Raw genomic sequence first — 112,140 nt, 5'->3', positions numbered from 1 at the left:
TTATTACTAATTCACTGTTGAAACAGTCAAAAAATAGGAACTGCGATCTATATTACTACGTTCACTGTTTCTGCAGTCCCAAAAAATAGGAACTGCAATCTATATTACTACATTCACTGTTTCAGCAGTCCAAAAAATGGAACTGCAATCTATATTACTACGTTCACTGTTTCTGCAGTCCCAAAAAATAGGAACTGCAATTCTATATTACTATGTTCACTGTTTGTGCAGTCCAAAAAAAATAGAACTGCAATCTATATTACTACATTCACCTGTTTCAGCAGTCGAAAAAATAGGAACTGCAATCTATATTACTACTTCACTGTTTCTGCAGTCCAAAAAATAGAACTGCAATCTATATTACTACTTTCACTGTTTAAGCAGTCCCAAAAAATAGGAACTGCAATCTATATTACTACGTTCACTGTTTCTGCAGTCCCAAAAAATAGGAACTGCAATCTATATTACTACATTCACTGTTTCAGCAGTCCAAAAAATAGGAACTGCAATCTATATTACTACGTTCACTGTTTCTGCAGTCCCAAAAAAATAGGAACTGCAATCTATATTACTACTTTCACTGTTTAGTGCAGTCCAAAAAATAGGAACTGCAATCTATATTACTACGTTCACTGTTTCTGCAGTCCAAAAAATAGGAACTGCAATCTATATTACTACATTCACTGTTTCAGCAGTCCAAAAAATAGGAACTGCAATCTATATTACTACGTTCACTGTTTCTGCAGTCCCAAAAAATAGGAACTGCAATCTATATTACTACGTTCACTGTTTGTGCAGTCCAAAAAATAGGAACTGCAATCTATATTACTACATTCACTGTTTCAGCAGTCCAAAAAATAGGAACTGCAATCTATATTACTACGTTCACTGTTTCTGCAGTCCCAAAAAATAGGAACTGCAATCTATATTACTACTTTCACTGTTTCTGCAGTCCCAAAAAATAGGAACTGCAATCTATATTACTACTTTCACTGTTGAATACAGTCCAAAAAAATAGGAACTGCAATCTATATTACTACTTTCACTGTTTCTGCAGTCCAAAAAATAGGAACTGCAATCTATATTACTACGTTCACTGTTTCTGCAGTCCCAAAAAATAGGAACTGCAATCTATATTACTACGTTCACTGTTTGTGCAGTCCAAAAAAATAGGAACTGCAATCTATATTACTACATTCACTGTTTCAGCAGTCCAAAAAATAGGAACTGCAATCTATATTACTACGTTCACTGTTTCTGCAGTCCAAAAAAATAGGAACTGCAATCTATATTACTACTTTCACTGTTTCTGCAGTCCCAAAAAATAGGAACTGCAATCTATATTACTACTTTCACTGTTTCTGCAGTCCCAAAAAATAGGAACTGCAATCTATATTACTACTTTCACTGTTTCTGCAGTCCAAAAAAATAGGAACTGCAATCTATATTACTACATTCACTGTTTCAGCAGTCCCAAAAAATAGGAACTGCAATCTATATTACTACTTTCACTGTTTCTGCAGTCCCAAAAAATAGGAACTGCAATCTATATTACTACTTTCACTGTTGAAACAGTCCAAAAAAATAGGAACTGCAATCTATATTACTACGTTCACTGTTTCTGCAGTCCCAAAAAATAGGAACTGCAATCTATATTACTACGTTCACTGTTTCTGCAGTCCCAAAAAATAGGAACTGCAATCTATATTACTACGTTCACTGTTTAAGCAGTCCAAAAAAATAGGAACTGCAATCTATATTACTACGTTCACTGTTTCTGCAGTCCAAAAAATAGGAACTGCAATCTATATTACTACTTTCACTGTTTCTGCAGTCCCAAAAAATAGGAACTGCAATCTATATTACTACGTTCACTGTTTAAGCAGTCCAAAAAAAAAAGAACTGCAATCTATATTACTACGTTCACTGTTTAAGCAGTCCAAAAAATAGGAACTGCAATCTATATTACTACGTTCACTGTTTCTGCAGTCCCAAAAAAATAGGAACTGCAATCTATATTACTACTTTCACTGTTGAAGCAGTCCAAAAAATAGGAACTGCAATCTATATTACTACGTTCACTGTTTCTGCAGTCCAAAAAATAGGAACTGCAATCTATATTACTACGTTCACTGTTTCTGCAGTCCCAAAAAATAGGAACTGCAATCTATATTACTACGTTCACTGTTTAAGCAGTCCAAAAAAAAAAAGAACTGCAATCTATATTACTACGTTCACTGTTTAAGCAGTCCAAAAAAATAGGAACTGCAATCTATATTACTACGTTCACTGTTTCTGCAGTCCCAAAAATAGGAACTGCAATCTATATTACTACTTTCACTGTTAAGCAGTCCAAAAAATAGGAACTGCAATCTATATTACTACGTTCACTGTTTCTGCAGTCCAAAAAATAGGAACTGCAATCTATATTACTACGTTCACTGTTTCTGCAGTCCCAAAAAATAGGAACTGCAATCTATATTACTACATTCACTGTTTCAGCAGTCCAAAAAATAGGAACTGCAATCTATATTACTACGTTCAATGTTTCTGCAGTCCCAAAAATAGAACTGCAATCTATATTACTACGTTCACTGTTTGTGCAGTCCAAAAAATAGGAACTGCAATCTATATTACTACGTTCACTGTTTCAGCAGTCCAAAAATAGGAACTACCAATCTATATTACTACGTTCACTGTTTCTGCAGTCCCAAAAAAATAGGAACTGCAATCTATATTACTACTTCACTGTTTCTGCAGTCCCAAAAAATAGGAACTGCAATCTATATTACTACTTTCACTGTTGAAACAGTCCAAAAAATAGGAACTGCAATCTATATTACTACGTTTCACTGTTTCTGCAGTCCCAAAAAATAGGAACTGCAATCTATATTACTACGTTCACTGTTTCTGCAGTCCAAAAAATAGGAACTGCAATCTATATTACTACGTTCACTGTTTAAGCAGTCCAAAAAAAAAAAGAACTGCAATCTATATTACTACGTTCACTGTTTAAGCAGTCCAAAAAAATAGGAACTGCAATCTATATTACTACGTTCACTGTTTCTGCAGTCCCAAAAAATAGGAACTGCAATCTATATTACTACTTTCACTGTTTCTGCAGTCCCAAAAAAATAGGAACTGCAATCTATATTACTACGTTCACTGTTTAAGCAGTCCAAAAAAAAAAGAACTGCAATCTATATTACTACGTTCACTGTTTAAGCAGTCCAAAAAAAAAAGAACTGCAATCTATATTACTACGTTCACTGTTTAAGCAGTCCAAAAAAATAGGAACTGCAATCTATATTACTACGTTCACTGTTTCTGCAGTCCCAAAAAAATAGGAACTGCAATCTATATTACTACTTTCACTGTTGAAGGCAGTCAAAAAAATAGGAACTGCAATCTATATTACTACGTTCACTGTTTCTGCAGTCCAAAAAAAATAGGAACTGCAATCTATATTACTACGTTCACTGTTTCTGCAGTCCCAAAAAATAGGAACTGCAATCTATATTACTACATTCACTGTTTCAGCAGTCCAAAAAATAGAACTGCAATCTATATTACTACGTTCACTGTTTCTGCAGTCCCAAAAAATAGGAACTGCAATCTATATTACTACGTTCACTGTTTGTGCAGTCCAAAAAAATAGGAACTGCAATCTATATGTACTACATTCGACTGTTTCTGCAGTCCCAAAAAATAGAACTCCAATCTATATTACTACTTTCACTGTTGAAACAGTCCAAAAAATAGGAACTGCAATCTATATTACTACGTTCACTGTTTCTGCAGTCCCAAAAAATAGGAACTGCAATCTATATTACTACGTTCACTGTTTCTGCAGTCCAAAAAAATAGGAACTGCAATCTATATTACTACGTTCACTGTTTGTGCAGTCCAAAAAAATAGGAACTGCAATCTATATTACTACATTCACTGTTTCAGCAGTCCAAAAAATAGGAACTGCAATCTATATTACTACGTTCACTGTTTCTGCAGTCCCAAAAAATAGGAACTGCAATCTATATTACTACTTTCACTGTTTCTGCAGTCCCAAAAAATAGGAACTGCAATCTATATTACTACGTTCACTGTTTGTGCAGTCCAAAAAAATAGGAACTGCAATCTATATTACTACATTCACTGTTTCAGCAGTCCAAAAAATAGGAACTGCAATCTATATTACTACTTTCACTGTTTCTGCAGTCCCAAAAAATAGGAACTGCAATCTATATTACTACTTTCACTGTTGAAGCAGTCCAAAAAATAGGAACTGCAATCTATATTACTACGTTCACTGTTTCTGCAGTCCAAAAAAATAGGAACTGCAATCTATATTACTACGTTCACTGTTTCTGCAGTCCCAAAAAATAGGAACTGCAATCTATATTACTACATTCACTGTTTCAGCAGTCCAAAAAATAGGAACTGCAATCTATATTACTACGTTCACTGTTTCTGCAGTCCCAAAAAATAGGAACTGCAATCTATATTACTACGTTCACTGTTTGTGCAGTCCAAAAAAATAGGAACTGCAATCTATATTACTACATTCACTGTTTCAGCAGTCCAAAAAATAGGAACTGCAATCTATATTACTACGTTCACTGTTTCTGCAGTCCCAAAAAATAGGAACTGCAATCTATATTACTACTTTCACTGTTTCTGCAGTCCCAAAAAATAGGAACTCCAATCTATATTACTACTTTCACTGTTGAAACAGTCCAAAAAATAGGAACTGCAATCTATATTACTACGTTCACTGTTTCTGCAGTCCCAAAAAATAGGAACTGCAATCTATATTACTACGTTCACTGTTTCTGCAGTCCCAAAAATTAGGAACTGCAATCTATATTACTACGTTCACTGTTTTGTGCAGTCCAAAAAAATAGGAACTGCAATCTATATTACTACATTCACTGTTTCAGCAGTCCAAAAAAATAGGAACTGCAATCTATATTACTACGTTCACTGTTTCTGCAGTCCCAAAAAATAGGAACTGCAATCTATATTACTACTTTCACTGTTTCTGCAGTCCCAAAAAATAGGAACTGCAATCTATATTACTACTTTCACTGTTTCTGCAGTCCCAAAAAATAGGAACTGCAATCTATATTACTACTTTCACTGTTTCTGCAGTCCAAAAAAATAGGAACTGCCAATCTATATTACTACATTCACTGTTTCAGCAGTCCCAAAAAATAGGAACTGCAATCTATATTACTACGTTCACTGTTTCTGCAGTCCCAAAAAATAGGAACTGCAATCTATATTACTACGTTCACTGTTTCTGCAGTCCCAAAAAATAGGAACTGCAATCTATATTACTACATTCACTGTTTCAGCAGTCCAAAAAATAGGAACTGCAATCTATATTACTACGTTCACTGTTTCTGCAGTCCCAAAAAATAGGAACTGCAATCTATATTACTACGTTCACTGTTTGTGCAGTCCAAAAAAATAGGAACTGCAATCTATATTACTACATTCACTGTTTCAGCAGTCCAAAAAATAGGAACTGCAATCTATATTACTACGTTCACTGTTTCTGCAGTCCCAAAAAATAGGAACTGCAATCTATATTACTACTTTCACTGTTTCTGCAGTCCCAAAAAATAGGAACTGCAATCTATATTACTACGTTCACTGTTTAAGCAGTCCAAAAAATAGCAACTGCAATCTATATTACTACATTCACTGTTTCAGCAGTCCAAAAAATAGGAACTGCAATCTATATTACTACTTTCACTGTTTCTGCAGTCCCAAAAAATAGGAACTGCAATCTATATTACTACTTTCACTGTTGAAACAGTCCAAAAAATAGGAACTGCAATCTATATTACTACGTTCACTGTTTCTGCAGTCCCAAAAATAGGAACTGCAATCTATATTACTACATTCACTGTTTCAGCAGTCCAAAAAATAGGAACTGCAATCTATATTACTACGTTCACTGTTTCTGCAGTCCCAAAAAATAGGAACTGCAATCTATATTACTATGTTCACTGTTTGTGCAGTCCAAAAAAATAGGAACTGCAATCTATATTACTACATTCACTGTTTCAGCAGTCGAAAAAATAGGAACTGCAATCTATATTACTACTTTCACTGTTTCTGCAGTCCCAAAAAATAGGAACTGCAATCTATATTACTACTTTCACTGTTTCTGCAGTCCCAAAAAATAGGAACTGCAATCTATATTACTACGTTCACTGTTTGTGCAGTCCAAAAAATAGGAACTGCAATCTATATTACTACATTCACTGTTTCAGCAGTCCAAAAAATAGGAACTGCAATCTATATTACTACTTTCACTGTTTCTGCAGTCCCAAAAAATAGGAACTGCAATCTATATTACTACTTTCACTGTTTAAGCAGTCCAAAAAAATAGGAACTGCAATCTATATTACTACGTTCACTGTTTCTGCAGTCCCAAAAAATAGGAACTGCAATCTATATTACTACATTCACTGTTTCAGCAGTCCAAAAAATAGGAACTGCAATCTATATTACTACGTTCACTGTTTCTGCAGTCCCAAAAAATAGGAACTGCAATCTATATTACTACGTTCACTGTTTGTGCAGTCCAAAAAAATAGGAACTGCAATCTATATTACTACATTCACTGTTTCAGCAGTCCAAAAAATAGGAACTGCAATCTATATTACTACGTTCACTGTTTCTGCAGTCCCAAAAAATAGGAACTGCAATCTATATTACTACTTTCACTGTTTCTGCAGTCCCAAAAAATAGGAACTCCAATCTATATTACTACTTTCACTGTTGAAACAGTCCAAAAAATAGGAACTGCAATCTATATTACTACGTTCACTGTTTCTGCAGTCCCAAAAAATAGGAACTGCAATCTATATTACTACGTTCACTGTTTCTGCAGTCCCAAAAATAGGAACTGCAATCTATATTACTACGTTCACTGTTTGTGCAGTCCAAAAAAATAGGAACTGCAATCTATATTACTACATTCACTGTTTCAGCAGTCCAAAAAATAGGAACTGCAATCTATATTACTACGTTCACTGTTTCTGCATCCCAAAAAATAGGAACTGCAATCTATATTACTACTTTCACTGTTTCTGCAGTCCCAAAAAATAGGAACTGCAATCTATATTACTACTTTCACTGTTTCTGCAGTCCCAAAAAATAGGAACTGCAATCTATATTACTACTTTCACTGTTTCTGCAGTCCAAAAAAATAGGAACTGCAATCTATATTACTACATTCACTGTTTCAGCAGTCCCAAAAAATAGGAACTGCAATCTATATTACTACTTTCACTGTTTCTGCAGTCCCAAAAAATAGGAACTGCAATCTATATTACTACTTTCACTGTTGAAACAGTCCAAAAAATAGGAACTGCAATCTATATTACTACGTTCACTGTTTCTGCAGTCCCAAAAAATAGGAACTGCAATCTATATTACTACGTTCACTGTTTCTGCAGTCCCAAAAAATAGGAACTGCAATCTATATTACTACGTTCACTGTTTAAGCAGTCCAAAAAAATAGGAACTGCAATCTATATTACTACGTTCACTGTTTCTGCAGTCCCAAAAAATAGGAACTGCAATCTATATTACTACTTTCACTGTTTCTGCAGTCCCAAAAAATAGGAACTGCAATCTATATTACTACGTTCACTGTTTAAGCAGTCCAAAAAAAAAAGAACTGCAATCTATATTACTACGTTCACTGTTTAAGCAGTCCAAAAAAATAGGAACTGCAATCTATATTACTACGTTCACTGTTTCTGCAGTCCCAAAAAATAGGAACTGCAATCTATATTACTACTTTCACTGTTGAAGCAGTCCAAAAAATAGGAACTGCAATCTATATTACTACGTTCACTGTTTCTGCAGTCCCAAAAAATAGGAACTGCAATCTATATTACTACGTTCACTGTTTCTGCAGTCCCAAAAAATAGGAACTGCAATCTATATTACTACGTTCACTGTTTAAGCAGTCCAAAAAAAAAAGAACTGCAATCTATATTACTACGTTCACTGTTTAAGCAGTCCAAAAAAATAGGAACTGCAATCTATATTACTACGTTCACTGTTTCTGCAGTCCCAAAAAATAGGAACTGCAATCTATATTACTACTTTCACTGTTGAAGCAGTCCAAAAAATAGGATCTGCAATCTATATTACTACGTTCACTGTTTCTGCAGTCCAAAAAATAGGAACTGCAATCTATATTACTACGTTCACTGTTTCTGCAGTCCCAAAAAATAGGAACTGCAATCTATATTACTACATTCACTGTTTCAGCAGTCCAAAAAATAGGAACTGCAATCTATATTACTACGTTCAATGTTTCTGCAGTCCCAAAAAATAGGAACTGCAATCTATATTACTACGTTCACTGTTTGTGCAGTCCAAAAAATAGGAACTGCAATCTATATTACTACGTTCACTGTTTCAGCAGTCCAAAAAATAGGAACTACCAATCTATATTAACTACGTTCACTGTTTCTGCAGTCCCAAAAAAATAGGAACTGCAATCTATATTACTACTTTCACTGTTTCTGCAGTCCCAAAAAATAGGAACTGCAATCTATATTACTACTTTCACTGTTGAAACAGTCCAAAAAATAGGAACTGCAATCTATATTACTACGTTCACTGTTTCTGCAGTCCCAAAAAATAGGAACTGCAATCTATATTACTACGTTCACTGTTTCTGCAGTCCCAAAAAATAGGAACTGCAATCTATATTACTACGTTCACTGTTTTAAGCAGTCCAAAAAAAAAAGAACTGCAATCTATATTACTACGTTCACTGTTTAAGCAGTCCAAAAAAATAGGAACTGCAATCTATATTACTACGTTCACTGTTTCTGCAGTCCCAAAAAATAGGAACTGCAATCTATATTACTACTTTCACTGTTTCTGCAGTCCCAAAAAATAGGAACTGCAATCTATATTACTACGTTCACTGTTTAAGCAGTCCAAAAAAAAAAGAACTGCAATCTATATTACTACGTTCACTGTTTAAGCAGTCCAAAAAAAAAAGAACTGCAATCTATATTACTACGTTCACTGTTTAAGCAGTCCAAAAAAATAGGAACTGCAATCTATATTACTACGTTCACTGTTTCTGCAGTCCCAAAAAATAGGAACTGCAATCTATATTACTACTTTCACTGTTGAAGCAGTCCAAAAAATAGGAACTGCAATCTATATTACTACGTTCACTGTTTCTGCAGTCCAAAAAAATAGGAACTGCAATCTATATTACTACGTTCACTGTTTCTGCAGTCCCAAAAAATAGGAACTGCAATCTATATTACTACATTCACTGTTTCAGCAGTCCAAAAAATAGGAACTGCAATCTATATTACTACGTTCACTGTTTCTGCAGTCCCAAAAATAGGAACTGCAATCTATATTACTACGTTCACTGTTTGTGCAGTCAAAAAAATAGGAACTGCAATCTATATTACTACATTCACTGTTTCTGCAGTCCCAAAAAATAGGAACTCCAATCTATATTACTACTTTCACTGTTGAAACAGTCCAAAAAATAGGAACTGCAATCTATATTACTACGTTCACTGTTTCTGCAGTCCCAAAAAATAGGAACTGCAATCTATATTACTACGTTCACTGTTTCTGCAGTCCCAAAAAATAGGAACTGCAATCTATATTACTACGTTCACTGTTTGTGCAGTCCAAAAAATAGAACTGCAATCTATATTACTACATTCACTGTTTCAGCAGTCCAAAAAATAGGAACTGCAATCTATATTACTACGTTCACTGTTTCTGCAGTCCCAAAAAATAGGAACTGCAATCTATATTACTACTTTCACTGTTTCTGCAGTCCCAAAAAATAGGAACTGCAATCTATATTACTACGTTCACTGTTTGTGCAGTCCAAAAAATAGGAACTGCAATCTATATTACTACATTCACTGTTTCAGCAGTCCAAAAAATAGGAACTGCAATCTATATTACTACTTTCACTGTTTCTGCAGTCCCAAAAAATAGGAACTGCAATCTATATTACTACTTTCACTGTTGAAACAGTCCAAAAAATAGGAACTGCAATCTATATTACTACGTTCACTGTTTCTGCAGTCCCAAAAAATAGGAACTGCAATCTATATTACTACGTTCACTGTTTCTGCAGTCCCAAAAAATAGGAACTGCAATCTATATTACTACGTTCACTGTTTAAGCAGTCCAAAAAAAAAAAGAACTGCAATCTATATTACTACGTTCACTGTTTAAGCAGTCCAAAAAAATAGGAACTGCAATCTATATTACTACGTTCACTGTTTCTGCAGTCCCAAAAAATAGGAACTGCAATCTATATTGCTACTTTCACTGTTGAAGCAGTCCAAAAAATAGGAACTGCAATCTATATTACTACGTTCACTGTTTCTGCAGTCCAAAAAATAGGAACTGCAATCTATATTACTACGTTCACTGTTTCTGCAGTCCCAAAAAATAGGAACTGCAATCTATATTACTACATTCACTGTTTCAGCAGTCCAAAAAATAGGAACTGCAATCTATATTACTACGTTCACTGTTTCTGCAGTCCCAAAAAATAGGAACTGCAATCTATATTACTACGTTCACTGTTTGTGCAGTCCAAAAAAATAGGAACTGCAATCTATATTACTACATTCACTGTTTCAGCAGTCCAAAAAATAGGAACTGCAATCTATATTACTACGTTCACTGTTTCTGCAGTCCCAAAAAATAGGAACTGCAATCTATATTACTACTTTCACTGTTTCTGCAGTCCCAAAAAATAGGAACTCCAATCTATATTACTACTTTCACTGTTGAAACAGTCCAAAAAATAGGAACTGCAATCTATATTACTACGTTCACTGTTTCTGCAGTCCCAAAAAATAGGAACTGCAATCTATATTACTACGTTCACTGTTTCTGCAGTCCCAAAAAATAGGAACTGCAATCTATATTACTACGTTCACTGTTTGTGCAGTCCAAAAAAATAGGAACTGCAATCTATATTACTACATTCACTGTTTCAGCAGTCCAAAAAATAGGAACTGCAATCTATATTACTACGTTCACTGTTTCTGCAGTCCCAAAAAATAGGAACTGCAATCTATATTACTACTTTCACTGTTTCTGCAGTCCCAAAAAATAGGAACTGCAATCTATATTACTACTTTCACTGTTTCTGCAGTCCCAAAAAATAGGAACTGCAATCTATATTACTACTTTCACTGTTTCTGCAGTCCAAAAAAATAGGAACTGCAATCTATATTACTACATTCACTGTTTCAGCAGTCCCAAAAAATAGGAACTGCAATCTATATTACTACGTTCACTGTTTCTGCAGTCCCAAAAAATAGGAACTGCAATCTATATTACTACGTTCACTGTTTCTGCAGTCCCAAAAAATAGGAACTGCAATCTATATTACTACATTCACTGTTTCAGCAGTCCAAAAAATAGGAACTGCAATCTATATTACTACGTTCACTGTTTCTGCAGTCCCAAAAAATAGGAACTGCAATCTATATTACTACGTTCACTGTTTGTGCAGTCCAAAAAAATAGGAACTGCAATCTATATTACTACATTCACTGTTTCAGCAGTCCAAAAAATAGGAACTGCAATCTATATTACTACGTTCACTGTTTCTGCAGTCCCAAAAAATAGGAACTGCAATCTATATTACTACTTTCACTGTTTCTGCAGTCCCAAAAAATAGGAACTGCAATCTATATTACTACGTTCACTGTTTAAGCAGTCCCAAAAAATAGGAACTGCAATCTATATTACTACATTCACTGTTTCAGCAGTCCAAAAAATAGGAACTGCAATCTATATTACTACTTTCACTGTTTCTGCAGTCCCAAAAAATAGGAACTGCAATCTATATTACTACTTTCACTGTTGAAACAGTCCAAAAAATAGGAACTGCAATCTATATTACTACGTTCACTGTTTCTGCAGTCCCAAAAAATAGGAACTGCAATCTATATTACTACATTCACTGTTTCAGCAGTCCAAAAAATAGGAACTGCAATCTATATTACTACGTTCACTGTTTCTGCAGTCCCAAAAAATAGGAACTGCAATCTATATTACTATGTTCACTGTTTGTGCAGTCCAAAAAAATAGGAACTGCAATCTATATTACTACATTCACTGTTTCAGCAGTCGAAAAAATAGGAACTGCAATCTATATTACTACGTTCACTGTTTCTGCAGTCCCAAAAAATAGGAACTGCAATCTATATTACTACTTTCACTGTTTCTGCAGTCCCAAAAAATAGGAACTGCAATCTATATTACTACGTTCACTGTTTGTGCAGTCCAAAAAAATAGGAACTGCAATCTATATTACTACATTCACTGTTTCAGCAGTCCAAAAAATAGGAACTGCAATCTATATTACTACTTTCACTGTTTCTGCAGTCTAAAAAATAGGAACTGCAATCTATATTACTACTTTCACTGTTGAAACAGTCCAAAAAATAGGAACTGCAATCTATATTACTACGTTCACTGTTTAAGCAGTCCAAAAAAATAGGAACTGCAATCTATATTACTACGTTCACTGTTTAAGCAGTCCAAAAAAATAGGAACTGCAATCTATATTACTACGTTCACTGTTTCTGCAGTCCCAAAAAATAGGAACTGCAATCTATATTACTACTTTCACTGTTGAAGCAGTCCAAAAAATAGGAACTGCAATCTATATTACTACGTTCACTGTTTCTGCAGTCCCAAAAAAATAGGAACTGCAATCTATATTACTACGTTCACTGTTTCTGCAGTCCCAAAAAATAGGAACTGCAATCTATATTACTACGTTCACTGTTTAAGCAGTCCAAAAAAATAGGAACTGCAATCTATATTACTACGTTCACTGTTTCTGCAGTCCCAAAAAATAGGAACTGCAATCTATATTACTACTTTCACTGTTGAAGCAGTCCAAAAAATAGGAACTGCAATCTATATTACTACGTTCACTGTTTCTGCAGTCCCAAAAAATAGGAACTGCAATCTATATTACTACGTTCACTGTTTAAGCAGTCCAAAAAAATAGGAACTGCAATCTATATTACTACGTTCACTGTTTCTGCAGTCCCAAAAAATAGGAACTGCAATCTATATTACTACTTTCACTGTTGAAGCAGTCCAAAAAATAGGAACTGCAATCTATATTACTACGTTCACTGTTTCTGCAGTCCAAAAAAATAGGAACTGCAATCTATATTACTACGTTCACTGTTTCTGCAGTCCCAAAAAATAGGAACTGCAATCTATATTACTACATTCACTGTTTCAGCAGTCCAAAAAATAGGAACTGCAATCTATATTACTACGTTCACTGTTTCTGCAGTCCCAAAAAATAGGAACTGCAATCTATATTACTACGTTCACTGTTTGTGCAGTCCAAAAAAATAGGAACTGCAATCTATATTACTACATTCACTGTTTCAGCAGTCCAAAAAATAGGAACTGCAATCTATATTACTACGTTCACTGTTTCTGCAGTCCCAAAAAATAGGAACTGCAATCTATATTACTACTTTCACTGTTTCTGCAGTCCCAAAAAATAGGAACTCCAATCTATATTACTACTTTCACTGTTGAAACAGTCCAAAAAATAGGAACTGCAATCTATATTACTACGTTCACTGTTTCTGCAGTCCCAAAAAATAGGAACTGCAATCTATATTACTACGTTCACTGTTTCTGCAGTCCCAAAAAATAGGAACTGCAATCTATATTACTACGTTCACTGTTTGTGCAGTCCAAAAAAATAGGAACTGCAATCTATATTACTACATTCACTGTTTCAGCAGTCCAAAAAATAGGAACTGCAATCTATATTACTACGTTCACTGTTTCTGCAGTCCCAAAAAATAGGAACTGCAATCTATATTACTACTTTCACTGTTTCTGCAGTCCCAAAAAATAGGAACTGCAATCTATATTACTACTTTCACTGTTTCTGCAGTCCCAAAAAATAGGAACTGCAATCTATATTACTACTTTCACTGTTTCTGCAGTCCAAAAAAATAGGAACTGCAATCTATATTACTACATTCACTGTTTCAGCAGTCCCAAAAAATAGGAACTGCAATCTATATTACTACTTTCACTGTTTCTGCAGTCCCAAAAAATAGGAACTGCAATCTATATTACTACTTTCACTGTTGAAACAGTCCAAAAAATAGGAACTGCAATCTATATTACTACGTTCACTGTTTCTGCAGTCCCAAAAAATAGGAACTGCAATCTATATTACTACGTTCACTGTTTCTGCAGTCCCAAAAAATAGGAACTGCAATCTATATTACTACGTTCACTGTTTAAGCAGTCCAAAAAAAAAAGAACTGCAATCTATATTACTACGTTCACTGTTTAAGCAGTCCAAAAAAATAGGAACTGCAATCTATATTACTACGTTCACTGTTTCTGCAGTCCCAAAAAATAGGAACTGCAATCTATATTACTACTTTCACTGTTTCTGCAGTCCCAAAAAATAGGAACTGCAATCTATATTACTACGTTCACTGTTTAAGCAGTCCAAAAAAAAAAGAACTGCAATCTATATTACTACGTTCACTGTTTAAGCAGTCCAAAAAAATAGGAACTGCAATCTATATTACTACGTTCACTGTTTCTGCAGTCCCAAAAAATAGGAACTGCAATTTATATTACTACTTTCACTGTTGAAGCAGTCCAAAAAATAGGAACTGCAATCTATATTACTACGTTCACTGTTTCTGCAGTCCCAAAAAATAGGAACTGCAATCTATATTACTACGTTCACTGTTTCTGCAGTCCCAAAAAATAGGAACTGCAATCTATATTACTACGTTCACTGTTTAAGCAGTCCAAAAAAAAAAAGAACTGCAATCTATATTACTACGTTCACTGTTTAAGCAGTCCAAAAAAATAGGAACTGCAATCTATATTACTACGTTCACTGTTTCTGCAGTCCCAAAAAATAGGAACTGCAATCTATATTACTACTTTCACTGTTGAAGCAGTCCAAAAAATAGGAACTGCAATCTATATTACTACGTTCACTGTTTCTGCAGTCCCAAAAATAGGAACTGCAATCTATATTACTACGTTCACTGTTTCTGCAGTCCCAAAAAATAGGAACTGCAATCTATATTACTACATTCACTGTTTCAGCAGTCCAAAAAATAGGAACTGCAATCTATATTACTACGTTCAATGTTTCTGCAGTCCCAAAAAATAGGAACTGCAATCTATATTACTACGTTCACTGTTTGTGCAGTCCAAAAAAATAGGAACTGCAATCTATATTACTACATTTACTGTTTCAGCAGTCCAAAAAATAGGAACTACCAATCTATATTACTACGTTCACTGTTTCTGCAGTCCCAAAAAATAGGAACTGCAATCTATATTACTACTTTCACTGTTTCTGCAGTCCCAAAAAATAGGAACTGCAATCCATATTACTACTTTCACTGTTGAAACAGTCCAAAAAATAGGAACTGCAATCTATATTACTACGTTCACTGTTTCTGCAGTCCCAAAAAATAGGAACTGCAATCTATATTACTACGTTCACTGTTTCTGCAGTCCCAAAAAATAGGAACTGCAATCTATATTACTACGTTCACTGTTTAAGCAGTCCAAAAAAAAAAGAACTGCAATCTATATTACTACGTTCACTGTTTAAGCAGTCCAAAAAAATAGGAACTGCAATCTATATTACTACGTTCACTGTTTCTGCAGTCCCAAAAAATAGGAACTGCAATCTATATTACTACTTTCACTGTTTCTGCAGTCCCAAAAAATAGGAACTGCAATCTATATTACTACGTTCACTGTTTAAGCAGTCCAAAAAAAAAAGAACTGCAATCTATATTACTACGTTCACTGTTTAAGCAGTCCAAAAAAATAGGAACTGCAATCTATATTACTACGTTCACTGTTTCTGCAGTCCCAAAAAATAGGAACTGCAATCTATATTACTACTTTCACTGTTTCTGCAGTCCCAAAAAATAGGAACTGCAATCTATATTACTACTTTCACTGTTTCTGCAGTCCCAAAAAATAGGAACTGCAATCTATATTACTACTTTCACTGTTTCTGCAGTCCAAAAAAATAGGAACTGCAATCTATATTACTACATTCACTGTTTCAGCAGTCCCAAAAAATAGGAACTGCAATCTATATTACTACTTTCACTGTTTCTGCAGTCCCAAAAAATAGGAACTGCAATCTATATTACTACTTTCACTGTTGAAACAGTCCAAAAAATAGGAACTGCAATCTATATTACTACGTTCACTGTTTCTGCAGTCCCAAAAAATAGGAACTGCAATCTATATTACTACGTTCACTGTTTCTGCAGTCCCAAAAAATAGGAACTGCAATCTATATTACTACGTTCACTGTTTAAGCAGTCCAAAAAAAAAAGAACTGCAATCTATATTACTACGTTCACTGTTTAAGCAGTCCAAAAAAATAGGAACTGCAATCTATATTACTACGTTCACTGTTTCTGCAGTCCCAAAAAATAGGAACTGCAATCTATATTACTACTTTCACTGTTTCTGCAGTCCCAAAAAATAGGAACTGCAATCTATATTACTACGTTCACTGTTTAAGCAGTCCAAAAAAAAAAGAACTGCAATCTATATTACTACGTTCACTGTTTAAGCAGTCCAAAAAAATAGGAACTGCAATCTATATTACTACGTTCACTGTTTCTGCAGTCCCAAAAAATAGGAACTGCAATCTATATTACTACTTTCACTGTTGAAGCAGTCCAAAAAATAGGAACTGCAATCTATATTACTACGTTCACTGTTTCTGCAGTCCAAAAAAATAGGAACTGCAATCTATATTACTACGTTCACTGTTTCTGCAGTCCCAAAAAATAGGAACTGCAATCTATATTACTACATTCACTGTTTCAGCAGTCCAAAAAATAGGAACTGCAATCTATATTACTACGTTCACTGTTTGTGCAGTCCCAAAAAATAGGAACTGCAATCTATATTACTACGTTCACTGTTTGTGCAGTCCAAAAAAATAGGAACTGCAATCTATATTACTACATTCACTGTTTCTGCAGTCCCAAAAAATAGGAACTCCAATCTATATTACTACTTTCACTGTTGAAACAGTCCAAAAAATAGGAACTGCAATCTATATTACTACGTTCACTGTTTCTGCAGTCCCAAAAAATAGGAACTGCAATCTATATTACTACGTTCACTGTTTCTGCAGTCCCAAAAAATAGGAACTGCAATCTATATTACTACGTTCACTGTTTGTGCAGTCCAAAAAAATAGGAACTGCAATCTATATTACTACATTCACTGTTTCAGCAGTCCAAAAAATAGGAACTGCAATCTATATTACTACGTTCACTGTTTCTGCAGTCCCAAAAAATAGGAACTGCAATCTATATTACTACTTTCACTGTTTCTGCAGTCCCAAAAAATAGGAACTGCAATCTATATTACTACGTTCACTGTTTGTGCAGTCCAAAAAAATAGGAACTGCAATCTATATTACTACATTCACTGTTTCAGCAGTCCAAAAAATAGGAACTGCAATCTATATTACTACTTTCACTGTTTCTGCAGTCCCAAAAAATAGGAACTGCAATCTATATTACTACGTTCACTGTTTCTGCAGTCCCAAAAAATAGGAACTGCAATCTATATTACTACATTCACTGTTTAAGCAGTCCAAAAAAAAAAAGAACTGCAATCTATATTACTACGTTCACTGTTTAAGCAGTCCAAAAAAATAGGAACTGCAATCTATATTACTACGTTCACTGTTTCTGCAGTCCCAAAAAATAGGAACTGCAATCTATATTACTACTTTCACTGTTTCTGCAGTCCCAAAAAATAGGAACTGCAATCTATATTACTACGTTCACTGTTTAAGCAGTCCAAAAAAAAAAGAACTGCAATCTATATTACTACGTTCACTGTTTAAGCAGTCCAAAAAAATAGGAACTGCAATCTATATTACTACGTTCACTGTTTCTGCAGTCCCAAAAAATAGGAACTGCAATCTATATTACTACTTTCACTGTTGAAGCAGTCCAAAAAATAGGAACTGCAATCTATATTACTACGTTCACTGTTTCTGCAGTCCAAAAAAATAGGAACTGCAATCTATATTACTACGTTCACTGTTTCTGCAGTCCCAAAAAATAGGAACTGCAATCTATATTACTACATTCACTGTTTCAGCAGTCCAAAAAATAGGAACTGCAATCTATATTACTACGTTCACTGTTTCTGCAGTCCCAAAAAATAGGAACTGCAATCTATATTACTACGTTCACTGTTTGTGCAGTCCAAAAAAATAGGAACTGCAATCTATATTACTACATTCACTGTTTCTGCAGTCCCAAAAAATAGGAACTCCAATCTATATTACTACTTTCACTGTTGAAACAGTCCAAAAAATAGGAACTGCAATCTATATTACTACGTTCACTGTTTCTGCAGTCCCAAAAAATAGGAACTGCAATCTATATTACTACGTTCACTGTTTCTGCAGTCCCAAAAAATAGGAACTGCAATCTATATTACTACGTTCACTGTTTGTGCAGTCCAAAAAAATAGGAACTGCAATCTATATTACTACATTCACTGTTTCAGCAGTCCAAAAAATAGGAACTGCAATCTATATTACTACGTTCACTGTTTCTGCAGTCCCAAAAAATAGGAACTGCAATCTATATTACTACTTTCACTGTTTCTGCAGTCCCAAAAAATAGGAACTGCAATCTATATTACTACGTTCACTGTTTGTGCAGTCCAAAAAAATAGGAACTGCAATCTATATTACTACATTCACTGTTTCAGCAGTCCAAAAAATAGGAACTGCAATCTATATTACTACTTTCACTGTTTCTGCAGTCCCAAAAAATAGGAACTGCAATCTATATTACTACTTTCACTGTTGAAACAGTCCAAAAAATAGGAACTGCAATCTATATTACTACGTTCACTGTTTCTGCAGTCCCAAAAAATAGGAACTGCAATCTATATTACTACGTTCACTGTTTCTGCAGTCCCAAAAAATAGGAACTGCAATCTATATTACTACGTTCACTGTTTAAGCAGTCCAAAAAAAAAAAGAACTGCAATCTATATTACTACGTTCACTGTTTAAGCAGTCCAAAAAAATAGGAACTGCAATCTATATTACTACGTTCACTGTTTCTGCAGTCCCAAAAAATAGGAACTGCAATCTATATTACTACTTTCACTGTTTCTGCAGTCCCAAAAAATAGGAACTGCAATCTATATTACTACGTTCACTGTTTAAGCAGTCCAAAAAAAAAAGAACTGCAATCTATATTACTACGTTCACTGTTTAAGCAGTCCAAAAAAATAGGAACTGCAATCTATATTACTACGTTCACTGTTTCTGCAGTCCCAAAAAATAGGAACTGCAATCTATATTACTACGTTCACTGTTTCTGCAGTCCCAAAAAATAGGAACTGCAATCTATATTACTACGTTCACTGTTTAAGCAGTCCAAAAAAAAAAAGAACTGCAATCTATATTACTACGTTCACTGTTTAAGCAGTCCAAAAAAATAGGAACTGCAATCTATATTACTACGTTCACTGTTTCTGCAGTCCCAAAAAATAGGAACTGCAATCTATATTACTACTTTCACTGTTGAAGCAGTCCAAAAAATAGGAACTGCAATCTATATTACTACGTTCACTGTTTCTGCAGTCCAAAAAAATAGGAACTGCAATCTATATTACTACGTTCACTGTTTCTGCAGTCCCAAAAAATAGGAACTGCAATCTATATTACTACATTCACTGTTTCTGCAGTCCCAAAAAATAGGAACTGCAATCTATATTACTACGTTCACTGTTTAAGCAGTCCAAAAAAAAAAGAACTGCAATCTATATTACTACGTTCACTGTTTAAGCAGTCCAAAAAAATAGGAACTGCAATCTATATTACTACGTTCACTGTTTCTGCAGTCCCAAAAAATAGGAACTGCAATCTATATTACTACTTTCACTGTTGAAGCAGTCCAAAAAATAGGAACTGCAATCTATATTACTACGTTCACTGTTTCTGCAGTCCCAAAAAATAGGAACTGCAATCTATATTACTACGTTCACTGTTTCTGCAGTCCCAAAAAATAGGAACTGCAATCTATATTACTACGTTCACTGTTTAAGCAGTCCAAAAAAAAAAAGAACTGCAATCTATATTACTACGTTCACTGTTTAAGCAGTCCAAAAAAATAGGAACTGCAATCTATATTACTACGTTCACTGTTTCTGCAGTCCCAAAAAATAGGAACTGCAATCTATATTACTACTTTCACTGTTGAAGCAGTCCAAAAAATAGGAACTGCAATCTATATTACTACGTTCACTGTTTCTGCAGTCCCAAAAATAGGAACTGCAATCTATATTACTACGTTCACTGTTTCTGCAGTCCCAAAAAATAGGAACTGCAATCTATATTACTACATTCACTGTTTCAGCAGTCCAAAAAATAGGAACTGCAATCTATATTACTACGTTCAATGTTTCTGCAGTCCCAAAAAATAGGAACTGCAATCTATATTACTACGTTCACTGTTTGTGCAGTCCAAAAAAATAGGAACTGCAATCTATATTACTACATTTACTGTTTCAGCAGTCCAAAAAATAGGAACTACCAATCTATATTACTACGTTCACTGTTTCTGCAGTCCCAAAAAATAGGAACTGCAATCTATATTACTACGTTCACTGTTTCTGCAGTCCCAAAAAATAGGAACTGCAATCTATATTACTACGTTCACTGTTTAAGCAGTCCAAAAAAAAAAGAACTGCAATCTATATTACTACGTTCACTGTTTAAGCAGTCCAAAAAAATAGGAACTGCAATCTATATTACTACGTTCACTGTTTCTGCAGTCCCAAAAAATAGGAACTGCAATCTATATTACTACTTTCACTGTTTCTGCAGTCCCAAAAAATAGGAACTGCAATCTATATTACTACGTTCACTGTTTAAGCAGTCCAAAAAAAAAAGAACTGCAATCTATATTACTACGTTCACTGTTTAAGCAGTCCCAAAAAATAGGAACTGCAATCTATATTACTACGTTCACTGTTTCTGCAGTCCCAAAAAATAGGAACTGCAATCTATATTACTACTTTCACTGTTGAAGCAGTCCAAAAAATAGGAACTGCAATCTATATTACTACGTTCACTGTTTCTGCAGTCCCAAAAAATAGGAACTGCAATCTATATTACTACGTTCACTGTTTCTGCAGTCCCAAAAAATAGGAACTGCAATCTATATTACTACGTTCACTGTTTAAGCAGTCCAAAAAAATAGGAACTGCAATCTATATTACTACATTCACTGTTTAAGCAGTCCAAAAAAATAGGAACTGCAATCTATATTACTACGTTCACTGTTTCTGCAGTCCCAAAAAATAGGAACTGCAATCTATATTACTACGTTCACTGTTTAAGCAGTCCAAAAAAATAGGAACTGCAATCTATATTACTACGTTCACTGTTTAAGCAGTCCAAAAAAATAGGAACTGCAATCTATATTACTACGTTCACTGTTTCTGCAGTCCTAAAAAATAGGAACTGCAATCTATATTACTACTTTCACTGTTGAAGCAGTCCAAAAAAATAGGAACTGCAATCTATATTACTACGTTCACTGTTTCTGCAGTCCCAAAAAATAGGAACTGCAATCTATATTACTACATTCACTGTTTCAGCAGTCCAAAAAATAGGAACTGCAATCTATATTACTACGTTCACTGTTTCTGCAGTCCCAAAAAATAGGAACTGCAATCTATATTACTACGTTCACTGTTTGTGCAGTACAAAAAAATAGGAACTGCAATCTATATTACTACATTCACTGTTTCAGCAGTCCAAAAAATAGGAACTGCAATCTATATTACTACGTTCACTGTTTCTGCAGTCCCAAAAAATAGGAACTGCAATCTATATTACTACTTTCACTGTTTCTGCAGTCCCAAAAAATAGGAACTCCAATCTATATTACTACTTTCACTGTTGAAACAGTCCAAAAAATAGGAACTGCAATCTATATTACTACGTTCACTGTTTCTGCAGTCCCAAAAAATAGGAACTGCAATCTATATTACTACGTTCACTGTTTCTGCAGTCCCAAAAAATAGGAACTGCAATCTATATTACTACGTTCACTGTTTGTGCAGTCCAAAAAAATAGGAACTGCAATCTATATTACTACATTCACTGTTTCAGCAGTCCAAAAAATAGGAACTGCAATCTATATTACTACGTTCACTGTTTCTGCAGTCCCAAAAAATAGGAACTGCAATCTATATTACTACTTTCACTGTTTCTGCAGTCCCAAAAAATAGGAACTGCAATCTATATTACTACGTTCACTGTTTGTGCAGTCCAAAAAAATAGGAACTGCAATCTATATTACTACATTCACTGTTTCAGCAGTCCAAAAAATAGGAACTGCAATCTATATTACTACTTTCACTGTTTCTGCAGTCCCAAAAAATAGGAACTGCAATCTATATTACTACGTTCACTGTTTCTGCAGTCCCAAAAAATAGGAACTGCAATCTATATTACTACGTTCACTGTTTCTGCAGTCCCAAAAAATAGGAACTGCAATCTATATTACTACGTTCACTGTTTCTGCAGTCCCAAAAAATAGGAACTGCAATCTATATTACTACTTTCACTGTTGAAGCAGTCCAAAAAATAGGAACTGCAATCTATATTACTACGTTCACTGTTGAAGCAGTCCCAAAAAATAGGAACTGCAATCTATATTACTACGTTCACTGTTTCTGCAGTCCCAAAAAATAGGAACTGCAATCTATATTACTACATTCACTGTTTCAGCAGTCCAAAAAATAGGAACTGCAATCTATATTACTACGTTCACTGTTTCTGCAGTCCCAAAAAATAGGAACTGCAATCTATATTACTACGTTCACTGTTTCTGCAGTCCAAAAAAATAAGAACTGCAATCTATATTACTACATTCACTGCTTCAGCAGTCCAAAAAATAGGAACTGCAATCTATATTACTACGTTCACTGTTTCTGCAGTCCCAAAAAATAGGAACTGCAATCTATATTACTACTTTCACTGTTTCTGCAGTCCCAAAAAATAGGAACTGCAATCTATATTACTACTTTCACTGTTGAAACAGTCCAAAAAATAGGAACTGCAATCTATATTACTACGTTCACTGTTTCTGCAGTCCCAAAAAATAGGAACTGCAATCTATATTACTACGTTCACTGTTTAAGCAGTCCAAAAAAAAAAAGAACTGCAATCTATATTACTACGTTCACTGTTTAAGCAGTCCAAAAAAATAGGAACTGCAATCTATATTACTACGTTCACTGTTGAAACAGTCCAAAAAATAGGAACTGCAATCTATATTACTACGTTCACTGTTTCTGCAGTCCCAAAAAATAGGAACTGCAATCTATATTACTACGTTCACTGTTTCTGCAGTCCCAAAAAATAGGAACTGCAATCTATATTACTACGTTCACTGTTTAAGCAGTCCAAAAAAAAAAAGAACTGCAATCTATATTACTACGTTCACTGTTTAAGCAGTCCAAAAAAATAGGAACTGCAATCTATATTACTACGTTCACTGTTGAAACAGTCCAAAAAATAGGAACTGCAATCTATATTACTACGTTCACTGTTTCTGCAGTCCCAAAAAATAGGAACTGCAATCTATATTACTACTTTCACTGTTTCTGCAGTCCCAAAAAATAGGAACTGCAATCTATATTACTACTTTCACTGTTGAAACAGTCCAAAAAATAGGAACTGCAATCTATATTACTACGTTCACTGTTTCTGCAGTCCCAAAAAATAGGAACTGCAATCTATATTACTACGTTCACTGTTTCTGCAGTCCCAAAAAATAGGAACTGCAATCTATATTACTACGTTCACTGTTTAAGCAGTCCAAAAAAAAAGAACTGCAATCTATATTACTACGTTCACTGTTTAAGCAGTACAAAAAAATAGGAACTGCAATCTATATTACTACGTTCACTGTTTCTGCAGTCCCAAAAAATAGGAACTGCAATCTATATTACTACTTTCACTGTTTCTGCAGTCCCAAAAAATAGGAACTGCAATCTATATTACTACGTTCACTGTTTAAGCAGTCCAAAAAAAAAAGAACTGCAATCTATATTACTACGTTCACTGTTTAAGCAGTCCAAAAAAATAGGAACTGCAATCTATATTACTACGTTCACTGTTTCTGCAGTCCCAAAAAATAGGAACTGCAATCTATATTACTACTTTCACTGTTGAAGCAGTCCAAAAAATAGGAACTGCAATCTATATTACTACGTTCACTGTTTCTGCAGTCCCAAAAAATAGAAACTGCAATCTATATTACTACGTTCACTGTTTCTGCAGTCCCAGAAAATAGGAACTGCAATCTATATTACTACGTTCACTGTTTAAGCAGTCCAACAAAAAAAGAACTGCAATCTATATTACTACGTTCACTGTTTAGGCAGTCCAAAAAAATAGGAACTGCAATCTATATTACTACGTTCACTGTTTCTGCAGTCCCAAAAAATAGGAACTGCAATCTATATTACTACTTTCACTGTTGAAGCAGTCCAAAAAATAGGAACTGCAATCTATATTACTACGTTCACTGTTTCTGCAGTCCCAAAAAATAGGAACTGCAATCTATATTACTACGTTCACTGTTTCTGCAGTCCCAAAAAATAGGAACTGCAATCTATATTACTACGTTCACTGTTTAAGCAGTCCAAAAAAAAAAGAACTGCAATCTATATTACTACTTTCACTGTTTGTGCAGTCCAAAAAAATAGGAACTGCAATCTATATTACTACATTCACTGTTTCAGCAGTCCAAAAAATAGGAACTGCAATCTATATTACTACGTTCACTGTTTCTGCAGTCCCAAAAAATAGGAACTGCAATCTATATTACTACTTTCACTGTTTCTGCAGTCCCAAAAAATAGGAACTGCAATCTATATTACTACTTTCACTGTTGAAACAGTCAAAAAAATAGGAACTGCAATCTATATTACTACTTTCACTGTTGAAACAGTCCAAAAAATAGGAACTGCAATCTATATTACTACGTTCACTGTTTCTGCAGTCCCAAAAAATAGGAACTGCAATCTATATTACTACTTTCACTGTTTCTGCAGTCCCAAAAAATAGGAACTGCAATCTATATTACTACGTTCACTGTTTCTGCAGTCACAAAAAATAGGAACTGCAATCTATATTACTACTTTCACTGTTGAAGCAGTCCCAAAAAATAGGAACTGCAATCTATATTACTACATCCACTGTTTAAGCAGTCCAAAAAACTGTGTGTGGTTTAGGGGTACGCTCTCTTGTGCTGCATATAATGGAGTACAAAAATTTGGAGGATAAAGTAGGGAAAGATCAAGACCCACTTCCTCCTAATGCTGAAGCTGCTGCCACTAGTCATGACATAGACGATGAAATGCCATCAACGTCGTCTGCCAAGGGCGATGCCCAATCTCCTAGTAGAATGTAAAATCCAAAAAGCAAAAGTTCACTACAATTAGTAAAAAAAGAAAATTCAAATCATCAGAGGAGAAACGTAAACTTGCCAAAATGCCATTTACGACACGGAGTGGCAAGGAACGGCTAAGGCCCTGGCCCGTGTTCATGACTAGTGGTTCAGCTTCACCCAAGGATCTAAGCCCTCCTCCTCCCCACCCCTCTAAAAAATTAGCAGCATCATCAGTAGCAGCATCTCCACAACGGCTGCTCGTGCTAAGGCAGGCAACGTTGTGTATCACAGGTTTTAGTAAGAGGCACAACGCTCACAACCTCTTAGAAAAACTGAGGGAAATAATCTCGGAGTGGCTTACCCCACTTAGACTCTCGAGGGGATTTGTGGTGTCAGACTACGCCAGTAACATTGTGCTGGCATTACATATGGGCAATTTCCAGCATGTCCCATGTTTTGCCCACACCGTTAATTTGGTGGTGCAGCATTACCTCAAGAGTGACAGGGGTGTGCAGGAGATGCTTGCGGTGGCCCGCAAAATTGCTGGACACTTTCGGCATTCTGCCAGTGCCTACCGCAGACTCGAGCAACATCCAAAAAGCATGAACCTGCCCTGCCATCACCTCAAACAAGAGGTTGTGATGCGCTGGAACTCCACCCTCTATATGCTGCAGAGGATGGAGGAGCAGCAAAAGGCCATTCAGGCCTACACCGCCACCTACGACATAGGCAAAGGAGTGGGGATGCGCCTGAGTCAAGCGCAGTGGAGACTGATTTCCGTGTTGTGCAAGGTTCTCCAGCCGTTTGAACTTGCCACACGAGAAGTCAGTTCTGACACTGCCAGCTTGAGTCAGGTGATTCCCCTGATCAGGCTGTTGCAGAAGCAGCTGGAGAAAGTGAAGGAGGAGCTGGTAAACCATTGCGATTCCACCAAGCATGTAGCTCTTGTGGATGAAGCCCTTCGTACGCTTTGCCAGGATCCGCGGGTGGTCACTATTTTAAAGGCAGAGGAATACATTCTGGCCACCGTTCTCGCTCCTCGGTTTAAAGCGTATGTTTTGTCTCTGTTTCCGGCAGACACAAGTCTGCAGCGGTGCAAAGACCTGCTGGTCAGGAGATTGTCCTCTGAAGAGGACCGTGACATGCCAACAGCTCCACCTTCATATTCTTCCACATCTGTGGCTGCGAGGAAAAAGCTCAGTTTTCCTAAAAGAGCCGCTGGCGGGGATGCTGATAACATCTGGGCCGGGCTGAAGGACCTGCCAACCATTGCAGACATGTCTACTGTTGCTGCATTGGATGCTGTCACAATAGAAAAAATGGTGGAGGATTATTTTGCTGACACCATCCAAATAGACATGTCAGACAGTCCATATTGTTACTGGAAGGAAAAAAAGGCAGTTTGGAAGCCCCTGTACAAACTGCCTCTATTTTACCTGAGTTGACCCCCCTCCAGTCTGTACTCGGAAAGAGTTTTTAGTGCAGCGCGGAACCTGGTCAGTGAGCGGCGAAGTAGGTTGCTTCCACAGAACGTTGAAAAAATGATGTTCATAAAAATGAATTATCAATTCCTCAATCAAGTACAGCACTGCCCTCCAGATAGTACAGAGGGACCTGTGGTTGTGGAGTCCAGCGGAGACGAATTGATAATGTGTGAGGAGGAGGAAGTACACACTGTAGGGGGAGAGGAATCAGAGGTTGAGGATGAGGACGACATCTTGCCTCAGTAGAGCCTGTTTATTTTGTACAGGGAGAGATGAATAGCTTTTTTGTTGTGGGGGCCCAAACAAACCAATCATTTCAGGCACAGTTGTTTGGTAGGCCCTGTCGCTGAAATGATTGGTTTGTTAAAGTGTGCATGTCCTATACAAACAACATAAGGGTGGGTGGGAGGGCCCAAGGACAATTCCATCTTGCAACTCTTTTTTTTCTTTGCCAGCTCTTTTTGTGGGGGTCCAAACAAACCAATCATTTCAGGCACAGTTGTTTGGTAGGCCCTGTCGCTGAAATGATTGGTTTGTTAAAGTGTGCATGTCCTATTTCAACAACATAAGGGTGGGTGGGAGGGCCCAAGGACAATTCCATCTTGCAACTCTTTTATTACCATTATGTGACCATTTAACAGTCGTTTGCCATGAGCACAAAGTAAAACAAAATTAAAACAAATTCAACAAATTAAACCAAAAGTAAAATGCCCTGTCATAATCAAAAACAAGAGGTATTGACGTGCTTGAACTACTGTAGTGTTTATAAGTTAGAAACACTACACTTGAAAGCTTGAGCCTTTAATAGAAAAAGTCACTCTTCATTGCACGAATATTTGCAACAGCGACAATTTTGGGGTTAACAAAGTCAACAAATAACACTTCGACCCTGTCTGTCTTTCACATACTTGATGGGATCTCAATGATGAATGCTCTGTACCATGGTCGTCTAAATCAAGAGTTATTGACGTGCTATAACTACTGTAGTTTTTATAAATTATAAACACTACACTTGAAAGTTGGAGCAGGTATTGTGGCCCCGGTACCGGGGCCACTCCACTATGCAGTCCAGATAGAGGCGTATCAGATATTAAACAACGTTGACTGTTGCTGCCAAATCATAAATTAATGAAAATGACCTGTCATCGTCAAAAACAAGAGGTATTGACACGCTCGAACTACACCCTGTATATGCTGCAGAGGATGTAGGAGCAGGCAATTTGAAGGTGGAGGTATTGTGGCCCCGGTACCAAATTGTGTACCGGGACTACTGCACTATGCAGTCCAGAAAGCTACCTCGGTGAAACGTTTTGGACTAAAAACAATATTGTGAGGTGTGAGGTGTTCAGAATAGACTGGGAATTAGTGGAAATGATTGTTATTGAATGTTATTGAGGTTAATAATAGCGTAGGAGTGAAAATAAACCAAAACACTTGTTTTTAACACTTTTTTTTAAAAAAAAATCTGAATCCAAAACCTTAAATCCGAACCAAAACCTTTCGTCAAGTGTTTTGCGAAACAAATCCGAACCCAAAACCTCAAGCAAATCTGAATCCAAAACACAAAACACGAGACACCAAAAGTGGCCAGTGCACATCCCTACTTCAAAATCATTAACTCCAGTCTCATCATGAAAACCCCTTCATCATTAACCCCTCTATAACCATTAACTCCCTCATCCTGTTTAATTATTAATCCCCACATCATCAGTTAATTTCATTCATATTTAGTTACCCCCTCACTACCTCCCTCAGTCTCATCAAAAGACTGTAATGTGTGCCTAGAGTGTCTGTCCCTGTATGTTTGCGCCCGGAGTGTCTGTCCCTGTATGTTTGCGCCCGGAGTGTCTGTCCCTGTATGTTTGCGCCCGGACTGTCTGTCCCTGTATGTTTGCGCCCGGAGTGTCTGTCCCTGTATGTTTGCGCTCGGAGTGTCTGTCCCTGTGTGTATGTATCCCATTGTCTGTACCAGTGTATGTGTGCCCTCATTGTCTGTCCCTGTATATGTATGCCCGGTGTGTCTGTCCCTGTATGTGTGTGCCCGGTGTGTCTGTCCCTGTATGTGTGCACAGTGTCTAGCCGTATTTGTGTGCCCAGTGTGTGTTGATCTAGTGTGTGTACCTGTAGTTTCTGATAAATTTCTTGCCATAGGATGTCCAGGAAGATCACAGCGTGGCCTCAGTGCATATGAAGTGGTCCCACCGCAGTATGTGTGGGGGAGGGGGAGGCCATAATAGAGGACGTAGGATGGTGTGCATTGTAGCAATAGGCTGCACAGCCCCTACTTTGAAAATGAGGCAACGGGGAGGGATTAAGGCAGAGCTTTATTAAAGAATAATGCCGGAGGCCACGGACTGGCCCAAAGAGTTACCAAATATAAATAAACAATTGTTATCTTATTTAAATCTGCTGCACTTACCTCACCTACTAGCTTCCATAAGTCGGCCATTCTTAGTCGCCTGTCTATTACTAACCCCCACTTTAAACTCATTTTGCTGGTTGCACTAATTTGTTCAAAGCAGAAGATGGATCCGTGGGGGCCGGCTGTAGATAGAGGACTCTGATAGGTGGGCTCACTGTCTGAAGCTGCAGGAGAGGTAAATGCTATATGCAGTCCACTTTCCTGTATATAGGAAACGGTTACATATAGGGCGTGGGTCATATTTATAAAATAGAACATTATTGGTTGTTTTGCACAATTAACCAATAATAAAATTCCAAATAGGTGGATCATTTCACTTAACTTATTTTGATGTCTCTCAATACGCAGGATTACACAGTGACACCCAAGAGCCGCCCCTGTGTTTCTGGAGTAATGAGCACAACCCAGATCCCCATCACGGTGCCTGAACCTCAGTCACTGATACGTGAAGAAATCAATGGCCAGAAGATCCTGGAATTGACCAAACAAATCATTCAGCTGGTGACTGGAGAGGTGACTGCTGGGAATGGGACATAATACAGTAACATTAGGGGATGTGTCTGGATGATGACTGTGTCATTGTGTATGTCAGGTTCCTATAAAGTGTCGGAATGAGTTGGAGAATTTAGAAGGGCCCAAGGATCTGTACATATCATTGTGTGCTCCCAGCCCAGTGATCCGACCAGTCTCCTCCTCACATCATATCATTGTGTGCTCCTAGCCCAGTGATCCGACCAGTCTCCTCCTCACATCATATCATTGTGTGCTCCCAGCCCAGTGATCCGACCAGTCTCCTCCTCACATCATATCATTGTGTGCTCCCAGCCCACATATCTGACCAGTCTCCTCACATCATATCATTGTGTGCTCCCAGCCCACATATCTGACCAGTCTCCTCCTCACATCATATCATTGTGTGCTACCAGCCCAGAGATCTGACCAGTCTCCTCCTCACATCATATCATTGTGTGCTCCCAGCCCACATATCTGACCAGTCTCCTCCTCACATCATATCATTGTGTGCTCCTAGCCCAGAGATCTGACCATTCTCCTCCTCACATCATATCATTGTGTGCTGCCAGCCCACAGATCTGACCAGTCTCTTCCTCACATCATATCATTGTGTGCTACCAGCCCACAGATCTGACCAGTCTCCTCCTTACATCGTATCATTGTGTGCTACCAGCCCAGAGATCTAAACAGTCTCCCCCTCACATCATATCATTGTGTGCTCCCAGCCCACAGATCTGACCCTTCTCCTCCTCATATCATATCATTGTGTGCTCCTAGCCCAGAGATCAGACCAGTCTCCTCCTCACATCATATCATTGTGTGCTCCCAGCCCAGAGATCTAACCAGTCTCCTCCTCACATCATATCATTGTGTGCTACCAGCCCACAGATCTGACCAGTCTCCTCCTCACATCATATCATTGTGTGCTACCAGCCCACAGATCTGACCAGTCTCCTCCTCACATCATATCATTGTCTGCTCCCAGCCCACATATCTGACCAGTCTCCTCCTCACATCATATCATTGTGTGCTCCTAGCCCAGAGATCTGACCATTCTCCTCCTCACATCATATCATTGTGTGCTGCCAGCCCACAGATCTGACCAGTCTCTTCCTCACATCATATCATTGTGTGCTTCTAGCCCAGAGATCTGACCAGTCTCCTCCTCACATCATATCTTTGTGTGCTCCCAGCCCACAGATCTGACCAGTCTCCTCCTCACATCATATCATTGTGTGCTACCAGCCCAGAGATCTAAACAGTCTCCCCCTCACATCATATCATTGTGTGCTACCAGCCCAGAGATCTATCTAGTCTCCTCCTCACATCATATCATTGTGTGCTCCCAGCCCACAGATCTGACCCTTCTCCTCCTCACATCATATCATTGTGTGCTCCTAGTCCAGAGATCAGACCAGTCTCCTCCTCACATCATATCATTGTGTGCTCTCAGCCCAGAGATCTAACCAGTCTCCTCCTCACATCATATCATTGTGTGCTACCAGCCCACAGATCTGACCAGTCTCCTCCTCACATCATATCATTGTGTGCTACCAGCCCACAGATCTGACCAGTCTCCTCCTCACATCATATCATTGTCTGCTCCCAGCCCATAGATCTGACCAGTCTCCTCCTCACATCATATCATTGTGTGCTACCAGCCCAGAGATCTCACCAGTCTCCTCCTCACATCATATCATTGTGTGCTCCCAGCCCAGACATCTGACCCTTCTCCTCCTCAAATCATATCATTGTGTGCTCCCAGCCCACAGATCTGACCAGTCTCCTCCTCACATCATATCATTGTGTGCTACCAGCCCACAGATCTGACCAGTCTCCTCCTCACATCATATCATTGTCTGCTCCCAGCCCACATATCTGACCAATCTCCTCCTCACATCATATCATTATGTGCTCCTAGCCCAGAGATCTGACCATTCTCCTCCTCACATCATATCATTGTGTGCTACCAGCCCACAGATCTGACTAGTCTCCTCACATCATATCATTGTGTTCTCCCAGTCCAGAGATCTGACCAGTCTCCTCCTCACATCATATCATTGTGTGCTCCTAGCCCAGAGATCTGACCATTCTCCTCCTCACATCATATCATTGTGTGCTGCCAGCCCACAGATCTGACCAGTCTCTTCCTCACATCATATCATTGTGTGCTTCTAGCCCAGAGACCTGACCAGTCTCCTCCTCACATCATATCATTGTGTGCTACCAGCCCAGAGATCTAACCAGTCTCCCCCTCACATCATATCAGTGTGTGCTACCAGCCCAGAGATCTATCTAGTCTCCTCCTCACATCATATCATTGTGTGCTACCAGCCCAGAGATCTAACCAGTCTCCCCCTCACATCATATCATTGTGTGCTACCAGCCCACAGATCTGACCAGTCTCCCCCTCACATCATATCATTGTGTGCTCCCAGCCCACAGATCTGACCAGTCTCCTCCTCACATCATATCATTGTGTGCTACCAGCCCAGTGACTTGACCAGTCTCCTCCTCACATCATATAATTGTGTGCTACCAGCCCACAGATCTGACCAGTCTCCTCACATCATATCATTGTGTGCTCCCAGCCCAGAGATCTGACCAGTCTCCTCCTCACACTGTCTGGTTTATCTCATGGGACATCAGTCTGACTCCATGAAATTACACATGAATGTCCTGTACACTTCCTGCTGTGACATCATCCATAACCATCTCCCTGTATTACCACATGTGACATTACCATGAATATTTGATCCGCAGTTGTATATTATCACTGTAATACTAATGCAGAATATGAGATTATCTTCCTCCCTCTAAGATCACATACACCCCATCACAAACTTCTCTTCACACAATCTCCCCATTCTCACACACCCACCCATCATTGCATAATAGTTTCTCTCCAATCTTTGTGCTTGGATGCTCTGTACAGTTGCTCTTTATTTTTCTGATCTGCCTCTGTTCCGTGCTTTGTTTTTATACTTTACTTTGTTCTATTGCCCATCTCTGCCCTACTCCATTGTCTTACTCTATTCTGATACTGTCCTGCTCTGTGCAAGGATGTGAGACCAAGAGTAGTGTAAACCCATATCCAGGACTCGCTGCTCATTTAACCTATCTGTACTCTACTTTTGAAGCTCCAGTGTTTGCGTGTGAGGGCAGAGTCTAGTTAGACAATGAGGCTTCCTGGCTAATGAGTCTTCCTGTTGTAGGAGGCTGGCTGGGCTATGGGTATGCTTAGGAGATGTTATTCTCCAATGTCCACATTTTGGCTGGAATTGTCCAAGTTGGATGTAATTTACGTGTCACTGTGGCTGGGTTTATGCAATGTGCTTGTAATGCAGTTTACTAATAGTGAAGAAGTGTTTGTAGTTTACAAATTGAAATTAAACAGCTGGACATTTCAACTTACTTATAGTATGAAAATGTTGGGCATTATAATATGTCAATCAATGTGAAATACAAAGTCTTATTTTCATACATTTATTTTATTTCCAACAGATGGATGCAAACACAGGAATTTCTCAGAGGAAAAATTTATTTTTACTACAGATTTTGAAATAGAAGATGATAACATCACACATGGTTCCCCAGGAGGAAGCCCCACTACCCTAATTATACATCCAGATAAACCATCGGAACTCTCTAATCATGAGAAATGTTCTCCTGATAACATAGATATTGTTACACATAGTACAGCTCATACAGATGATAAAATATTTCTATGTCCTGAGGGTGGGAAATGCTTTGTGTTTAAGTCATCTCTTCATAAACATCAGATAAGTCACACAAGCGAGAAACTATTTCCATGTTCTGAATGTGGGAAATGTTTTACATGTAAATCAAATCTTGTTAAACATCAGAGAACTCACACAGGTGAGAAACTATTTCCTTGCTCGGAGTGTGAAAAATGGTTTATAAATAAACCAAACCTTATAAGACATCAGAGAACTCACACAGGTGAGAAATCATTTACATGTTCTGAGTGTGGGAAATGTTTTGCACAGAAATCAAATCTTGTTTTACATCAGAGAACTCACACAGGTGAGAAACCATTTCCATGTTTTGAATGTGGGAAATGTTTTATACATAAATCATCTCTTGTTAAACATCAGAGAACTCACACAGGTGAGAAACTATTTCCTTGCTCGGAGTGTGAAAAATGGTTTATAAATAAACCAAACCTTATAAGACATCAGAGAACTCACACAGGTGAGAAACCGAATACATGTTCTGAGTGTGGGAAATGTTTTGCAGAGAAATCAAATCTTGTTAAACATCAGAGAAGTCACACAGGTGAGAAAATGTTGGAAATGTTTTACACAGAAATTTAAACTTGTTGAACATCAAAAATTTCACACAAGACAAAAGCAATTGGAAATGAAACAAGTTTTCCGCAATTCTCCAAATATTGTGAAATCATTTAACTGTTAATGTAAATTAAACAATTGATCCGTGTGTGTGTGTATATATAATACATATATATAGTCCAGTCGTCCACAATATTAATATCGCTGACAAGTGAAGTGAATAACAGTTATTATCTCGTTATAATGGCACCTGTTAAGTGGTGGGATATATTAGACAACAAGTCAACACTTAGTTTTTAAAGTTGATGTGTTGGAAGCAGGAAGAATGGGTATGCGTAAGAATCTGAGCGACTTTGACAAGAGTCAAATTGTGATGGCTAGATGACTGGGTCAGAGAATCTCCAAAACGACAGATCTTGTGGGGTGTTTGCGGTATGCAGTGGTTAGTACCTACCAAAAGTAGTCCAAGAAAGGACAACCGGTGAACCAACGACAGGGTCATGGGCACCCAAGCGCATGAGGAGCATAGGCTAGCCTGGCTGGTCCGATCCCATAGAAGAGTTACTATAGCACAAATTTCTGAAAAAGGTAATGCTGGCTATGATAGCAAGGTGTCAGAACACACAGTGGATCGAAGGTTGCTGCCTATGGGGCTGTGTAGCCACAGAACGGTTAGAGAGCTCATGATGATCCACCACCAAAATGCCTACAATGGGCAAGTGAGCGCTAGAACTGGACCATGGAGCAATAGAAGAGGGTGGCCTTGTCTGATGAATCGCATTTTCTTTTACATCGTAGACGGCCAGGTGTGTGTGCATCGTTTAATATGGGGAAGAGAAGTCACCAGGATGTACAATGGGAAGAAGGCAAGCCGGTGGAGGCATTGTGATACTCTAGATTATAATCTACTGGGAAACATTGGGTCCTGGCATTCATGTGGGTGTTACTTTGACACATACCACCTACCTAAGCTTTGTTGCAGACCAAGTACACCCCTCCATGGCAGCGGTATTCCCTGAATGTAGTAACCTGTTTCAACAGGATAATGCACCCTGCCACTTTGCAAAAAGTGTTCAGGAATGGGGTGAGGGACATGACAAAGAGTTCAAGGTGTTGACTTGGCCTCCAAATTCCCTAGATCTCAGTCCATTCGAGCATCTGTGGAATATGCTGTAAGAATAAGTCCAAGCCTTGGAAGCCCCACCTTACAACTTACAGTACTTAAAGGATCTGCTAACGTCTTGGTGCCACATACCACAGGACACCTTCACAGGTCTTGTGGAGTCCATGCCTCGCATGGTCAAAACAGTTTTGTTGGCACAAGGGGAGGGGGACCTACACAATATTAGGCAGGTGGTTTTAATGTTGTGTCTGTGTATATTGGTTATGTTGCCCTTATCTAATTTGCGAACGAGAAAGGTGTGCATCACAATAAGCTAACTGGTGCCGTGCACGGAATTGTTATGGCTGCCACTTGTAAGAAATTGTTAAGCCACATATATGAGGTCTCTTAGATCCTCTGCCTCTGTTTCTGATATATTTTACAGGTAATGTGAGGCATTCCTAGGTGTTTACTTGGTGCAATCACGAACGATCTGCACTTAATTCTCAAGCCGCGCATGCGCACTGAAGAATATGAACTGTGCATGTGCAAAATGGCCACCAGCTATAGTATAAGTAATAAATGCACATATAGGTGAATTTGTTCTCCTGATAAAGTCTCTAGTAGACGAAACGTGTTGAGGTCATTACATGTGATATATTTCTCAAACTTTCTCTGTATCCAATATTGGAATTGAACCACCAGTAATTCAATCTTTTGTTTTCTGACTCCACTGAGTGGTGATCAGGGGAGGGGTGGCAAATTTTAGCCCTGGGGGGAAACCTCGATTCAACAGCCTATTAGGACCATTTTAAAGGGAAAAAAAGGCTAGTGGCTAAGTGATCCAGCCCAAGGTAGCCCATTATGTGACCGGCCCGGTGGGCAGGTGCCCCCCAACCTAGCCTGCCCCTGGTGGTGATTAATGACAGTGAGTACTGGTATAATTACACCTTGATTACAGATAAGACTTTGATTCTTTTATTTTTTGTGAATGTGCAATTTTTATATTATTCAATAAATTTGTTTTTATGAAAAGATACTATATGGGATTTCTCATTCTTTATATCTATGTATGGTGTGAACTAGACAAGCAATATTGAGCCAACAGGAACCTGTACAGATAAGCAAAATAATTTATATTTATCTGGTACACATAGTATATGTGGTTTGGTGTGAAATAATATAAATAATTATATATATATATATATTTATATATATATATATATAATTATTATATATTATATATGTGCTTGGGCGCTCACAAGTATATGTAGGTTAAGAGACCAGTGGAAGTCTTCAAAAAGCAACACTTCCCAGCTGGATAATATATAACACATAGTGTAGTATGTTCACACTTAAATATCCTCCACCCAGAAGAGCATTAAAGTCCAAAGACTAACGATTTTTCTTGTACAATAACTGGTGTTCAGTTCCTGGTGGTGCAGTTGTCTCTGGAAACCAGTGAACCACGTGTAGGTGAATGGGGTAACCCCCTTATATAATGTGCTTCCTTAAAAGCTTCTTGTATTATTGCGTTGTATTCTCTACATTGATCTTCATAAAGTCTTCTTTCAGTATATAGCTCCCAATATGGAAATGTGAAAAAAGACCTAAAAATATCTACTGCATTATTCTTTATTACACCAATACCAAATATTTAAAAATACACTCACATTCCATATAGATAAAAACTGGTGCACAAATAGGTACCATCTACATAAATATAGGGTGGATGACCCTACCACAAAGCTCACACGAAGACACGGAGGAAGGTAAAGCTGAAATTAGTCCCGGAATTCTCCTTCCAATCACCAACCAAGTGAACGTCCTGGTCAGCGAGGAATCACCACAGTGACCAACGCGTTTTGACTCCTCAGATTTGAGTCTTTCTCAATGTTACTAATTGTCTGACTTTTTAAAGTGTATAGCAGCCAATAAAGTGCCGCCGTGGAGACAAAGATCCTGTACGGAAGTGGTCGCTTAACTCGCAATGAGGCTTGAAGGAAATTCAAAGTGAGGCTGCATTCTTTTAGATGGAGTCAAAAATGAGGTTTGGATTTAGAAACAGATTTAATGCATATAAATACCAAAACGAGGCTTGGACTTAAATAAAAGAAAACTAATACACGCAAACACATTCAGCTCCAAACCGAGGCTTGGACTTAGATGGAAACAGGGCTAAAACATAAAGACCTCAAGCACTAAAACGAGACGTGGGCTGGAATATGGCAGAGCTAATACTTACAGCTATGTTGAGCTCCGAAACGAGGCTTGAACTCAATATTAAACGGATTTGTTTATGATACTATAAAAACTAAAATAAGGCATAAATCTAAATAAAACTTTTCTATAATAAAAAAAAAATTAACTTCTGAAATGAAGTTTTGGCTTGAATTTAAACAGAACTATACATGATATGAATTTTGAGAGTTTTGATCCAAATATAAACATAGCTCTCTAAACATTCTTATTTATCCCAAAAACAAGACTTGAGAAGCTAAAACAAAAATGATGTATCGGACATGTACAGGAATAAAACACACATTCATCAACACTATTTCCAGCGATACAATAGAGTCACAATATAAATATTTTTACTTTGTCACAAGTCACCCTATCAGTTACCAGAACCTGTCGTTGATGAGAGCTTCATTTTTAGCAACCTCCTTTCCTATAGAACCAGATGTGTTTGCCGGTGCTCGGTTGTCCCCAGGGCTTAATCTCGAGTAGTGGTAACTTAATTCAGGTAAGTGGGCACCACAGAGGACTACGCAATGAGATGTTGAGCTGAGATCTCTATGGCAACTGGGATGCAGGATGCACCAGGACCAAATTTAGCAGGTATATGGAGTTTGCAACAGGATGCAGTACCAACCTTCACCAGTATAACAGATTGGCAGTGCAGAGTAGAGGATGGTATAATACCAGATGTGGACTGTGTAGAGTTGGAGCTAGAGAGCAACACAGTACAAGGGAAGGTGCTGGAGCAAGATCGAGCTGTAAATCAGGACTGTGAAACACTGCTGACACAGATGAGTTCAATGGAGTGGATAGCAAAAATAAAATGTAATAAAAGCCCAAAAATGAAAGTGCATAAGTTGTGTAAAAAATGAGAACACAATGATATGTGGAGTTTATAATTACCTATATGTAATGCCAAATGATGCCATTAGTAAATATCTATTATACATTCTAATCTATTAGTTTGCAAGTAATTACCTTTCTGTATAACAATTGCTTTCCATATCTAGCAATCACCTTTGATAAATGAAACACAGTTTTTATTAGTGTATTCATATGAATCATAAGAATGTCAAATGTTTATCGTGATTATATCATAACTGAGTTGCCCTGTATCAGATAAGAGCTAAACAATCCATAAGGAGAATTCTCTTTGATTCCCTCTTGAGCTCCTGATGGAGATCTCCTCCTCTCAAACCCATCTTGATCTGTTCCATGACAAAGGCCTGTAGTGATCTTGGATCACAGTCATGGCACTTCATAAAGTGCCTTTCAACATATGTTAGTTGTTTTAAATTATCTTTGTTTCTCTTGACTCTCTTTATGTTGCCTACATGCTCCAAAATTCTATATTTGAGTGACCTGCCTGTCATGCCACCATAGTTTAAGTTACAGGGGCAGGTTAAGCAGTAAATAATATTCGGAGAGCTACAATTTATGAATCCTTTGATTTAACTCTCAAGAACCGATCTTTATACTCCTTTGTTTGTATCATAAATTGGCATGCCCGGCACACGCCATATTTGAAAAAACCCATTGGTCTATTAGAAATTCTCTTTTCAAATGGTGAGACACTGTGGACTAAATGAAACCCCAAATTCTTAGATCTACACCATGTCATAGAGATCCTATCCTCTAACACTTCTTAGAGGTCATCATCAGACTTTAGGATGTTCCAATGTTTCTGGAAGATATTGGCTATTTGCTGTTCACTGACCTTTCTGCTTTTCGTACAAGCCTAGATTTCAGTTCATTTGATCTTTGAGCATAGATGTTATCATCAGAACAATTTTGTCCCTAATTAATTCTCCCTTGGGTATCGCCTGAATTACTGCTGGAAAATTAGAATTTATAAAATGTAAGAAGCTGTTGATGTCTCTGCTATGTGTACTGTCAGTGGCTTCACTAGGCAGGCACAAGATGGCCGATTATCTTCTGCTTAGTTATTTTATGTATAGAGGAAGTGAATCTGCATGATACAGGGGGTTGGGTAGTGTTATGTGGCTGCGGGGGCTCACTGTACCATTATTAACCCTGGCACATCACTCATTTAAAATTTTCACTTGTGCAGTGTCAGAGGCTGGGAGACACTGTGACAAATGGAGCCCATCACTGACCAGGCTTGTAGAATAATCCCTGCACTAGTCTGACCTACTATAACCGGATCACTCTGAACAAGTCTTATTGCAAAGATTAAATGAAAAGAGTCAATACTACTGAACTTTTATATTTCAGATCCCCATAAGATGGAGCAAAGTTTTGCACCCCTGTAGACACATCTTGACCCACTTAGCCATGGGCATACCATATAAATGAGAGCTTTTGTACAAAAATGACATCACAATATTGCATTTAGGCAGTGGGACACATTTTTCAAGCTTCATATTCAATCCCCAATGGCAAAGTATTACAGATTACAGGATTATTATATGAACTCACACCTTCAATAAGAGAGTATGAACAAACATACTGTAACAGTGTCTCAGATCCCACATTATATCTCCAACCCATTGCCAGAATTATATATTACTCAGTACCCAATATATCAAGGTAATCTTGTTTTAACTGTGTACAGTGTGGACGATATCTGGTAGATAAAATAGTTCCACACATGAGTGATCAAATTTTGTGTATAAACTATGTAAATATATTATGCTTAGTTTAATTTACATTAATAAAATCAACTGTTTTTACAATATAAAGAGTACTGCAGCTCCTTGTTTCATGTCCAATTGCTTTTCTCCTATGTGATATTCAAGACCTGATTTGTTTGTAAACCATTTTCATTACTCAGAACATGGATATGGTTTGTTATCTGATGCTCAAAAGGATTTGATTTGTATCCGAAACATTTCCCAAACTCAGAACATGGGAATGTTTTCTCATCTGCATGGGTTCTCTGATGTTTGATAAGTTTTGAGTTCCATGGAAAACATTTTCCACACTCAGAACATGGAAATGGTTTCTCACCTGTGTGAGTTCTGTGATGTTTGACAAGGTTTGACTTCTGTGCAAAACCCTTCCCACACTCAGAACACGGAAACGGTTTTTCCCGTGTGAATTCTCTGATGTTTGACAAGTTTTGATTTCTGTGAAAAACATTTCCCACACTCAGAACATGGAAATGGTTTCTCACCTGTGAGTTCACTGATGTCTAATAAGTTTTGATTTTACGGCAAAACATTTCTCACATTTAGAACATGGAAATGGTTTCTCATCTGTGTGAGTTTTCTGATGTTCAACAAGATTTGATTTGTATACAAAACATTTCCCACACTCAGAACATGGGAATGGTTTCTCGCCTGTGTGAGTTCTCTGATGTTCAACAAGTTTTGATTTCTGTGTAAAACATTTCCCACATTCAGAACATGGAAACGGTTTCTCACCTGTGTAAGTTCTCTGATGTCTAATAAGTTTTGATTTCTGTACAAAACATTTCTCACACTCAGAACATGGAAATTGTGTCTCATCTGTGTGAGATCTCCGATGTTCAACAAGATTTGATTTATATACAAAACATTTCCCACACTCAGAACATGTAAAAGGGTTCTCAGCTATGTGACTTTTCTGATGTTTATGAAGAGATAATTTAACTGTACAGCTTTTCCCACCCTCAGAACATGGAAATAATGTATCATCTGTATGAGCTGTACGATGTGTAACAATATCTATGTTATCAGGATTACATTCCTCATGATTAGAGAGTTCAGATAATTTATCTCCACTGTAAAGTATTGGATATATATTTAGGGTAATTGGGTTCTCTCCTGTAGAATCTTGAGTAATGTTGTTATCTTCCATTTCAAAATCTGTAGATAAAATCAGTTGCTCCCCCAAGATATTCTTGCGTTTACATCCATCTGCTGAAAGTAAAATAAATGTAAGGAAGGACATTGAGCTGCAGATTACAATACCCAAAATTTTCAAACTATGAGCGAGTTGTTCAGCTGTTTAATTTCAATTTGCAATTGACGAACACTTCATTACAACTATAAAAGCGCATTATCAAGCACATTGCTTAGATGCAGTCATAATTGGAATTCTTGTAATGACTCAATAAACAAAATATATGACTCTTTACTGTAATACATTTTATTACTCACCGGTGCCGATATCTGTAGGGATTTCCTCCTCCTTACACTGCTGATCACCCCTCACATACGTCTCTTCCTCTCCCTCTATAATTTTTATTTTAATATCAGTCAGGACGTCATCCTAAATAGCCCACAAAAGAATGATCATTTTTTAGTCAAGTTTTTTTATTGGTATTTCAAAACAGAACATAAAGAAAATAATTATTTCTGAATAAACGTGATAGATATAAATCACCGGGTGTGACACATTACATCAAAGATTAGTAAATTTCCAACACTTATGCAGGTATACAAAAACATACAGAATAATATCAAGACTGACAATAATACAGTATATATCAGATGGCATGGGTCCCCATGGACTCATGGGCACCCCTGATCATCATCATCATCTATTTCTTTATATTACGCCACTAATTCCACAGCGCTGCACAGAGAACTCACTCACATCAGTCCTTGCCCCATTGGAGCTTACAATCTAAATTCCCTAACATACACACACAGACCAAGAGAGACTAAGGGCAATTTAATAGCAGCCAATTAACCTACCAGTATGTTTATGGAGTGTGGGAGGAAACCAGAGCACCCGGCGGAAACCCACGCAAACACGGGGAGAACATACAAACTCCACACAGATAAGGTCATGGTTGGGAATCAAACTCATGACCCCAGTGCTGTGAGGCAGAAGTGCTAACTGTTAGGAACCCCTCCAGCCAGTACAGCAAAACCCGGAGTCTGCTCCGAAAGTCCGGTGTTCACTGTTGGGACAGACTTGGCTGCAGACAGAGGGTTGTGAGATGTCCACTGGCTGGGGAGAACCCAGGAATAGAGTTACAGAGGCCGTAGAGTAGGAAGTGCAGGAGCGAGTCCAGTGAGACACCGAGTGGATGGTGTCAAGACTGATATATCACTCATTGCCACTGGAATAAATAAGGAACAGTTAATAGAGAAGTCCCCTGATCCACAATGGTTTCTGTACCGGTACTTGTCCGGAAAGGAACGGAACTTACAGTGATAGGTAAAGATGATGAAACTGAACGTAGGCAGTAGCCAAGGGTAACTACAACCCACAGTACCGGTGAGAGTCTAGAGATTTTAGGGAAATAGTTCTTAGGCGATTGCCAGGGGTAACTGCAACCCTCAGTACCGGTGAGAGTACGGAGATTTAGAGGTACAGTTCTTAGGCAGTTGCCAAAGGCAAGAGGGGGCTGGACTGTTTCTGCATTATCCACAAAGAACTCTTCCCACAAGACAACCAGATCAGGTCCCTTGCCCATTAAAGGTAACTAAAAAAGTTCAGGTTCCAGAAAGATTGACCCCCTGGTAATGGCAAAGTCTACAGACAATATAAGAGGGGAATGGTCGCAGAGTTGTATCAGTCTTTCTAATGTAAGATTTTGGCTATGAAGGCACGGGGAGGTGCCCCAGGTGGAGCTGCCTAAGAAGGGATGCGATGAGCTTGCTCCACTGCGAACTGAGCCGTAAAGGAATCCTTCCCAAAAGCTTGAATTAACCATTTCTCCAAGAAACATTCAGTACCAGGCCCCTCCACTTATTCAGGTAACCCCACAAAACGAGTATTATTGCATCAGAGACTCCCCTCACTAAAAGAAAGCGTCTGCTTACATGCCAACATCTGAGCTTCCAAATTATCAATTTGACCCTTCATAGGTGCTGTAGCATCTTCTAGAGTCTCCGCTTCAGCCCCTCACTATTGGATTTGTTGCATATCATGTCTAAAAAGGGAAAGGTCGGCCAGCTGTAGAAGCTGCTGCAATGTGACCTCAGGGTAAGTAGGTGAGGTTGGTGCATTAGGAACAGTGGTAGTTTGGGAGGGCACACATAATGGAGTTTCTCCAGAACTGTCAGTGGGTGTAGAGGAATAGGCAAACCGGTCAAGCCATCCGGCCAGAGCAGCATGATCATATAACGAGGAAAATACATCCCAATATAGAGGAATGGGTATAATAATAGTGTTGTATTTCATGGATAAACACTTGTATGAAAGTCTTACCATGAAAGTACCCAAGGCAGGATCATAGAACAGAGTCAAGATAGTATAGACACCACTTATAAAAGGCAAACTGGATAATCCAGATATGGGAAGGAGGTTCAATAAATAAGCTTATGACTGTCCCACAGGAGTAATATATATTAGATGTCAAGTGCCAGGATGTTATCACAGCACAAACAGGCAAGATAGCATAAGTCAAATTACAGCCACTGTGTGAGGTACCTGCATGCACTCAGAGCCTGAGGCCCAGCTGTTGGGGATCCAATCTGTATCTCAGGATGGAAGGCTGACTTGGAGCAACAGAACTGTGCAGCATGAGGACAAATCGCCGCTCTCTATGGTGGAAAATAGGGCACTACCAAGACGTCAGCCCAGATTACAGGACAGGAACAGAAAATGTCCATCCCCAGCTCCCAGGGCAGAGGGGTATAGTCTACAGCATTGTCATGTACTCGAGTCGCACACAGTAAAGGGAAGAGCCTGAGCAAGTGTCGGCACCCGACGACCTGACAGTGATGGGTAAGTATGGTGATCTGTCTCACCACAGCAGGGGTCCCTGGGGGTGTCCGCACCAACAGTCAGCGCCGGCAGCACGGAGAGGCAGAAGCGCTGTCCACCAAGGAGTCAGGCTGCAGCGGGTCCGCTCAGATAGCAGCCTCCGCACACCAGGCTGGGGTCTCGAAGAGCAGCGCGGCAGCCGCGGATCAGGAGAAGTACCCCAGAGGATGCCAAGAGGGGTAAGTAAGCTCCAGGACTAGACAGAGTCCAAATAAACCAGCAAACTCAAAATGGAGGATAAATGCAGGAATTTTAGGATGGAGAACGTAGCAAGCATACTTGTACTCCATGCATGTCCAAGACACGACCCCTTTAAGAATATTATATTAAATAATATCTGATTTAATAATGTGAGATGAAACAGAAGAATATAAGAGTATAAGATCCACGCTGTTTTTTACAGATAATATAATAAAATCACTTTGGCATTTAGGTATTTGGCAAAACCCTAAAATGTCATCTACCTGAAACTCCTGTGAATAAAGAGGACGGAGATATCTCTCTGGGGTATTTCTGTTACTGGATCCATCTGTAGGAAACACACAGTGACTGATTACATTGTTTATACAAGGAGAATATGTGACTCTTGTCTGTAATAAGTGTTTATTACTCACCTATGCTGATTTCCTCCTCCTTACACTGCTGATCACCCCTCACATACGTCCCTTTCCTTCCCTCTATAAATTCTAATTTAATACCAGTCATGACGTCATCCTAAACAGCCCACAAAACAATACAAATATATTTAATAATAACTGATTTAATAATTTATGATGAGACAGAGGAATGTCAGTGTATATGATCCACACAAGTATTTTTTTTACAGATCATATATTGGGAAATTCACTTTGGTATTTGGTGAGACCCTAAAATGTCACCTACCTGTGGAATACTGTGATTTTCCTCTGTACAATCCTGTGAATAAAGAGAACACGGACATCTCTCTGTGGTATTTGTGTTACTGGATCCATCTGTAGGAAACATACACTGAGTGAATACATTGTTTATATGTGATTCTCAGATGATGTGTATCTAGGTGGCCTTCAAAACTGTTCTCTCCCTTACAATAAATGAAAATCTCCTCTTACCCAGTGATTTGAGAATCCAGTGATTCTCCATCATTACGTCTTTGAAAAGACTCTTCTGCAATCTTAAATACGTCCACTCCTGCATGGATAAATAGACAGTGACATCCCAACACTTTATAGGAACCTAATACACCCAATGATACAGTCATCACGCAGACACATCCCCTAGTGTTACTGTATTATGTCACATTCCCAGCAGTCACCTCTCCAGTCACCAGCGGAATGATCTTGTTGATCAGTTCCAGGATCTTCTAGTCATTGTTTCCCTCATATATCAGTGAGTGAGGTGGAGGAACCGTGATGGGACTCTGGGTCCTGCTCAATACTCCTGACACACTTGAGGGTGGCCCACCAAATCTCTTTATTACTACGGTGTAATCCTGTGAATTGAATTGGATAAAAAGATAAATGAAGCTCCATGTATTTGGAATTTTTAGGAGTTAACTACAATACAATAATAGTATATTTTACAAATACAACCAATTTCCTATATGTAACTGTTTCATATATACAGGAAAGTAGAGTGTATATAGCATTTACATCTACTGCAGCTAAGTGGGCTCACCTATCACCTAAACCTTCAGTGGACTCACCTATCACCTAAACCTTCAGTGGGTTCACCTTTAAAGACAAGTTTAAAGTGGGTTCTTGTAGTAGACAGAGGACTCAGAATGGCCAATCTACGGAAGATAATAGGAGAAGTAAGTGCTAGATACATTCTACTAGACAGTCCATATAGGAAACACTTACATGTAGGACAGGGGTTGGATTGTAAAACTAGCCCTTCTTGTCCATTTTGCACATTTAAAAAGTCCAGGAAAGTGGAAACATTCTATAATCGTAAAACTTACACCTAAAAATACAGCAAAACCTGTAACTCATTTTAATCAGATTTGGTATTTCAGCAGTTTGAACAGTGTAGTAAATCGTACAACTCCAGTGAGTAAAACATAACCTAGCACAGTCCCATTGGGGTTGCACTAATTTAAAAATCAAAATCAAATCCTAATTTTAATAAAGTATTCACTACGCTAATATTGAAACCGAGAAAATCCATGGCCTCCTATCGCCCTATCACGCTACTGAATTTGGATATTAAGCTGCAGGCTGAAAACATGGCTACTCGTTTACAGTCTATTCTCCCATCACTTTTAACTGACCAACAGCTAGGATTTGTGACAGGTCGTCACTCGGTGTAGGGCATATGTACAGCGATCACAGAGGTGGCCTCCTCGTCCTTACAATATCCTTCCAAGAATATACTACTTAACCTGGATGCCAATAAGGCGTTTGATGCAGTATCCTGGCCCTATATGTATGAGGTACACAAACGTGGGGCATTCAGAGAGGATTTCACTACTCTGATAGGGCCTGAGTCATTAAGGAAGGTATCTCTGTTATTTGTGTGTATCATACGCATTTCCCTTCTGCGCATGCCCAGAACGAGGACACTCGGCCGTCAACGAAAGCAAGTCCGCTGCGTATGTCAACGCAAATGACAGTTACGACGGTCTACGGTTCTTTTGAGATTTCATATTCCAAATACGTATTGTACGCATCCTGCAGTGTCTGGTCTAGTACAGCAGAGTGACCCTACGCCCATAGTCATCACCACACGTATCCTGAGATCCGCTCCTTGCCGACTCCAGGAGTACGCAGAGATGATTTACGTAACGTTGAGAACAACTGCACGATGCGCTCTGTATGCTGCCTTAATGACTCAGGCCCATAAGCTTTTTCTATTCTTGCCCAACCACCTCTCTACTAATCAATGGCCTGATTGGAGAGGCGGCACCCATGACGAGGGGTACACGTTAGGGCTGCCCCATGTCACCCTTACTCTTCAACCTAGTACTTGATCCTATGCTTGAGACCTACATACTGTATTTCGGGGCGTCCGTGTTGTATTTATCAAGCTGTCCGTTTGATAAATCCCTGGCATTATACCTGATCCTTGCTTTACCTGCCGCTACTTGGCTAGAAACATAGCAATTAAATGGGCGCACAGCACTATCACATATCTAGGTATAGAACTTTCTAAGAACCTTGGTCTCTTCTATCAACATCATATCTCGAAAGTTGTTGGGAACCTAGTAACGAGGTTGAGGGCTGGGGTCATCTTTGTCTTTACTTAATGGGTAGAGCAAATTTACGTAAGATGAAATCCTCCCCTAGACTTGTAGAGTATTTCAAAACTTCATTTGGGGGGGAAAAAAATCAAGAATTGGGCTATTGAAACTTTAATAACCCAGGACTAATGCTGGATTTCATTTGGCCAATATAGAACTCTATAATCAGGCTGCTCAACTTCAGTACCGGAGGGATTTGATACAAGGGTCTGACACCTATGCGGATACCTCACCAGAACAAAATTTCCCCCCTGGCCTAAAATTGACTGCTTTCCTACATCTACATGACCACAAGGTATCAGCGACAGTTCTTGACAACCACCGTTTTATGTCCACTAGAAAATTGTGGCACATCATACATACATTGAAACTAAAACCTTACTTATCTATCCATCTTCCTCTATTTGGGAACCCTAGTTTTTAGAATGGCAAGGCTGCCTAGCTATTCACTATCTAGAATGACGCGGGGGTTAGAACGGTGGGGCAGTTCCTTAATCAATCTAGTGATTAGACCGTGCAACCTAGACTTTTTACAGACTCACATTATGCAAGTGTAGTGACCAGACCATTTTCTCAACAGGATTGGGACCCACCCGCTCTACTATGATACATTGAAAACGGGATTGGGACAATGGATGGGACGCTTTGTACCTACTAATTTTTTACTTCTTTACAGCTCACAGTGTGTGTGCTGGGACCTGTTTTATTCCTTGTTATATATCACTATATAGATTATTATCCTTTCTATAATAATCATCCATTATAAACAGTGCGTGTGCTGGGAACTGTCTTATTACTCTTTATATATCACTATATAGATTATTATCCTTTATATAATAATAATACTAATAATACTAATAATACTAATAATAATAATAATCACCCATTATAAACAGTGTGTGTGCTGGGAGCTGTCACATCCCTCTGCATATATAGAAATTATAATATCCCTCTCCTCTATATAATAATAATCTCCCATTATAAACAGCATTTTATATAGAGATGGGCGGTTCCGGTTCTCCGAGAACCGAACCCACCCGAACTTTGGGTATCCGAGTACCGAGCTGAGCAGCTCAGTACTCTCCCGCCCATTCCGAATCCAAATCGAGGCCGAACGTCATTGTGACGTCGTCGGATCTCGGGGCTCGGTTCTCGCGATACTTCAACTTTATAAATACACGCCTCCACAGCAATCCATCGCCATTTGACAGAGGGAGAGAGCAGGGTGTAGTCATAGGCTAATTAGAGCAGGGACAGAGAATACAATATTGTTCTTGCAATTGCTCTAACCAAAATCGCTAGTGCAGAGAGGAGGATAGAGGTTTATTATTTTTTCTTCATATTTGGCACTCCCCAGCGCTTTTGGGGTGTCCCCCATAATTGTGCATTAATATTTCTGGCTGTCAAAAGTCATATCTGTCAGCAGTATCTACTAAATAATTTTTAGCACTCCTCAGTGTTTTTGGGGTGTCCTCCCTAATTGTGCATTAATATTTCTGGCTGTCAAAAGTCATATCTGTCAGCAGTATCTACTAAATAATTTTTAGCACTCCTCAGTGTTTTTGGGGTGTCCTCCCTAATTGTGCATTAATATTTCTGGCTGTCAAAAGTCATATCTGTCAGCAGTATCTACTAAATAATTTTTAGCACTCCTCAGTGTTTTTGGGGTGTCCTCCCTAATTGTGCATTAATATTTCTGGCTGTCAAAAGTCATATCTGTCAGCAGTATCTACTAAATAATTTTTAGCACTCCTCAGTGTTTTTGGGGTGTCCTCCCTAATTGTGCATTAATATTTCTGGCTGTCAAAAGTCATATCTGTCAGCAGTATCTACTAAATAATTTTTAGCACTCCTCAGTGTTTTTGGGGTGTCCTCCCTAATTGTGCATTAATATTTCTGGCTGTCAAAAGTCATATCTGTCAGCAGTATCTACTAAATAATTTTTAGCACTCCTCAGTGCTTTTGGGGTGTCCTCCCTAATTGTGCATTAATATTTCTGGCTGTCAAAAGTCATATCTGTCAGCAGTATCTACTAAATAATTTTTAGCACTCCTCAGTGTTTTTGGGGTGTCCTCCCTAATTGTGCATTAATATTTCTGGCTGTCAAAAGTCATATCTGTCAGCAGTATCTACTAAATAATTTTTAGCACTCCTCAGTGTTTTTGGGGTGTCCTCCCTAATTGTGCATTAATATTTCTGGCTGTCAAAAGTCATATCTGTCAGCAGTATCTACTAAATAATTTTTAGCACTCCTCAGTGCTTTTGGGGTGTCCTCCCTAATTGTGCATTAATATTTCTGGCTGTCAAAAGTCATATCTGTCAGCAGTATCTACTAAATAATTTTTAGCACTCCTCAGTGTTTTTGGGGTGTCCTCCCTAATTGTGCATTAATATTTCTGGCTGTCAAAAGTCATATCTGTCAGCAGTATCTACTAAATAATTTTTAGCACTCCTCAGTGTTTTTGGGGTGTCCTCCCTAATTGTGCATTAATATTTCTGGCTGTCAAAAGTCATAACTGTCAGCAGAATCTACTAAATAATTTTTAGCACTCCCCAGTGGTTTGCGCTCAGAATGGATTCAAAGCAGTCCACATATGATCTAAATGAGCAACCAGGTTCTGTCACCAGTCCTGATGTTAGTGTTCCCAGTACGTCATCTGGCCAAGGTGATGTCAAACAACAGAGTGTTTTCAAATTAATGCAAAAAACAAAAACCAAAAAAATTTTTACTGTATTGAAGCGAAAAAGAAGTGTAACTGAGCAAAAGTTAAGTGACGATAAAAAAAAAATTGCAAGCATGCCATTCTACACACGCAGTGGCAAAGAGAGAATGAGGCCTTCACCTTTGGCTATTAGTGGCATATCCCAAAAAGTTACCCAGCCTACAATTGGTGCACAACTACTGTTACGCGTCAAAGCCGAGCTGCAAGATAACAGTGAGGCATTACAGGAGAATATTTGCTCTGATTCACAAATGACAACAATCCCTGTGGAGAGTCCATCCAACAGTGGGATGTCTAATCGTGAGCATTCTGCTGATGTGTGCCTTAATAGCCCGAGTGTAGCCGGTGATACCCAAATTGAGGATGCCACTTTGGAATTAGAAGAGGATGAGGGGGAGATTTGTGTAGGCGACGAGGGCGCTAATGAGGATGTTGATGAGGATGAGGTTGTTTGTGTAAGTCCTGCACCAGTGGCAGCAGTTCTGGCACGTGACAAGAAAAAGGCCATTGTCATGCCTGGGCATAAAACAAAAAAATCCACTTCTTATGTGTGTAATTATTTCTACCCAAATCCAGACAACAATTGTATAGCCATTTGTAGTGTATGTCAAGCCACAGTCAGTCGAGGGAGGGACCTTAACCATCTTGGAACCTCGTCTATGTTACGCCATTTAACGAGAGTTCATGGCAAAGTGTTGGGAAAAGCTGAAAGTTCTTCCCAAAAGAATACAAGCACTCCCTCATCAGCTAAGACCCTCCGCTCACCGACATACCGACGGCTACAAAATACACCCACCACACCATCCTCATCAATATCCTCAGTAGCGCTCGGAGTTAGCCCGGCATCCCACTTAAGGCTGGATGACTCCGGCACTATTATTGATTCCTCTGAAGAAAGCGTTAGTCCTGCTGCTGCTGTTGCTGCTGCTGGGGGTGAATCGTCATCCCAGAGGCAGGTTAATAAAATGAGCAGTCCTACATTTCAGCAATTAACTGTGAAACAATCATTTGCGAGGGGAAGCAAATATGACAGCAGTCACCCAGTCGCCAAGCGAATCACAGACGCCATGGCTGCAATGTTAGTGTTAGATCTGCGTCCAATCTCCACAATAAACGCAGCTGGTTTTTCACAGTTAATTGAGGTTTTGTGTCCGCGTTACAGAATTCCATCGCGACACCATTTCTCCCGTAAAGCTATTCCACAACTATACCAAAAAGTGTGTAAAAATGTAGAGATTGCGCTGAAAAATGCCATTCTGCCCACTGTTCACTTAACCACAGATATGTGGACAAGTGGAAGTGGCCAAACCAAAGACTATATGACTGTGACAGCCCACTGGGTTGGTCATTCACCTTCACCAGCAGGAACAGCAGCAGCATGTACACCACTACGTAACATTTGTCACAGGCAGGCCACTCTTTGTATCACCGGCTTCACTAACAGGCATACGGCTGACAATTTGTTACGCAAACTGAGAGATGTGATTGATGCATGGCTTATACCACTCGGACTCTCCCCAGGGTATGTCATTTCAGATAACGCCAACAATATAGTGCGAGCATTACAGCTGGGTGATTTCCAACATATTCCCTGTTTTGCTCACACCATCAACTTGGTGGTGCAGAGCTTCCTACGAAATAACCGTGAGGTGCAGGAGATGCTTTCGGTGGCCCGTAAAATTTCAGGCCATTTCAGGCATTCAGCCACAGCATGTAGGAGATTACAGCAGCTCCAAGAGCAGTTTAACTTGCCCTGCCACCAACTTAAGCAAGAGGTGGTAACTCGGTGGAATTCCACCCTGTACATGCTTCAGAGGATGGAGGAACAGCGCAAAGCCATCCAAGCATATTGCACAAGTCATGACATTGGGAAAGGAGGGGGGATGTATTTCACTCTTGCACAGTGGGGAATCCTTTCAGTGCTGTGCAAGGTGCTGAAACCATTTGAAGTTGTGACATGTGAGGTCAGTGCTGACTCTGCTAGTTTGAGCCAAGTCATTCCTTTAATTAGACTATTGGAAAAGCAGCTTGAGAAAATGAAGGAGGAGCTGAAAGCAAGCAATTCAGCAAAGTATGTTGGCCTTGTCGATCAAGTACTTAATTCGCTTCACAATGATCCTCGAGTTATTAAGATCTTGAACTCGGATCAGTACGTTTTGGCCACTGTGCTTGATCCAAGGTTTAAAACCTACATTGAGTCTTTACTTGTAAATGAGCGAGATGTGAACTTTTGCAAGGAGCTATTGCTCAGCAAGTTGGCCGCTGAACTGGGCCTCGGCTTGACGACGTGTCCTCCTTCACTTTCTCAAGCTGTTGCTCGTAAAAAATTAAATTTCCAAAAAAGAAGCAGGGAAGACACAGGGGGCAGACCAGAACAATTTAACATCTGGGCTGGTTTGAAGGATTTTTCAAAAAAATGTGTCACTTTGCCCATAACTCCATCCAATATGAGTATAAACATGCAAAGGATGGTGGAGGATTACTTTCAAGAGGTAGTTGATATGGAAATGTCAGACAGTCCCTTTCCTTACTGGGAAGAAAAGCAGGCCATTTGGAAACCCATGTACAAACTTGCTTTGCAATACCTAAGCTGCCCACCCTCCAGTGTGTACTCTGAACGAGTGTTCAGCACAGCAGGGAACTTAGTCAGTGATCGCCGTAGAAGGTTACTTCCCAAAAATGTGGAGAAAATGATGTTTATAAAAATGAACTACATCTTCCACGAGGAAGGCCTTCACCATCCAAGACATCCAAGCACTGACTGTTCTCTAATGGCGGATTCAAGCGGCGATGAATTGATAGTCTGTGATGATGACGTACACACTGATGAGGGCGAGGATTAAGCTGAAGATGATGCCGATAACATCTTTTTAAAACTTTCTATGTAAGTGTAGGGTGCAATCTACCCCCAAAGAGGAAAGGGACTTGTGGCATTTCCATATCACATACCATCTTGAAAAGCTGCTGTTAGGGCAATTTATCCTTAAGGGTAGGGTGTCATAGACAGAGTGACCCTAAACTGGCTTTGTCCATTTTTCATAATATTGTACAGTCTATAATGGCTGAATTTTTGGGTATTTTATACAAGTGGAGGGGGGCCTAGAGAGACAGAAACCAAACTGGCTTTTTCCATGTCAATTAATATTGTACAGTCTATAATGGCTGAAATTTTTGGTATTTTATACAAGTGGAGGGGGGCCTAGAGAGACAGAGTGACCCCAAACTGTCTTTCTCCATGTCAATTAATATTGTACAGGCTATAATGGCTGAATTTTTTAGTATTTTATACAAGTGGAGGGGGGCCTAGAGAGACAGAAACCAAACTGGCTTTTTCCATTTCTTTACATATTTAACTATAAGTGTAGGGTGTAATATACATTCAAAGACGATGGCTGCATTGCCAATATGCATAGATGGAGAGGAAGACAATCTGTTTTGTGTGTAGAATAGGCCTACCAATGAAGAATTAAACTGTTTTTTTGGATGATTTATTACCTCAACAATTAGATTACTTGTCTCTAAAACAGTTGGAGCACTAAATTGGGTTAATTTAGGCCCAAAAACATGAATTTTCCCAAAAAATAGCAAAACAAAACCAAACAAAACCAAAACCAAAACCAAAACACGCAATGGAGGTTTTGCAAAACCAAAACCAAAACCAAAACACGACGGTAATCCAGATCCAAAACCGAATCCAAAACCAAAACACGGGGGTCAGTGACCATCTCTAATTTTATATGAGCTGTAATGTCTCCCTATACAGACTCCTCTGTATAATAATCCTTCATATCTCTGCTCTCAGCATAATAATAATATATTGTTAGAAGATATTACCTCAGCCTTGTACACATTCCTGGATGTTGTTGTTATATATGAATGAGTTAAAGCTGCTCTCCAGGTTGTAAAATGGCTCCTGCAAGAGTATGTGACCACGCCCCCTCTGGAACGTCACTGGGACATAACTGTAACAGCAGTATTGTGTAATTTAGACTAAGGGAAAATGGCCGCCGCTGTTCTAAATTAAGGACAATGCAGTAATAAGTAATTCACTCTAGTGATAACAATGCTGCTAGTCAGCTATATGCTACGTTCATTACTAGCTGTTAGAGGCTAAATCCCTTTCAGATAATTATGTGACATCACGAGGTCATGTGACTGCTGTAGTCACATGGTACACAGTGCAGGAGCTGCTGCTGGATAACTTCCTGTTCCTGTGTAGTGGAGGAAAGGTAAGAAGGAGAAGGAGTGATGTGATGGGGAGGGGGCATGTGTGACTAAAGGTGCTGGGCAGAGGGGACATGTGTGACTAAAGGTGCTGGGCAGAGAGGGGACATGTGTGACTAGAGGTGCTGGGCAGAGAGGGGACATGTGTGACTAGAGGTGCTGGGCAGAGAGGGGACATGTGTGACTAAAGGTGCTGGGCAGAGAGGGGACATGTGTGACTAAAGGTGCTGGGCAGAGAGGGGACATGTGTGACTAAAGGTGCTGGGCAGAGAGGGGACATGTGTGACTAGAGGTGCTGGGCAGAGAGGGGACATGTGTGACTAAAGGTGCTGGGCAGAGAGGGGACATGTGTGACTAAAGCATGTGGGAAGAGAGGGAACATGTGTGACTAAAGGTGCTGGGCAGAGAGGGGACATGTGTGACTAAAGGTGCTGGGCAGAGAGGGGACATGTGTGACTAAAGCATGAGGGCAGAGGGGGTATGTGAAGGAGAAGTCTCTTCCCCACACGGCCCATCCTCAAACAACAATAACCTGACAACACTTGCTAACTTTTCTCTGATATTCCCCATGACACGTATTACATGATCTTTTCCCTGACAGGCCTCCTGCCCACAATCGTGTCTCACTGCTGCCCACCAGCTTTTACCTCACAGGCCCCGCTGCCTCAATCCTGACACCTCTCTTACTTCAAAATGAAAGAGGCGCCTTTTATTTGAAAGAGGAGTAGATCCTTACCAGTGAATGAGATAATAAAAATACAGAGATCATTGTTGCCATAGATGTTGGGGTTTTCTTTTTTTAACTGTATCTAGTCAGAGTTTAGTTAGATGATATTATCATTACAGGCCATTAATATAATTGCTTTTGTCACAAAACTGTACATAAGACACCTTAATTATCTCACAAAAATAACAATACATCCAGATTTCTATGCACTGTTTTTAGGTGAAATACTTCAGCCCTCTCACTTATCCATAACTTTAAGTTTTGGTATATCTCAGGCATTAATTGGGGATATCAGGAACCATTGAAGGATATTGTAGGGACCAGGCGAAAGGGCCATTTAAGACATCCTAGAAGTTCACAGACACTCCTCCTGCTCTATACTCTCTCCTGTTAGGCCTTCAGTTAAGATTAAGTGCCCAGCAGGGCAGGATATATGTCTTATTACTGGAGTGGTCTCCAAAGTCTGCAACTGAAGGCAAACATTGCGGATAACTGTGCAATATTCGGAGCTGGGGGTTCAGATGTACCGAGGTAGTGCTTACGATAATGCCCCCCCTCACAATGCTGGGTTCCTCTGCGGGACCCAGCCATAGACGCTACAAAGGTTCCCAGGTAGTGATTGCAGGAATGGCTGCCACTGCTTCACAGTGCTCTGTAGTGCACTGTACTGGAAGATAGGTTTAGCAAGTTGCTTTTGGCCACTGGAATGGCTACTTCTTAGTGTTGGGGCAGCTTCATGTTTCCTTAAGGTGTCTGGGTCAGGTGGGGGTTACTGGGTATATATAAGCCCCCACTAGGCACTGGATGTGTGGACGGTGCGTCCTTTTGTACAGCTACAAATGTATTTTTTCTTGTACTACAAAGCAATTTTTGTTACATACCATCCAGACTGCTGCAACCTCCATCTTGCTGTAATGATATCTTGGTCCCCTACAGTCCATTCAAATAGTCGCTGCAGGAATAACCTTTCTACTCTCTATCATTAATTACTGTTCTGCTACTGAAATCATCTTGTCTTCCATTTTAATTATCTTTTCATTGCAAAAGTATTTAGAACTGTCCAATCCATTCCCCCCTGTTATATCTATTATCACAATCTGTACGTACCCACCCTCTGCTCACGTTGACGCTTTATTTTTCCTAGGTTACCTCTGCTCTCAGGACTACGACCCTTCTTGAATGCTGCCTCTGGAAATCTTCACAGAATGTCTGTCTGTCATGTATGGTCTTTAACTGCAGGACCCTGCTGAAAGCTCATCTGTTTACCGGACAGTTCACATAGTGCTTGTGACTTACTTCTCCCAGAGCTGCGCTCCAGAGGGTAAAAGGACACGTTCTGGAGCGGACTGTTATGTGTTTTCTTCTTTAAAGTATCCGTTCATCAAGCGATATTAACGAAGGAGTACACAAGAAACATAATAAAAACAGTTTAATTATTTTATTTCTACTCCTGAACTTCATGTTATTATCCCACCTGATGAATTTAACGCGAAGAGTGATAGTTGTGTTGTCACTTGTTATGATGAGGACCAACAAGTGGAATATATAACCTGATATTGTAAATGGACGTTATCAGACATTTGTGTGCGCTGTTACATACTACAGACAGCTGAACTTTGTAATATATATTTGAATATTTTGTAACCAATACATAATGTGATGTAAACAACATACTGAAAGCAGATTTTTTTTTTGTATATTTGAGAGTGAAGGGTTGTTATAAAGAAGTTATTTCTTTCACCATTAATATTACAGCATCTTTATTATTTTGCCTGCTATACTTTCTCCAAAACATCTCAATCTTTAGTATATCAAGTCTGTATTTTACCTGTAATTTCTATGCCAACCAAGGTTCCCCCCCAGCATTGGAGGACCCAGGAGGGGGTGAGTGATCCAGGGGGCTGGCGGGACCACCACACTCATTGGGGTATATTTACTAAACTGTGGGTTTGAAAAGGTGGAGATGTTTGAAAGTAACACGGCCTGTGCACTATTACTGTTACTACGGTAATACTGCACATTATTACCGCTAGTGCGGTAAGTTTTAACGCTGTTTGTTTTGCTCAGGGAGCCGCGAGCAGAAGTCCGGGTTAAAATTACTGTTATCAACGGTGATAGTGCACAAGCCGATAGAATTCCCCCCTAGGATGATCTTGTTGTTAGATGTGTACACATTCATATGAATTGTTAACGAGTAACCACAAGAGAAATTAGCTCTTAAAAGTTTGTCCTCGTATGTACATTTTATCAAAATAAAAAATAAATGGCTAAACTAATGTTATTATTTTGTTAGGGTGACTTGGAACCAAATTCAAGACACGCTGCCCACATTATACTATCATGTTACTTTGTACTGATACTACCTCAGTGATATAAGACAGTAGTAGACTTACAAGATTTCAATCTTGGATCAATATAAGCCAATATGTATACATGGATATCCTCCTGGAATCTTGTCCTCTTACTGGATCTCCTTTATGATAGGTGCTCAAAAGACAAGTGACAACTGACCTGACAAGGCACCAAAGAAGCATAAAAGCAATGTATAATACAAATATTGGCTTATATTGATTCAAGGTTGAAATCTTGTAAGTGTATATCCAATAGGGGATTGAGAACACCCATCACGTGGTGTTTTTGTCGTAATTATCAACCCCCACTGGATCCTTGGGATATTTAGTGGTTTTCGGTGTAACCACATATTATATGTTACGCTATGATATGATTTTATCTTTTCACTTTTTTTTATGTGACCATAATCGTGGTGAATGCCAGAAATCTGAAAGTTACTTTGATCACTGCAAACTTCTGGAATTTGTGGAAGACATACATCAAGATGGAAAGAATATATATATATTATTTCACAGTTGACTCTTTAAAACTGTTATTTTAGCACATTGTATGTGGATTGTGTGTGTGTGTGAGAACAGAGGCTGCTTTCAGTTGGCCTGCGCAAATATACCAATCTTTTTATTGTATTATAATCAACAATTGTCTGAGACGCAAGAGGAACCAAGTATGACAGCCAGCATCCTGCTGCACAGCGGATCACTAAAGCCATGACAGCTATGTTATCACTGGATGTGAGTCCAATTTCCCCATCAATGCATCAGGTTATAACCGATTAGTTGAGATCATGTGTCCACGTTACCAAATTCCATCACAATCTTATTTCTTCTTAACAGCAATTGCTGTACTGTGAGGTTAAACAAAAAGTCCTTCAGTCCCTAGAAAATGTCATTGTACCGACTGTCCACTTAGCTACAGATATGTGACAAGCGGTACTGGTCAAACAAAAGACTATATAACTGTGACAGCCCACTGGGTTGTGTATAATACACAGTGTCAGGTCATTCACCGCACCCTGCCATATAGCCGCTCACTAGGACAGATGTGATGCTGCCCCTCGCACACAATTACCTTCACAGACAAACATTTAGATTGTAAAAGCAACATATATAAATATATATATATATAATATATATATATACAGTATATGCATTTTGTTTGTAGGGGGAGGGGGGGGTGCTGCTCACAATCAAACAGTTCCCTATTTTTCCCCACTAAATATTTCAGATGTCGCTGATACTGCCCCTGGCACTACTGTCATCAGATTTAAACATCTTTGATTTTAAAATTAAGAAAGAATAGTTTTTGTTAACTCTTAAATAGTTTAATAATATACCCATCTGCTATCACTTCTAAATGGCAGCTGAGAACAGGAAGGACGGCTATACATGGAAGATATCGATCCAATACTCACGAGATCTGACATTTTACATGAAATGACATTTTGCCTCATTTTCAGATCGGAATTTGGAGCAAGACACTTAGTCATGTCTCAATTCGACTCTGTACCCTAAAATTCCTGTCTATCTAATTCTATCTCCGTACCGCTCATCTCTAGTGAAACATAAAAAAACAAAATGTGGGGGAAAAGTAAAAATTCTTCTTGTTTCACACACAACAATGAGAAATACCCCACTAAGTAGTCTTATGCCAATATATAGATAGTTTTTTTTATAACATAACCATTCAGGTCATGGCTTCACTTCCCTATAATTCACACAGTTCATCCATGTTACACATATGTACATAACTAAGACATAGGGCTGTCATACATATGGCCATTTACAGTTACACGGCTCTCAACCAATGGCTGATCAGGGATTACTGGGCACTGAGCTACCTGGGTTGGTGATGTCACAGAATTCTCTTCAATCTGATTGGTTGGAAACAGCTGTTTACACTTGAATTTCAAACAGAGCGTCAGTCATCTCCACAGGTAATGTAACAAGACTGGGACGGGGATTATATTATAAATGGGATATATTCAGGGGGTGAGAATAATTTACAGTCTGTGTATTCCTGGTTTACCCATCTCTAAGCCCTGTGTTAATGGCTTTAACCTGGTAACAATATTTACAGTACAGTATAAGTATAAAAAGAATGTGGACCTGATTTTAAACCCAAATACATGTAAAAATCCAATTAAAAAGTAATGTGGAAAATAGATATTTGAGTAATGTCAAATACTTTACATGAAGCATATCTTCATGTAGCTACTTCTGCCATTGATTTAATTTCCTATGACAGTAAGTAACAAGCTTAGTGGGAAACAGTCACTATCATATTTTTACAAGAACTATATTTAATGCTGCAGTTTACATTAGAACGTTACACATGAGAATGTTTGATTTTGGCACACTGGGTAAGCACTTGCCAAGGTGATTATTTTAGTCTGGTGTAAGGTCCTAATGCAGGTTACCCATAGACTGGTCATTAGGATACCTCCTACCTGCCATCAGAATCGTTAAGAGGTACAGAATTGAAGATAACTGGGGGAGATTACTTTGTGGTTTGCCTATGAGTAGTGACTAACGAGATTGTGTTTGACCTAATAGATTGGCAGATTCACAAGTAATTCCCCATGATTCACACAGTTCATCCATGTTACACATATGTACATAACTAAGACATAGGGCTGTCATACATATGGCCATTTACAGATACACGACTCTCAACCAATGGCTGATCAGGGATTACTGGGCACTGAGCTACCTGGGTTGGTGATGTCACAGAATTCTCTTCAATCTGATTGGTTGGAAACAGCTGTTTACACTTGAATTTCAAACAGAGCATCAGTCATCTCCACAGGTAATGTAACAAGACTGGGACGGGGATTATATTATAAATGGGATATATTCAGGGGGTGAGAATAATTTACAGTCTGTGTATTCCTGGTTTACCCATCTCTAAGCCCTGTGTTAATGGCTTTAGCCTGGTAACAATATTTACAGTACAGTATAAGTATGAAAACTTGGACCTGATTTTAAACCCAAATATCTCTAAGAATTGAAAGGTGAACACAAAGGGGAACATTTTCTAAAATGGTTTTACAGAAAATGTGTATTATTATTATTATTATTATTATTATTATTATTATAAATTTTTAAGGCCAACTGTGCTTTACAGATTAGTGAGTAAAACATGTCATACATGAAACAGGTAAATACAATATAGATAAAATAAAAGCCAATATAAAAACCAAGGGTAGGGAGAGAGTTTACAATCTAATGAGAACAATCAAAGTGCAGCAAATAATGTATAAGCCAAAAATGCCCCATAGCTAATAAAAAATGCCCCAGTTAGTGCCTTGTGCATTTCCTACACCAGGTCTGACGTTCTATGGGCCCTAGTGATAGTCTCCAGCCCTTTATTCAGGTAAGCCCACTTGTGGGGTCACAGGGGGAGCAGCAGATTAACCTGTATATAATAAAAGAGTGAATCTACAGGACTGTAATGGTGCCCATGTGCATTAGCCCCAATGTGAACTAAACTAATCCAGAACTAACAAAATGATTTTAGTCCATCTTGAGCCCCCCGTGATAGAGAACCAAAGATGGATGGAGAGAAAGGGGGTGAGTGGAAAGTAACAGAGATTTGAAAGGATGAGGAAGTAATGGGGTGAGGGGAGAAGGATGAGCGAGGGGAGACAAGACAAGGTTGGGGGTAAAGTGTAGAATACATTTAAACACAGTGGGCCTGATTCATTAAGGAGAACAAAGCAATAAAGGACTATATTTGATCCTAGACAAAACCAGGTTAAAATGCAAGGGGTGCAAATGAGTTTATTATTTTGCATATAAGTTAAATACTGGCTGTTTTTTCATGTAGCAAACAAATACTTGATAGCTTTATTTTTACACCGAATTTTAAAGCTGAACTAGGACATGCCCTACCCCTAAATTTACCTCACTCTCCAATGCAACATGGTTTTGCCAAGGTGCAAAGTTACTCATTTATTTTGCTTTTCTTTCCTTAATGAATTAGACCCAGTACCTTTGGGACACATTTTTTGAGACCTGCTTTTAGTAACTTTTTTTTATTAAATAATGAAGAGCTCTGAAAGTAACCATGTTTTTAATAATTTTCCTAACAACAGATTGATCGCTAAGTCTGACAAGAGACAGAAAAATGAGTGAAGACAAACCTGTCATCCGCAGTTCTTCCAGATGTAAGAAAAATATAAATGTGTTCGTTAGGGCGGGGAACCCAGTGGTAATATCAAACAAGAATTTAATACGGACATTTAGGGCACCCAGTGGTACACCCAGCACCCCCCATCCCCCATCTTTCATGTAAGTCCGATGTAACTTGTTGAGTCCTGAAGCCGCTGTCAGCATGTTCTGTTACAGACAGATAGCGCTCACCTTCCGGTCCTGCCCTGGTCTCTGGCTGTAGGAGAGTAAACTGCCAGTTAGGGGTAAGAGAAGAACTGCTCCGGGCCCTGACAGCAGAGTTTGCAGGGTAGTTTGTTTTCTATGATTGTCAGCAAATTATGGCTCCATTTGTGTGTTTATTAACAGATTATGGCCCCGTTTTCTATGACTGATGCTATAATCCGGTGACAATTTTTTAACGTTATCACTAAATATTATATGGGAGCTGCTTTACATATATAAAATAGCAGATTTCCTCCAACTGGATATGGGCTTTTTCTGGTAAGATATATTTTGGTTCCTCCCTATATCATGTTTGCGCCAATGCCTCTCAGTATGTGTTTTTTCCTTGTTTATGGTATAGTTTCACCACAATTGATAAGCAGTATGGTAGTTACCTCCCAAATGTCCCAATTTCAGCAGAAGAGTCCACTATCCTGCCCGGGGACATATTTGTCCAGCTTGTGGGAATGTTGGGATAAGGGTGATAGCTAATGACCACGCCCTCACTGTGCCTTGACCACGCCCCATCAAGATGTGGTCATGTTTGTCTACTTTGTATGTCCCTGTATTTTGTATACTCTGTTTTTCCCAATACCTGTTCTGCCGATCACTGTGTTATATTACATATCAACTACGATAGTAATAATAATTAATGGGACTCATGTACTAGCCAAGGTCCACGGTTATGCCGCGGTAGCTAGCTTTTCCATGTAGATCAGTTATGGACTCTCTATCGGCATAGGCCACATTCTAATCGGAAAATTTCACAGAAGCGATGTTCAAATTGAAAGTCCCTTATCCCTCCTGAGTGTCAGACAGTGCAGACTGGATCTACACACAAGAGGGAGCTATTGCACACAAAGGAACGCACATAAGAGACAACTGGGGAGGAACTAAGGGTGAAAGGCACAAAACAGGGATAATGAACAAACACATGGATGAAGATCAGACACATAAGGAACATGTTTAACAGATTTTATATTGCTAATACCATGGGTAAATTAATGATAATTTATAGTAAAACAAAGTCACCCATCATTGAGAATATATTAGCTGATAATGAATATTCTTGTCTCCCCAGTGCCAGAAGCTGTAATGGAGACCCTCGTTGGAGATCCCAATGACACCTCCCGGAGGAATAAGGAAAACATCGCTGGACATTCCATCGCTGAGGTAAAATGTCTTGTCTACTATATTATATATGGAAGATCGTTGTTCAATTCTAAATTGAGGCACAGGTTAAGCTTCAACACATGTGACAATGCGCTTATGTTGTAATATTGTTACATTTTAGTTATATTATAAGTAATATTCAGTCTTTATTCCATGCCTCCCAACTTTTGCAATCCCCGAATCAAAACAAAACACAGTTTGCAGCAGTGCGTCCATAAATGGAGGTGTGGTCACATCACAATGGGTGCGTGGCCACACCCTCATGGGCACCCTTTACCATCCTCCCCTAACAACGCCAAAGATTTTAGTCTCTTCTATGTATAAAGATGTACATGTAATATTATGGGCCAGATTTATGTTCAGACTTATCTTGCGTGAAATAGACCTGCGCTTGCTCCAAAACGGACTTTACTCCAATTAACGCAATTGCATGTAATTCATGTCCAAAGCAAATGACACTTACGACTGCCTACAACACATAAGGGAACAATGGTGGCAAGGTTTTTCTCCTGGACAAAACCATGTTACAATGCAAGGGGTGAAAATAGGGTTATTATTTAGCACATAAGATAAATACTGGCTGTTTTTCATGTAACACACAAATACTTGATAGCTTTAATTTTACACTGAAATGTAAAGTTGATCTAGGACATGCCCAACCCCAACTATAAATCTACCATGACATTTTAAATTTGCCTCCCACTCCAAAGCAACATGGTTTTGCCAAGATGCAATGTTACTCCTTTTTTTACTTATTTTCTTTTCCTTAACGAATCAGGCCCATTGTATGTACAATATGCATTAAGGAGATCTTGATTTATGTATTTAATGTAAAAAAAATATAAATATGATTATACTGTTTAGAGTTGTTCATCATTTTTTTTCTAGGCTTTATTTAAATACCTTATATTGCACATACGCTTGTGTGTATACTGCGCTGTGCTCTGTTAATGTACAACATGTACCGTTTAGGCAGATTGCACTTACACCCAGATTCAAACTGAAACACATCTTGATGTCCGCTTGGATTTGAATATGGGTTCCGTGATCTTTTCTTAAGAGCAAGTTAGGTGCAAGTTGCGTTCGGACTTGAATCAGGCCCTATATGAGCCTCCTCTTCAAGGTTCTCATGTTTCCCTAACATGATCCTCACCAGGTAGTGGTCCAGGTACCAGTTATTCCCACCAATGGTTCTTTAACATCCATCTTGCAAAGAGCCTGTGGTATGAATCAGCAGTCATTTTTATACCAGTATCATGTAAATTTCATCACTTAAATTCAAAGTTGAAATGTATTAATAGTCTCTAGTAACCTCTGTCCTTGTTATTCCAATTCACTGGCTTTCCTTTGTATTGAGAGTCATTCATTTGTTTCCCTCCTACAGTATGTTTGTAATGACATTTACTTTTTATTTTCCCGGTTGTCTTAGGAGAGTGTATCAAGCCCGAAGTCACCACCACAGGGATTTTATGTGGGCTCCAGCTCGGAGGTATTTTCTACATATATAACTTTCTAAAGATATAAGTCTTTCCATCAGTGGACTCTTCATTTTATATTTACTTATTTTACACCAATGGTATATGGTTGAGGTTGAAGCCATAGGTCCTGGTGGTGATGTGATGGTGGGTGGTCTACAGCAACATCAAACTGTGTGGTGTGGTAAGACAAAAAATGAAATCCAGTCCCCTGGATAAGTGTAATTAAAATGATTGCCCCCTTGTTGTTCATAATTAATCCCTAAATGATATTAATTATTATTAGTGCCCCCTTGATGATTATAAATTATAATAGTGCCCCCTTAATGATATAATTATTTTAGGGTTTCTCTCTTTTTTCGTCTCTCTTGTGTCCAGCACCTGTTCACGCAGTGTGTGCAGGGAGGCCCCTGGACGTGACGTAATAACGCTGTCATACTTAGGGGAGCCGGGGGCCCCTGCATACAGTCACATCTGGGACTAGGTGCTGCTGGCAATTAAGATGGCAATTTTTAAAGGAGAACCCCGGCGTTATCTGTGTATCTGCTAAAATGTAACATTCTCAACTTGTATAAGTTAATGGTAGATGCAACTTATTTAGGAAATAGGACAGACTGTATACGCGAGCATCACATATCTGGGGTTAACCATATTTACTTTTTATGCTCCCGGTTGTCTTAGGAGAGTGTATCAAGACCGCAGTCACCACCGCGGGTATTTTATATGGGCTCCAGCTCGGAGGTATTTTCTACATACATAACTTTCTAAAGATATAAGTCTTCCCATCAGCGGACTCTTCATTTTATATTTATTTATTTTACACCAATGGTATATGTTTGAGGTTGAAGCCATGTGTTGAGAGACTTTTATTTTTAAAACCCATATACTTCCTCCTACAATATGTTTGTAATGACAATTACTTTTACTGCCCCCGGTTGTCTTAGGAAGATGTACCAAGCGCCGGATCAGCACCTCCAGGAGTACATTTGGATTCCAGCTTGCGAGTAAGTATTGTCTAGGTATACAGCTTTCTAAACATATAAATCTTCCCATCAGCGGACTCTTCACAGATTGAATATGGTTGAGGTTGATGGGTCTTGTTAGCGGTGGGTGGTCTACACCAACAGCGAGCTGGGTGGAGGGCTGGAGCAAAGATGAAATCCAGTACTTCTAAGGTACCAGATGCAAACATCCGATCTCTATTATCTGTCTGCTAATATGGTTCATTTCTATATCTGACCTTGAGAAAACTATCCTGTTCAGTCGTCACAATGACCGAAATATTTTGTCTCCCGTTTTCTTTCTTGTCCTGGATTCATAGAACTCCCTTCCACTTACTTGTATAAGTATGAATGGAAGAGGTGTAACATAATCTACAAGAGTAGATCAGTTAGATATGAATATTCCCAACGGTCTGTGAGGTCAGTTTGGTGAATGATGTTTGAGAACAGAGATGTCTCATGTTTATAATGACATTTACTTTTTCTGCATCCTGTTTTCTTAGTGTTGTGCACCAACACTGGATACAGCTTTAGAAAAATATCTTCTGAATTACACCTTTAAGGTATGTTCTAGATATACAACTTTTTAAAATATAAGTCTTCCCATCAGTAGACTCTCCATATTATATTTATTTAACACAGATGGAATATGGTTGAGGTCATGGGCCTTGCTGGTTGGTGATGGTTTGGTGGTGGGTGGTCTACAGCAATGTGTACATATCAGATATCTATTATGCTCCTGTTAATATGAATAATTTCTATATCTGCACCTGATAAAACTATGCTGCCCAGTCATCACAATGTATAAAATATTCTGTCTTCTTCTTACTCACCCACTTGTATGAGTATGAGTGGATGAGGTGTAAAGTAATCTCCTTCAGTAGATCATTTCGACCTGAATAGATCTGACAGTTCATAAGGCCACTATGGGGAAAGATGTTTGAGAACAGAGATCTCACATCTATAATAGAGTTCTCTGAAATCAAATTGAATAAGAAAAGGTTCCGTACAGAGAGTGCTTGTTATGTGGCCATGGTGCACTGCTGGATGACTGACAGTGATGCCTCAATCCCTGACCGTGGTGATAGTATGGTGATGGTGATAGTATGATGTTTAAGGGCAAGTTACTCCACCCAGTGCAGAAACACAGGGCCAGGCCAGTGCCTCCTATAGAGAAGCACATGGCAGCAATCTGCACCCAGGAACTTCTAAGATAAGAGAATTATACAGGTCACTCTTTCTTGCTTTAAAGACATAAGAAGTTGGGCAGTCAGGTGACATTTTTCGGACTTTGAGGTCATTACTCATAAGATCTGGTTGACCTGCTGTCATCATATTGTGAATGTAACAAAGGAGGCAGAGTTAGATTAAGGATTTGGGGGGCCCAGGGTACTTAAGAGAGGGGGGCCCTATGGTCTAACGTTAACAGCACAGTGCCATCATTCGGGGAGAGAGTTACTAAGTCACATAGTTCTAAACCTACTACAATAATACACTATTAAATGTCATGTGTGTATATATATATATATATATATATATATATATAAAATCATATATATATATATATATATATATATATATATATATATATATAAAATAATGTAGTAATGTAGTAATCTATGTATGAAATGTAAAATTTACATAAATTCAAATTTGCAATATCATCCTAGACCCTAGTAACTCCTACTCTTGTTATAACAATTCACTGGATTTTCTCTGTATTCATTTTAAAAACCCATATTCTCTCTCTGTAATAACATTTACTTTTTCTGCTCCTTGTTGTCCTATTAGTGCGCACCAAGACTGGAGTCACCGCCCCCAGGATTTTATCTGGATAACAGCTCGGAGGTATTTACTAAGATACAACTTTCTAAAAATATAAGTCTTCCCATCAGTGACCACTTCACATTATATTAATTTTACACAGATGGAACATAATTGAAGTTGAGGCCATTGGGCCTTGGTGGTGGTGGCGGTGGGAGGTCTAAAGCAACAGCAAGCTGGGTGGAGGGGTGGAGGGGTGGGGCAGAAAAATGGAATCCAGATCAGATACCAGGTACAGCAGAGGATATGTGGAAAAATCAGATTTCTATTATGCTTCTGCTTATATTAGTAATTTTTATATCTGGGCTTGCAAAACATTTAGATTTCTGTTGAGAACATGACAAAATATCCTACCCCACACTTGCTGCCTAGGTGTGATCTTTGGCTCAAAACTATCCTTTATTCCCCACATCCCATCTCTATCTCTCTGACCCCCTGACCAACATTGCTGTTTGACTGGATCATATAGCCCACTGAGCACTTTTTACAGTTGCAATCTGACCAATATACAATATATAGCACTTAACCTCATGTATCAAACTTACATTGTCCCATAGGTTGTAAGCTTGTGAGCAGGGTCCTCTTACTTCTCTGTCTGTCTATATTACCCAGTACTGTTTTATTACTGTGTTTGTATCCATTTGTAAAGCACTATGGAATATGCTGGCGCTATATAAATAAATGATGATGATGATAGTACCAGAGGTAGCAAAAGTCAACACAAAGCCCAGGAGTAGAGCTAGACATCGGGAAATCTTCTACCTCCTGATAAAATTGATCTCTTTAGGATCGAGTGTTTGATTCCTGAGGGTTTCCCATTTCATGCAATGTTTGTAAATATCTGCTAAATTACACTATCAGCTACTATGATATCCTACTATTAGTCTGGGGATGGTCTTCTCATTTGTTTGGTTCACGTGAAGTGCTATCCTGTTTTACGAGTACTAGGAATGTATCTTTGGCTGTAGCTCCTAAAATTTCAGTCCATTATTGGTATTTGGCTTCCGCATGTAGATTAATATAACAGACGCAACACAAATATAATCTGCCTTGTTTGTTAAACCATGCGCATGTCCTTTTGGCTTTGTCTACCTGTTTCTTTTATTAAGCTGACATTCTGCTATCTATATGTCCTCTTTTTAATTTCTGTCCAATGCCGTCTACTTCTACTACTGGGAATGTCTTGTTATGATTGGTTACTGCAAGTTACAGCTCATCTGTGATATCTCCATCAGCTTAAAAAAACAAAACAACTTAATGCACATGCAGCCCCAGGAGTAAATTGCGTAAAACTAATGGTTGCTTCATGGTTAGGATATTGTACCTGTGTACATGGTTTACCCCATTGTGTAGTCATTCTTTTCATATGCATACATTTTATCAACAGTCAGAATTCTCAGCATCTGATGAAGTGAAGACAACTGAAGATGCTGGATGTGAAGTTCCCATCAATGAGGTATGGTGGCTTTTTGACTTCATATTTAGATGGATTCTATTATCCTCTGCAAAAGGTCTGATTGGCGGAAACAGATAGATCAGGGGGCGGCTTTGCTAAGTGCAGATAAGGCGCACAACTGTGTCTAGTTTTGCACTGTTATTTTAATGAGCTAGTTTGGGAGGAGAAGCTGCTTTTAGGGAAGCAACTGAATGTTTTGATGTTTGTATATGAGCCTTAGAGCTTCTGTAGTTCATCACATGACTTTATTAGAACACATAATGGTGAAGGAAGCTGGTAAAATTCATTATGTCCGCACAATTTGTGCTCTTTAATTAAGTTACATTCAGAGAAGGGGATTCAATTGACAGCATTACTCGTGAGAATAACGCGTTCCTTGCACTATTAATGTTACTACGGTAATAGTGCACATTATTACCGTTAGTACGGTAATCTCAACATTGATTTTTGCTTGCAGCTCTGAAAGCCTTGAGTAGAGAGCCGCGTTAAAATTATCGTACTAACGATAATAGGGCGTGGGCTGCGTTATTCTCACGAGTAACGCTGCCAATTAAATTCCCCCATAGAACATCCAGGCCTGCGATAATAACTAATCCTTGTTACATTTACTAAGATCAGTATCAGTTTTCTTAGCAGGCTTGGACTCAAACTTTTTCCCCCTACAGAATACACATGAGAAACAGACAGCAACAGAACGTCTTCATGCTCTATGCAGCTTGGTCTCAGATTGTACACCATCCCCACCAGAAAGACCGCATGCCTCAATTGACAACATCCCTTCTTCCGTTCCCGTGGTCATCACTACATCACCGCAGGTGGACACAAGAGAGATCACCATCGAGAATGATGCACAAGCAGATTTTTCATTCTTCTGTTTGTGCTCATGGTGCTGCCTTCCAGCAGACCAGCAGCAGCGGAGGCAACAGCAAACATCTGGCCCCCGGAGATCTCGTCTTCAGTCCCTGTGGAGGTGGATTCGTAAAAGATGTGGAAGGGTGGTTTCTGCGAGCAACATCAGTGGAAACCAAGACAATGGCAGCGCTGGGAACTGAGACATACCATCATGCGGCATACAGGGTGAGCTCATGTCTTGCACTGAAGGGTTAAGTTGTTACATAGTCTGATTCTACACATACTAACCTAGGAAACACCTATATTGTACTGATGCACTATCCACAATGTTCTACACATATATACACCAAGAAAATAATAATCAGATTCTGTTGGCTGAATCCCAAGGATTCAACTGAACACAAATCTTCCTAAACCTGCTAGGAATTATCCACATTTTAATCCAAATTCAGGATTCTGTACATCAATATATTTTACATATAATACATTTTCCACATTTAGAAATATAGCTGTAACATAAGTCTTCTAGTTTTACTCTTTCCTTCACCATCAGCCATCTAAAGATACAATATATTTACATAAATTAGTGGTCTTAAGTATGGATTTAACCAAATCTACCAGAGATCTTTAATTCTTCATATAAAACCTGCACATACTACAAATGTATTAGAAACATGAAATTATCTGATAGAAGAGGACTGGTGACTGTATCCGTCAGTGCAAGACATTTCCCCTGTTCATGAGCACGGAAAGATGGACACTGTTGCTGATTTAACACCAGATGTTTCATATAGTTATATAGATATATAAATATATAGATCTATTTGTTTCATTTAGATATACAGATATAGATGTTTATGTAATATGCTTAAAATATTGGTAGTTACAAAAAAACAAAAAAAACAAAAAAAATATTATAAGAGTAAGAGAGGGCTGGGATTAGAAGTGATATAAACACTGAGGGTGCATGTAGATGAAAAGGTTAAGGTGACTGGCGGGTCAGGTTCAGGGCAGGATCATGCGTCCTCCCTGGCAGGTCATCGAGTGTCCCCTGCACGATTGCCTCAAATTTAGTTCACCCAGGTCAGCGAGCAGGTCCAGTCGCGGTCGGCTGACCGTAGTTTGTTTACTTTAGCACTGTTGGTGGATGCGGGGACTGCGGCTCCTGGGTCGGGGAGCTCTCTTTCTGTTTCTCCCTCTGCAGGTTCGGCTGGTTGTGTGACATCAGGTCAGAGGTCTGGGCGTGCTTCTTATGCGGAAGCCGCATCTACGGCCCTGGTGGGCCCGTCATCACATGTGGAAGGTGGTAGTCGTGGATCAGTTGGTGAGCATGCCAGTAGGGTGTCTGGTTCTAGCTCTGATTCCAGCTCTTCTACCTCTGGGAGTGAGGTTCCGGACAGGTCTGGGAGGGCAGACACAAGATTGATGAAGCTCCTGGAGAGGAAGTTGTGTAGTACCTGCCATAGGGCGGGGTTGGAAGGTGTTGGTTCCAATGAAGGAAGCAGGATATTGAGGGACGATGTGGTGCGCTGTTCCAATACAGCCGTCAGGGGGATATTAGGTGCCGGGTGTGTGGTAAGATAGGCACAGGTTGTTTTGTGGATATGTTTGCCATCACTAATAAGGCTACAGATGATTTGGCAGCATCAAGGTCACGCTCTGGCGTGTTGACGAGGCATATCGAGAAATTGTCATACCTGGTTATTGAAATTGACACTGTTGCAGGGTGTTGTATGCTTCCAATGGAGGAAGTGGCTAATTTGAGGGGTGTGATTGATTCGTTTCAGGGTGAGTGTAAGGTGCAGTAAAAACAGGTGCAGTCACTGCTTGGCCTGCTTAATTTTGCTTGTAGAGTGATACCCATGGGTAGGGTTTTTTGCCAGAAGTTAGAGAGGGCTACGGTTGGGATTACAAAAGCAAGGCATTTTGTGAGGATATCCAAGGAAATTAGAGATTATATGGCTATGTGGTGCATGTTCTTGGAAAATTTTAAATGAGTTTGAAGCTGCTTTGTTTCGGCTTGAGTGTGTAAAGGCTTTTTTCATGGCTTACAGAAATACAACAGAGGGATTGAATGAGACCGAGGTGATATAAACACTGAGGGGGCAGGCAGAGGAAAAAGTACAGGCATACCAGGAGTTAACTTATCTGGGTTGTGGTAGAAATCTGAGTTATCCAATCAGTGGAGCCGGAAGGGGAGGGGTTTGCTTTCCTGAGGAGGCTTATAACATATAGGAAAAGGATGTGACTTCCTCTTGCTGGATAGATTTGTTAAGTGAGTATGGGCTCTCTGCTGTCCTGGTAAGTATTGCTACATAAACTGTTTTTTCACTGTGTTTTTTAACTGTGTTATACTGTTTTTGGTATTGCATTTATTGCTGTGATCGTGTTTATTTAAGTTGTATTTTCAGTGTTCTTTTCTTTTCACATTTGTTTCCAATCCATTCTCCTCCTTGTTTTCTCCACCTTATCTTTTTCCCCTAGTTCTTGTCCCTGCCTCCCCCCCTTTCCCCTCTCTCTTTTTCTTGTTTGTTTTTTGTTACCTTTTCCTTCCCCCATTATGCTCCGGGCCAAGAGAGTTAGGGTTCCACCCCACCGCCTCCCTGAGGCTTGTTCCCCCCCCTCGGCCCTTAGTAAGCAGCGAGCCCAGATCCGGGCCTCGCCGATGGGTGTTTCCTCTTCCCCCCTCTCGGGTAGTGGGGTGGGTGTCCCCGGCGGTTCCGCTGCGGCCGCGGCGGCTAGAAAAGTTTCTGCGCATGCGCGACGACGCATGTTAGATGCAGGCGCTCCAGGAGCGCCCGTGGATGGCCCTGCAGCCCAGTAGAATTGACAAGGTTGTATAGGGATATGTCTCCTGCTCCCGGTGGTTATTGGCTTAGACATAGTAATGGTTTTCCCCTTACAAAGTTTCAATTTTCAGCGGTATTCAAAATATGCGCAGTTAAGCTTGGTTTGAGTGCAGCGGACTATGGGACGTATTCCTTTAGGATAGGGGCAGCTACGGTAGCGGCAGAAGAAGGTGTGTCTGAGCAGAGCATTATGGCTTTGGGTAGATGGAAGTCTAAGTGTTTTAAGCGGTATGTCAGGCCAGCTGTGGCGCTCTAGCCTTAGACAGGGCGATGTAATAAGGCTGACCTATGACGTTGCGTTGCTTACCTTGTTGAAAGGGAGCGCGGAGGGTTTTGCCATTTCTTTTCTCCGGGGGCCTGATTGGCGGTGGCACCACGGGGTTTCCGGTTTTACCTCCGCATGGGTCACCCTGCGTTATGCGCGAATGTGGCATTTTTTTGTTTACAGTATTAATTATATTTTACGTTTTGCCATTTAATTTACTACTAATAAATTACTCCATGTTGCAGGTGTACGTCAGGATGGGAGGAGTATTTGACTGGTAGGCCATTCATTTGTTTTTTGGGCCGGTAAGAGCGGCCCTGCTCATGATGTGAGCAAATTTTCCAGGGCGGAGTCAATAAGATGGATAGGTGTTAGGGGTATGCGTTGGGCATCTCTGTTGAAGATACTAAAAGACACAGAGAGTAGGTTTGGGCGCCCTTTAGAACTTGTAATTCACCTTGGGGGGAATGACCTGGGTAAGTGGTCCAGTTTAGAGCTCATTGAACATATAAGATCTGATGTCGGGGCCATTAAGTTACATTGGCCAACAGTTCACCTTACATGGTCCGATATTATCCCTAGGCGCAATTGGAGAGGGGCGGATAAACCAGCACGGATTGAGAAAGCTTGTGGGAAGGTAAATAGGGCGGTTCGGAAGATCTTTCAGGAAGTAGGTGGTGGCTGCATTAGTTATCCGTCCATAAGGGCTGTGTTGACGCAGTACTATAGGCCCGATGGTGTACATTTGTCTGATTTGGGTATGGCATACTTTATAGAGCAGATATTTGGTTTTCTTGTTTGGCTATGAGAGGTCGGTTGGTGGCGGGCTGCGGTTCCTGGTGGGAAACCTTAGCTGTAGCAGTAAGCAGCCCAATCAGCGGCCATTTTGTTACATTGAAGGCGTAGTAGGCACTCTCCTCTTAAAGGGATTGGGCAATTAGCAGAATAGCCCTTCGGGGTTAAGGGGCTCCGCTTAGGCGGGCGGGCCTCAGCTAATATGCCAAATGGGGGAGTTTGGCATTTTACGCCTAGTCGAGTCCAAATTAGTTTGGACGGAATTTACAACTAGTAGGTGTGGCCTGGATGCTGATTGGTCTGTTTATGTTGGCCACCAATTTTTCCCCAGCAGGTTTCGCCTATAATAAATTCCTGACCTTTCAAACGCCAATTCAAGTCTCTGTGTCGTTATTTTAGTTGTTAAGTTAACTCTGGTAAAGGTTAAAGATGGTATAGAAGGTTGTCCACCATAAGCGGTTTACAGGTGAGTTGTTAGCTTCATCTAGATCGGCAATCGGTTCAGGGTTACTTCACAGAAATGTTGTGGTTAAGAATGATAACATAGCTTGTAAGATCCATAGATCGAAGACTGATCCTTTGGGTAGGGGGCGGTGGATTGCCTAGCATCGTAATCAGGATATTGCAGTTTGCCCGCTTGAGTTTACAAGATTGTATAGAGATATGTCCCCTGCTCCTGGTGGTAATTGGCTTAGGCACCATGATAGGTACCCCCTTACGAAGGTCCAGTTTTCCGCGGTCTTTAAGAATTGTATTGCTAAACTTGGATTGGATACAGCAGACTATGGGACTCATTCTTTTAGAATAGGAGCGGCTACAGTAGCGGCGGAGGAGGGTGTGTCGGAACAGAGTATCGTGGCTTCGGGTAGGTGAAGGTCTAAGTGTTTCAAACAGTATGTTAGGCCAGCTGTTGCGCTTTAGGCTTAATAATGCAATGTGGTAAGGCTGACCCATGACATGCGTTGCTTGTCTTGTTTAAAGGAGGCGTGGAGGGATTTGCCTATTCTTTTCCCCGGGGGCCTGATTGGCTTGTGGCACCCCGGGGTTTCCGGTTTTACCTCCGCATGGGTCACCCTGCGTTGCACGCAAATATATAGTAGTGTCTTTCTCTAATACCATGTATTATGTCTTGAAATTTGTTTTATGTGCATTTTACTCCATGTTGCAGGTTCACGGCAGGATCGGAAGCATTTTTGGCTGGTCGGCCATTCATTTGTTTTTTGGGCCGGTAAGAGTGGTCCTGCTCATGATTTGAGCAAATTTCCCCGGGCAGATTCAGTTAGATGGTTAGGTTTTAGGGGTTTACGTTGGGCGACGCTATTAAAGATTCTAAGGGATAGCGAGATAAAGTTTGGGTGCCCTTCAGTGCTTATAATCAACACTCTAGGCACCCAACCACCATGGCATTACTAGTGTTCTGTATTTAATAAATAGGCCTTCTTACCCCAACCAGAACTAAAATTAAATTAATAGCATTCTCAGCATTAACAGTTAAACAAACCCAACCCCCCCCCACCCAACCAGTCCAAAACAATAAATTAGTACACATTTAATAATTCGGATATTTTACCCCAACCAGCCCGGCATTAAATTAATATACTTAATTACTTAAATAAATACTTAAATTTAATAAATAAGCCTCCTACCCCCCAAACAGCCCCAACCTTAAATTAATAGCTCCCATGTTTAATAATTAGGCCTCCTCCCCCCTAAAAACCCCAACAGTATATTCTTAGTGTTTATGTTTAATAAATAAACTTCCTTCCTCCCAACCTTCCCCAACATTAGATTAATAACATTCCGATTTGATTTTTAAATCAATTTCACCCCCACCAGCCCAAAAATTAAATTAATAGCATTTCCATTTAATTAAAGGTCTATTTCACCCAACCAGCCTCAATATCAAGTTCATAACGTAATATTTTCCACCATATTTAATTGCAGATGTGCTGGAAACAACATACTCTGCATTGCTAGGGAATGGGGTATTTTCTGTGGTAAAGAGCTGGCTAAGTCCTGATGATCTAGCAGCTTCAACCTTTTCTTTTGGGCTGGAAAATGTTGTTGCAGCTCTTGTTGTCTAGTAGCTTGGGTCTTCTCCTCTAGACTGCCACTCCTGTAGCATGTAGTCTGACAGCTTGACTCTGGGTAATGGGGATGACAAAAACCTGTCCACATCCCATGACCAAGATCGTTTCCCAGGAGCACATCTCACATTTATTTGCCAGCTCCCCAATCGAGACGTACCCTCACCGTGGGCACTTCGAGTCCATCTGGAACTGTGACTTTGGCAGTCTAGCCTGGCAATGCTGCAGCAGGTTCAGCAAGGATGGGGGGCTCACCACAGTGATTGAGGTCCCTGAGACTCTCAGGCCTTCTCCCTGCAATGGTCCAACTTGGGTGCTTCCACCTCTTTTTGGGTGTCTTTTTGGCCTCTTCACTGAGTCACTTTTCTCTGTGACATACGCCACTGGACTTTCTGGGGCAAGAACAATCTTTTTAGGCCCACCTCCCTTAGCCGGGTATGCAAGTCAGCCTGTGGGACAGTCTGGCCTTAGGTGACCGGTTTTCCCACAGCCATAACACTTCCTATCCAGTCTAGTCTGATGACTTCCAGGAACAGGGTAGAATTGCAGCTAGCTACAAGCACCTGGGTTAGTGGCTACTGTTTGGATCTGCCTCATGATGCTGCTTTAGCTCCTGCCTCTGGGACTATATTTATTATTATATTGACCCTGCAGTACCTGTGAACCACCAGAGGTGCTGTTATTCTGCCTTCTCTTCTCACTATCAGGGACTACTAGCTGCACTATGTTAATCATTCGCACCTGATTGTCTCCTATATATGCCTGCCTCTCCCAGTTTCCTTTGATGGTCATTAATGTTTCTGTGCCTGTAATGTTTATTTACCCTTGAACTAACTGCCTTGCTTTTTCTCTTTTCCTGTGGAAATCCTTGCTTAGCCAGTTTCTGCTTTTCTGTAAGCATTTAGCATTCATCTCTATCTTGTCACTTGGAGGTAAACCTGATATTTGCCTTATACCTGGAAGTCTGTTTATTCACTGATCTGGCCTGTGTTTAACTTGCATCACATGGACTGTGTTTTCCACTACATTAAACAGTTTAATACTTTCAATATATTTCTGGCTCTGTGGCTTTAATTACAAGGACCTAGTTTGTGCAACATGATTGTAACTACTTGCTTGGCGGAGTGATCAACAGCAGAGGAATGTTCTTCAATTCATAAAATTCTTTGGTGTTGGCTGCTAGACTGGCGCTTCTGCCAAGGTGGCCAAACCACTACATTTTGATTTGCCAACTGGGCCGCTACTTCAAATATTATTGTGTTGTGGTCCAGTACCAATTTTTTCACCCTCTGTGTGCACCTGCGAGACAACTGTTCCCTGCAAATTAAACCATTTAAATCCACCCAGTTCTTGACACCAGATCCATTCACACATCTCATCACGAACTGCCACAGCTGGTTAGCAAATTCCTCATGGTTGATGAGAAGGCTTCTGCCAGATCCTCACATTTCTGCCAGTAGGTTCCTGGGGTAATAATGTAGCACTTAAAGAGAACTTTCTTTACCACTTCAGAGTCTGCACAGTCATCTGGGGTCAATACACAATAGGCCTCTAATGCACGCCCTTGCATTGTAAGGACCAAATAATTGACCCACTCCTTTTTGGACAAAGCATGGAGTTTAGAAATCATTCCAAACACCTGCAAGTTTAAATCACTGTCTCCAACACCGTCCTCAAATTCGGTAAAGTGACAGGACCCAAATCATGGTGCAGCAGATGATGACTTTTTACTGTACAATTTTTCTTGCTTTGCACAGGATTTCGAGATCTACCTTGGACATTGCGGTGTAGTTAACCATCTTTTGCATTCCCTTGTGTGGAAGGAGCTCTTCACTTGAGTAACTCGGCTCTCCAAAAAAAAAACCCTAGCATTATCAAATTGCTTGCCACCAGTTATAAACTGTGACTGGATGGGCTTACTCTGCTACCCAGTGTTTGGAGAGGGAGATCTTAAACAGTTTAGTTGGGTTTCCTTCTTACTGTCTGTATCTGGCTGTTACTGACCACTTCTACTTATGTCACCTGTCAGCAGATATTCGCCGACTGTGAATGCCAACTGCACATGAGTTGTAGGAGAATAGTGTTGCCACCAGCTGTCCCCAGGCTCTTTGAGCTCCAGTATGGTGCTCTGCAGACTGGGACTCCTGGATTCATGTGTGAATCTAGGAGGCGCCTCTGCAAGTCTCCTCCAGAAGCCACTGAACTACAGCTGCCAGCGGAGTTTACACACACAGAGAGCTCCTGGCTCCTACTTTATCCAGGGGCTGCTCCTGCAGCCCCCACTGTACCATCAGGGATTGGAGACCCCTCCGACACTCCAGTCATCCTGTACTTATAAATGGGAACCGGAGTGGAGGAATTAAAGCTCTGGCTGAGCTCCGATCCTCACTGGACCAGCAGTGGGGTGAGAAGCAATTTCTTTTGTTTTATACACATTTGAAATAACATTTTATAAACACACATATCACTTTATACATTTCTACTCCTGGGCTAACCCTTTAAGCGCCAATATCTACATTTGTATATTTATTAAAATACACTTTAAAATACATTGCACCTTCAGCACATAGCACTGGGGGGTTAACCCAATTGGCACCACAGCATTGGAAGGTTTAATGTTTACACAGATGGGAAACCAGCCACAGGGTATGGTAAAATCTACTAACTACATCTTATTAAGATCAGAATTATGCAATCACTCTGCCAGTGTGTTAAAATTTAATATAATCCTACTTTGTTGTACAGTATCTGACAGTTCGCATTTTCCCAAGAGTTATATATATATATATATATATAAATATATATATATATATAAAACTTCCAAGTTTAAATATAATATATATTTTCTATACTTTCCGATGCCTTGTGTTTTATATGATATTATACTTTCTTCACATTCCTTACATTGTACTACCACATAATTAATTATATTTTTATTAAAATAACCAATTGTTTAGTAATTCCCATGATGTTCATTATTCATTTTGTATCTCAGAGACAACAAAATTTAATCTGTAGGAATGAAACATGTTAAATGTTATCTAGATGTAAAATAAATTCCCTGATTAAGTAGATACAGTGTTTCTAGAGTCTTATTCTTTGTCTTAAACTGATTTGGATATTCCAGTCCTTATGTTCTCTCCAATCTATTAACTGCTACAGCTGCTGTACACGTGTATGCTGGTGCTCTATCATGTATATATATTCTTTAAAAGTCCCTTTCTGTTGAATATTGTGATGCCAAGACAATACACTGTCATGATAGTGATATGCTGCAGCAGAGGAGCACCTAAATCTGCATTACCACCTAATTGTTGCATGTTATCATGTTACTCACCTGCTCCTCCTCTCTCTGGAGCCTCGGGGCCCGCTCCATGCACCAGTGTTTCCCGTGGTTCCGTGGTTCATCTCACAGCTCTGACTAAATTGACATTTTGGCGCAGGGCCAAATTATGCGATCGACTCACCCCGCCCCCTTTTGATCTCCCCGAGGTAGAAGTATGAGTAAGCAGGATGATCAATCAGGAGTTGAGTCATGGAGATTGTGGCTTCTGATTGGACCTCCTGCTCACAAGCCACTGCCACAGCCATATGTACACGGAGGAGCCATAAACGAAGGTGTCCCGGGAAAAGCGGCTGCATAGAGCAGACCCTGGAGCTGGAAAGGGGCAAAAAGGTAACATGTAACAATTATTTGATAATGCAACTTTAATCTCAATTATGTCAAGGCTTTTTAGGTGGTTTCACTATACCCAATGTATTGTTTTTAGTGACAAAGCCCTGTATAAAATAAAATCCTTTCAGAAGCATAATTAAAGGGGTTTCCAACCATCACATGTATTTAATGGCTTGTATAGGCTTTACTCCAAGTTTTAGTAAATACACAACTTTTACGTCCTGGTTTCCCTCTGTACGTTTAACCCATGTGGTGATACCACGGGGCAGAGCTGTGTGTTTGTGTTGCTCTGCTCTGCTTTCTGTATAATTGTACCCAGTGAGCAGCTTTATGTTGTATCCTGGGGTAAGAAAATAATCCACTCTCCCTGATGTTATAAATACATGGCTAAAATCACGGAAGGTGGCTACTAAGAAAATAAATGCTTGTAGTAACATTTTCAGGATGGTGTGTACAAGATAAAATAAAGCAATCTGAAGGTGGAACAAACAAGCAAAACATCGCACAGCTGGTATTTCAGTACATAGACATCAAACTAGGTGGAGCTTGATCTGCTCTAGTGGGGAATGCAAAATATCTTTACCATCGTTGTATAAAGGAAATGTATATATTGAGGGTCATTTAGAGTTAGACGTACGTCATTGTTTGCATAACATGTGTATTTTCATACTGCAATGATTCCAAAATCCAGAAAGTATATGTCCATATATAGAGTTATTTATATCGCTGACATCCGTCCGCCTTTGTCTGGAAAAGCAGAATAAGGATGTGCAGGGACTAGCATGCATGGGCTGAGCACAGTATGGGTGAGTTCATGTAATTGTAACATAACATCTGCAAATACGCCTTTTAGGGCTCAAACCTCATGCAGGTATTAGATTTTTGGTGCAGGTATATGATGATGACTATCAGCCCTATTTAGCTGTTTCTAATTTGCTGATTGAGTATTGCGTAATTGACATTTCCATTTTTAATTACATTTTATATCTGCACCCCACTGTATCGGTGGGGGGGGGGCAGACCTACACTGGTCACAAAGAAACTGTTTTTGAGCTGCAGGCGTCTTGAGACTCAACATCAATGAGTAAATCCACTTTTTGGTGTACATTTTTTCCAACGTACGTTTGGTGCGCAAATGCGTCCAACTCTGAATAAGCCCCATTATGTCTTTATTGTACTAGTTATGATTTTGTTGTATATGTTGTTATGTGTACACTGTGCATGTGGTTATTTTACCATTTCCATGCAATACATTTTCTAATGAAAGAATTGTGTCTGTGTTTTTCTTCTTACTGTAGCAATAACTAGATATTTATGTGGATAAGAAATTCCCTTGCTATGGGCATATTTCAAAAGAGCTTTATTCACTACACAGAGAGAGAGGGATGCAACACTTTTTATTGTAGCTATTTGTTTGACTGTACAAGTCAGCTTCCCTTAGGCAAAATAGATGTACACTGGGACCAGTACCTGTGCAATACCTGTCATCAATACCAATTGCAAAATCAGGACAATTTAAGCCAATTGCCAATCCACTCAAACCATGCACAGTTTGCCAAGAGTTCCCCCCGATCAGCCCAAACACCTTTCCTAGTAGGTTCAGCCTATTTGACCAACACAAATTGTGACTGTTCAAGGAAAGGTAGGTGAGGTCTAAGGTTAAGGCAGCTCAGGGGTTATGGCTGCCCTCCCACCTCCTCCGGGTAAATCTTGGTCCTGCTCAGAATGTGGGAAATGTTTTCCTAAAATATTACTTCTTAAGTATCAGAGAAGTCATACCGTAAAGAAACCATATTACAGAATGTTGGAAATATTTATCACATAATTCACTTCTTGTTGCGCACCATACAGGAGAAAGACCATGTCATACAGGAGAGATATTCTTGCTCTGAATGTGGTAAATGTTTTACACATATTCCAAATTGTTAAATATCAGAGAAATCACTTAGGGAACAGCCAAATTCATGTGCTGATGTAGGAAAGGGTTTCAAAGTAATTCAGAAAGGTATTGTATGTCAGAGAAGTAATGAAGGGGAGAAACGTTATTTTATGCAATGAATATGGGATCAGTAAGGAGACATGTTCTGCATCATACACCTCACTTGATGCGGCCATTCTGTAAGAGGCATCTTCCTGAAGCTTTCACCTCCTTAAAAGAGTGGGTGCTAAGGGGGGAAATGAGAATCAAGTCAGTTATCCACTATCTGGACATTTTTCTTTTCATGTGACGAGACCAGCGTCTTATGAAAACCTATAATGAATGGGGATAGTATTGGGACAGTCATGCTCCTCAGATTTTGATGATCAGTGTCAGGACACCAGGGCATTAGAGTCAAGGCCCACAGAGTAGCCCTGGTACCTTGGTGTTCTTTGGATCACGCAGACAAAGAGGAGTGGTAGCTATAATAGTACCTTTATTACAGAAGGTGCAAACACAACTGTAACACAATAACTATATTAAATCGCCACCATCTAAAAACCTCCCCAACACATCCCCAGATAAAGATATGAGGAACCGTTACATATGTTTAAACAGTATTTCTTTGGCCGGGCTAAGTTGTAAAAAAGTCTCTGGTCCTGATGCTTTTGTCACAATAGCTCAGTACTCAGGTCTTCCAGATTCCTCTGATTTCTACACTTCTAGGCTTGCTGGTCCTGGCCTCTCGGCCTTATGCTCACTACCGAGATGTTAGCAGCCTGGACCCCTGTCACCCTACTCCTGTAGGCACACCAGGGAGTAAATGTATCAAGCTGAGAGTTTTCCGGCGGGTTTGAAAAACCAATTAGATTATAGCTATCATTTATTTAGTGCATTCTACAAAATGAAAGCTAGAATCTGATTGGTTGCAATAGGCAACATCTCCACTTTTTAAACCCGCCGGAAAACTCTCAGCTTGATACATTTACCCCCAGATGTGCAAATGCACAAGCAGCTCCCATGGGGCAGAGTTATACTGTTGCACCATGTTCAGCCAGAGATGTGCCTAGATGTAAAATTGTAATCAGGACACACGTTGGAGCTGGTAGGAGACAGATCTTCAATACCAAGCTAAGGATATCCAATAAACAACCCTTGGTCTCCTTGCAGCCTCTTTTTAAACAGTTCAGAATTCCCACAGGTGAAATGCCGTCCTGTAAAGTTATCCCAAGTCCGTACAGAATGCCATTGGCTCCCAAATCAGGGGTTGGATATGGGAGTGGAGAGAAGTCATCCCCACATGGGTTTCCCCCCAGCTGGTCTAGTGCATAGTAGTCTGACACAGTCCTAGAGAGAACAATAGAGTAGCAAACTGGTTACTGCAGGGCTTAATCCCAGATGATGAATAGCAACTTCCTGTTTCAATCCCTTCTATACATTTATGTTGTGAAAGGGGCTCCAGCTGCTCCAGACTTCCTGTCCTCACTGAGGGAGGGGGTAACTGGCCAGGATATAGTACAGCAGACAATTTGTAGTCCAAATAAGGCACATGGAGCCCACCTGGATATATTTATGAACCTGCAGTTTTAGTCCATTGACTCTTCATTCAGAACCATATTATGAAATCCATATACTTCAACCAAATGAATCCACAGAGTCTTTATTATTATTATTATTATTATTATCGTTTATTTGTAATGCGCTACATGGTTTCAGCAGCCCCGTACACAGTAGAAACAGTAGAACATACAGGGCAAAACAGTACAGAACATTAAACATAAAATACCAATACTTCGTAAACTCCGGGCAGGCAAATACAGTAGAGACGGAGTGGAAGAACAGGTATGAAGACAGGAGGAAAGAGGGCCCTGCTCATACGAGCTTACATCCTAAGGGAGGGTGGACAGAATCAGGCACAGAAGGGAGCCAGTGAGGCAAAGGGGAGAACCGAAGAGATGAGAGGTTAAGTGGATGGTTGGTAGGCCTTAAGAAACAGGTGAGTTTTAAGTGCCCGTTTGAAGGAGCACAGGTTGGGTGAGAGACGGATGGAGCGAGGGAGGTCGTTCCAGTGAAGGGGGGCAGCGCAGGAGAAGTCTTGGATTCTAGAGTGGGAATTATATGTGCCAAATGGGGATAACAATATATCCAAATACTAGTGACCAGATACATACCTTTGTATGGGGGGATTGTAACTGTAATCCTATCTCGGCACAATCAGCTTTTCTGTATCACTTTCAGTTTATATCTATTGTCAGACAGTGCATGGGGAAGCTGGGGGGGTCAGTGGCAGAATATGGGTTACACTCCTTCCTGATTGGGACAGTAATGGAGGCTGTCAGCTGGGGCTAAAGTGACAAGATGATTATGTATATAGGGAAATGGTAATCAAGTGGTTTCAGATCTTATGTAAAGCTCCAGTTTCTACTATAAAGATTTAAGAAAAGGAGGTAGGAGATGTATTTCCAATTTGGAAAATCTCTCCACCTCTACCCCAGTCCCTCTCCCTTCTCCCCCTCATCATAAAAAATTAAAAAATAAAACAGCAGTTTTATTTCTATTTGTTATATATATCCAACCTTACATGGTCTATCTTTGGTACGGGAAAAGTCCTCACTTGTACACTCACCACGTAGGCCGTTAATTCCCAACTACCAATTGGAATGTGACATAGAATATAATCTATATTTCTATAGTCATTTGTATTTTTGCTTTGTTTTGTTTTATTTTATTTTTTGTTTTCTCTCCGATTTTTAGATTGTGTAACCTTGGTTCTTATTTAATGTCAACAACATGTACGGTTGTGCTGTATATTGATATCTATCTGCTGTTACAAATAAAAAGTTAAAAGAAAAGGAGGTAGAAGGGGGATGAGATGTTGGGGTAGAAGGTGTGAGAGACAGAAAACACTAAGATAATGTGGTGAAGGTACGAGGACATGGTGGAGTATACAGAGAGTACCCCAGGAAGAAGAGGAGAGTGGACAAGGGAATAGTCAAGGAAAATAAGATGGTAAAGTGGTGGATACCTAGTAGTACAGCTCGGAGTATGGTAGGCTCAACTAAAGGAATGTGTAATTTAATCAATTAAGAAAGATCTAACTAAGTATTCATAATGCACAAGACGAAAGACAGAAAAAGAGTTAAAAAATTATATGTATGTAAATTAAATGATCCTTTAATGAGAATTAATGACAGTGCAGCAGGTGGGAAATAATATCACACAAAGAGAGTTATAGAGGCCGGATACCCTGTACCTGTTCTACTAACAACTACCACAACTACCACTGGTAGTTCTCCTGAACATGATCAATAAATAAATGATGATGATGATCCAGCTGGAAGCAGGAAGACACAGAAGAGGAATGAAAGGCCAGGTAATGCCTTAATTTATGGTGAGTCATAATTATAGGTTATACTGATAATATTTCTCTAAATGATTAATTAGAGAATCCAATACACAATACATAATGTGATAAAAAGTAGCACTTAACTTAATACATTAATAACAGCAACTCTGCAGACATGTTGCCCTGTTGGAATCGCTCATACAGAGCAGACTGGCGCAATATTCACGCATGTGGGAATCAAGGAAGGAAAAATTAATGGTTTTATATATATATATATATATACATAAATATACATAAATATTTAGATAAATGTGTGTGTGTGTATATATATATATATATATATATATATATATATATATATACACAAGTTAACCTGTGCATGATACTCATGCATTCTAGTCAAATCAAGCTACTTAAGGTCTTAAAAAGGTTCTTGTCATGCATTTGGACCTAGCCCAGGCCTCCTCAGGGGAAGAGCGTTAGTTCCCGACGCAAGCGGCCTTTTTAATGTGTGTTCATGAGGTAAAATTACCTCACGAAAATAAGTTTGAGCCCTACCAAATTTCAGCCCTTTTTGAATTTTTTTTCCCACACACACTAAGAATTTAGTAGGTCAGTGTATAACTCTGCCCAGACGGTGGCGCTGCAACTTGTTTTTTTTTTTTCACACACAGACGCCACTAAGCATTTATATATATATATATATATATATATATATATATATATGTAACTACATGATGATATTCACATTTCAATATCGATCAATCCAATCTGTAGGGAACATTTACTTCCATTTATTGTATGATTCTCACTAACACCAGAGGAATAATATATTGCAATAAATTGGAGATATGAGAGAAGAGACAGAGATTGTCCTGTCTATATTTTTCCCATTAACATTGTTCCATTCTCAAATAGCTCTGAAGCAATAACTAGGAGTTAATTGCTGGATGTCACCTCTCTCCTGATGATAGTTTTCAGTTTTCCGGTCATTGAAAGAGCAGCGCTTATAAGTCTGCCATAAGAAGATATCCCAACAGCGGCCACAGTGTTTGTGTGTACAACCAACAACTCTATAACGTGACGCGTTTCTCCGCCTCCAAGTGAAATATTTTCAGAAGGATGGAGCCAAAATTCTGCTTGGAAATCTAAAAGTATATTGGCCAATCAGTAAGGGCCATCAATGAATCCAATTAGAACTCGGATCTTACATACATTTATGTATATGTCGTATGTAAGATCTCAGTTTTCTATGTTTATCTAAAGAGACTGCAGCAGCTTTACATACACAAGGATTTATATTTATTATATCTTGTGCACATGTATCCTCTATTTATCTATTTCGGGAAAAAGGCTCTTCTGGGAAACTCTATTTTTATGTCTTGCTATTCAGAATCATCACATGCAAAAATGTATATTTTGGGTATTTTTGCCCTGTGATTTCAGAAGCACACTCCAATGCATGCAATGTGTGCCTTGGCCATGCCCATTACTGGTGCTGAACAGAACCAGTTGCAAACAAAATTGCAATCTGGCAAATCATTTCTCAAGCCCAGTAACAACATGACTGTGAGCTGTCATTTGTGCCAAAACACCTTTAAGGTCATCATACAAAATGGCCTCTCTGAAAGGTTACACCGCTCTCTAACACGCCTTGGTGAACTATGAATTACTCGTGTACTCTTTCTTTTCCTGCTGCTTCTCATCCTGTTCCAAAATCATTCTTCTTCTCCTTCTACAGGACAAATCCACTGACCACTAGCATAAGGTCAACTAGCTCTCTTATCATTTCCTATCATGTCCATCTTGTACACCTACAACAAACTTGACTTAAACACAGATCTAATATTTAATATCTATTTTTAATATTTTATTAATATTTATTGTATTTAATATTTTTAATATTTTAATATTTATTTTTAAGACATCAGACAACTCACACAGGTGATAAATCATTTACATGTTCTGAGTGTGGGAAATGTTTTGCAGAGAAATCAAATCTTGTTTTACATCAGAGAACTCACACAGGTGAGAAACCGTTTACATGTTCTGAGTGTGGGAAATGTTTTACACAGAAATCAAATCTTGTTAAACATCAGAGAATTCACACAGGTGAGAAACCATTTCCATGTTCTGAATGTAGGAAATGTTTTATACATAAATCATCTCTTGTTAAACATCAGAGAAGTCACACAGGTGAGAAACCGTATACATGTTCTGAGTGTGGGAAATGTTTTGCAGAGAAATCAAATCTTGTTAAACATCAGAGAAGTCACACAGGTGAGAAAATGTTGGAAATGTTTTACACAGGAATTTAAACTTGTTGAACATCAAAAATTTCACACAAGATAAAAGCAATTGGAAATGAAACAAGTTTTCCGCAATTCTCCAAATATTGTGAAATCAGTTAACTGTTAATGTAAATTAAACAATTGATCCGTGTGTGTGTGTGTATATATAATACATATATATAGTCCAGTCGTCCACAATATTAATATCGCTGACAAGTGAAGTGAATAACAGTTATTATCTCATTATAATGGCACCTGTTAAGTGGTGGGATATATTAGACAGCAAGTCAACACTTAGTTTTTGAAGTTGATGTGTTGGAAGCAGGAAGAATGGGTATGCGTAAGGATCTGAGCGACTTTGACAAGAGTCAAATTGTGATGGCTAGATGACTGGGTCAGAGCATCTCCAAAACGACAGATCTTGTGGGGTGTTTGCGGTATGCAGTGGTTAGTACCTACCAAAAGTAGTCCAAGAAAGGACAACCGGTGAACCAACGACAGGGTCATGGGCACCCAAGCACATGGGGAGCATAGGCTAGCCTGGCTGGTCCGATCCCATAGAAGAGCTACTATAGCACAAATTTCTGAAAAAGGTAATGCTGGCTATGATAGCAAGGTGTCAGAACACACAGTGGATCGAAGGTTGCTGCCTATGGGGCTGTGTAGCCACAGAACGGTTAGAGAGCTCATGCTGATCCACCACCAAAATGCCTACAATGGGCAAGTGAGTGCTAGAACTGGACCATGGAGCAATAGAAGAGGGTGGCCTTGTCTGATGAATCGCATTTTCTTTTACATCATGGATGGCCAGGTGCGTGTGCATCGTTTAATATGGGGAAGAGAAGTCACCAGGATGTACAATGGGAAGAAGGCAAGCCGGTGGAGGCATTGTGATACTCTAGATTATAATCTATTGGGAAACATTGGGTCCTGGCATTCATGTGGGTGTTACTTTGACACATACCACCTACCTAAGCTTTGTTGCAGACCAAGTACACCCCTCCATGGCAGCGGTATTCCCCGAATGTAGTAGACTGTTTCAACAGGATAATGCACCCTGCCACATTGCAAAAAGTGTTCAGGAATGGGTTGAGGGACATGACAAAGAGTTCAAGGTGTTGACTTGGCCTCCAAATTCCCTAGATCTCAGTCCATTCGAGCATCTGTGGAATATGCTGTAAGAATAAGTCCAAGCCTTGGAAGCCCCACCTTACAACTTACAGTACTTAAAGGATCTGCTAACGTCTTGGTGCCACATCCCACAGGACACCTTCACAGGTCTTGTGGAGTCCATGCCTCGCATGGTCAAAACAGTTTTGTTGGCACAAGGGGAGGGGGACCTACACAATATTAGGCAGGTGGTTTTAATGTTGTGGCTGTGTATATGGGTTATGTTGCCCTTATCTAATTTGCGAACGAGACAGGTGTGCACCACAATAAGCTAACTGGTGCCGTGCACGGAATTGTTATGGCTGCCATTTGTAAGAAATTGTTAAGCCACATATATGAGGTCTCTTAGATCCTCTGCCTCTGTTTCTGATATATTTTACAGGTAATGTGAGGCATTCCTAGGTGTTTACTTGGTGCAATCACGAACGATCTGCACTTAATTCTCAAGCCGCGCATGCGCACTGATGAATATGAACTGTGCATGTGCAATATGGCCACCAGCTATAGTATAAGTAATAAATGCACATATAGGTGAATTTGTTCTCCTGATAAAGTCTCTAGTAGACGAAACGTGTTGAGGTCATTACATGTGATATATTTCTCAAACTTTCTCTGTATCCAATATTGGAATTGAACCACCAGTAATTCAATCTTTTGTTTTCTAACTCCACTGAGTGGTGATCAGGGGAGGGGTGGCAAATTTTAGCCCTGGGGGGAAACCTCGATTCAACAGCCTATTAGGACCATTTTAAAGGGAAAAAAAGGCTAGTGGCTAAGTGATCCAGCCCAAGGTAGCCCATTATGTGACCGGCCCGGTGGGCAGGTGCCCCCCAACCTAGCCTGCCCCTGGTGGTGATTAATGACAGTGAGTACTGGTATAATTACACCTTGATTACAGATAAGACTTTGATTCTTTTATTTTTTGTGAATGTGCAATTTTTATATTATTCAATAAATTTGTTTTTATGAAAAGATACTATATGGGATTTCTCATTCTTTATATCTATGTATGGTGTGAACTAGACAAGCAATATTGAGCCAACAGGAACCTGTACAGATAAGCAAAATAATTTATATTTATCTGGTACACATAGTATATGTGGTTTGGTGTGAAATAATATAAATAATTATATATATATATATATAATTATTATATATTATATACGTGCTTGGACGCTCACAAGTATATGTAGGTTAAGAGACCAGTGGAAGTCTTCATAAAGCAACACTTCCCAGCTGGATAATATATAACACATAGTGTAGTATGTTAACACTTAAATATCCTCCACCCAGAAGAGCATTAAAGTCCAAAGACTAACGATTTTTCTTGTACAATAACTGGTGTTCAGTTCCTAGTGGTGCAGTTGTCTCTGGAAACCAGTGAACCACGTGTAGGTGAATGGGGTAACCCCCTTATATAATGTGCTTCCTTAAAAGCTTCTTGTATTATTGCGTTGTATTCTCTACATTGATCTTCATAGAGTCTTCTTTCAGTATATAGCTCCCAATATGGAAATGTGAAAAAAGACCTAAAAATATCTACTGCATTATTCTTTATTACACCGATACCAAATATTTAAAAATACACTCACATTCCATATAGATAAAAATTGGTGCACAAATAGGTACCATCTACATAAATATAGGGTGGATGACCCTACCACAAAGCTCACACGAAGACACGGAGGAAGGTAAAGCTGAAATTAGTCCCGGAAGTCTCCTTCCAATCACCAACCAAGTGAACGTCCTGGTCAGCGAGGAATCACCACAGTGACCAACGTGTTTTGACTCCTCAGATTTGAGTCTTTCTCAATGTTACTAATTGTCTGACTTTTTAAAGTGTATAGCAGCCAATAAAGTGCCGCCGTGGAGACAAAGATCCTGTACGGAAGTCCTCGCTTAACTCGCAATGAGGCTTGAAGGAAATTCAATGTGAGGCTGCATTCTTTTAGATGGAGTCAAAAATGAGGTTTGGATTTAGAAACAGATTTAATGCATATAAATACCAAAACGAGGCTTGGACTTAAATAAAAGAAAACTAATACACGCAAACACATTCAGCTCCAAACCGACGCTTGGACTTAGATGGAAACAGGGCTAAAACATAAAGACCTCAAGCACTAAAACGAGACGTGGGCTGGAATATGGCAGAGCTAATACTTACAGCTATGTTGAGCTCCAAAACGAGGCTTGAACTCAATATTAAACAGATTTGTTTATGATACTATAAAAACTAAAATAAGGCATAAATCTAAATAAAACTTTTCTATAATAAAAAAAAAATTAACTTCTGAAATGAAGTTTTGGCTTGAATTTAAACAGAACTATACATGATATGAATTTTGAGAGTTTTGATCCAAATATAAACATAGCTCTCTAAACATTCTTATTTATCCCAAAAACAAGACTTGAGAAGCTAATACAAAAATGATGTATCGGACATGTACAGGAATAAAACACACATTCATCAACACTATTTCCAGCGATACAATAGAGTCACAATATAAATATTTTTACTTTGTCACAAGTCACCCTACCAGTTACCAGAACCTGTCGTCGATGAGAGCTTCATCTTTAGCAACCTCCTTTCCTATAGAACCAGATGTGTTTGCCGGTGCTCGGTTGTCCCCAGGGCTTAATCTCGAGTAGTGGTAACTTAATTCAGGTAAGTGGGCACCACAGAGGACTACGCAATGAGATGTTGAGGTGAGATCTCTATGGCAACTGGGATGCAGGATGCACCAGGACCAAATTTAGCAGGTATATGGAGTTTGCAACAGGATGCAGTACCAACCTTCACCAGTATAACAGATTGGCAGTGCAGAGTAGAGGATGGTATAATACCAGATGTGGACTGTGTAGAGTTGGAGCTAGAGAGCAACACAGTACAAGGGAAGGTGCTGGAGCAAGATCGAGCTGTAAATCAGGACTGTGAAACACTGCTGACACAGATGAGTTCAATGGAGTGGATAGCAAAAATAAAATGTAATAAAAGCCCAAAAATGAAAGTGCATAAGTTGTGTAAAAAATGAGAACACAATGATATGTGGAGTTTATAATTACCTATATGTAATGCCAAATGATGCCATTAGTAAATATCTATTATACATTCTAATCTATTAGTTTGCAAGTAATTACCTTTCTGTATAACAATTGCTTTCCATATCTAGCAATCACCTTTGATAAATGAAACAGTTTTTATTAGTGTATTCATATGAATCATAAGAATGTCAAATGTTTATCGTGATTATATCATAACTGAGTTGCCCTGTATCAGAGCTAAACAATCCATAAGGAGAATTCTCTTTGATTCCCTCTTGAGCTCCTGATGGAGATCTCCTCCTCTCAAACCCATCTTGATCTGTTCCATGACAAAGGCCTGTAGTGATCTTGGATCACAGTCATGGCACTTCATAAAGTGCCTTTCAACATATGTTAGTTGTTTTAAATTATCTTTGTTTCTCTTGACTCTCTTTATGTTGCCTACATGCTCCAAAATTCTATATTTGAGTGACCTGCCTGTCATGCCACCATAGTTTAAGTTACAGGGGCAGGTTAAGCAGTAAATAATATTCGGAGAGCTACAATTTATGAATCCTTTGATTTAACTCTCAAGAACCGATCTTTATACTCCTTTGTTTGTATCATAAATTGGCATGCCCGGCACACGCCATATTTGAAAAAACCCATTGGTCTATTAGAAATTCTCTTTTCAAATGGTGAGACACTGTGGACTAAATGAAACCCCAAATTCTTAGATCTACACCATGTCATAGAGATCCTATCCTCTAACACTTCTTAGAGGTCATCATCAGACTTTAGGATGTTCCAATGTTTCTGGAAGATATTGGCTATTTGCTGTTCACTGACCTTTCTGCTTTTCGTACAAGCCTAGATTTCAGTTCATTTGATCTTTGAGCATAGATGTTATCATCAGAACAATTTTGTCCCTAATTAATTCTCCCTTGGGTATCGCCTGAATTACTGCTGGAAAATTAGAATTTATAAAATGTAAGAAGCTGTTGATGTCTCTGCTATGTGTACTGTCAGTGGCTTCACTAGGCAGGCACAAGATGGCTGATTATCTTCTGCTTAGTTATTTTATGTATAGAGGAAGTGAATCTGCATGATACAGGGGGTTGGGTAGTGTTATGTGGCTGCGGGGGCTCACTGTACCATTATTAACCCTGGCACATCACTCATTTAAAATTTTCACTTGTGCAGTGTCAGAGGCTGGGAGACACTGTGACAAATGGAGCCCATCACTGACCAGGCTTGTAGAACAATCCCTGCACTAGTCTGACTTACTATAACCGGATCACTCTGAACAAGTCTTATTGCAAAGGTGAAATGAAAAGAGTCAATACTACTGAACTTTTATATTTCAGATCCCCATAAGATGGAGCAAAGTTTTGCACCCCTGTAGACACATCTTGACCCACTTAGCCATGGGCATACAATATAAATGAGAGCTTTTGTACAAAAATGACATCACAATATTGCATTTAGACCGTGGGACACATTTTTCAAGATTCATAATCAATCCCCAATGGCAAAGTATTACAGATTACAGGATTATTATATGAACTCACACCTTCAATTAGAGAGTATGAACAAACATACTGTAACAGTGTCTCAGATCCCACATTATATCTCCAACCCATTGCCAGAATTATATATTACTCAGTACCCAATATATCAAGGTAACCTTGTTTTAACTGTGTACAGTGTGGACGATATCTGGTAGATAAAATAGTTCCACACATGAGTGATCAAATTTTGTGTATAAACTATGTAAATATATTATGCTTAGTTTAATTTACATTAATAAAATCAACTGTTTTTACAATATAAAGAGTACTGCAGCTCCTTGTTTCATGTCCAATTGCTTTTCTCCTATGTGATATTCAAGACCTGATTTGTTTGTAAACCATTTTCATTACTCAGAACATGGATATGGTTTGTTATCTGATGCTCAAAAGGATTTGATTTGTATCCGAAACATTTCCCAAACTCAGAACATGGGAATGTTTTCTCATCTGCATGGGTTCTCTGATGTTTGATAAGTTTTGAGTTCCATGGAAAACATTTTCCACACTCAGAACATGGAAATGGTTTCTCACCTGTGTAAGTTCTGTGATGTTTGACAAGGTTTGACTTCTGTGCAAAACCCTTCCCACACTCAGAACACGGAAACGGTTTTTCCCGTGTGAATTCTCTGATGTTTGACAAGTTTTAATTTCTGTGAAAAACATTTCCCACACTCAGAACATGGAAATGGTTTCTCACCTGTGAGTTCACTGATGTCTAATAAGTTTTGATTTTACGGCAAAACATTTCTCACATTTAGAACATGGAAATGGTTTCTCATCTGTGTGAGTTTTCTGATGTTCAACAAGATTTGATTTGTATACAAAACATTTCCCACACTCAGAACATGGGAATGGTTTCTCGCCTGTGTGAGTTCTCTGATGTTCAACAAGTTTTGATTTCTGTGTAAAACATTTCCCACATTCAGAACATGGAAACGTTTTCTCACCTGTGTAAGTTCTCTGATGTCTAATAAGTTTTGATTTCTGTACAAAACATTTCTCACACTCAGAACATGGAAATTGTGTCTCATCTGTGTGAGATCTCCGATGTTCAACAAGATTTGATTTATATACAAAACATTTCCCACACTCAGAACATGTAAAAGGGTTCTCAGCTATGTGACTTTTCTGATGTTTATGAAGAGATAATTTAACTGTACAGCTTTTCCCACCCTCAGAACATGGAAATAATGTATCATCTGTATGAGCTGTACGATGTGTAACAATATCTATGTTATCAGGATTACATTCCTCATGATTAGAGAGTTCAGATAATTTATCTCCACTGTAAAGTATTGGATATATATTTAGGGTAATTGGGTTCTCTCCTGTAGAATCTTGAGTAATGTTGTTATCTTCCATTTCAAAATCTGTAGATAAAATAAGTTGCTCCCCCAAGATATTCTTGCGTTTACATCCATCTGCTGAAAGTAAAATAAATGTAAGGAAGGACATTGAGCTGCAGATTACAATACCCAAAATTTTCAAACTATGAGCGAGTTGTTCAGTTGTTTAATTTCAATTTGCAATTGACGAACACTTCATTACAACTATAAAAGCGCATTATCAAGCACATTGCTTAGATGCAGTCATAATTGGAATTCTTGTAATGACTCAATAAACAAAATATATGACTCTTTACTGTAATACATTTTATTACTCACCTGTGCCGATATCTGTAGGGATTTCCTCCTCCTTACACTGCTGATCACCCCTCACATACGTCTCTTCCTCTCCCTCTATAATTTTTATTTTAATATCAGTCAGGACGTCATCCTAAATAGCCCACAAAAGAATGATCATTTTTTAGTCAAGTTTTTTTATTGGTATTTCAAAACAGAACATAAAGAAAATAATTATTTCTGAATAAACGTGATAGATATAAATCACCGGGTGTGACACATTACATCAAAGATTAGTAAATTTCCAACACTTATGCAGGTATACAAAAACATACAGAATAATACCAAGACTGACAATAATACAGTATATATCAGATGGCATGGGTCCCCATGGACTCATGGGCACCCCTGATCATCATCATCATCTATTTCTTTATATAACGCCACTAATTCCACAGCGCTGCACAGAGAACTCACTCACATCAGTCCCTGCCCCATTGGAGCTTACAATCTAAATTCCCTAACATACACACACAGACCAAGAGAGACTAAGGGCAATTTAATAGCAGCCAATTAACCTACCAGTATGTTTATGGAGTGTGGGAGGAAACCAGAGCACCCGGCGGAAACCCACGCAAACACGGGGAGAACATACAAACTCCACACAGATAAGGTCATGGTTGGGAATCAAACTCATGACCCCAGTGCTGTGAGGCAGAAGTGCTAACTGTTAGGAACCCCTCCAGCCAGTACAGCAAAACCCGGAGTCTGCTCCGAAAGTCCGGTGTTCACTGTTGGGACAGACTTGGCTGCAGACAGAGGGTTGTGAGATGTCCACTGGCTGGGGAGAACCCAGGAATAGAGTTACAGAGGCCGTAGAGTAGGAAGTGCAGGAGCGAGTCCAGTGAGACACCGAGTGGATGGTGTCAAGACTGATATATCACTCATTGCCACTGGAATAAATAAGGAACAGTTGATAGAGAAGTCCCCTGATCCACAATGGTTTCTGTACCGGTACTTGTCCGGAAAGGAACGGAACTTACAGTGATAGGTAAAGATGATGAAACTGAACGTAGGCAGTAGCCAAGGGTAACTACAACCCACAGTACCGGTGAGAGTCTAGAGATTTTAGGGAAATAGTTCTTAGGCGATTGCCAGGGGTAACTGCAACCCTCAGTACCGGTGAGAGTACGGAGATTTAGAGGTACAGTTCTTAGGCAGTTGCCAAAGGCAAGAGGGGGCTGGACTGTTTCTGCATTATCCACAAAGAACTCTTCCCACAAGACAACCAGATCAGGTCCCTTGCCCATTAAAGGTAACTAAAAGAGTTCAGGTTCCAGAAAGATTGAACCCCTGGTAATGGCAAAGTCTACAGACAATATAAGAGGGGAATGGTCGCAGAGTTGTATCAGTCTTTCTAATGTAAGATTTTGGCTATGAAGGCACGGGGAGGTGCCCCGGGTGGAGCTGCCTAAGAAGGGATGCGATGAGCTTGCTCCACTGCGAACTGAGCCGTAAAGGAATCCTTCCCAAAAGCTTGAATTAACCATTTCTCCAAGAAACATTCAGTACCAGGCCCCTCCACTTATTCAGGTAACCCCACAAAACGAGTATTATTGCATCAGAGACTCCCCTCACTAAAAGAAAGCGTCTGCTTACATGCCAACATCTGAGCTTCCAAATTATCAATTTGACCCTTCATAGGTGCTGTAGCATCTTCTAGAGTCTCCGCTTCAGCCCCTCACTATTGGATTTGTTGCATATCATGTCTAAAAAGGGAAAGGTCGGCCAGCTGTAGAAGCTGCTGCAATGTGACCTCAGGGTAAGTAGGTGAGGTTGGTGCATTAGGAACAGTGGTAGTTTGGGAGGGCACACATAATGGAGTTTCTCCAGAACTGTCAGTGGGTGTAGAGGAATAGGCAAACCGGTCAAGCCATCCGGCCAGAGCAGCATGATCATATAACGAGGAAAATACATCCCAATATAGAGGAATGGGTATAATAATAGTGTTGTATTTCATGGATAAACACTTGTATGAAAGTCTTACCATGAAAGTACCCAAGGCAGGATCATAGAACAGAGTCAAGATAGTATAGACACCACTTCTAAAAGGCAAACTGGATAATCCAGATATAGGCATAAGGTTCAATAAATAAGCTTATGACTGTCCCAGAGGAGTAATATATATTAGATGTCAAGTGCCAGGATGTTATCACAGCACAAACAGGCAAGATAGCATAAGTCAAATTACAGCCACTGTGTGAGGTACCTGCATGCACTCAGAGCCTGAGGCCCAGCTGTTGGGGATCCAATCTGTATCTCAGGATGGAAGGCTGACTTGGAGCAACAGAACTGTGCAGCATGAGGACAAATCGCTGCTCTCTATGGTGGAAAATAGGGCACTACCAAGACGTCAGCCCAGATTACAGGACAGGAACAGAAAATGTCCGTCCCCAGCTCCCAGGGCAGAGGGGTATAGTCTACAGCATTGTCATGTACTCGAGTCGCACACAGTAAAGGGAAGAGCCTGAGCAAGTGTCGGCACCCGACGACCTGACAGTGATGGGTAAGTATGGTGATCTGTCTCACCACAGCAGGGGTCCCTGGGGTATCCGCACCAACAGTCAGCGTCGGCAGCACGGAGAGGCAAAAGCGCTGTCCACCAAGGAGTCAGGCTGCAGCGGGTCCGCTCAGATAGCAGCCTCCGCACACCAGGCTGGGGTCTCGAAGAGCAGCGCGGCAGCCGCGGATCAGGAGAAGTACCCCAGAGGATGCCAAGAGGGGTAAGTAAGCTCCAGGACTAGACAGAGTCCAAATAAACCAGCAAACTCAAAATGGAGGATAAATGCAGGAATTTTAGGATGGAGAACGTAGCAAGCATACTTGTACTCCATGTATGTCCAGGACACGACCCCTTTAAGAATATTATATTAAATAATATCTGATTTAATAATGTGAGATGAAACAGAAGAATATGAGAGTATAAGATCCACGCTGTTTTTTTACAGATAATATAATAAAATCACTTTGGCATTTAGGTATTTGGCAAGACCCTAAAATGTCATCTACCTGAAACTCCTGTGAATAAAGAGGACGGAGATATCTCTCTGGGGTATTTCTGTTACTGGATCCATCTGTAGGAAACACACAGTGACTGATTACATTGTTTATACAAGGAGAATATGTGACTCTTGTCTGTAATAAGTGTTTATTACTCACCTATGCTGATTTCCTCCTCCTTACACTGCTGATCACCCCTCACATATGTCTCTTTCCTTCCCTCTATAAATTCTAATTTAATACCAGTCATGATGTCATCCTAAACAGCCCACAAAACAATACAAATATATTTAATAATAACTGATTTAATAATTTGTGATGAGACAGAGGAATGTCAGTGTATATGATCCACACAAGTATTTTTTTTACAGATCATATATTGGGAAATTCACTTTGGTATTTGGAGAGACCCTAATATGTCACCTACCTGTGGAATACTGTGATTTTCCTCTGTACAATCCTGTGAATAAAGAGGACACGGACATCTCTCTGTGGTATTTGTGTTACTGGATCCATCTGTAGGAAACATACACTGAGTGAATACATTGTTTATATGTGATTCTCAGATGATGTGTATCTAGGTGGCCTTCAAAACTGCTCTCTCCCCTACAATAAATGAAAATCTCCTCTTACCCAGTGATTTGAGAATCCAGTGATTCTCCATCATTACGTCTTTGAAAAGACCCTTCTGCCCTCTTAAATACGTCCACTTCTGCATGGAGAAAAAGACAGTGACATCCCAACACTTTATAGGAACCTGACACACACAATGATACAGTCATCACGCAGACACATCATCCGGTGTTACTGTATTATGTCCCATTCCAAGCAGTCACCTCTCCAGTCACCAGCTGAATGATCTTGTTGGGCATTTCCAGGATTTTCTTGTCATTGTTTTCCTCATGTATCAGTGAGTGAGGTGGAGGCACCGTGATGGAGCTCTGGGTCCTGCTCAATACTCCTGACACACTTGAGGGTGGACCACCAAATCTCTTTATCACTACGGTGTAATCCTGTTTATTGAATTGGAGAAAAAAATAAATGAAGCTTCCACTTGGAATTTTTACAAGTTAACTACAATACAATAATAGTATATTTTACAAATAGAACCCATATCCTATATGTAACTGTTTCAAATATACAGGAAAGTAGTGTATGTAGCATTTACCTCTTCTGCAGCTCAGTGGGCTCACCTATCACCTAAACCTTCAGGGGGCTCACCTATCACCTAAACCTTCAGTGGGCTCACCTATCACCTAAACCTTCAGTGGGCTCACCTATCACCTAAACCTTCATGGGGCTCACCTATCACCTAAACCTTCATGGGGCTCACCTATCACCTTAACCTTCAATGGGCTCATCTATCACCTAAACCTTGAGGGGGCTCACCTATTACCTAAACCTTCAGTGAGCTCACCTATCTCCTAAACCTTCAGTGGGCTCACCTATCACCTAAACCTTCAGTAGACTCACCTATCACCTAAACCTTCAGTGGGCTCACCTATCACCTAAACCTTCAGTAGACTCACCTATCACCTAAACCTTCAGTGGCCTCACCTATCACCTAAACCTTCAGGGAGCTCACCTATCACCTAAACCTTCAGTGGGTTCACCTTTAAATACAAGTTTGAAGTGGGTTCTTGTAGTAGACAGAGGATTTAGAATGGCCAATCTATGGAAGATAATAGGAGAGGTAAGTACTAGATACATTCTACTAGACAGTCCATATATAAAACACTTACAGGTAGGACAGGGGTTGGATTTGTAAAACTAGCCCTTCTTGTCCATTTTGCACATTTAAAAAGTCCAGGAAAGTGGAAACATCCTATAATCTTAAAAAATTACAACTAAAAATACAGCAAAACCTGTAACTCATTTTAATCAGAGTTGGTTTTTCAGCAGTTTGAACAGTGTAGTAAATCGTACAACTCCAGTGAGTAAAACATAACCTAGCACAGTCCCATTGGGGTTGCACTAATTTAAAAATCAAGATCCATTCCTAATTTTTTATAAAGCATTCACTACGCTAATATTGAAACTGAGTAAAAGACCCACAATCCATGGCCTCCTATGGCCCTATCACACTACTTAATTTGGATATTAGGCTGCTGGCTAAAATCATGGCCACTCATTTACAGTCTATTTTCCCATCACTCAGTGATTGAAATATGTATAAGCCATCGCGGCGGTGGCCTCCTCGTCCTTACAATATCCTTCCAAGAATATACTACTTAGCCTGGACGCCAATAAGGCATTTGATGCAGTATCCTGGCCCTATATGTATGAGGTACACAAACGTGGGGCATTCAGAGAGGATTTCACTACTCTGATAGGACCCGAGTCATTAAGGAACGTATCTCTGTTATTTGTGTGTATCATACGCATTTCCCTTCTGCGCATGCCCAGAACGAGGACACTCGGCCGTCAACGAAAGCAAGTCCGCTGCGTATGTCAACGCAAATGACAGTTACGACGGTCTACGGTTCTTTTGAGATTTCATATCCCACATACGTATTGTACGCATCCTGCAGTGTCTGGTCTAGTACAGCAGAGTGAACCTACGCCCATAGTCATCACCACACGTATCCTGAGATCCGCTCCTTGCCGACTCCAGGAGTACGCAGAGATGATTTACGTGCCGTTGAGAACAACTGCACGATGCCCTCTGTATGCTGCCTTAATGACTCAGGCCCATAAGCTTTTTCTATTCTTGCCCAACCACCTCTCTACTAATCAATGGCCTGATTGGAGAGGCGGCACCCATGACGAGGGGTACACGTTAGGGCTGCCCCATGTCACCCTTACTCTTCAACCTAGTACTTGATCCTATGCTTGAGACCTACATACTGTATTTCGGGGCGTCCGTGTTGTATTTATCAAGCTGTCCGTTTGATAAATCCCTGGCATTATACCTGATCCTTGCTTTACCTGCCGCTACTTGGCTAGAAACATAGCAATTAAATGGGCGCACAATGCTATCCCATATCTAAGTATAGAACTTTCTAAGAACCTTGGTCTCTTCTATCAACATCATATCTCGAAAGTTGTTGGGAACCTAGTAACGAGGTTAAGGGCTGGGGTCATCTTTGTCTTTACTTAATGGGTAGAGCAAATTTACTTAAGATGAAATCCTCCTCTAGACTTGTAGAGTATTTCAAAACTTTATTTGGGGGGGAAAAAAAATCAAGAATTGGGCTATTGAAACTTTAACAACCCAGGACTAATGCTGGATTTCATTTGGCCAATATAGAACTCTATAATCAGGCTGCTCAACTTCAGTACCGGAGGGATTTGATACAAGGGTCTGACACCTGTGCGGATACCTCACCAGAACAAAATTTCCTCCCTGGCCTAAAATTGACTGCTTTCCTACATCTACATGACCACAAGGTATCAGCGACAGTTCTTGACAACCACCATTTTATGTCCACTAGAAAATTGTGGCACATCATACATACATTGAAACTAAAACCTTACTTATCTATCCATCTTCCTCTATTTGGGAACCCTAGTTTTTAGAATGGAGAGGCTGCCTAGCTATTCACTATCTAGAATGACGCGGGGGTTAGAACGGTGGGGCAGTTCCTTACTCAATCTAAGAAACCCTTGACTTTCCAACAAACAGGGAACCTGCACGAAGTGATTAGACCGTGCAACCTAGACTTTTTACAGACTCACATTATGCAAGTGTAGTGACCAGACCATTTTCTCAACAGGATTGGGACCCACCCGCTCTACTATGATACATTGAAAACAGGATTGGGACAATGGATGGGACGCTTTGTACCTACTAATTCTTTACTTCTTTACAGTTCACAGTGTGTGTGCTGGGACCTGTTTTATTCCTTGTTATATATCACTATATAGATTATTATCCTTTCTATAATATTCATCCATTATAAACAGTGCGTGTGCTGGGAACTGTCTTATTACTCTTTATATATCACTATATAGATTATTATCCTTTATATAATAATAATAATAATAATAATAATAATAATAATAATAATAATAATAATAATAATAATCACCCATTATAAACAGTGTGTGTGCTGGGAGCTGTCACATCCCTCTGCATATATAGTAATTATAACATCCCTCTCCTCTATATAATAATAATCTCCCATTATAAACATCATTTTATATGAGCTGTAATGTCTCCCTATACAGACTCCTCTGTATAATAATCCTTCATATCTCTGCTCTCAGCATAATAATAATATATTGTTAGAAGATATTACCTCAGCCTTGTACACGTCCTGGATGTTGTTGTTATATATGAATGAGTTAAAGCTGCTCTCCAGGTTGTAAAATGGCTCCTGCAAGAGTATGGGACCACGCCCCCTCTGGAACGTCACTGGTACATAACTGTATCAGCTGTATTGTGTCTGGGAGACTAAGGGAAAATGGCCGCCGCTGTTCTACATTAAGGACAATGCAGTAATAAATTATTTTACTCTAGTGATAACATTGCTGCTAGTCAGCTATATGTTACGTTCATTACTAGGTGTTAGAAGCTAAATCCCTTTCAGATAATTCTGTGACATCACGAGGTCATGTGACTGCTGTAGTCACATGGTACACAGTGCAGGAGCTGCTGCTGGATAACTTCCTGTTCCTGTGTAGTGGAGGAAAGGTAAGAAGTAGTGATGTGATGGGGAGGGGACATGTGTGACTAAAGGTGCTGGGCAGAGAGGGGACATGTGTGACTAAAGGTGCTGGGCAGAGAGGGGACATGTGTGACTAAAGGTGCTGGGCAGAGAGGGGACATGTGTGACTAAAGGTGCTGGGCAGAGAGGGGACATGTGTGACTAAAGGTGCTGGGCAGAGAGGGGACATGTGTGACTAAAGGTGCTGGGCAGAGAGGGGACATGTGTGACTGAAGGTGCTGGACAGAGAGGGGACATGTGTGACTAGAGGTGCTGGGCAGAGAGGGGACATGTGTGACTAAAGGTGCTGGGCAGAGAGGGGACATGTGTGACTAAAGGTGCTGGGCAGAGAGGGGACATGTGTGACTAAAGGTGCTGGGCAGAGAGGGGACATGTGTGATTAAAGGTGCTGGGCAGAGAGGGGACATGTGTGACTAAAGGTGCTGGGCAGAGGGGACATGTGTGACTAAAGGTGCTGGGCAGAGGGGACATGTGTGACTAAAGGTGCTGGGCAGAGAGGGGACATGTGTGACTAGAGGTGCTGGGCAGAGAGGGGACATGTGTGACTAAAGGTGCTGGGCAGAGAGGGGACATGTGTGACTAAAGGTGCTGGGCAGAGAGGGGACATGTGTGACTAAAGCATGAGGGCAGAGAGGGGACATGTGTGACTAAAGGTGCTGGGCAGAGAGGGGACATGTGTGACTAGAGGTGCTGGGCAGAGAGGGGACATGTGTGACTAGAGGTGCTGGGCAGAGAGGGGACATGTGTGACTAAAGGTGCTGGGCAGAGAGGGGACATGTGTGACTAGAGGTGCTGGGCAGAGAGGGGACATGTGTGACTAAAGGTGCTGGGCAGAGGGGACATGTGTGACTAAAGGTGCTGGGCAGAGAGGGGACATGTGTGACTAAAGGTGCTGGGCAGAGAGGGGACATGTGTGACTAAAGGTGCTGGGCAGAGAGGGGACATGTGTGACTAAAGCATGAGGACAGAGGGGACATGTGTGACTAAAGCATGAGGGCAGAGGGGACATGTGTGACTAAAGCATGTGGGCAGAGGGGGCATGTGAAGGAGAAATCTCTTCCCCACACGGCCCCTCCTCAAACAACAATAACCTGACAACAGTTGCTAACTTTTCTCAGATATTCCCCATGACACGTATTACATGATCTTTTCCCTGACAGGCCTCCTGCCCACAATCGTGTCTCACTGCTGCCCACCAGCTTTTACCTCACAGGCCCCGCTGCCTCAATCCTGACACCTCTCTTACTTCAAAATGAAAGAGGCGCCTTTTATTTGAAAGAGGAGTAGATCCTTACCAGTGAATGAGATAATAATACAGAGATCATTATTGCCATAGATGTTGTGTTTTTTTTTTTTTTTAAAATACTGTATCTAGTCAGAATTTAGTTAGATGATATTATCATTACAGGCCATTAATATAATTGCTTTTGTCACAAAACTGTACATAAGACACCTCAATTATCTCACAAAAATAACAATACATCCAGATTTCTATGCACTGTTTTTAGGTGAAAAACTTCAGCCTTCTCACTTATCCATAACTTTAAGTTTTGGTATATCTCAGGCATTAATTGGGGATATCAGGAACCATTGGAGGATATTGTAGGGACCAGGCAAAAGGGCCATTTAAGACATCCTAGAAGTTCACAGACACTCCTCCTGCTCTATACTCTCTCCTGTTAGGCCTTCAGTTTAGATTAAGTGCCCAGCGGAGCAGGATATATATCTTATTACTGGAGTGGTCTCCAAAGTCTGCAACTGAAGGCGCCCATTGCGGATAACTGTGCAGTATTCGGAGCTGGGGGTTCAGATGTACCGAGGTAGTGCTTACGATAATGCCCCCCCTCACAATGCTGGATTTCTCTGCGGGACCCAGCCATAGACGCTACAGAGGTTCCCAGGTAGTGATTGCAGGAATGGCCGTCACTGCTGCACAGTGCTCTGTAGTGCACAGTGCTGGAAGATAGGTTTAGCAAGTTGCTGTTGGCCACTGGAATGGCTACTTCTTAGTGTTGGGGCAGCTTCATGTTTCCTTAAGGGGCCTGGGTCAGGTGGGGGTTACTGGGTATATATAAGCCCCCACTAGGCACTGGATGTGTGGACGGTGAGTCCTTTTGTACAGCTACAAATGCATTTTTTTCTTGTACTACAAATCAATTTTTGTTGCATACCGTCCAGACTGCTGCAACCTCCATCTTGCTGTAATGATATCTTGGTCCCCTACAGTCCATTCAAATAGCCGCTGCAGGAATAACCTCTCTACTCTCCATCATTAATTACTGTTCTGTTACCGAAATCATCTTGTCTTCCATTTTAATTATCTTTTCACTGCAAAAGTATTTAGAGCTGTCCAATCCATTTCCACCTGTTATATCTATTATCACAATCTGTACGTACCCACCCTCTGCTGACGTTGACGCTTTATTTATTTTTCCTAGGTTACCTCTGCTCTCAGGACTACGACCCTTCTTGAATGCTGACCCTGGAAATCTTCACAGAATGTCTGTCTGTCATGTATGGTCTCTAACTGCAGGACCCTGCTGAAAGCTCATCTGTTTACCGGACAGTTTACATAGTGCTTGTGACTTCTCCCAGAGCTGCGCTCCAGAGGGTAATAAGACACGTTCTGGAGCGGACTGTTATGTGTTTTCTTCTTTAAAGTATCCGTTCATCAAGCGATATTAACGAAGGAGAACACAAGAAACATAATAAAAACCGTTTAATTATTTTATTTCTACTCCGGAACTTCATATTATTATCCCACCTGATGAATATAACTCGAAGAGTGATAGTTGTGTTGTCACTTGTTATAGTTGTGTTGTCACTTGTTATGATGAGGACCAGCAAGTGGAATATATAACCTGATATTGTAAATGGACGTTATCAGACATTTGTGTGCGCTGTTACATACTACAGACAGCTGAACTTTGTAATATATATTTGAATATTTTGTAACCAATACATAATGTGATGTAAACAACATACTGAAAGCAGATTTTTTTTTTTGTATATTTGAGAGTGAAGGGTTGTTATAAAGAAGTTATTTCTTTCACCATTAATATTACAGCATCTTTATTATTTTGCCTGCTATACTTTCTCCAAAACATCTCAATCTTTAGTATATCAAGTCTGTATTTTACCTGTAATTTCTATGCCAACCAAGGTTCCCCCCCAGCAGTGGAGGACCCAGGAGGGGGTGAGTGATCCAGGGGCTGGCGGGACCACCACACTCATTGGGGTATATTTACTAAACTGTGGGTTTGAAAAGGTGGAGATGTTTGAAAGTAACACGGCCTGTGCACTATTACTGTTACTACGGTAATACTGCACATTATTACCGCTAGTGCAGTAAGTTTTAACGCTGTTTGTTTTGCTCAGGGAGCCGCGAGCAGAAGTCCGGGTTAAAATTACTGTTATCAACGGTGATGGTGCACAAGCCGATTGAATTCCCCCCTAGGATGATCTTGTTGTTAGATGTGTACACATTCATATGAATTGTTAACGAGTAACCACAAGAGAAATTAGCTCTTAAAAGTTTGTCCTCGTATGTACATTTTATCAAAATAAAAAATAAATGGCTAAACTAATGTTATTATTTTGTTAGGGTGACTTGGAACCAAATTTAAGACACGCTGCCCACATTATACTATCATGTTACTTTGTACTGATACTACCTCAGTGATATAAGACAGTAGTAGACTTACAAGATTTCAATCTTGGATCAATATAAGCCAATATGTATACATGGATATCCTCCTGGAATCTTGTCCTCTTACTGGATCTCCTTATGATAGGTGCTCAAAAGACAAGTGAGAACTGATAGTGCAGTATCTCACGTAGCCAAAGTTTTATTGCACCAAAGAAGCATAAAAGCAATGTAAAATACAAATATTGGCTTATATTGATTCAAGGTTGAAATCTTGTAAGTGTATATCCAATAGGGGATTGAGAACCCCCATCACGTGGTGTTTTTGTCGTAATTATCAACCCCCACTGGATCCTTGGGATATTTAGTGGTTTTCGGTGTAACCACATATTATATGTTACGCTATGATATGATTTTTTCTTTTCACTTTTTTTATGTGACCATAATTGTGGTGAATGCCAGAAATCTGAAATTTATTTTGATCACTGCAAACTTGTGGAATTTGTGGAAGACATACATCAAGATGGAAAGAATATATATATATTATTTCACAGTTGACTCTTTAAAACTGTTAGCGCCAGCTCTGTCACCATTGGTTATTTTTACAGTTTTTTATTTTTGCACATTGTATGTGGATTGTGTGTGTGTGTGTGTGTGTGTGTGAACAGAGGCTGCTTTCAGTTGGCCTGCACAGATATACCAATCTTTTTATTGTATTATAATCAACAATTGTCTGAGACGCAAGAGGAACCAAGTATGACAGCCAGCATCCTGCCGTACAGCGGATCACTAAAGCCATGACAGCTATATTATCATTGGATGTGGGTACAATTTCCCCATCAATGCATCAGGTTATAACCAATTAGTTTAGATCATGTGTCCACGTTACCAAATTCCATCACAATCCCATTTCTTCTTAACAGCAATTACTGTATTGTGAGGTTAAACAAAAAGTCCTTCAGTCCCTAGAAAATGCCATTGTACCGACTGTCCACTTAGCTACAGATATGTGACAAGCGGTACTGGTCAAACAAAAGATTATATAACCGTGACAGCCCACTGGGTTGGTGTATCGCCTTCAAGTGCAGCAGCGCCTGTAGCAGCAGCATCATCATCATCCCTCCAGCATAATACACAGTGTCAGGTCATTCACCGCACCCTGCCATATAGCCGCTCACTAGGACAGATGTGATGCTGCCCCTCACACACAATTACCTTCACAGACAAACATATAGATTGTAAAAGCAACATATATATATATATATATATATATATATATATATATACATTTTGTTTGTGGGGGGAGGGGGGGGGGGGGTGCTGCTCACAATCAAGCAGTTCCCTATTTTTCCCCACTAAATATTTCAGATGTCGCTGATACTGCCCCTGGCACTACTGTCATCAGATTTAAACATCTTTGATTTTAAAAGCAAGAAAGAATAGTTTTTGTTAACTCTTAAATAGTTTAATAATATACCCATCTGCTATCACTTCTAAATGGCAGCTGAGAACAGGAAGGACGGCTATACATTGAAGATATCGATCCAATACTCACGAGATCTGACATTTTACATGAAATGACATTTTGCCTCATTTTCAGATCGGAATTTGGAGCAAGACACCGAGTCATGTCTCAATTCGACTCTGTACCCTAAAATTCCTGTCTATCTAATTCTATCTCCGTACCGCTCATCTCTAGTGAAACATAAAAAAACAAAATGTGGGGGAAAAGTAAAAATTCTTCTTGTTTCACACACAACAATGGGAAATACCCCACTAAGTAGTCTTATGCCAATATATAGATAGTTTTTTATAACATAACCATTCAGGTCATGGCTTCACTTCCCCATGATTCACACAGTTCATCCATGTTACACATATGTACATAACTAAGACATAGGGCTGTCATACATATGGCCATTAACAGTTACACGGCTCTCAACCAATGGCTGATCAGGGATTACTGGGCACTGAGCTACCTGGGTTGGTGATGTCACAGAATTCTCTTCAATCTGATTGGTTGGAAACAGCTGTTTACACTTGAATTTCAAACAGAGCGTCAGTCATCTCCACAGGTAATGTAACAAGACTGGGACGGGGATTATATTATAAATGGGATATATTCAGGGGGTGAGAATAATTTACAGTCTGTGTATTCCTGGTTTACCCATCTCTAAGCCCTGTGTTAATGGCTTTAACCTGGTAACAATATTTACAGTACAGTATAAGTATGAAAACTTGGACCTGATTTTAAACCCAAATACATTTAAAAATTATATTAAAAAGTAATGTGGAAAATAGATATTTGGCTAAAGTCAAAGACTTTACTGAAACAACATATCTTCATGTAGCTACTTCTGCCATTGATTTAATTTCCTATGACAGTAATTAACAAGCTTAGTGGGAAACAGTCACTATCATATTTTTACAAGAACTATATTTAATGTTGCAGTTTACATTAGAACGTTACACATGGGAACGTTTGATTTTGGCACACTGGGTAAGCACTTGCCAAGGTGAATATTTTAGTCTGGTGTAAGGTCCTAATGCAGGTTACCCATAGACTGGTCATTAGGATACCTCCTACCTGCCATCAGAAACGTTAAGAGGTACAGAATTCAAGATAACTGGGGGAGATTACTTTGTGGTTTGCCTATGAGTAGTGACTAACGAGATTGTGTCTGACCTAACAGATTGGCAGATTCACAAGTAATTCCCCATGATTCACACAGTTCATCCATGTTACACATATGTACATAACTAAGACATAGGGCTGTCATACATATGGCCATTTACAGATACACGGCTCTCAACCAATGGCTGATCAGGGATTACTGGGCACTTGGCTACCTGGGTTGGTGATGTCACAGAATTCTCTTCAATCTGATTGGTTGGAAACAGCTGTTTACAGTTGAATCTGAAACAGAGCATCAGTCATCTCCACAGGTAATGTAACAAGACTGGGACGGGGATTATATTATAAATGGGATATATTCAGGGGGTGAGAATAATTTACAGTCTGTGTATTCCTGGTTTACCCATCTCTAAGCCCTGTGTTAATGGCTTTAACCTGGTAACAATATTTACAGTACAGTATAAGTATGAAAACTTGGACCTGATTTTAAACCCAAATATCTCTAAGAATTGAAAGGTGAACACAAAGGGGAACATTTTCTAAAATGGTTTTACAGAAAATGTGTATTATTATTATTATTATTATTATTATTATTATTATTTATTTTTAAGGCCAAATGTGCTTTACAGATTAGTGAGGAAAACATGTCATACATAAAACAGCTACATACAATATAGATAAAATAAAAGCCAATATAAAAACCAAGGGTAGGGAGAACCCTTCTCCTGAGAGAGCTACAATCTAATGAGAACAATAAAAGTGCAGCAAATAATGTATAAGCCAAAAATGCCCCATAGTTAATAAAAAATGCCGCAGTTAGTGCCTTGTGCATTTCCTACACCAGGTCTGATGTTCTATGGGCCCTAGTGATAGTCTCCAGCCCTTTATTCAGGTAAGCCCACTTGTGGGGTCACAGGGGGAGCAGCAGAGTAACCTGTATATAATAAAAGAGTGAATCTACAGGACTGTAATGGTGCCCATGTGCATTAGCCCCAATGTGAACTAAACTAATCCAGAACTAACATAAAGATTTTAGTTCATCTTGAGCCCCCCGTGATAGAGAACCAAAGATGGATGGAGAGAAAGGGGGTGAGTGGAAAGTAACAGAGATTAGAAAGGATGAGGGAGTAATGGGGTGAGGGGAGAAGGATGAGCGAGGGGAGACAAGACAAGGTTGGAGGTAAAGTGTAGAATACATTTAAACACAATGGGCCTGATTCATTAAGGAGAACAAAGCAAAAAGGACTATATTTGATCCAAGACAAAACCAGGTTAAAATGTAAGGGGTGCAAATGAGTTTATTATTTTGCATATAAGTTAAATACTGGCTGTTTTTCCATGTAGCAAACAAATACTTGATAGCTTTATTTTTACACTGAATTTTAAAGTTGACCTAGGACATGCCCTACCCCTAAATTTACCCCCCCCCCCTCTCCAATGCAACATGGTTTTGCCAAGGTGCAAAGTTACTCATTTATTTTGCTTTTCTTTCCTTAATGAATTAGACCCAGTACCTTTGGGACACATTTTTTGAGACCTGCTTTTAGTAACTTTTTTTATTAAATAATGAAGAGCTCTGAAAGTAACCATGTTTTTAATAATTTTCCTAACAACAGATTGATCGCTAAGTCTAACGAGAGACAGAAAAATGAGTGAAGACAAACCTGTCATCCGCAGTTCTTCCAGATGTAAGAAAAATATAAATGTGTTCGTTAGGGCGGGGAACCCAGTGGTAATATCAAACAAGAATTTAATACGGACATTTAGGGCACCCAGTGGTACACCCAGCACCCCCCATCCCCCATCTTTCATGTAAGTCCGATGTAACTTGTTGAGTCCTGAAGCCGCTGTCAGCATGTTCTGTTACAGACAGATAGCGCTCACCTTCCGGTCCTGCCCTGGTCTCTGGCTGTAGGAGAGCAAACTGCCAGTTAGGGGTAAGAGAAGAACTGCTCCGGGCCCTGACAGCAGAGTTTGCAGGGTAGTTTGTTTCCTATGATTGTCATCAAATTATGGCTCCATTTGTGTGTTTATTAACAGATCATGGCCCCGTTTTCTATGACTGATGCTATAATCCGGTGACAATTTTTAACGTTATCACTAAATATTATATGGGAGCTGCTTTACATATATAAAATAGCAGATTTCCTCCAACTGGATATGGGCTTTTTCTGGTAAGATATATTTTGGTTCCTCCCTATATCATGTTTGTGCCAATGCCTCTCAGTATGTGTTTTTTCCTTGTTTATGGTATAGTTTCACTACAATTGATAAGCAGTATGGTAGTTACCTCCCAAATGTCCCAATTTCAGCAGAAGAGTCCACTATCTTGCCCGGGGACATATTTGTCCAGCTTGTGGGAATGTTGGGATAAGGGCGATAGCTAATGACCACGCCCTCACTGTGCCTTGACCACGCCCCATCAAGATGTGGTCATGTTTGTCTACTTTGTATGTCCCTGTATTTTGTATACTCTGTTTTTCCCAATACCTGTTTTGCCGATCACTGTGTTATATTACATATCAACTACGATAGTAATAATAATTAATGGGACTCATGTACTAGCCAAGGTCCACGGTTATGCCGCGGTAGTTAGCTTTTCCATGTAGATCAGTTATGGACTCTCTATCGGCATAGGCCACATTCTAATCGGAAAATTTCACAGAAGCGATGTTCAAATTGAAAGTCCCTTATCCCTCCTGAGTGTCAGACGGTGCAGACTGGATCTACACACAAGAGGGAGCTATTGCACACAAAGGAACGCACATAAGAGACAACTGGGGACGAACTAAGGGTGAAAGGCACAAAACAGGGATAATGAACAAACACATGGATGAAGATCAGACACATAAGGAACATGTTTAACAGATTTTATATTGCTAATACCATGGGGTAAATTAATGATAATTTATAGTAAAACAAAGTCACCCATCATTGAGAATATATTAGCTGATAATGAATATTCTTGTCTCCCCAGTGCCAGAAGCTGTAATGGAGACCCTCGTTGGAGATCCCAATGACACCTCCCCGAGGAATAAGGAAAACATCTCTGGACATTCCATCGCTGAGGTTAAATGTCTTGTCTACTATATTATATATGGAAGATCGTTGTTCAATTCTAAATTGAGGCACAGGTTAAGCTTCAACACATGTGACATTGCGCTTATGTTGTAATATTGTTACATTTTAGTTATATTATAAGTAATATTCAGTCTTTATTCCATGCCTCCCAACTTTTGCAATCCCCAAATCAAAACAAAACACAGTTTGCAGCAGTGCGTCCATAAATGGAGGTGTGGTCACATCACAATGGGTGCGTGGCCACACCCTCATGGGCACCCTTTACCATCCTCCGCTAACAACACCAAAGATTTTAGTCTCTTCTATGAATAAAGATGTACATGTAATATTATGGGCCAGATTCATGTTCAGACTTATCTTGCGTGAAATAGACCTGCGCTTGCTCCAAAACGGACTTTACTCCAATTAACGCAATTGCATGTAATTCATGTCCAAAGCAAATGACACTTACGACTGCCTACAACACATAAGGGAACAATGGTGGCAAGGTTTTTCTCCTGGACAAAACCATGTTACAATGCAAGGGGTGAAAATAGGGTTATTATTTAGCACATAAGATAAATACTGGCTGTTTTTCATGTAACACACAAATACTTGATAGCTTTAATTTTACACTGAAATTTAAAGTTGATCTAGGACATGCCCAACCCCAACTATAAATCTACCATGACATTTTAAATTTGCCTCCCACTCCAATGCAACATGGTTTTGCCAAGATGCAA

General features: G+C 39.7%; 1 protein-coding gene, 2 long non-coding RNA genes and 2 pseudogenes across 4 annotated transcripts; 1 reads left to right on the top strand and 4 right to left on the bottom strand.

Annotated features, from left to right (window-relative positions):
- Positions 1-33,500: 33,500 nt before the first annotated feature.
- On the top strand, positions 33,501-86,969 carry LOC142112117 (uncharacterized; the record flags this gene model as incomplete). The annotated part of the gene is made up of 4 exons (XM_075193954.1): positions 33,501-34,305; positions 81,265-81,311; positions 81,991-81,997; positions 86,576-86,969. Coding segments are annotated over 4 exons (1,253 nt in total), but the record flags the coding sequence as incomplete, so codon positions are not given.
- LOC142112078 (uncharacterized) lies at positions 40,116-54,107 on the bottom strand (annotated as a pseudogene).
- A 5,859-nt stretch (positions 86,970-92,828) lies between the features above and the next one.
- Positions 92,829-94,080, bottom strand: LOC142112082 (uncharacterized; annotated as a pseudogene).
- Positions 94,081-94,095: 15 nt separating this feature from the next.
- LOC142112097 (uncharacterized) lies at positions 94,096-97,616 on the bottom strand. 2 transcript variants are annotated; one of them, XR_012681157.1, is made up of 4 exons: positions 97,546-97,616; positions 97,396-97,460; positions 94,369-94,480; positions 94,096-94,128 (listed from the first exon to the last, which is right to left on the bottom strand). It is a non-coding gene; the product is annotated as an uncharacterized LOC142112097 (long non-coding RNA). The 2 variants fall into 2 exon arrangements; XR_012681156.1 differs by having other exon boundaries at positions 97,396-97,581.
- A 202-nt stretch (positions 97,617-97,818) lies between these two features.
- Positions 97,819-101,815, bottom strand: LOC142112095 (uncharacterized). The gene is made up of 4 exons (XR_012681155.1): positions 101,628-101,815; positions 98,223-98,399; positions 98,020-98,098; positions 97,819-97,902 (listed from the first exon to the last, which is right to left on the bottom strand). It is a non-coding gene; the product is annotated as an uncharacterized LOC142112095 (long non-coding RNA).
- Between the last annotated feature and the right edge of the window lie 10,325 nt (positions 101,816-112,140).

Source organism: Mixophyes fleayi, assembly GCF_038048845.1.
Source record: "Mixophyes fleayi isolate aMixFle1 chromosome 12 unlocalized genomic scaffold, aMixFle1.hap1 SUPER_12_unloc_2, whole genome shotgun sequence".
NCBI lineage: Eukaryota > Metazoa > Chordata > Amphibia > Anura > Limnodynastidae > Mixophyes > Mixophyes fleayi.
The sequence above is the reverse complement of the archived record's forward strand: the minus strand, read 5'-3'. Positions and strand labels throughout refer to the sequence as shown.